At 44.9% G+C, this 143860-nt stretch overlaps 2 protein-coding genes and 1 long non-coding RNA gene across 5 annotated transcripts; 1 reads left to right on the top strand and 2 right to left on the bottom strand.

Annotated features, from left to right (window-relative positions):
* Positions 1 to 36472: 36472 nt before the first annotated feature.
* TRPC5 (transient receptor potential cation channel subfamily C member 5) lies at positions 36473 to 101421 on the top strand. The gene is made up of 10 exons (XM_065689708.1): positions 36473 to 36850; positions 52344 to 52865; positions 68006 to 68342; positions 71361 to 71500; positions 75238 to 75560; positions 80568 to 80763; positions 96352 to 96558; positions 96735 to 96776; positions 99205 to 99294; positions 99993 to 101421. The coding sequence occupies exons 1-10, from the start codon at positions 36473 to 36475 to the stop codon at positions 100725 to 100727; spliced, it is 2970 nt and encodes a 989-aa protein (XP_065545780.1). The 3' UTR covers positions 100728 to 101421.
* LOC136019476 (uncharacterized) lies at positions 44880 to 50806 on the bottom strand. 3 transcript variants are annotated; one of them, XR_010614903.1, is made up of 3 exons: positions 50744 to 50806; positions 48170 to 48241; positions 44880 to 46346 (listed from the first exon to the last, which is right to left on the bottom strand). It is a non-coding gene; the product is annotated as an uncharacterized LOC136019476 (long non-coding RNA). The 3 variants fall into 3 exon arrangements; XR_010614902.1 differs by lacking the exon at positions 50744 to 50806 and adding an exon at positions 49862 to 49964; XR_010614901.1 differs by lacking the exon at positions 50744 to 50806 and adding an exon at positions 49876 to 49964.
* A 12011-nt stretch (positions 101422 to 113432) lies between the features above and the next one.
* Positions 113433 to 141438, bottom strand: ALG13 (ALG13 UDP-N-acetylglucosaminyltransferase subunit). Its single transcript, XM_065689891.1, has 28 exons — positions 141323 to 141438; positions 140959 to 141127; positions 140589 to 140727; positions 138749 to 138854; positions 136543 to 137166; positions 136131 to 136214; positions 135272 to 135322; positions 134476 to 134522; positions 133528 to 133600; positions 131730 to 131811; positions 131198 to 131378; positions 130264 to 130339; positions 129467 to 129575; positions 128162 to 128226; positions 127237 to 127337; positions 126174 to 126301; positions 125267 to 125504; positions 124989 to 125102; positions 124620 to 124776; positions 122547 to 122676; positions 122054 to 122089; positions 121876 to 121931; positions 121168 to 121230; positions 120704 to 120875; positions 119942 to 120064; positions 115710 to 115750; positions 114687 to 114870; positions 113433 to 113845 (listed from the first exon to the last, which is right to left on the bottom strand). The coding sequence occupies exons 1-28, from the start codon at positions 141401 to 141403 to the stop codon at positions 113580 to 113582; spliced, it is 3696 nt and encodes a 1231-aa protein (XP_065545963.1). The 5' UTR covers positions 141404 to 141438; the 3' UTR covers positions 113433 to 113579.
* Between the last annotated feature and the right edge of the window lie 2422 nt (positions 141439 to 143860).

Raw genomic sequence — 143860 nt, 5'->3', positions numbered from 1 at the left:
GCTTCGGATCAGGTCTGCCACCACCGAACGGTGTGGGGAGAAGGACTGGGAGCACCAGCTGGTGCCGGCCCATCTGCTGCTGGCAAAATCGCCTTTGCGCACGGAGACTTTGGTTCTGAGAGCAGTGAAGAAGCCCTCGCTACTAAGAGGAGCAAGGAAGATGTCAGGGCATCGAGTTATTACTCACTGCAATTATATTTAAGCTTAAAATTATGGACTAAAACCTATCCATGAGACCTACGAAGAATAACAGATAAATTCAGTCTATGCTCTGCTTTAATTTTTCCAGATAAATGTTTCTTTTTATACCAAGCATATGGTGCACTAGATTTCAAGTCCCATTGATAAAGACTCTAATCTCTGTAGTCTCTTTATTATATTTCTCCGTTTTCTGCTGAGTTGGAAAAAGGCATTGCATACCATCTGTCGGCGTGATCCTGGTGCAATTTGGAAGTTTCAGGCCGGTACAGCGTTAGTAGCAGCTCGCTGTTCTCCTCCAGACTTGGGTTCTTATGGAAGCAATACAGCCCCATTAAATGCTTACTTCACAAACATAAACTCATTTGTGCAGCATGCTAATGATAATAATGCAAATGAATCTGTCATGTTTGTAGCTACTATCCCTAACCACCCTATTCATGAATATATGGTAATTATGCTATTACTGCAAATGTAACTGTGTCAGCAGTACTAAATTAAAGGCTGTATTGTAAATAAAAATGGGGTGATAAAAAGGAAAGAAGACAGTAAAAGATAATGCACAGCAATACTAAGGGCAAGGTAGCAGAGGCTTTGCATAGCAAGATAATTTATTTTAAAGGCTACTACTAAAGGATCTATGTTGGTGCCATGGTTTGAAATTGCAGACAGATGCTGATACATAAAAAATCGTCCTTTTTGTCCTCCAATGCGGCACTAAATCGCGTGACACTGGCAGTTTTGTGATAAAACCGATATAAGTGATCACCAATTTATTACCCCTCCATTGTGGCTCCATCTCTGAGCTCATTGATAACTGTGTACGGTGTAGAAAGGTGATTTGACAAATTCCTTTTGTAAAAGTTTGCAACAGAGAAGTGAGCAGTTCCTATTCCCAAAGAATAATTTGCAGTCTGAACTACACAAAGTCAGAGGCCTTATTTGGCGAACTCAATCCCGCTATATATTTTCTGACCTCTTTTATTGTCTCCGGTGCAGGCACTTTCAAAAGCCAAACAAAACTATTCCCAGGCGAAGAACCCTGTTTCCCTTAAACAGAAATCGGATATGTGTAGCAGAAACAATTTTGTTACATAAACATAAATAATGAGAAACACCACTGAAATCAATATTTTGCTTAGGCTCAGCCTGCATAGAGATGAAATCAGAGCCTGGCTGTAGGTGACTAATGCCGCGGTACCCCCTGGACAACCACTATCCTGCTTCAGTTCAAAAGACTTGGGGGCTGAAGAAATGAAAAGTCCTGAATTAAAACACGTGTTCTTACTGAGGGGGAGAGAGAAAAGATGGGAGTGATTCCTTTTGGGAAGGTGTTACGCAGATGCACAGAAAGAAGGACAGACAGCCATCAACCATGTATTGAATATTGTGCACTCGCAGATTTTCCTGAGCCCATGATTTTCATAGAATGTCAAACCAAAGATGCAATGATCAAACCAGCAAAACACTGCATGCAAAAAAAAGCCTCTGTCTGTAATTGGTCTGAGAGATGCACAGCGGATAAATAGCCCCAAAGATGGCACATGGTGAGATTTATCTGTAAAGTGAGAGTTTCCTCCATTGTATCAGACAGAGGAAGTTAGTATTTTTCAAAGGGATATAATCCCTCCTGCTTCAGCACAGAAGCCGATTGCCAGCAGAAATTGGAAGATGCCTTTTCTCCAGGCTGTTTATTCCACTTGCATCCACAATGTGGTTTCCTGCCTTTTTTCTCTCACTCAGCTAGAGCACAGCCCTGACAAGGATAGGGCACTGGATTTGATGTCCCCAGTATGTAAATCCTAATTAAACACAGACGCACAGACAAGGATATGCTGCATCAGTTTGCTGGTAAGCTCCTTAGAGACCAATTTATATAGGGACAGGTACAGTATATAGCTACGTGGTTCAATGGCATTTTGAGATTGTCTGGGGAGAAGAGAGCTGGCTGAACTCTCAAATCTGCACCAGTTGGCAGCCACCTCCGGTAGATGACCCCTTCAAAATATCTTTGCTTTGACAGCGCTGAGGCTCTGAACTGGAGCCAGCTGTGGGTTTTACAAACAGCCCCTCTGTTCCTAAAGCACTGGGCACCAACCATCCACTACAGAAGTGATCACCCTCTGCCTTGGCACAGCAAGCAGTTTGCATCCCAAATCCTCATACGCCTTTCTTGTCCCTGGGGTCGCACCCTGAGGCTGTGGATGGGGAATATGATGCCAGGAGAAACACACTGCAGCTGATGCAGGTGTCACTGACAGCAAACTCTTCCCACTGCCCTCCCAAGAAAGCATTTGACAGCGCTTGCTTTTGCCCAGCTGGCAAATGACTTTGCCAGGAAGTTTCCAGTTTTATCTAGAGACTCAGTGGTTTTCTTGAAATGCAGGGTGGCTCAGCGTGCTGGGGCAAGGAAGCTTACGAACCAAGGACAAGACGCTGTGATAATACTAATGTGAGGCAGTGATGGCATGTAAAATAGTTTCAGTCACTTAATACAAAGTAAACCAAAGTAAACTCCTAACTTAGGAGTAAGTATTTTTAAAACTCTCCTCTTTAAAGAATAAAGAATCGCACACTAAGGAAAAGATGAGGTTTGAAGACAGATATCCGAACCAGAGCAAAGGAGCGTAAAGGCAGTTTCAGAGGTATTCATCCTAAAGGCTAAAATTAGAAGTGAATTGTGGGCAGATAGAAATTAAACTGCTTTGGTCTCATACAAATGCCTGCAAAGAGCAGAACACGCTTGAGTGCCCCTGGCTGCCGAGCCCTGTGCGGTTCCCCAGGGCTGTGTGCGGTTACACCACACTCTTCCCATGATATTTATTGCCAGGGCAAGACCTTTGCTTCCTTTCTGGCAGATCGAGTATGCACTAAACCCCACACCCGTGTCTGCGGGGAGAGGTGCCAGGGCATTTCTGAGAACAGACTATCAGGTGCATGAGCTCTGCTAGCGGGCGTAGGGAAGCCGTGATGGGGGCAGCATGCCCGGCAGAGCTGCACGCACAAGCCACATGCATGGGGAGCATGAGGAGGGCTCAGCAAATACATTAAAGCTGTGTTTGCAGGGAGCAAAAGGAGCAAATGGCATTAAGTTAATGAGTTTAATCTATTAAACAGCACCGTGGCGTCTGCTCGCTGTCATCCATCTCCTCCCAGTTCCTGCAGGTAGCAGCAGTCCTGAAACAATGCACTCATGTAAGAGCCTCAGTGCTGGCTTGCTTCCTGCCGAAGGACTGGAGTAAAATTGAGGAAGGAACAACTTGTTTAGAGGCTGTCTTTCTGAAGCGTAATTCTGGTCTTTTCACCTGTCCTACAGCTCAGCGCCAGCCTTGCCAGAAAATACCCATCCTGACGCGAGCAGCCAAACAGACTGGCGGTGTGTCTGTCTGCAAGCAGGAAACAACAACGTAAATTATGTATTACAAAAGGGAAAAGAGGACTGTTAGCTTAACAAGTAAATGGATTCAAACTGCCCTTGGGCTAACACATCCATTGCAGGATGGAAGGGATATGGTGACAACAGAAATTAAACTCATTTTTCCATGCAGCTTAGTGGAAGCAGCAGGTTCTGGGGCCTGATCATAGACTTGTACAATCATTCGGGTTGGAAGGGACCTTAAAGCTCATCCAGTTCCAGCCCCCTGCCATAGGCAGGGACACCTTCCACTAGAGCAGCTTGCTCCAAGCCCCGTCCAACCTGGCCTTGAACACTTGATGTTCCCTGATGTAAATCAGTGCTCTGCCACTAACACAAACCGAACTGCGATGACCATGCACCAGTGAAGCAGCTGACCTGCAGTGCTTGTTCAGTGTGCGTTCACTGGAGCAAAAAAGATGGAATCTGAAATAACGATAATAAAGGTAATCCAGAGAAAAATGAAAACTACCGAAGAGGAGGCACGGAAATCTCCTGCCCATGTCTGCATCACCAGCTGTAGCCCCGAACCTCTTGTCAAGCTGTATTTCATCAAGCTGCACTACTTCTTGCAAATACAAGTAAAATGGCAGCCCCGCAGGGACTACCCACTGCCCTGTTCGCAGCGAGGAGGTTTTGAAGTGCAGAAAGTTAAAATGGAAAAGATTTCCAGTTTCCCAGTTTAATTTCCATGTTCTGATGACCCGAAGTCAGCTAAGGCAGCCATAAAAAAAAAAAAAAGGAAAAAAAAATCTGTGGCATTTTCTTAGAGGATGAATTATTTTTAGCCGTGGAGATTTAAAGCTCTCTCCAAGTTCCTGAACTTCCAGAACTTTTCTTCACTAAGGAGCTTGACAGCAAAGCAGGTTCCCTTTTTCCCAACTTTTCAACTGATCTAATTAAAATATGCAAAATCCCCCTTTCTGCACCAAGAAGGAATACACAATTTTCCAGTGAGATAAAAGGCGTTTTCCAGAGGCTTTGTTTCTAAGAATAATTGCTCCCCTCTCTGGTTTTAGGGCTTAGATGCTTCACTTTATGATGGAGAAATGGGAAATAAACAATCTTGCCCATTGTACTTGGTTTTGTTCTGAAGATGACTAGCACCACATCACAGCTTTTGTGAGACAGAATTGGTTGTTAACGCACAATGGCCTGATTCTGATGGACAGCAGTACCACCGCACACTGCCGGAGCTTGGTGTAGTTAGGAACCTGGTACTTTATGCCTCAATTTAGTTTAGGTGGCTCCAGAGGAATGGCTTCCCAAGTGGGATGGATATACACACATATACTTGTTAAAAGGAGTTTGGGTTAGTATTGCTCTTCAGAAATAACACCATCTGCATGTATGGCATTTTCAGGGGTGTTTTGCATTGCTTTTTGAGCAAAGCTCCCCTGCCCAGCACCCTGCACAGCCTCGCTGCGGCCTTGCCCTCTTTCCCTGCTCACAGGGCTGCCGTCCCACCAGCTTTTCCTGTTGTCCCTTGGGCGGCATTACACCCTTCCGTATGCACAAAAATCAACCCTTTGCTCTTCCAGGCTGCGGTCACCTTGTAAAGCACCCTGGCTGGGCGGAACCAAGGACCAGGGTCTGCAGTAAAATAAGGAAGGAGAAAAATCCTATGGGGAATATACAAAAGGAAATTAATTAAGCCAAGCAGAAGAGGTAGCTCGAGAAGCTCTGACCTATATTGTCACTTTACAACGACCTGAGGCTTTTGCTTCATGGTTGCAAATTATTCATTTCTTTCTCACTAAAACTATTTTCTGTCACTAATCTGAACCTAATCTTGGCCGCTAAGGGGCTCTCCTTGGGCTCAAGGCCGGTCCCTGGCAGTAAATTCAGTTCATCCCAGTGGAACAGGGACAAATAGATGTCATTTACAAAGCCAACTGCACCCACTCAGCACATACATGTATATACGGTACAGCAAAACCTCTGCAGCAACGTGTCATGTATGCCAGCCTAGGCAAACTCTAAAGCATGGGTCGACTGAATCTGAGCAGGAAGGAAACAATTTTGTGTTCTTGGACTGACACAAAATGTGGGCAGAAGTTTTGAATAAATGATTTGCTCTGAATCATTTACTCGGCGCTGCTCAGTACCTCAGAGGACAAGGAGGGCTCCTAAACACTTGCAGTGATAAAATATTGAGTCGACTCTAGTACTGTTTTGCTGGAGAAGAAGTGCTTGTCCTGATGCTCTGACCAATTTAGCTTGTGCATTGCTAGTGTGGCTGCCGGCAGGCTATGGCACTTGGAGCTGCAGAGCCTGTTACTGTCTGCGTAATGGCTTTGTGCCCCATTAAAGCCACTGTTGTGTTTCACCTTATAGGTGGGTGCATCTCTGTGACAGATAAAGTGGTCCCTGTACACATGCTGTAGCTAGTAAAGTGCTTTCTTCTGAAAAGTGCCAGAGGAGTGCAGCAAGTTCAGAGTGTTAGTATGCATTATTCATCTTTTAACAATATCCCAGCAAAATTTAGGGGAGAATGGTGACAACTTTGGTGATTAAAGAGGGCAGGACACAGGTTTGACGTGTCTATAAGGCCAATTACAAACTCCTATTGAGCATCAAGTCTCGGTTTCAAACGTAAAGCAGTAAGAAAAGCTCATTGTAACAACTAGAGTGCTTACAAAGGAAAAACACTTTAATGTTGGGATTTTGTGCCCATGACAGAACTACAGGGGGTTAGCATGGGGGAGCAGAGTAAGAAAATCAACCTGCAACTGAGTGGGTGCTGTCAGGACGGTCCAATCCTCCCCACAACAGGTCTGGCCATAGGCATCGTGGCAGCATGATGGAGAAGGCAGGATTGGCACAAATGCCTCTATTGGAGCTCCTCTCTTCTGGAATAAACAAAATGCTATGCTTGGCTTGAGAGTGCGGGGAGAGGGGAAGAGAACCTCAGTGTAACCAGTCACTGGGCTGGAAAGGGGGGTCAGTGGGAAAGGGAAGGAGGGAAAGACAGAAAAAGTGCTTCTGCTGACCAGAAGGAAGCTTTCCTGGTGAGGGAAGAGGTAAAAACTGGATTTCCCTGGATTTAGTCTGTCAGTAAATGAGTTCAGAGATTTTCTCAGTTGTCTAAAGGATTTAGACACCCATGTGTCATAGGGTCTGGGAAATGAGGAGGACACACAAACTCAGAGCCCTCAGATAGCTGGAACGAGCTGATCACTGAACTTGGTATCGCTCAGTGGTGGGCTGACAGGTATTAACGGCCCGGCAGGGAGCTTGGCTGGATGCGGCTGAGGCAGGCAGTTAGGATTGTCCAGTGTCAGGGGCTCTGGCTGGGGTGCAGGGCTCCAATGGCTCTCACCAGCCCAGGAGTGGCCGGGATGGAGGGGCACCCCTCAGCCTCCACCTTCAGCCTCCACCTTCAGCCTCCCAGCCACAGGCCCAGAAAGCCAAGTGAGCCATAGAACAATCGCTCACCACGACCAGCAATTGGCCTGTCCCCTGGCAGTGGTTGGACCCTCCTGGCCAGCTGCCCCCAGTCTCCACACAGAGCCTGACGTCCTGTGGTATGGAATATCCCTTTGGATAGCTCAGGTCAGGTGTCCTGTCTCTGCTCCCTCCCTGCTTCTTGTGCCCATCCTCACTGGCAGAGCACGAAGGGCTGAAAAGTCCTTGTTCTTGGGGTAGCAACACCTAAAACATCGCTGTGTTATCAACATCATCCTCATACGAAATCCAAACCACAGCACTGTACCAGAAACAAAATTAACCCTGTCCCAGCCAAAACCAGGACAGCGAGCGTGGAGACGGGTGGGTGTGAGGGGGGGTGTGAAGGGGTGTGTGGGGTGAGGGAGTGTGCCTGGGGAGATGGGTGTGATCTCTCTCATTCTCCCCTTAGTGCTGCTTCAACTTGGAGGGGGTGTGCGTTAGGGGAGCCTGTACCGCTGCGCGTTTGCGAGCGCGGGTGCGTTTGTGTGCGAGCGGATGGTGCCTGTGTGTGCGAGTGCGGGAGGGGAGGCGGCACCCGTGCGTGTGTGTGCGAGCGGCGGCGTGTGCCGGTGAGGGAGTGCGAGGGGCGCTGCGCGTCCCTGCCCGCTCCGCTCCGCTCCGGCTCCCTCCGAGGGGCGGTCGGAGGCGGCGGCTGCCGGGAGCACCGCCGGGACCCGGCGCCCGCCCGCTACCGGGGCGAGGAGCGCGATGCCGCTCCCTCCTTGCCCTGCTTGCCCCCGGCCCCGCGGCTCCGCGCCGCCGGCAGCGGCGTAGCGCGCCCGCTTCGGGCGGTCGGGCTGGGCAGCGCGGGCGGGGCGGCATGGGGGCTCCCGCCCCCCGCGGCGCTCGGCAAGGAGCGGATGACAGATGAGCGGCACGGCCCCGCGGCCCGGGCCCGCGGGCACCCCGGCATGTAGAGCCTGACGGAGCGGCGCGGAGGTGAGCGGGGCCGCGGCGGGCGCGCACCTTGCGCGGGGAGCGGGCCGCGGCGGGGGCCGGGCGGGGGCCGTGACGGAACTTGGTGCCGCGGGCCCTTCGCCCCCTCATCCCGAGCACCAGCCGCGTGTGGCGGGGCCGGTCCTCGGACTTCGGCGGTGCCCCGGTGCGGGGGTTTTCGCCTGCGCCGCGGGGCTGGGGCGGGCGGTGAGGAGTTGGCGACCCCAGCGGGACTCGCAGCCCAAGGGACGGAGCTGAATTTCCCCTGCCCTTGCGCTAAATGACAGCGCGCCCCGTGTCAGCCACCCGCACCTCCCGCTTACGGACTAGATCCCGATGTAAATTGCTGTTAATTACGGCAGCCTTTGACCTGGTCGTGAGTTCTCCGCTGACCCAGGAGCCCTCCGGGTGGGAAAGGTAACGGTGGTGTCGCAGAGCGTGTTCTCTGCCGTGGTGCTCGCAGAAGAAACGCCTCATTTATCGTCCCTTCAGTCCACAGACTCGAGCATCTGGCAGTTTACCGAATTCTGCAGCCTACAAAGAAAAGTCAGGGCTGATTCTCAAGACTCTCCATAAGTTCATTTGTTTACTATGGAACCGTGACTTCAGTGGTCTCTTTGGTACAAAAACATTCTGCTTTGTGTGATATTTTTGGTGGCACTGACAACAGATTTGTTAGTCACGGTTATGAATATGGTAATGTGCGAGTCTTCCATTAAATCCCACATGCCCTAGGTAACATGGGTGAACTGGCATGTACGAAGTCTCGCTGCTGCTGCACGGGAGCTGTGTTGCTTTGAACTTCCAGCCCTTTTGATCGCTTCCCCTTAACTTTTCCACTGTGTAATGAAATATATTTCATCTTCCTGCTGGTCAGATGTAAGTTTTGTACCGGGTGCACCTCCTTGCAAGCAAGCTTATGTAATGCAGCGCCCTGTGCAGAATGCAAGAGGAGATGGAAGGGAAGATTTTTGGGATGAGGATGGTCATGTGGTTGCAGTGTCTATGTGTGTGTGTGCCTGTCCCCATGGGGGAACCACCAAGGAGGGTTATTTACTTCTGCCGACATCCTGCCTGATCCTGGGCAAATCTCTCCATCTTCTTCAGTGTTGCTTTGCCTTCTCCGTCAAATATGGCTTATCCTGTGTTGCTGCTTCTCAGGGCTGCGTGCAGCTACTCAGGAGCCCTTGAAAACACTCCTCAGCCAGGGAGGTACTGTGTAAATGCAGATTACTCTATTGCTGTTTTAAAAATGCTTTTCAGACCTTAAAGCAGTGTCTTTGGGCACCTTATTGAAGCTGTAGCCAAATGTCTTTGCAGACAGGTCCAACGCAGGCTAGAGGAACTATTTTCTCGAGTAAAGAGGTCTGGTGTCATTTCTGAGGAAAATGAAAAAAAAAAATATATAACATTTGGGTGCCGTCAGATGTGCCATTCGTTGTTCTGTCCTTGAATATTCACCCCCAGTTGCTCCGCATGTAGCTTGGCAGTAGTTACCAGCTGAAGAAACACTTCTGCCCTCGATGGTTTAAGCTGCAAGTGGTGGATGAAGACATGAAAGAGCTTACCCTGACCATGACATCAGCCTTGCCCACTGTGAGTCCACTGGTCTCTGTGGTGTGGCTTTACTGTTCCATCTGGTTGTGCTTTTATTTAGAGCTTTAGCAGTGATCAATGTGCTGTCGGCTAGGAGCAAGTCTTCCTAGGCAAGAACAATGTCTCAGACACTGACAGGGCACATTTCTAGTGTTAGAAGTAAAGAAAAAGGTCAAGATGCTGGCTTATTTTATTTTATTATTTTTTAAGCTGTGGAAAGAAACTAGATGGAAAAGCACTTGAGCTTGTGACTAACCTCTGATGAGCTTTAATTTATCTCCCAAGTGCATACAACATGAACAGAATTCCTTATTTTTATCACTGGGATTCTGAAGGAATCCATTCTATTTTGATGTGCATTGCTTTCATTCTAGGAGATTGAAATCTCACTGGTTTTGTAAGATATATTTTTTCAAGGCATTGTTATTTTTCTTAACCACCTTCTGCTTTGGTAGGATCCCTGAATAGCTTCTGCTCAGAATCGCATCCGAGGTAATGGCAAGACGCAAAATGCTTTGATTAACTCGCTTTTTGCAGAGATCAGCTTTCAGACCACCTTAAAAGATTCTTAGAATGTCAATTCTGAGGTCTTTTCATGGGGTGGATTTAATAGAGAAGGTGCTGTCAGCTGCGTTGTGAGCCTTGCTGATAATACGATTACGTTGGTTTTTGAGGGATACAGTTCTTGGAAGCATACCTCAGAGGAGAAAATTCACAAAAGCTATGTGCAAATAATTTTTTTTTGGTACAACAGATGGGAGAGCTCGATAATCACCACTCGAGAGGGGCTAAAATTAGTTTGAAACAGAAAAGATTATTCCTACAAGTACAGTAGTATAATTTGTACAAAATGAGCCAAATCCTACTAATTGTTACACTGGTGTAAATAAAGAGTAATTCCTTTGCCTGGAGCTTCTCCTGCTCCAGGAAGTAATGTAGAACACAGGGGACTACGATGCTCTTGAGTTTCGACACGTTCATAGCAAAGGTCATTTCTGCTGGAAAGCCAGTGGCAGAATGTGGCCCAGAATTTAGCCCCATGTTCTGTTCACAACAGCACGATACTCACTCACCAAGACTCCAGTTCAAACTTTGCTGTGATGTGATTGTGGGTAGAGGGTTGCTGAATGACTCAGATGAATGTAGCTCAGAGTAAACAAACATGTAAATCATTTCTGGCTAGAGAGAGAGAGAAGGGAGAACAGGAGGGAGCAGAGAAAAGCCAGCTCAAGGATAAGACATTTATAATGGCATGATCAGCAAGGATCACGAAGTTCGGCAGGATTCAACCCTCAAAAACTCAGGGCTGGGTTTGCCACAGTGTTTTAGCTTTGTCATGAGAGGAACCTGGGTGAAGTGAGTGCCTAAATGCAAGTATTACAAGCAAGCAGAGTTTTCCAGTTGCTTGGGCTGATGGTCTGGCACAGAGGTGAGCAGGCTCATGTCAAAACTGCATTTGGGCACTTTTAAACGTCCCACTTACTGTGAGAGCTGGGAACCAGGTGTACTGCCTGACTCGGAGGGGCAGGATGCTGCCAGCGTCTTGCTGGCAGTCTTTACAATGTCCAGCTTGGGGAAAAATGCAAGCTAGCAAGTGATTCCTGGAAGTTTCTGAGCCCAAAATCCTGGATGGCAATGTGGTGTTGGTACATGTATCTGCAGAAGGATCCAGACCCAGCTGGTGGTTCAGATCAAGAAGTACCAGAGCAAGTCAGCAGCTTTGAAACAACTGTCGGTTTCTTTTTAGCTAGGTGAGTCTCTAGGACAAAATCAGAACATGGCAGAGGCTATTTTCATTTGGTTTTCCTGCCAGTAAGCACAAATCACTGCAACAGAACACCTTGCCAGGCAGGTCCTCTCTTGATTGTCCAGGCCCTGTGCACTTAAAAGCCATAGGAAGATGGAGCTGTCTCTGTGTGGGAGAGCCTGCAGTCGCTGGAAGAGCAGGGTTTTTATCCCTTTCAGCTGTCTGAGCTATTACGCTTCAGTGTGTTTTCAGGGTAAGTTAGGTTAAGTTCCCTCTTGAGGAAGCAAGAAAAGTGCTGGCATCCAGGGTTGAAATGAGGAGAGCTGGGCTTGATCCCCTTTTGCTGCACAAGGATCAGATCCCCAGAGCAGATCCGAGCAGGTTTATCATCATGGTAAGAAGAGGATGCTGTGTTGTTCTGTGGAGTCATTCAGTGTAAAACCTGTGCTCTTCCTGGGATTTCCTGTCTTGGAAAGCAGTGCTTAGAGTGAAGAGTGGCTGTACATATGGCATCTTTGCCATGTTTTCTGTGAGATGATGGCTGTGAAGGTGAGGAACTGGAGAGGCCAAGTACCTTTCTCTGTGTGTATGAGTGGCAGGTAGAACTCAGTCCTTATTTCTCCAGTTCTTAATTTTTTTCAGAGTACGTTAGGGTTTTTATAGTGTTCTGGTCACAGTGGCCATGACAGGAGACTTGACTTAAGCATCAGGACAGTTTTTGCTGTTAGAATTATGGGTGTTTCTGTTACATCATTAGACACTTATTCTCACTTAGTCTCAGCTTAATCTCTGGATTCAAGTCAGGAAGCTACTTTGTCCTTATTCCTTTCTCCCTTCTCTCAGTTTCTCCCTCTTCATGTGCAGTGAACATGTTCCAGTAAGACCTGAAGCAATTTCCTGGGTTCTCTCGCGTGTCCTGCATCCCTTTTGCATCCTTGGACAGGCAACTGATTCACTGTTTGGCAAAGACTGGCTTAAGCACCTGAACAGAGTCAGATATGTTTACTATCATGTCTGCTAATTAAATTGTAATGCTCATTGCCACAGGATGCTGTGGAGGGCAAAAGCATAAGCAGGTTGAAAAGGATGAGATGAGTTCACAACAGATTCTGGATAGGAAACGTGATGGCTCTGGCTGTCTACACTGTGAATTGTCAGATGCAGGGAGAGTGCAGTCACTGTAAGTGCAGTGGATGCAAACTGCTGCCCATCACCAGAGATAACATCCTGGGACAGAAGGACCATGGGTCTAATCTGTGCTTGTGTTCTCCCAGCACTGACAGACATAGCTTGCTAAAATAAGCAATTCACTTTCTCCTCAGTAAAATAAAGAGGGAAGAAGAGAGCTTATGGGATAGTGTTTATTGGGCATTCTGGTTCCAGAACGATAACCAGAGTAGGGATTTCAGCCTGCTCTCACAGGTATTAATGGATTAACATAGGAAGCTGCAAGAATTTCATTGTGTGAAGCCTTACTGGCAAAGTAGTGCGAGAGCATGAAGCCATTTGGGGCTCAGGGCTCTGGCTGGGATAAGAGATGAAATAATTCCACTCTCTCATTCAGTCTTTGTGACCTGTTCATTCTGGTTTGTGCTGCATTATGAAATGGAGGTGCTGATCTCTTATTTACCCTGGAGCTGCAGTCAATGGAAATATCTGTATTATGTGCATTGGGGTATTTGAAAGTTTCTGGGGGGAAAGACCTCCAGGTTTATAAAATTGCCCCAATGCCCTAAAATTGTTCCGGTGGGAAGAAGAGGAATGACAATTCCTAGGGTGTCAGCACCTCGTCACTGACTCTTCACCCATTTCTCTTGGGAGTTCAAATTATGCAGAGAGTGGACAAGGGGCTGTGGGACGTACCTCAAGGTGCAGCCAGGGAGGCTGTTTCAATGGGAAGCATCTGCTGCAACAGAGTGATTTTTGTAACAGTAGAGGAGAGGTTGCGTTGGCAAAGGAAGTAAAGCCTGATCTGGGGAAGAGGTCAGCGGAGCAGAGACAATGCTTGATCAAAAGGTGTGAAGTCCCTGCAGTATATTTAAGGCTACAGTGAAAATGCTTTCCGCGGGTCTTTCTTTGCTGTATAACACCAGCAGGGTATCTCCATTTGGGAAGAGAACACTGAGTCTGTGAAGAATCCTAAAAGTCTTCTTCTCCTGCAATCTCCTGTCTCTTCAGCAGGAAAAACAAAGTCTAACCTCCACGAGGGCCTCTGGAGCTGACTGCCCACTGGCTCCACAGGGGCTGTTGGAGAGGACAGGGCTGCTCGGCCAGCAGCACAGCTCTCCACCAGCCTCCTGGTTCCTCAGCAGGAAGAGCAGCTCCCACGAGGTCCTTTCTGACACCCCATCATCACCAGCTCCTGCTGTCAGGGGGATGCACAACAGGAGGTAGATACAACATGGCCACGTCAATGTTCCTGACAGACCCCTGCGGGGTAGATGTAAGGGGCACAAGCTGAGCCCTATGGAGGGGTGTGCTCCGTAGCTGGGAAGAGGACTTCAGGCTTCTCAGACTCGAAGTCTAAAACAAGTGTATGCCTTAAAATGCACATCTTTGTTTAAGCCTGGAGCTCTGTGTTTATGGAGTGTTAGGGCAAATGTTCTGACATTTGTCTGTGGGTTTCTATTGATCTTGAAATCACGCCAGGTTTGAAATGATATCTTTACTGCTTCACCCTACACTGGGGTTGATGCTGGTGTGCACACACGCACGCTGCGAAGGTCCTGTGAAGAGCGGGCGATGAGGAGGGATGCGTTCTGGTCCTGCAAGTGCACGCCTGCGCACACACACAAAATGGCTTCACTTCCACCTCATCTCCTGCAGTTTTCCCTGCACCATGTCTATAACCTAATCAAACAGGCTGAGCAGCTGGTGAGTGGGCGCCTTGCCTGTCAAAGATACGGGTATGAATATCAGCAGTCAACAAGCCATCACATTAGCTATTGGCACAAACTGCAACCAGTGAGGGTAGACACCCCTCCCAAAAATAAACCCATTGCTGTCCACAGGAGCCACACGAGCCCCTGCTTGACTGAAATAGTTTGGGAAAAGGAAGAAGTTGAAGCTAGGGTGAAAGTAATGTGTGCAGGGCGGTGCAATGGGTGAAAGGAAAAGGTGTTTTAGAAGTCTTCTAGCTGTGAGGGCTTCAGTCAAAACCCGTTCATCTGCACTGGCCATACATCTGTGGAGTGATTCAGGTAGCACAAATGCCAGCAGATCTTCCTGGGCTGACTTCTGATTTTGCCAAAGACTTGAATGTAATCAGGAACGGAACAAGACAGAAAGGGGGGTTTTCCTTCCTGTACAAACCTTGCAGATTCCCAACACGTTACTCCAGCCTAGGAGCCCTAAATGTTTGTCATTATTTGTGCAAAATGGAGCATCTAGAGAAGCCAAGAGCCTGGTACTTAAATCACTCAGCAGAGGCCTGGGGAAAGAAAAGGAAAGGCTGGATTTGGGCCACCAATGCATTTTGGGCCCAAAGCCTGTTTGCTCTTCCCTCTATGGAAGAAGGATCAGATTTGTTGGAGCTGTGCGGCTGCTGCTCAAACACATTTCCAGTCAGCTAAGCTCAGTTCTCAGAATTCCCAGTTTTTGCCTGCTGAAGGGAAACGTGGCTCTCAGTGACCTGTTGTTTTTCACCAGTCCCAGGACTGGCCGTGGGCTGAACTGCTGGTGAATCTGAAGGGGCACTCTGGACCTATGAGGTGGGCAGAGAAACAGCAATGGGAAATGGGAAAATTCCCACTGACTTCACTGAGCGTTGAAGAGCAGCGTTTGATCTCAGATGTTCTCACTGTCCCCCGAAGGGCTTGGTTTCATTCGTTTTTAACATCCAGTAGCTGACGGCACCAAAATTCAGGGTGAAGTATTTGGGGTGTAGTGAAGGAGCAGGGTTGCTGCCCTGACCTTCCCATGCATGTTTGGATTCATCTCTCTTACAAAAGGGAGCTCCCCGCGCTGTGGTACTGACCTGTGCAGAGCTGGCCTGGTTGGGCTGCTTTGTGTGCTCACTTTTTTAGCATCAGAGCCTTTCTTTCTCCTGTTTCTGCATGCAGAGCTCCCCCTCAGTGGCCCGAGGTGTGTGTGTGGAGCAGGGACGTGCCGCTGGCACGGCAGGAGGCTTGTGAAGGTGAGCTCTTCAGAAGCATCTTTCTGTCCCTCGCAGAATGGGGTTTGACTCAGCCCAGGAGCTGGGGCTTGTCTTCAGGCTCAGCCCTTGGTAAGCATGGGGTTACAAATAGCTGGATAAAAGCCGAGTGTGTTTTGCACTGTGACAGGCTGAGGTGAAGGGAACTAAGGAGTTGCTCCAGAGGCACAGAGATGTGATCCCTGCAGTCCTGCTACATAGCCCCTTTCATGGCAGTGCTCCTTTAGAGTCCTTAGATCTGGTTATTCTGCTTGGCTAGCGTCCTTTAGCTGCCAAACTTGCAGTGCTGAGGCTCTGGTGCCGTGAGGGAATCCTGTGCCTGGCTGGTCCTATGTTTGAACTGGGTGAGACCACAAATACCTGTCAAATCTCTGCTGCTGTCAGATTATTCACAGCAACTACATAGTTAGATGGATTTTGTTGTTGTTTGTGGACGTTTCAGAACCTGATCCAGGTTCTACAAATGGCTCTGGTGTTCCTGGATGTTTTTGCCAGCAATGGCTTGTAGACCGGTCTCGCTTTCTGTGATGCCTGTAGGAAGATTTGGGCAGCCACAGGATATGTCTCTTCCTGATCCAGACACGGATGCTTGGGCCTGAGAGCCTGCTCTGTTCAGATGTTCTCTGGCAGTACTGGCAAGCTGAGTGCTGTTGTACACATTACAGCATGGGGTTTGCTCCCTTTTCAAGGGATAACTGTGCATGAGTGGGTACATGCTGGGGCAAGCAGCAGCGTGTAGTCACAGGGCAGTGAGGCCTGTGGTCTATAGTGTGTTCCTATGCTTAAATGTTGAAGCATTGTGAAGAGAATGCAGAGTTCCAAAGAAACCGAATTAAGCTTTTAGTTCTTGTTCATTTCTGGAAAATCTGATGTTGAATGCTATTAATACTGTGCCCATATTGCAGTTGTTTAAATCAGCTTATGGATTGAGCCTCTTAATGTGGAGTTAGGACAGACTAGCAGCATCGTCACCCATTTTACAGACGAGGAAGGAGAAACACAGAAGCATTCCCATGATTATGCAAGTTCAAGAAATCAAAAGCCAGGTCTCTTTCTTCCTTGATGCCATGACACAGAAAGCTGTCACTGAATTCAGCTTTGTGAGGCATGTTTTGCTATTCAAAAGCAAAAGAACAGTGTGCTACTAATAACATGGTTACACGAGGGATACCAACATGCTGTGTTGATTTTATGATGGATGGATTCCTCTTTTAATCATCTTTTATAGCCCAAACATATACCATAAGCCTTTGTGAGTACTATATGGGGAATCGAGTCATAAAGAATTGAGATTAGGGGGCACAAAGCCCAGCCCACTTCCCACAGAGAGACCATTGGCAGTGCTGCAGTTACACACACACACATAGTGTTGTTATGGCCAGCTTAAACTCAATATTGAACATCTCCAGTGCTAAAATGGGACTGGCAGTTGGGAAGAAGGGAACATAAAGTGGGATACTTACAAAATAATCATGAAGCGCTCTTAGATGGAGGGTCCATGCAAGAGTTTGTAGCAGAAGCTCCTGTAGAAGTTTATAGAAGTGTGCAGATGGATTCTTTGCTTCTGTCTCGCTGAATGATGAGGAATGGATCAAGCTGTGGAACAGTCTTTTCCTCCTCCATTACAGGTGTCAATCTTCCTGCCACTAAGGTCAACCCAAAGCAGAAGTGAATGAATGAATTCTAATCTGCAAATATGGAAAGTGAAGAATATGGGCAGGTTGTCTCCTCAGCGGAAGTAGTCTTTTATGGGAAAGATAATTTATTAATATCATGGATAACTGATGCTGTTCAAAAGTACTGGTTTGTTTCCAAATTAACCAACACATAAGTAGACCTACTCTTTTCTCATTTAAATTCGTTCTTTTTTTATCTTGGTTTGGATCCAGAGGCCTAATCTGCTGTTTTTTTATCCAACATTCCTATTGAATCCATATGGATCAGTCATCATTATCAAGAGCATCCGGTTGGTCCTAAAAAGAACCTCTTGCACCTGAAAAATGAGCCCGGGGAACAGCCTCCTCAGACTCCTCTGTGCCATGGGGATGCTGGAGATACAGAAGAGTCTTTGAATACAAAAAGGGTAATGTCAATACCCTTTGAGTCTTTGAAGAGCACTCTCCAGGGTGAAACACCCTGTTTCTACAGGTAGAAACACCCTGTTTCTACATCCAGATATGTAAGGTGCCAGGAGATGGTCCTGCTAATTTGTGCTGTATTAGGTCCTGAAGTTCCCCTGCTGCACACATCCAAGCCCATCAAAGCACTGGTGACATGGATAGAGACATAGCTCTAAATTAACACTTGTTCTCTTCTCTTGCTTTTTTCTTAGGGTGCTGAGTAGGGAAGATAGAGCCCAGAAGCGAGAGTGACAATAGACTAAAAGTCAAAACATAGGAGGCTTTGGGGCTGAGAACTTCAGGAACTAAGAAGTTCAGGAACAGCACATGATAGACTACATCAGTGGTACATTAAATGAGAAGCAAAGCATGGAGATGCTTTGATGTGCTACCAAAGCTTTGCAATACCTTCCCTGCTGAGTTGGAGTTTTAACTTGATGAGTGTAGTGATCAGCCCAGCGTAGCAAAGGAGGAAGGAGTACAGAGTAGTGGCTTCTCTTTTCAGTTTTACCTGTGTAATTAGGAATTACATCACTGAAGCCAGCAAGACAAGTGAATCTGTACAAGCAGAGTGAAGTTCAGAGTACATAAGATGTATTTGAAACAATTTGGCTCTGCTTTGGCTGAAGTAATGTGAAGGAAGAGGGTAGTAAATTAATAACTAACACTAGAAAGGGAAATAGAAAAAAGAAGGTAAAAGAAAGGAGAGCTCGTTTTCGAGCACTAAGATGATAACTAAGGAGTTTTCGTGCACTAAGATGACATACAAATATATACAGACTTAATTAGGAGAAGACTGCTTGAAATCTCAAAGCCAGCTCTCAGCTTCACACTTTCTCACAATATTTTATTACAGCCTACTGTAAAAAAGGCCTTTAATTAAACCAGATCCATTCATCCAGTCATGCAGGTTTTACAATGAGACACTGTTGCAGACCTTTTTGGTCAACTGAATGGAAAGAAATAATATCATAGAAAAGGTATTTCCTGTGTTAATAGGCGATATTCATCCCTTGTACCTTTGGATTGGTTTGTTCTGTGTCTTTGCCCTGCAGACTGCAAACATGCCATGAGATTTTGTCCCACATTTCATGTGTGTAAAGGGAGGATTTTCTCTGGCACATTTTCAGATGCAATGCCGTAGTTGCTTATATTACTTGCTTAGACTTCGCTGTGTGCCCTAAGGATTTGCAGTCCTATGCTAATGTAATACATAGAGTCACCTTGACTTCACATTTATCAGCTTATGCAAGTGCTAACCTTTTACTGCACTGCAACAGAAATGTCATTCCTGTTCAGCCTCGAGATGACAAACAAACAGCTTCATCGTCAATAACAGATTTTGGAGGCTGGCTGGCTCAGGGGCTGGTGCGGTGGCCTTGGGAGCATAGTTCTTGTCAAACACTGCACAAACCAAGAGTGGGCAATCTTGTGGGGTTTTTCCCCAGGGAGGGATGGTGTTTGTTTGTCGGAGTGGCTTCACCTTTTTCAGGCTTTAAGGAGCGCATACTTGAGGTGTGCTGAACATTTCATGCTGGCTTTCACTCACTGTCCGTGGCATTATATGGTGCAGTGTTTGCACTTCTTTTGGGGCAGCTCAAACTGCAGGATCCTTGGCAGGAATGCAATATCCCTAGAGCTGTCACTGCCCCTCATTCTCTTTTGTGGAAAGTTGAAGTCCAGGATGAAATTTGGCAAACATATGGATAGCATTTGACTTTTTCAACCTGAAATGTCAGCCAAGTAACATTTGTGGGACCAGTATAGCCAGACACCAGGCAATAGTCACTGTGGAACAGCCTGGACCATCCTGCTAAGGATTTACAAGGAGATTCAGTAGCTTGCCTGAAATATAGGGGAATTCTTTGAGGAGACCCAGGAATTCTTTCACCCAGACCCCTCACTCCTGTAGCTCCTTTGAAAGGCGATGCATGTATCTTAGCTAAGCCAGCAGCGGTTTGGGACTGGTGTTAGTATTAGCATGATATGTTGAGCTGGTTTGTTGGCTTCAGAGGGAATCTCAATAACCGGGTGGGACCCTGTTTGCTTTACCTGACCTAGTGCATTCAGAGTGAGCTTGAGTGCTGCTGTCATTAAAATCACCACAGAAAACTCAAAGCACAAATAAAGAGAAATTGGGCAATAGACCTCACAGAAAAAACCCCAACCTATTTCAAAGCCCAGAATATACTCTTAGCAAAACATTTTGATTTTGCCAAGGAAAATAAATCATCCACGACTGAGCGAGGGTGGACTGTTCTGTGACACCTCAGGGATGAAAGAAAATCCAGAGTACTAGGAGGAAAAAGAAAGACTTGAGGTAGAAAAGCATCTGCAACTTAGAATCCCTTCAGATTGCGTACTCTGAATAAAAGCCACGAGACCTCAGGGAAGGTGCAAGGACTGTGCTGCCTTCCTTCCCATTGCAAGAGCATGTGGGGAGGAGGCAAGCGGGAATCATGGGGGCAAAGAATAAATTCCTTTTGCAAGGAGAAAGGCTGACAAAGGAGCAGAGTAGCTGCTTGCTCTGGGAACTGCAGGGTGAGCAGTGGCAGCAGCAGCAGGCCTAGCTCATTGTGGGGAGAGAAGTAGTACTTGTGCTCATGTAGATAGACGTAAGGTCTATGCTACTGTGTTTTGATCAGAAGTCAGTAAAGATGGACCTGAACTGTAGCTCTGGTAGGAAGGAGCCAGACCTGCTGAGCCAAAGGTATGCAAACCAGAGAGCAAATACCAAGCAACTGGTCTAATGCATTTTAGACAAAATTGAAGAGGTCTCCACTGACAGCAAAATCCAGTTAAAAGGAGAATGCAAGGGCTCCTCAGGGTGCTGGAGGGCACAGGGAAGTTGGTGCTGACTCTAGCTTCCAGCTGGAGAGCTGGGCAGTGCAAAGGCATTTGATGGGCAGGGGATGGAAGTCTCAGAGAAACAGGGACTGAAGAAGCTGAGGAAAGATAGCTAGGCTACAAGTGCCATAGCATTAAACAGAAAGATGCTTCTAGTCCATCATGGCACTTGGGAACACAGGGCCCAGGAAATGTAAACTCAGAACATGAAGAAGAATTTGGCCTTAGTTCCTCAGTGTAAAAAATTGTTCTATTTATTTGTTTGGGTATGTACCAGCTGAAACGAGCCACTAAATACAAACCTCTTCCATTATTATAGTTACAGAAGGGGACCTGAAAACTTAGATCTTAAGGAAACTGGGGACCTGAATGCTTTCAGTGCAGTCAAATGAATTCCTGGCTGTAATTAAGCTGGTGGAGATGCAGCGTTATTCTAAAGAGTCAAGCAATTAATTTTAGATTTGTGACAGCATGCCCTCAAGCAAAATCAGGCTCAGGATTTTCATCAGTCATGCAGCCAAGCTAGCAACAGCTCGGAACTTGAGGAAAGTCCCAATTTTCCCTTGCAGTGATGCATGTAACGTACCATGTCTTCCGTGGATACTCTTTTTGCAACCATTTTTGCTATTTCGCTATGAAAACTTGACCGTGGGTAATAAAATTTAATGGATGGTATTCAGGAATGCTAACAGCTCATTAGAGGAGCAAAAGAAATGGGTAAAACTAACCACACAGCTTGAAATTATAGATCTGTACATGGCCATTATGGCCAGGCCCACTGAAAGTCGAGGTGAGAAAAATCCCCAGGTCTTCATTTAGTATCTTTGCCAGTTGTTCTGTACAGGCTGGGTTTAGCCTTTTGGAGGTGTTTCTTAATAAGACACTTTATCTGCTTTATGTGTCTGGAAGAACAGTGCTGACAGTGTCTTGAAAATGAGAGCTGTGCAGTGACAGAAAGTTACCAAAGCTGAGAGGAAAGCAAAAAATGAATTCTCATGCATTCCTGTTACAGCAGCCAAGGCCGGGGCCTCTTGGTGTACTCACCTGTAGCACCAGCGATGCTGTATACTCTCAAACCAAACGAGAGAAGCAAAGGGAAGTGCAGATCTGAAAAACCACTTGCCCGAAGGTGCACCAGAAAAGCAGGGGGAAGATCCCCTGTTTGCCCTGTCACTGGAATGTAGCTGGCAGGTAGAGCAAATGCTGCTCATAAACCTCCCAGTTTTAACTCCTGATTTCTTTGCAACCCCAGAGAAGCCCTCGGGCACCTCAAGGATTTTAGCCACTATATTCTGGCACTGTTGATGGAGTATACTGTATAACAGGCAGACGGAACCACCCGATCCTTCATATAATTGACATAAGCCTAAGTTGGAGCAGAGCTGGGGACTAACCTCATTTCCCATACACTGATTCTGCTTGTTTTGCTGTAGACCTGATGATGTGTGAGGAGCTCGGCTGACCTGGTTATGGAGATCATCCCCAGCCCTCCTGACCTTTGAAGGTTTGTGGGCAGCTAAGCCGCAGGTAGCTAGATGGTGGGGATCCTAGTTTGATACTCATCTCTCCAGTCAATGTCAAGAGACCTGCTCCTCTGGAAATAACTCTGAGAAGGGAAGATTACATTCTGAACACCATCCTCACAGCAGGAGATAGTTCAGAGTCTAGGACTGGGGTCAGGCTGAGAAGCAAAAGGTGGAAGTGCCTCTCCAATCTCTGCTCATTAAAGTAACATACTCCAGGTGAGACTGTGTTCAGTGATGTCTGACACTGATGATCTGCAGCAGTGTGCATAGTTATTTAAATTCTCTGTCTGTGCTTCCATGAACACCTCAGGCATCGCTCTTTCTGTTCACTTGTACAAGTTTTGTTCATGCACCACCTTTTTGGTAGGGCAGAATAGGTGAGGGTATCTTCAAGCATCACCCAAGCATGGAGGCAGCTTTCCTTCTCCTGTCTTCTGTAAGGACTAGGCTTGCAATCAGCACTGATACCTTGATCATCGTGCCCCGGAATTAGCCTGTCACTGAGATGGATGGGACTGTTCAAACCTCTCTGAGCCTTTTGTTCCTTTCCCAGGCTCTCTGCTAACTCCGGTAGCTGTCTAAGCATCAGAGTTTCTTCACACCCGTCATAGATGAAGGCTTTCAGTTAAGAAATCAAGACCAAAAAAAGCAAGAGGAAGACTAAAGAAAATGAGGATTTGAGAGAACAGTGCCTGTCAGAAGAGACTAGCGGTGCATCATCGCTGTGCATCTGCTGCTTCAGTGCCTTGTTCTAGTGCAAACATCAGTAGGGAAAACAGCTTTGCTACCCTGAAGCCTGACTCTCCTCTGCAGTCTTCCACACATAGTTCAGCTGTCAGTCAGTGGTTGAGGTGTGAGCCTAGAGTGGAAGGAGGGTTTTTTCTGGCCCTAGACTTCCTGTCAGGAGTTGGTAGTGTCTCCTGCTTTTCTTTACTTAGCAAATGGGAGCGATGATACTTTCTGTTTTGCAGGGAGCCCAACCAGACATGCGAACAAGCAAGGATTTGCTGGAGGAGGGCCCCTTAAGCCTGGGACTTTAAAGAAAAAGGAAAGCAACCTGAAAGTAATGCTTGTCTGGTAATATAGGCACTGTTTGCATTTCTGTCGGCAGCCACAGTTATGGCTGTGCTTAAATATAAAGTTGTCTAGTGTGTAACATTTTCTCAGCTGATTTTAAACTCTGTATGGCAGTAATAGAGGTGTCTTGCAGCAGAGAAGCTTCAGCAGGCCTTGGCTCTAAGAAGACGTGTAGATATGCCTTTTTCCTCAGCCAGAAGTGGTGTTAAACTGGTGGCTGTTTTATCTGATTGAGTCCAAGCGCTCCTCTCATGCTACATGTGAACAAGGGTTTGTGATATCTTGCTGGCGTAATTTAATGGACTTAGAAAACTGTCTTTGTGAAGAATACCCAGTGATGCTTCTGCGCTGTGTTGATAACACCCTTTTAGGTTTATAAATAGCAGAGCAGGCAATCCTTAAAGTGTATGGGCATGAGTCAGTGTACAAAATACCACTGACATCCTGGTACCAGGGGAGAGCACAAAGACATCCCTTACTGCATGGACCATGCTGGGCTTTTTCCAGCCAGGAAAGGGCTTAGAGGAGCTGGTGCCATGGCTTGCAGAGAAGGTCTGGGATATTGAAATCAAGTAGTTATAGAACTGCCAAGTCCATGGGTTCTAAAGCCCTCTTTCTCCCCTCTCTGCCCCATACCTCAGATCTGCAAACTTCAAGTTACTGAGATTTTTAAACTGAGAGGATGTGGGACACTTTCTGCCTGGTTTCTGCATCAATGAGGTTCACTCAGTGACTCACACTCTTTACTTCACACCCGAGAGGCTAGGAACTTTCTTTTTCTTTTTTTTTTTCTCTTTCTTTTTTTTTTTTCCTGAAGAACACCACATTCTCCTGTAATTATTGAATTCCCAAAGCTCAGGGCTGAAAATAAACCCCAGTAAATGTGGCTAGACTCCCAAGGAAGTGACAAGCGTGGCATGACTGTAATCTAGTCAAGTCGTGCAGACTGTGAACAGTTATGAGAGCCCGCAGCCCTGGGGAAAACTGCTTTCATGGGGTGAAACAGCTCTTGATACATTGCTAAGAGCAATGCTGCTTACATGGCCTGCTCAGCCCTGACCGGGTGATGTGGTTTGTCCTCAGTCACAATCTTAGTGCCAAAACAGCTTCTTTCAGAGACACTTTACAGATAGTGCATTGCTGCTCCACTGTAAGAGATCAGTATCTCGTAAGCCATCTGTACTGTAAGAAACAATGCTATCTTGTCAGGGAGATGGTGAGAATGATATCCTACATGTTGTATATCTGCGATGCATCAGCTCTGCGTAGACATCCAGAAAAGACAAGCACATAAAAAGCACAGCTACAGGTGAATCAGGAATGCACATATAGGAAGAAACCCCAAGGAGCCAAGAACAGAGACATTCTGCAGGAAGATGTTTACTCAGCATCTGAGTTTACTCCATTAGTAATTACTCAGTTAGTCGCCTTTCTTCTCTTGGTGTTCAGTGCTCAGTATTCCACGTGCAGTAAATCACAATTGTGATGTATGTTTACCGTGATCTGACCTACATTTTATGTAAAGCCAGAAAAACAGAAACCAGTTCTGCAAAGCGATGTTCATTCAGGGGAAGCAGAACAACAGTGCGCTAAAACTGTAGGTGCTTGGGGAGGAGAGGCCACAGCTGCTGCCATGAGGGACCACACATTGTCTCATGCCTCATTCCTTTGCCAGAAGTATAACTCTTCTGCCTGACGGGGATGCCTGAGAGATGCACAAAGGACGTGATGGGGACAGAGGTCTGTATCACCACAGTGACTCCCAGCAGGTTCCAGGCATGAGGGCTAACTGAAAGAGAGCAGAAGGAAAGGCCAGGTTGGACAGAGCCTTGGGTGCCATGGTTTAGTGTGAGGTGTCCCTGCCTATGGCAGGGGGGTTGGAACTGGATGATCTTAAGGTCCTTTCCAATCCAAATCATTCTATGATTCTATGAAAGAGCCTTACAGAGCCTTGGAGGGAAGAGATGATCCATATCAAGAGAGGAAAAGAAAACTAGTAGAGACCTCCGTGGTAAGGAGTGATCTCCACCAACCTGCAAGGTCTTCCTCTCAGCACAGATCAAAGAGGGGAAAGTGAAGCTGTGTCAGAAGAGACCTGAGAGGGAGGAGAAGGGAGACAGGGAGGACAGGACATCCCCTCAAGAGAACCTGGGAAGAGAAAAAGTAGTGCCTTGGACTGGTCTGTGAATCCAACAGAGAAGACCCTGGGGCAAGGTATTTGTTAACTGTTTTCTTCTTAAGGTTTGCAAAACATTAATATTTTAAATAGTTTATCCTTCATTAGCATAATTAAGAATACACAAGTCTAAACTCACTGAAAACAGAATTAACAAATTAGCAGGTGCAGGGATTTGGAAGCAAGAGGTTTGGGAAAACAGAGGTTGCAAATGTTGGCATTAAGCAGAGCAGTGAAGTCGTGCCAAGCCTTATTTATGGATTTGTGCATTTCCTTTGCATAGGCCCACTCCTGCAGCCAGAAGAATACAGCCCAATTGAAACATGAACCCCCTGCAGTTAGACTGTAGCCGAGCCTAAAACTGAGAGCATACAAAATAAATCTCTTCTGAAGAAAAACTGACGAGCCTCACCTCAGATGTCTCTTGGAAGCCGAGATGTCTTGAAGGAGCAGGGGAGCAAATTGCAAAATGAAATCCAAAAGAAAACGGGAGAAAATTTTAGAATGGAAAGAAAATACATCGTACTTCAGGCAAGAACTCGGGGAGGAAGGAACAAGCATCCTCTGCCCCTGTGAGAAGTTCCCCTTAGAAAAACTAGGGACTGACTTCTAAGATAATGTCTTGCAGATTTTCCAGCGTGTGACAGAGTAGCCCTGTGGAATCCTTAAAGTAAGGTGTTCCCTAGGAAGCTGGGACATTTCCATAGCTGATCATCACTTCTTGTGCAGCCTTTCGTGGGACAGAACTTGTGCTCCCAATCAGGGCACGGGCCCCGGGAGAGGGAAGTCATTACCTTAAGGTTGGAAGAGGGTGCTACAAGGCTTCCACTGCAAGATCATGGGGCAGGATATCTGCAGACTTCAGACGTGAGCCCAAGGAAGAGAGACCGTGTTGCTGTTAACCACAGTGATGGGGTGAGGAGCAGCTGTGGGCAGAGGCAAAGCTCCTGCTTGGTTCTCTCTATGCAGAAGGGAAAAGTAGGGCAGGGGAAGAGCATTTCATATCCCTCTATAGGGGCTCACTGACTCAGCTCCCCTGGAGGCATTCTGACTCCAGACTGCTCTGCCTTGTGCTTGTCTCAGTAGATACTGAGGGATCTGTTACATATATTAAGCTATACATATATATATATGTATATTTCTGGGCAATGATGGCCAGTTATCACTTGCTGTCGTAAAAGGATGAAGCAAGTCACTTCACTTCTGTTTGCTGCAGATTTTCCATCCATAAAATGAGAGGATGAATGCTGAATGTCCTTTGCAAAGTACCTTTAAATCTGTGGCTAAAAAGTCGTGCAAGAGGTGGGTGTTGTTATTGTTGGTAGCTAAAGGGCACAATGTAAAGATAAAGAAATAACATGGTTACTCCTATAAGACTCTGACCCCGATCTCTGACTTCAGAGGAATGATCTGGTAGTTGAATAGGCAAGTTCTGTACTGGAGATGGTACTCTCGAACCTTATTAGGGTCTTAATAGAAGCAAGTATCTGTGTCCTGCATTTCTTTACTCACAAGCAGTATAAGCATAGAGTATAAGTGTCACTCCTCTTCCATGCTGTTTTATGTCGGTGCAGCATTTTTTTGTGCCTTTTAGATCCACATGCTTAATTATCTTGAGAACACTATTTTTCCGTTTTAAATGAATGTGGTTTTATCTCCTCCAACTCTTCGGTAGGTCTCCAAAAGCTGCCCAGTTTGCTGTACTAGGCGGTTTCCTGAGCTATCTCAATAAACCAGGATTTGACTTTGCCTCTTTATTTTATCTGCAGAGTGTTCTGTTTATTATCATTGTCGGAGAGGCTCCCTCCCACTTTCTTTCTATGACGAGTTCTCTTTTCTTTTTTCTGTATGGCGTTTCCACCTCCCCATAAAATGCCCCATTTTACTGCACAGCCAAAGCAGTCATTTTGCCAAGAGACCTGTCTCAACAGAAGGGGCAGTGAAGGATGCTAGGACAAGGCCTGACCTGTGCGAAAACATGACTGAGACAAACTGTGATTGCACGACCATTGCAAGCTGTAGTGCTTAGTCTCCATCATTTTAAAACAGTGCATTCAGCAAGACCTTTTGCTCAGAGAAATGTTTCTCCTTCTCAGCTCTACACCCATGTAGGCAGCTCAGCCTACAGGGTTTGCTGGTGAGGTGTGCCTGAACCAGCATATTTACTATAGTGTGGAAATTAACATGGGGAAACAGTAATCCTGGGTCTTGCACTGTTTCATCTCCAAAAGGTGCTGTACGTGAACACGGTACTCTCTAAAGCAGCCTTTCTTTGCAATTGGGAAACATTTATGTGAGAATTGAGCACAAGATTTTTTCTTCTTCCTTCCAAGAACCTCCAGTCTGGTTCCAGTGACAAAATTAGGAGCAAAACTAAAATGGAGCCAGAGCTAATTCAATACTCACAGTAACCCTGGAGACTGTCAGCATAGGGGCTGCAGGTGATGGCTGCTGCGTACACTGGGTCTTGACTGTATCTTTACACATGTTCCAGTGAAAACTGTTCCAGGAGAGCTTGTTCAGAAGAGGTAACTGATAACCACTAATAAATCCACCCATTGCGGAGACAAGAAACAGGGCCTCCACAGCTGGCACTGTCAGTTGTTTATAGCCTGCTGCAACTGCCCTTCCCTCATCCCAGCACCCGTGCCATAATCTTGTACTTTCCTCTTGTGACTGGGCGGTTTACTTGCTCTTCCAGCCAGGCTGAGGCAGGTCTAACAGTCCATGCTGCCATTAGCTCTCCTCCAGACAGTGTTCACAGGTTATCTTGTTGATTGGAGAAATGATTACAGTGCTCATTGAGCAGGAGTGGGAACAGGGGACAAAATCTCTTCGTCAATAGCTACAGCAGCAAGAGATTACAAGCAACAGAACCAGTGGACTCACAGCAGAGAGACGATAATGATGCCATGCCACATTACTGCTGCATTAGCAGATAAGACAACGGGGCAGCTTGCTTGACAGTATTTCTCAGTTCAGTTGACATCTCTTTTTTGTTGTTAGTGGTGGAAAATGAATAGATAACCCATCTCAAAAGAGTAGGGGACAGAGCAGTGACGTCAGATAGACAAAATAAGCACTCTGTTCTGTCTGTATGTGCGAAGATACATACTATGAATATATTCTAGGATTGGGGTTTTTTAAGCTCCTCACAATGGTACATTTTTATCTATTCACACCTGTGTGATGGCTGCGTGGAGAGAAGTGGGAGAGTTACAAACTGTAAACGCTTCATTGTAATAGTGGCTAAAAGCATGTGCTGGAGCCATTCCATCACCAGAACTTATTCTAGTCATTTGAATAGCCCAGACTGATTTTTGTTGAGGGAATACTGAAATATTGCAGGGATGTGTTAATACTCCCCCCTTCCCTCTGCCTCCCAAATAGGAGCTTTGCAATTGCCTCTACTCCAGAGGTTTTTTCTGTCATCCTTTCCATTAAGACATGCTGGAAGCTGTGTGTTGCTTTCAGGACAGATAAAACCAAATCTAGGCTACCTATACCCTGCAAAGATGTCACTGACAGAGCTGGAGATAGACAAGGATGTTGCTTGGTGCATGTTCTACATGGCTGCTTAGGGTGTGTGCAGGTTACAACGACAAAGAGTAAATGTTCTGTTTATTATTGTCCAGAGACCAGAGAAAGCAAAGTCAAATATATTAGCAACTTCACTGGAATGCAAACACTATTGATGTGTGTATAGAATGAATCTACAGTTTGATAAACTTAGGCAAGTTTGGTATTAGCTTTTGTTTGAGTACCCCAAGAAAGGGTGCTGTTTGTTGCTTGAGTTCATTAGCAGAGTTTAAGGCTGAGCCTCCCCATACTGGTGGGCTCACAGTAATGGATTTTGGTTTAAACCCATGTATCTAGGGCTTCTCAGATTAGTGTAAGATGCTGCAATTTACACTGTGCAACTAGACTGAAACTAATAAAGGTTATAACACAAACTGGGGTTTTCCTAATTCTGTTTTCTTGGTGGCTTACACCCTTAAATCATGCCAGTACATCCTGTTCAGGCCTTTAAGAGTCATGTGCAGTGGAGGTAACAGAAATATGTTGAGCTGAGCCAGGTGAATACACATCTTTTTCCTCCATGGCAAAGCAGAGTCCCCCAGAGAAGTGTTTTCCTATGCACTGTTAACACTCAGGGCATTACTCATGTGGATGAATTAAGCAGCCTGCCCACAAAATGTAGTGACTGTGTATCTACTGAAATGTTGTTACACTGCATACTTTAAAATACAGCTAGAATACACTAAAATGCATATTTAAGAAGTTTCCCATTGAGGGGAAATTAGCTTATTTAAGACACAGATGTAGACAACTTAAATGTCTGGAGAAAAAAACCTTTTTGAAATACAGATCTGCCGAAGAGAACATGGAGCTCAGTAGGTGGAGATGGAGAACAGAGAACCACTGGGGACAAAAGAAAGAAGAATAACTCTTCTGGGTTGCTGCAGGTGGTCATTGCTAGCTGTGAATCAGTGATAGCCAACCTCTGCAGCTCCATGGAAAAAAGCCTTTTGAGAACATGCTGGTCCTGTGGTACAATGGTCTGTCCTGTCCCCAGTTTTAGGAAGGACTCCAGTGCTGAAATAGTAGGTTTAATAGAGAAACCTAGCAAGAACAGAACAAAAATCACAGTTGGCTTGATGAGGCAAGCAAGGAGTATTAAACGCTTGAGAAGGCAAGGTCAAACCAAGTGCTTTGACTTGAAAGTGGTATATTTTGCATCCTGGACAAGTTTGTGCTAGAGTCATACTGGCTCTCAGTAGGGCTTTATCCAGCAGAGAGAGCTTATTCATTTAGCGGAGAATTCAGCTGTACCAAGAGTCCCATCCTCCAGCATTATACAGTCTTGTAGATACCCTGGACTGACATGATGGAGCATCCTAAAACCAGAAGACTGAGAATGGAGTTTGATTTCTAAGTTTTAGTTAGGACCACTGATTGCTCAGAGAGGATCAGCTACTTTCTTAAGCCCGACAGAATCTCCAAGCATACTGCATACGCAACATCTTTTGTAATGCTATGTTCATATATACATATATATACACAGACACCCATATGTGGTTGGTCATGACTCATCAATTGATTACGCAGCGGAAGGGAATTATACCAAAGAGTTGGCCTTTCCAAATCAAACATATATATCTTGGATAATTGTCACCCTCCCCAGGAAGTTAAGAATTGCAGCTGGGACTTGAGTCAAATTATGACATTTTGAGTTACTGGCAAAGAATTTTCATTTGGCTTCTGTAAATTTCTAACCTGAAGTTTGAGGTTGTCTTTCTTCTCCAAATGCTTCTCAGATTAGAAGGTTACATGCAGTACCCCAGTGTCTCTATGCATTCTTAACCATGCCTGAAGTGATGAGGAGTGAAAAATGTTCTGAGAGGAATTTTTCTGTCTCTTCTAAGGACATATCCTCCAATGTGAATCATGACCGACTGCAGCCTTGCATTTTTATCACACCCTCTATTAGTGCTCTCCCTTTCACTCATCTTAGGCAGTGAAACCAGATTACTCATCTCCAGTTTTATTAGCTGTCAGTTTCTCATTTCTGTGCTGCACTGCAACCCTCCAAGTTTTGGAAAGCCCTTATTCCAGGGGAATGACATATCTTGTATAACTTACGAGATGAAGTTATGAACTTCCTGAGATCATGGGGCCTTTGCTACCGGGAATTCGTACAGCCATATACACCAGAAGGTCATTGCAATTGTATCATTTTAAAATACTTCTGAGGTTGTACATTCATTCAGTAGTGGCTCTTTCTGCATTGAAAGCAGCAGGAAAAATTTCTGCTTCTCACCAAAAGGGTGGTGAATGTGATAAAGAGACATTGTGAGAAGCAGTGAGACTTAGGATTGCAGTCTGGTTCCCACTGAACTCCATGGAAAAGGCAGGTTTCTGGAACAAGAGGGTATCTCTGCAGAAGAAAAAGAAATGCAGGATGCTACGAAGTCAGTTTTATTTCCTCTAACTGTGGGAGGTGTAAGCTCAGTCAGGCATTGTTAGTAAATAAGATCTAGGGCACTTAAAAGAAGGATCCAATCACAAATTCAATTGGTCCATTAACTACATGTAATATTATTTAACTAAGTGGCTCTTCTGGACTATTTCATAACTCATGTTTATAAGCTTCTTAAAAATAGATGAATATTACTGAGCACACAACCTGCCTCTGAGCATGATGGAAGAGTCAGGCATTTTAGCAGTTATAGTCCATGATTTCCAGACCCAAAGTCCAGATTTGAAATGCAAAATGAGGAAAATACTCTCCCTGAAATACCAAAAAGTAGCCTTGACAAGAGGATGGAGGGAAGCAGTGCAGTGAGACGTGTTGCGAGAGATCTCTTCTTTTATTGGGCTGATACAACTCGACAATTCAGGCAGGCTTTCCAGCACATAAACCCTTCTGCAGATCCAAGATAGAAGATGTAGTGACATTTAAAGCCACACACATAGTTTTGCCAACATGTGTCAGAGTGAATCGCCAGTAGGAGGGAACAACCAACCTCTCTATTTGCAATTTGGCAGATGGGGTGTTTTGTTGCCTGCTCTAATGTGTGATGTGAGTCGGCTGCTCGTACTGTGTCCCATCAAGCGGGAAAGGTACCTCTTGTCTGTTGGGCTTGTGTTCAAGATCCAGGCTTTGTTTTGCTCCTCAGATGCTCACATCAGCTGAGAGCGATGAGCTCCAATATCTAAATACAAAACCTCTGCCCATCTTTGCTGCTCCCATTACACAGGTAGCTCAGCAATCGGAGCAGTGGTGCTTTTCCACCTCTTACTCAGCATCATGAAAAGGCAAATGATGAGAAAAGCAAATAAAAGCCAGGAAGGTGCTGTTCTGTAGTGGGACTACGTGGATGTGAAGCAGCAGTCGCTCCCACCCTTTCAGTTACACTCATCCCATTTCCTACAGGTCATTCTGATTCCCATGAGAGAGTGCCATGTGGGAGTGTGTTGTGCATATAAAGTGGGAAATAAAGACGATTTAACGTACAAAAAAAAAAAAAAAGCAGTTGAAACTCATGAAATATTTAGTGGCAAAAGGCAGTGCTGCTGAGTGACCTTTGCCTGTCTATCTGCATTAACCACAGCTCTAACTAATGGCTATTATTCAGTGCTGCTCCCCTGCTCTTCTTTCCCCTTGCCCTCTCCTCACTGCTTCTTACACATCACTCGGGACTCGGGCTGCCCCCCCTTGCCTTTTCCTGTGCTGCCACACATTGCTCTAAACTTGGTGAAATTTTCACGTTGTTCTCTCCAATAAGAAGCATGAGAAAGGAAAGCTAATTTTTGTTCTTGCTGTTGTGCTGGAGCAACCTCCAGTTCACCTGGGCATGATGCACCACTGTGATGATCATTTGGTATCAGGTCATGAACCAGGGTGGGAGGATGAATGCAAGAGCATTGAGGACAGTGCAGTGTCTGTAGAGTGCTGACTGTAGATTTCATGCAGACAGTGACATGTATAAAGCCACTTCTTAGTTTTCAGCAAAAGCCATTGTTTCAAGCCCTTGACTGAAGTCAGACCATTCCCTTGTGATTGTAACATGTCCAGCCAAGAGTCCAGTCCCAAAGAAGGCAGCAGATCCCAACAGACCCACCTGTAGCATGTGTGATGCCGTTTCACTCCTCAAACTGAAAAAAGTGGCCCCGTTGATGCCAGGGATAGATACATCTGAACTGAATGCTGGAAGATGCAGACAAATTTGGGAAATGGGATAGAAACCCCATCTGGTGCTATTAGACAAAGTAATGTGTCTGGAAACCTTCCTTCCCCAAACCAGACAAGCTGTTTCTGCCAGGTATGGCTGCTTTTCAAGGGCTAAAGCTTTCATTTCTGTGCCAGGCAACATAGAAGTGGTGTCAGGCTCAAATGGCTTGAAGATTTGGACTAGTAGTTCAGGAATAAGGGTGACCCAACTGGAGAGAGGAGATAGAGTACAAACTGAGTGGTAAGTCCTCTTACCCTTGCGTAGTTTGTTATGTGGTTCTCTTAGTTTTTCTATGCCTGTTTGTGCTGCAGGTATCACTGCTGCATTAGCCAGTCATCAGATATTGGCTGATGCATCTGCAACCAGGCATAGACTGGAAAAATATTTCCTTGCCCCAAATATTGACTCAAGTAGCAGAAAATGCCTCTGTGAAGAGAATTCAGATGGAAAACGGGCGTTTTCAAGCTCTCTGCACAGATTCCAAAATTTTAATGTGACTATGTTTCTGTTTTTGCTACCTTTCAAGTACGTCACTGCTTCTTCTTTCTGAGCACCTGTGAATTGCCAATCCCTTTTCTTACCCAGATTTTGTCAATATTGATGCCATTTTTTAGCTGTTATGCAGGAGTCAGTACCACTCTGGGACAGACAAGTGGTCTGTGGTCTACCAGTATTGTCTGTTTCACCAAGAGATGCAGCCTCTGGGAAATTTGTAGTACTTGGAAGCAACAGCTAGAGAGCTGTGATCCTTGGCATCACTGTTCCATCCACATGCTTGACTGATGCTCTGTTAGCCAGTTTTGGAAGAGAAACACCAGGTTTGGAAGGTCCATCTGTAATTGTGCTGGATCTCAGGCAGAGAGGTGGCTCAGCTGAAGGTTTTGCTGAAATCTTCCGCATAATCCAGGCAGACATGTATTTGTTTTGTTACTACATGCCATCATTTCCAAATCCAGTCAGCAGTGCGTGTTTGTTAGGCTGGGCAGATGGTGGCATGAGAAGAATTTGTAGAATCATAGAATAATTTGGACTGGAAGGGACCTTAAAGCTCATCCAGCTCCAACCCCTGCCACGGGCAGGGACCCCTTCCACTGGAGCAGGTTGCCCCAAGCCCCTGTGTCCAACCTGGCCTTGAGCACTGCCAGGGATGGGGCAGCCACAGCTTCTCTGGGCACCCTGTGCCAGCGCCTCAGCACCCTCACAGGGAAGAGCTTCTGCCTAAGAGCTCATCTCAGTCTCCCCTCTGGCAGGTTAAAGCCATTCCCCCCATCCTATTGCTATTCAGGGCAAATAATTCCTTTTGTGAGTCTTTCCTGTTTGGCTTTATAGGCTTCCTACTTGCTTGAAGTATTAACAAAATGCTGTCTTGAACTGGGGTTGTACTGGGAGATGAGATCTCACTGAGAAGTTAAGATATCTGAAGCTTGCTTTCTCCGGAATTGTTGGAAAGGAAAGGGATCCAATTCTAGCATGATGTTTCAGAAGGTGACATTTGTTATAACTCATTCCAAATGTTACTCACCATCCACAAAACACTCAATTCAACTGAAGAGCAGTGAAAAATACTCAGTTCCACTTTAGCAGCTTCACTTGTCACCAGAATCCCTTGGTTTTTCTGAAGCCAACAGATTCCCTCCTGGAGATCTCCACACAGTGGCTACTGTCCTCTGCTACCCATCCCACTGGTCGGTGTTCCCTCTCTTGAGAGCCAGATTGTCGCAAGGACGAAATTTCCCTTCCCATTTGGGCTTAGCCGTATTTTCCCAAAGAGCTCTTTGGTTTTACTTGCTGTGAGGCCCGCTCTGCATCCTTTTGTGTCTCACCAGTATTTCAGTGGGAATTGTCCGGACCCCACCGCGGTAACATTTTCAAAACCAAAATCTGAAGAATGACCAATGACCATTAGTCCTTCTGAGGGTCAGAGTAGTTGGCTATACATGTAGCTTGTTGAGACTTCAAGCTCCTAAGTCACTTAAGATTGTTCCTTGGTTGTAGAAGCTTCAGCAGCATAACCAGGAAACAGATCGATGTGTTTGTGATAGCTTCTATTGAGAAGATCAGCCCTTCTGCCTCTAACGCTTTTCTGTGTGTCTTCAGCTTGAAGCATATGTGCAGAGAGCTGCAACTCTGGAAGTGTAACAAACAAAAACTTTCCTCGCACTTGTAGGAAAGCGGGATACAGCACATTGCTTGAGATGCCAAACTCGCTGTTCCAGAACTCTGGCTCCCCAGGAAACTCGCAGATGTAGCTTTGCTGTGTGCTACAACCACCCACCGGTTGCAGTGTCAGCTGGGCTGGAGCTCAGATCCACCCACTGCTGCTGCACCAGGCCCAGCACACTGGAGCTGAAGGCAAAATGCAAATTGTCTCTGCTGAAACACGGTTGCCTTACGGCATGCGGTGGGGTGGGAGAAACAGAGCCTCACTCATGGCTCGGCACCTGAACCTCAGGATCTTCCTACTCATTATCTCTTGATCAAAACCTCCTCTTTCTCCTGGATAGGGCACTAGAATGGAGCAAAGCTCTGGTTAATTTCCTGCAGGAAACTATAGAGCTTTGGGCATGAAATAAGTCATCCAATTAGTTAATAGCTGCTGGTGTCCCCTAGCCCTGATTTGGTTAGTGGCGCCAAACAGAGGTAGATGAGCGTAGCTCTTTTCTTGCTGATGTGTGAGTAGCTGTGCAGCTCATGTTTGAGCCATGGGGAGAAACAGTAATTCATGTAGTTTGCTACACTTGTTCCAAGGCAGGATTTACTTCTCATTTTCCTAAACCATAAACAGCACCACTGCCTTTGAAGAGCAAGGGTGGTGGCTTTCTACATCAGCCTGTCTTTAGGTCCTATTTATAAAAGAGAAGAGTGAGAAAATGTGTTTAAAAACATGCCAGCTTTAAAAATAAGACTGTGACCTAGTCAAAGACTAAACATTAGGGAAAAATGACAACCTATTTTAAGAGATGGAAGCAGAGAAGAATCAGCAAAAATAATCAAAATAAACCTTATTACTGTAAATAGGAGGGTGCAAATCAGGGGCTCCCATCACCGGCAGCTCAAAGATGCTGAGGACCTGGTTCAGCAGTGAAAAAGGAGGGAAGTGAAAAAAACACTGAGCAGGAAATGAAGCAAAGGTGAGAAGTCCACCTCTTTGCGGATGTGACAGATTACCCATCAACAGCAAGCCCATGATTCTGATCAGATAGATCAATAGCATAGCGTTTAAACCAGGTTTAGAGATACACTGTGTGCCATTCTGTGTACCTCCTCTGAGCAGCAGTGTAACCTTCATTTTTCCAGGTGGCCTTTTGACGTGGGATTGCTCAAGGGGTGTTACGGTCGATGTGTTGAGAATAAAACAGCTTAAAAAGGGATCGGAAGCTTTCACCACGATGGACCTTCTGCAGTGTGTCTCCTAGAAGAACAGTTAGGGGTTGCTTGTCTGTTTTGTCACGCGTGCCTCTTCTTCCCCCCTAGGTTGCCCAGTCACTATGAACAATGGCCCAGCTCTACTACAAAAAGGTAAACTACTCACCGTACAGAGACCGCATCCCACTACAGATCGTGCGAGCGGAGGCAGAGCTCTCGGCGGAGGAGAAGGCCTACCTCAGCGCTGTGGAGAAGGGGGACTATGCCAGTGTGAAACATGCCTTGCAAGAGGCAGAGATCTACTACAACATCAACATTAACTGTATGGATCCTCTTGGTCGCAGTGCCCTTTTAATAGCCATAGAGAATGAAAATCTGGAGATCATGGAGTTGCTTTTGAGCCACAGTGTGTACGTGGGAGATGCTCTGCTGTACGCAATACGGAAAGAGGTGGTGGGAGCTGTGGAGCTGCTGCTGAATTACAGGAAGCCGAGTGGTGAAAAACAGGTTAGTGGAGTGTGCCAGTTCTGTTTTAAGGTATTATCCTGCGTTAGGGAAGTGGTACTGCACAGAGGGCCCCTGTGCAGAAGGCATAAAACAAAGTCCTTATAGGCTCGTTGCTTTAAATGCCCCGAGTAGATATGGGCAGTCCTTGTGGATGATATCTTTCCAGTCTGAGCAAACATGTTCTGCCTGACTTAAATACTCAGCATTTTCAGTTTCACTGAGTGTTCTTTTCAGTCTTACAGTATTTGCGAACATACTGATTTATAGGTGGATTTATAGACACATACTTTATAAAGGAATTTGGGGCTGTCTGATATTATATTACCATCTATAAATATGAACTATTGCCATGCTGTTGTTCTGGTATTAAGTGCAATTGGTTTTCCCAAGTAAATCCTGAAGGCTCAGAAGCTTATAAATAACTGTAAGCAAGCAAGTAGTCTGCTAGGTTTCGGTACTTAGCCATAGTACAGACATATTCTCTTGGACTCCATCTTCAAAGAGCTCTGGTTCAGAAATGCTGACGCAGTACATAAGGTTACAGCATGAGCTAAACTGCTATATATCTGAGCAGTGAACAATTACGACTTGGAGGCAGGATCCTTAGCTACAAGCCATCAGTAACTTACAGAAGAGTCTTTGTGAAAGGCCACAAAGTCTGAATCCTGTCACTTCAGGTGTCACATATGTCCCTAGCTTCTCTTACTTCTTTTTTGCTGCTTTTCCTTTGCAGGTACTTACTGCCAATCCCTAGAATAGCTTATGTACACTCCTGACCCCTGACAATTTTTGCATGTTCCCTGCTTAGAAAGGGGCATTCAAAACTTGAATAATCCTTACATATCAAGGCTCATTTTGAAGCCCGCTGGAACACATCCCTCTGCGTGTGAAAGAAGACAATGATTAATACCAGTCAATCATAGAAGAAAATGCTTTCAATGGATAAGCCCCTTGGCACATAGTTTTAAATTGTAATTTCATGTAGCCAGAGCAGAAATTAAGGATCAACCTTGACAACATTCAAAAGTGCTCAGCTTAATACATGGAAACAGCAGCATTCTGCATGCTGTAGCGATGCGATTCTAATATGTGGTTTAAGCACAAGAGATAGGAAGAATCTCTTCTATCAGACCTAAAAATTGAAAAGTTAGTGCTAGGTTTTAGTCAGACAAAATGTAAGTAGCAAAATTTGGATCATACATGGGGAATGAGCTGTCTTTTTCTTGGTCTTCTAGAAAGTTTGACCATCCTATGGGCCAACAGGGTAGAAAGTAGAATAGAAGAAGTTTTTTTCCAGTAGCATGAGGAACCGCCAGTAATTAATGCAGGTTAATGACAGGTTTCTCCTGCAATGTCATGGAAAGTGATGGGATTCATGTGGATTTCTGCAAGTGTAAGATCTCTTGAATACCAAAACTTGTGTCCACTGAAATTCACAGCCTTGCTGGCTTAACTGGACAGAGTCAGAGGGCCGTGAAATAAGGTTGGCTTATTGCAGCTGAAATTGAGCTCCAGCATCCTTAGTTCAATGATACATTTCGCTCTAGGTCTGTTTCATTTTTCTCTCTGCCAGTGTGCAGCCATCCCTCTGTAGCTAGGTTTGTATCTGCCGCACAGTTTACAACTTGAGGGAGAGCATGTGTGTGGGAGAAGAGCTGCGGTGCCAGTTTCAGCTTTATTTACAAGGTTTGTTACTAGAGCAGATTTCATCAGTATGTTTTAGACTAGTACTGGCTTGATGCAAGATCCTGTGTACACACCAGGATTAACTTCCCTGGCTGGGGTTCAGGCTCTTCAGTAGACAGCAGGAAGCGTTTGCAGGTAAAGGGCTGCAGGATGGAACTTCCATTTCAGCAGTTTCGCTGGTGCGGTGGTGGTAAGTAACACTGATTTCATTGTGCGTATGAAATCATACACGTGTACAGTGATATAACGTTAAATGGAAATAACTGCTTGGTTAGGCAAAGTCGGGACAAAGTTAGCTTGTCAAATCACAAAGCTAATACAGGAGGGGGTTCTGAACACAAGCTGCTGATTCCGAAGCAGTGTCATTATATGTTCAGCAACGATCTCTGCTAGACCCTTTCTCAGAAAGTCCTTTGGGAATCTCATACCTAGCTGCTTTCACAAGAAGCTCCTGGTAAATTAGATTAGCAGAGTTTTGTCCTAATCAGCTACTTGTACATTCTAAAACATATAGGAAACCCGCTTTTTTGGTTGAGCAGTGCCAAAAATCCACACTTTATGGAACAGCTTATATCTGTCTTGAGAAATTCGTAAGATAGCGTCATACCACTTCTTAATATGTAAGGGCGAGGACAATCTGTTAATCAATGTACACAAGGTTCAGTTTGCCTGGACAAACCCATGTGAAGGCAGCTCCTTGACTCACGTGTAGCAGCCTGTTTCCAGTTAGGGGCTGTCTGTCTGTCTTTGCTGCACTCCAGGCAAAGGTGCAGAAGCAGCACCTTCTGATTGCTCTTACACGTTCAATACATCGCCTTCATTCGTCTGAGTCTGGGGTCTGGGAAACCCTGGTAGTTCCCACATTCCTGCTGCCTGCCTCTGAGAGGTTATTATTTGCCTCTATACCAAAGTCTCATTTCTCTGCCAGGCATGAAGAGCGGCTCCTATTTGCGTCTGTTCACGTCAGTTCAGTTAATTGTTGTCTTTGCATCTCAAAAGCAGCTGAGTAGCATCATTCAGCATAATCCATTTTATGGGCATGTATCTTTGCTCATTCCTACAACTTTATCGTCATACCACAATCCTGACTCAAAACGTACGAGGTTGCATTATGCCAGCCTCTTGTGGGGTTACAGTGATTGGGTCTAGTTAGCAAAAGATGCACCCAAACCAAGGCAGAAAACCATAGCTCCATGCAGACTTGACCTGCGAAGCAGTTTTGCTTACCAGCCCCAGTCTCTACAAGATGATGTGTTCTATACCTGTCACTTGAGAGCTGCCCCAGGAGAAGAGCTCTGCTTTCCCCTGTATGATGACCTTTCCAGGGAGCAGAAGAAATGTAAGAAGTGACCTTTGTTGTGTTCCTTATGTAAGAGGATCACAAGATAAGGGACAGGGAGAAATGGATGAAGAGATAGGTGGCAGAAATGCTTGTGTCATGTTATTGTGAATGTAGGCAGTCATTATTCTACAAACCTGTGCTCGACTGCTGTTTAAGCACCATTTACTGAAAATAACACACTAATGGCAGGGCAAGGCATAGCCAGTAACTATAACAACACGCTTTTCCTGCACTGCAGCCGTGCGTGTCAGGGGTGTCTTGGGAGAGGAAGAAATTAGTCTGTTTACATGCGGAGCGTATGAGAGCCAGGAGCATGAACCACCTCTCTCCAAAGGCACATGATAGATGAGTGTGCTGAACAGCGATGTGCTTGAGATGCATTTCCTTGTAGGTTTACCTCCGAGCAAGGTTCACCTCCGAGCAAGGTTCACCGCCTATTTTAAGAACTTTTCTCCTCAAATATCTTCTGCTTGGTCCAGACACTTTAAAGCCACGCTTTTGTGTACTGATCTGTGAGTCCCTTGATAAAGCTGGGGAGAAGACTTCGCCAGTTACAGCCAAAATAACTCTATAGCTAATAATGTTAGAGCTGTTTTGAAAGACACTGCCGCCTCTGGGAGATTTTGGGGTCAGTGAAAGTCACCATGGTGCAAGCATCTTACTTTTGCTACAGTGGGAAGACCATGGAGGTGGGCTGGTGTGCTTCACCCCCAGGCTTTAAAGGGCCCATTCTCTTCTTCAGATCAGAGCTAACCTCTCCTCAAAAGTGCTGCACCATGCTCAGAGGTGCACTCTCACTGTTTCGTACTGTCAGTGTGCAAGTGTGCTCCAGGGTGCAATGGAAGATGCCTGCTTTCAGGGCATGCGGGGATGAGACAGCCCTGCTCACCCACCACAGTGCAGGTAGGAGCTTCACCGACCTCTGTGGGACATGGCCTGGACCTGGCCCCGCACTGAGGGCTGAATTCTTAGGGAAATAAAGGAAAATTCAATTATCTGCTCAAAGCAGATCAAGTAACAAAAGAGCTTTTATAGGTCTGTGATTTTTACAAGCTCACTTGTTATTTCCAAACGTTACGTAATTTACTCCAGTTAATCCCCCAAGCTTTTTCAAATCATAGTTTGCTTTGGCCAGTCACTTCCTATCGCTCATTGGTCACTTAAATCATAGGATAGTTTGCTTTTCCCCAAATAGATGACAGACATTTGGAAAGCAAACAGCCTATTCATGAATATTAAGAGGAACAACAAAGCAAACTAATATTCACGGTACCTGGAGGATATGCAGGTGGTGCTTTTCCTGAGGAGATTTGTACTCAGTGAATATGTATTCTCCAGAAAAGTGAGCTTAATCTGGTGCTTTGATAGTTGTTGTTTGCTTTTTGGCACAGTGAGCAGGCTGATGTTGTACTGCATAGAGGCAGAAGAGTAGTGTACGTGTGCTGCACACTGCTTAGCACGGCAGTCCACACTCAGGTGTTCCACAGGATGAGTATTGTCTTACTTAAATAAGACAACAAACCACTGAGTAACCATCAAAAAGATTGGGGCTGGGTTAGAAATAGTAGAACTCAGCACACACAGATGCAGCATCACCTTTAGACTTACTGAATCAGGTGGCTCATCTTTTTGGGGTAGGAATGTTAAACTGCAGAGTTGTCTCTACACAGGACAGGTCCAATACATACAAGGGAAAAATGGGACTTTTGGGTACATGTCAAAACCAGAGATCTGGCTGGGGTCCTATGGGGGTGGAATTAAGAGGGAACTTCAAATTGGGTCTTTTCTTGGTCCATTACAACTGTAGGAGCAAGGCAATGGATATGTGAAGCCAGCTGAGTAAATTATCTTTCTTAATAAAGTCTTCTGTCTCCCAACCTACTCAGACTTTGAGGTTTGCCTTTTATTTTTCCCCCTAAAAGTCATATCAGAATTATTTTTGCTATACAAACATCAATACAGCAGGTTTTGTGTTCAGCCAGGCTGGAGTCTGCACCTAAACTACACCAGCAAAGAACAGGAAATATAGGTCTCAAAACTCACATTTTCCTCCATATTTGATTCCCTTTCTATTTGTCATTAGTAAAATCATCATCATGCGTTTTGAAGACCACTAGAATCAGAACAAGTTTTCCCCCTGACTCCAGGTGAGCTCTTCAGGGGCATTTTCTTCACAGCACTTGTGTGAGTTCAGTGAAGTGGTCCCGGTTCTCCACTAAACACGATCCCAGCTCTCAGGGCAGCACATTCAGTTTGCACAGATCTCTCTTTTCTGCCTTGCTACAGTGGATGTGCTTGCAGCACACCAGACACAGTCCATGCTGACTGCTGGGCCCTCTTGCTGTTCTTTAAGGAGCTGTGATCAGTCGTCTGAGTTCCTGCACCTTCATGGTGTAGCCATAAGCACCTTTACGGGCAGCTGTTTCCTTCACAACAATCGGAGCTGACATCAAATGTTTACAGAAGGATGATACTAGCATCTCTCTGCTATCTATCTGCCAAAATTAGCAATTTGCTCATGGCAGATGGCTCCAAACTAATCTGGTTCACAGATGGGACTGCAAATGCAACTCCTCAATAATGAGAGTAAAAAGAAAAGGGATCTCAGTATTTATGACTGTGATTCAGTTTGTTGCGGTGGACCAGAGGCCTGACTCAATGAGATCTCAACAGACACCTGTCCATATGGCTTCCAAAAGAAGGATCTTTACGGAAATAAAGCCTAGAAGAATATGTTTGTGAAGAGGAAACTATAGAGAATAAAAGGCAAGTTTTCAGTCTTAGTTGTGAATCCTCAGATACCTGCTTGTGGAAGGTACTGCACTTGATAGTATTAGTGAGCTTCAAATCTGACTGCAAAAAATCCTTTTCTAGATGAGCTGATGAGTGAAAATCTGCCTTAATCTTTGTGTAAACATGACGGCTTAAAAGCCTCGAGGCAATCTTTTGTGAACCAGAAGTTATGTTGCATTAAACCATTTCATTCTTGCCCAAGTCCAGTAACTTTCTTAATCCAATGCGGCTTAGCTTAATTTTCCTCCTCGCATAGGGCTCTTTATATGCAGAGTCTGGAGCAAAGTTTAGCTCTTACCATCACCAGCCCTTGATTTCTGCAGACTTGCTGATACTTATGAGATGTGCAGGCTCATTACCAGCATTGTCAGCCCTGCGCTATCACTGACAGGACTTTTTAAGTCAAAAGAAACAGATCAGTTGTCAGATACCTCCTGACATAAAAGGCAGATTCTGCAGGCAATTGGAGAGAAGAGTTTTAGAAGCGGTTGGTGTTCCTCATGCCCTGCCATGTCTCATCTGCAGGCAAGTGCACAGAGGTGCCCTGCGGCAGGACTGGGGGTTGTAGGTGTGAGAAACATCATCCTGTCTCATTACCCAAAGAGAGACTTGTGGACTTCCCTACAACTGTTAAGCCTTGCAGCACTAGCTCTTAGCCTAGAAGCTGAGGATGGATGTGGGGACGTCACTCATACACAGGGTGAACAAATAAGTCTTGCTTACATGGTGGTAATAGATACATAATGTAGGGAGCATTACAAAGGTGTGAGGTACAACGAAGTGATCAAATAAAGGCCAAAGTGCAAGCAGACCCGTGTACCCCTTCTGCAGTGCTAACCCTTGCATACCAGCAGGATTGGTGTTTTTCCTTGAGTTTAAAAGGTTTGGCTAATTCAGGAAGGTGTTGCTGACACCTGGGCATCTGTATCGAGGAATTCTATAGGCATGGCCTGTTGTCACTGAATTCCTGCTGTCAAGCACTAAGAGAGAGGGTAACAGGCTGTGGTGTGACTCAGTGCAGATACTGTGCCCTTTGGTATGACTCAAACCAGCCATTACCATGTTAATGTGAGAGGTCCACAGTGAAAAGGGAAGGCTGAACCTGTTAGATAGAAACACGGGTTCTGAAGAATAGAAGCAGTTAAGAAAAACTGGCCTCAACTTCTCAGTACAAAAATATTTGAAAGACACACTAAGGAAGAAAGATTGTGTCTGAAAACAGAAAACTAGTTGTTACTGCTCCAAAGCCTAATGGCTCTGCTTGCATCCAAGCTTTTCATTATTGGTATTGATGCAGTAATAATTCACAGCTACAGTTAACATGCCTTTGACATTGGCGGCTGCCTTCAGAATGATTCCCATCTAATTAAACTAAGCAACAGAGAAATCAAAGACCACTTCAGTTAATGATTACATTTAACTGGGAATTTCTTTCCTCTCTCCCCAGTGCCTTCCTCCCTGACTAATCTTAAATCCTTGAGAAGGAGGTGTGAGGTAAAATGAAGAACTCGGTGATGTATTGTGTAGACCCAATGAGTGGCATCAGAGCTAGGGCTTGGAGGCTGCAGCTACCAGACGTCTGACAGTGGCAAAGAAGTCACTGGCCCCTCCTCCCAGGCCAACATGAAGTCTGTTATTAGCTCCTAGGAGAGCTGATGGGGTCAGGGCAAGAACTGCATTGCAACATGCACAGGCATGTCGTGCTTTTAATTTAACATATAGACAGGTGGAAAAGTCGGGAATGCACTGTTGCACAAGGTGCTTCCCAGGGAGTTATCTGTATTAATGTGTTGGAATGATCTTAACAACACTTGCCTGCTTTGGACTCTCTATTGATCTGTTGATGAAGGTTTTAAGTTTCAGAAAACCATATTTCATTACCTATGCAACGTCCATGCATGTGCCGAGTTTATTCACCACCCTTTGCTCATAAGCCCTAATTTCAGCACTAGCTGCTCCCTTACATCACAGAACACAAGGTTTTGCCTCTGGTCTGTACGACTTCTGAAACCCTTGAGGGGCTTTTGACATGGCTATCTAGATTCACTGATACAAATATGCAGGAGAGTCTGCGTGCTGCAATAGTCGCAACCTATTTTCCAAGGGAAGCTTCTTTGTATGGGGAAATTAAACATGAATTACAGGCTCCTCCAAAACAAAGCTCTGGGATCCATAAAGAATTGCAGGATGGTTTAGTAGAAGTCCCCTAGTCCTCATCTGGCTGTTGAATAGAGCTGTGCTTGGGTTTGCAAAACAGAATGGCACCTTTATGGCTTGTTTATCCCTGTGATGGACAGTCTTTTGGTTGCAGTGGGGGGGTGTGTGTTAGCATCAGAAATAAGAAACAGTCACTGCCTGAGTGGTAATAATAAAGGAAGATCACAACCACGCAGATTTTGTTCTCATGTGAGACCCTGCCATCTGTCTAGATTGTCATTTCTTTGCTACCACAAATTCAGGGATCTTTTCGGAAGCCACAGTGTCTTCTTGGTTAGTATCAGAATGCCAAAAGCACAGCTCAATAGTCAGAATGGGGAGAAATGCAGCCTCCTGGCTTGTGAGCATCAAGATGTGCTTGTGCAGCATCAAACAGCGCTGGGCTGGCACCAGATGCAGCCACTCGCTCCTCCCTGTGATGTCGTCTTATGATTTTATCTCATTCTTTTTTTAAAGGCATGTGATTGAATAGGAACACAACCCCACTTCTCCCAAGCAAAAAGCCTTCCCTTTTCAAGCCCTTTTAGCAACATATTACCTCACCTAAACTTAATGAAACATCTCTCATCCATACACAGTAATAAATTACAGGAAATAGGCACATTTTATGTACAAAGATGACATAGAAGGCTATAGATAGCATGATTATTAGCCTGTATTAGCACATCTTGTCCTTGTTGCCATTAAGAAGAGAAAATAGAGAGGCCAGATAAAATTAAGAACCTGGATGATGACATTCCAAGCCCTTAAATGTAGTTATGAATGGGATTAAGTAAGCTCTTTAAATTCATTTCCAAACTTAAAAACATTTAAAATGTTTAGGATTTAGTTTTTCTTTTTACTCAAAGCAGCTGCTCCTATCACAGAGTAACTCTTAAAATGACTGAAGGTGAGAAAATGAACAAGCAGCATTTTATATTTCCAAACGAGAAAACAAAATCAACCCAACCCAGCTTCAGGCACATATGAACTAGTCTGCCTGTCCAAGCCGTACAAGACAACTAGATTTACTCTCATGTCAGCAATACGGAACTTATACACCTGAGATGGTATCAGGGGGTCGCAGGAAACAGGTCCAGCAAGCAGCCAGGGAATCTCTGTACAAGGCTGTGGTAGATCCATAATGTGCTGTGAGCCAGGTTCTGATGTCACTTGCACCATGTAATGCCTGGATTTGTAACAGTCCCAAGCTTTTGTCCCTTGTTTGTTTTACCGGACAAGTGAAGCTAGCCCCAGGCTACATAAGCATATAAAAACCAAGATTCATTTGATGGTTGGCCATATCAGAGAGGTAATACAACATAACATGTAAGTTGTCGCTACAATGAACTTCTCAACTGCTCTTGCAAAGTCATAACCAGGAGAGGGTGCAATTGCTCATGGCACAACACTGGTCTTGCTTCTCTAGGCAACGGTAGGCACTCGCTAGTCCCTCTTCCGGCTGGGTTCAGTTCTTAGCTGGAGCAAGACAGGAATTCAAGGCAAAGCAGACCTCAAGAACGCACTTCATTTAAATAGAGGAGGTTCAAACACAAACCAGGTCTTTAACAGCACCCCTCTGTGACTTGGAGAATAAACTCCACACTGATTGTGCCCTTTCTGCATTTCATCCTCAAGCGCCTCATCTTACTTCCTCCTCTCGCATCAGAAAGGGAGAGTGGCTTAGAGGAGAATGTGCTCACTCTGGAACAAGTTGCCACAGGCCATTTAAATGCATATTTACAAAATCCTTTCCCTCTGAAGGCTTCTCTCTGGATTCCTCTGTTTTAATCCCCAACAAAAGAGACGTTATTATATAGCATCAACCACAAATGATGACATCTTTTGACAATCTTTCTGGCTGTGCTGCATTTCCTAAACACATGGCTGAGCACAAGCTCTGATGCACTTCTGCCACTGTCAGATGCACTAAGTTTCATTTCAGCTCTGAAAACTGATCCCTTGGGTCTACCTCCATTTTCAAACACATGGATAAGAAGCTAAATTAAACCTTGAAGAATCTAGAGCAGATATAGCTGTATTTTGCTTTTGTTTATTGGTTGCGGATAAAAAAGTTTGATTATACAGATATCACAAACCTAATTTTCCACATTATTTCAGTAGGAATGCATCACATCATGCTGTTTTTTAATCAAAGGTACCAATTTCAGTGTTAATATGTGCCATCTGGTAAACTTGTATCAGAATTTTGCTTCCTACAAGGCACTAAAAGGTGTTAATGTTCCCCATTCTGCACTATCAGTCTCAGGGGTAGAGACTTTATGTGGCTTTATAGGCATGTAGGTCAGTGAGCAGAAGGAGCCTTTTCTTTACCTGGATATTCTGGGACAGCTGTATTGAAATCACTGGAATACTTCAATAACAACAGTAGAGCTTGCCCAAAGGTACTTCTGTAACCACCTGTGCTTTATGCCAGAGTTACAAACTTGTTCATAACCAGTACAAAAGCCCTTAAAGTCCATTACTTTGTTATCCATTCGTGGTGTTCATTATATTTCATTAACCAAATTGCATCATTTCAGTCAATGAATTGCTCTTTAGAGAAAAAACAACCTCCCTATTAATATAGCTACTGTCATTGCTCTGGTAGAAGCTGTCTCTCAAGGCATCTCTGATTAAGATACTTGGTTATTGAAACCTGCACCACTGCATCAACTAAAATGAATGCTTAAATTCATAGCGGCACATAACGTTTTTCTGAAGTCCCACATGAAGAAACAAATGCCCCTGAGGTTCTGGCAATGAAAGAATTTGTTTACGGGTTTAGGCAAGGAGCAGCCTTCAGCTGGTTATGCCAGTCACAATACTGATGTTTTTCAAGACCCTTTTGCTGGTAACACAGCTGACCCGCAGTCTGGCAACACTGACTGCATCTCTCTGGCTCTATTTATAGAGCTGCAGCGAAAGTACCACAGGATTCTGAACAAAATCACAGTCACTGCTAAAGCTCCGTCTGACCACTGAGCACAAAAGCCTTTTAGAATGACAGAAATCGGCTGTACCCGTTACATGCTTGTGGATGACAAACACGCCTCCCCCATAGGGCTGCATGCAGAAAAGCAAACTAGAGAGGGGAAGTCGTTGCTCAGTAAGTTACCCAGGCTTCCAGTTCTATAAATGCTAAATCTGAAGTTTTCCAGTGAGGTTGCACGGGTTGGTTTTGTTTAATAAAACATTGTTTTGGCAATTGAAGTATTTTATAACATACAGTTGTATCAAAGTTATGCAAGCTGAAAATAATGCAGATTAATATGTGTACTGTTTATTATGGTCATACTTACAATTTATTACATTGGTCCAGGTGAGGTGCTAGTTTATAGAATGGAGATGGCTTGAAAATGGGGCAATTCCACCTGTAACAGGTAAAAGCATTATTATTGTCAAGCAAAAGTGGAAACACCCTCGATGCCAGACAGGACACTTATTTAAACTGCCTCTGACACAAGAAACAGTCAGAGATTAAAAACAGCTTCAGAAGGTAAAGGACCCTTTGGTTAGTCTTTGCTTTACTTTCTAGGTACTCTCTTTCCAGATCAGGTCTGAAGCACTGACAAGTTGTTCTCTAGGGAGACTGCAGCTGTGAGCACAAGTAAAGATGAACGCTGAGGAGAGACCCGAGTATGAAGGGAGCCTAAGAGGGGTACCAGGCCATAATCAGGACTATCAGTATAGAAAGGCAGGAAAGCATACAGAGAGACAGGAACAGGAAGCCATCCCCAAACCAGCCATTAGACAGAGCCACACTCTCCTTGGAGTTCAAGATTTTGCACTTAACCGGCAAATTCCTTTGCTGAGAACAGCTTCTTTTCACTTAGTCATCCTTTTTATACACATAGATAGATGGCATACTGTAGAAAGGCTATAGCTTGCTTTTAAATCTTCTGGTGTTTAAATGTGGATATTAGCTTCCATGGTCCTTAAAAACCTGGCAGAAGATACATGCATATTAGCCTTTTAGCTTGGTTGAGGAGCATATTTGAGCTGTATCTCCTTAACCTCCCCATTTACTGTGCTTCGGTTCACAACACTGCACAGCCTCAGAGCGCTGGAGCTGCATTGCTTTTACACAGCACTAAACCAGAGCACGTGCTCCAGGGGCCCTCAGCCACCAGACTAGAGTAAGACCAGAGTAAAACTTCTGAAAGACCTACAGTAAAGCCATTGGGTCTTCAGTACTAGGTTTGGGGTGGGGGGGTTTTTGCCCTGTATTTCTGCTCCTCTTACACTGTACTAGTTACTAACATAAGCAGAGATTCTTACTCTTCCTATCCAGAGCTTCTTTCCAGCAGTGCAGTATTTACTGGAAAACTTGTTTTTTACGTGAGCTAATCCTCCATTTTCCTCTCAAATTCCTTAAGCTTGTTTCTTTCCCCCCAGTCTTTTAAATAAAGGGGATTTTTCACTCACTGCAGTACCGTTCAGAGAAGCAGCGGTGGCAAGCAGCCTACCTTTATGAGGATTAAGTCTAGAAAGGTGGTAGCAAGCATTCAGTCACTTGCTAATGGTAGTTAATTTCTTCAGTGAACATTACCAAGATGAAATACAGACAAGGCACACACTCCTATGCAAGTAGTGGCAATAAGGTTCTGAAGGACTCAGCTTAACAGCTTGTGTCAGGTGATGAGGTTAATGGAAAAGAACGTTATTCAGGTCACCTAATGAAAATAACCTTGGTGGAGCTTAGCAGAGCCCTGGGGTAGAATAATTTATTCCTCATCTGCTTCCATCACTGTAAGTTAACCCAAGACACAGAAGCAGCTGATTTAAACATGCGCTCGGCCTGTCAGAGTAGTGCAGAAGGAACATCAGCAATTATAACGCATTGTCGTCAGCTCTGTTGCCCCTCCAGTGATGATACATGGAGTACATCCCTCAGAGCAAAGGCTGGCTTTGCATATCCCCATCTTTAAAACCAGACACTTTAAGATGCAGGTTACCAAAGCACTGTGCAAGGGGCCAACAGAAATACTGACCACGAGATATGAACTTTTTAGCCAACGCGTGGCCTTTGGAGCAGGCAGGCATGGACACGAGGCCACAGCAGCCATCGTTCACACTCTTCTGTCTGGTGTTTCGGTGGCATGTTTTGTTGCTCAGCTAAAATCAGAAATAAGCTTCAGCTCCTATGATTGAGGCCTTCCACTGATCTGCTCCCAGGCCCCAGGGAGCCTCTATGTCTCTGCACCACCATTTCCCTTCTTATCCCTTAATTAAAGGTATTGGAAGCTGCCCAGGAAAACATGCCTTCCACACAGCAGCCTGAGCCCAAACAAGCAGTGCTCCTGTTCAGGACCTGTGATATGAGCCAGAATAAGGGATTTAACATCACTTGATGGATAGCCCCACTTTGATCCCAGACCTTGGGACAACCATTTTGAGAGCCCTAGATACAGATTTAGGAAGCCTTAGGAGCAGGCAGGAGCAGACAAGATTAGCACTATCCCCACCTGCAGCATTACTACCTGTCTGCAAGTGCCCATTTCATATTCTGAGCAACACAAACACCTCACTTGGGTAAAGATGAAAATCCTTTTCACAGCCCTGGGTACAGTAACTTCCATACAGAAAAACAAGATGAAACTTGACAGTAATGGGAATGATAGAAGGGGAAAACAGTCTTCCTCTGAGGCAGAGGCTCTGAATACAGCAGCCAGTGACTGACTGGAAAAGGAGGGGAAGCGAGATAAACGCAGCTATTCAGGCATCAGGGCTTAAAAAAAAATTGCTTCTAAGGCAGAGGAAAAAGAAACACCTTTACCTTTCTCTTGACATTTAACAAAGCACCTAAACAAGGCAAACAAAGCAAAAGAAAGTCAAAAACCTCACAAAGGGAGCTGCTTTCAGCTGTTTGTTACCTGAAACACATTTACCCAACCTTGCTAAGAGAGACCAAGCCCTCCGTGACCCACAGCAGATCCTCACCACTGCTCTCTTTTCTTCCCATGAGCTGTATTTGTAGGCTCCCCCCCACCCGGCAGCCTCTGTAGGGACCAGCCTCCTTAGCACATCCTCTTTACACCTGTGTGTCTGTTGGCTGCCAGAGATTTAACTCCTCATGTGCCACATCCGCAGTAACAAACCTGTAGGACTCCCAAAAATACCTCCAGCCACCCGGTGAGCCCTGGTCCAGCAAATAACCCTGTACCTCGGTGTGGGGCAACCTTTGGGAGAGCGCTGTGTGTTGTCAACAGCCTGCTGTCGCGTCTGGCTTATGGAGAGGTTTATCAGTCAACTACAGCCCCGGAGTCTTTAGCTCTTTAGCGCTGTAGAGGCACTTAACTCCCAGGGAACTCAGATTCAGAGGTTAGAGCTTCACTGTCTCATAAGCAGTCTTAGGCGCAGCCCACAGAAGGATTTCTAGCAGGTTACTTCCTGCTACTTTATCGCCTCTTTACTTCTGGATTTTCACAGGCTGACTCATGTTTCCTATCATTAGGGCTCTTTGACAATAGCTTCTCTGAAACACCTCTGACATTTGCGAGGGGAAATGGGCCTACTGTTCACCAAACCCAGCAATCACCCCCTGAGCAGCAGGATGCCAACCGCCAGGGCAGGAGCGGTGGGCACACGGAGTACAGTATGCTTGAGTAATGATTAACACACAACAAAGAGAGCTGCCTCTGCTGCAAATGGAAACACACTGCGTGCTTCGGATGTAAGAGCATTTTGGTCTAATTTTGCACTCTGCATATAGTAATAAGTCACAACAGGGTGTGCATTAAGCTCATCTTTTGAGAAGTGCAACAGTAGCTGAATAATGCACACCCTGGAGTGTCTTATTTGTAGTGGACTATGGCTCATTAATTTTACATTTAGATTTTTTCAAACCCATTAAAAAAAAACCCAAACCACCAGCTCTATTCTAAGGGCAGTTATGTAATGTATCCTGCCACGGAAAGGTATGTTCACATAAAAACAGTGGGCAAAAGGTGAGGAAGAGCTTTGCTCAACTGCCGGTCAGTGTTTGGTTTGGTTTGTGCAAGGCCATCTGCAAGCACGTCCTTGGCATGCCAGTGCAGATATATAACGCAAATAATTACAGTTATTGAAGCCTAGTCAGTGTTCACTATTTTTCTAGACTTTCTTTTTGTGTAATCACCTGGGTCTTTTGCCTTTCTTTTTCCGTACAAAATTCCACCTTTTGGTATGTGAGCCAACACCCATTTCAGAACAGGTAGAAAACATTCAGGTGGGGATGTGACTGCCTTTTACACCAGGCTGGGAGCTGAATCGTCACAGGTTCCTGCTCAGGAGGCAGACAGGCATGATCTGGGGGAACACGGTTTTGCCAGAATAGGAGAGGTGTGAGTGTGCACGGATACAACAGGATTTAAAGAACAGAGGGTGTTGTAAAAGCTCTGTTTTGTTACGGCATCACTTCAAAAGCATGAAGGAGGGTCATCTGATTTCTGCTGTTCCACATGAAATATGACTGTGGTTTATCCCTTTGCATAGGTTCCAACCTTGATGATGGACACCCAGTTTTCGGAATTCACTCCAGACATCACCCCAATAATGCTGGCGGCTCACACCAACAACTATGAAATCATCAAACTGCTTGTCCAAAGACGGGTAACAATTCCACGCCCACACCAGATCAGATGCAACTGTGTGGAATGTGTCTCCAGTTCAGAGGTGGACAGCCTGAGGCATTCCAGATCAAGGCTGAACATCTACAAAGCCTTAGCCAGCCCTTCATTGATTGCCTTATCAAGTGAGGACCCCATCTTGACAGCTTTCCGACTGGGCTGGGAGCTCAAGGAGCTCAGCAAAGTGGAAAATGAGTTCAAGGCTGAATATGAAGAGCTTTCACAGCAGTGCAAGCGTTTTGCTAAGGACCTTTTGGATCAAGCGCGGAGTTCCCGAGAATTGGAGATCATTCTCAATCACAGAGATGATCAAAGCGAAGAGCTGGATCCCCAAAAATGTCATGATTTAGCAAAGCTAAAGGTAGCAATAAAGTATCACCAGAAAGAGGTAAGAGTCATCTCAATGTGAAGGTGTGTGAAGGCTTCATGTGTTGGGTAAAATAATTCATATCTCCAGTCTCCACGGATTCTTTCAGGGTTGACAGCAGGATGAGTTTGGATTGAGCGGAGAGCCCTGTGCAAATGAGTTAGTTGCAAACCAGGAGGTTCAGTGCACCCTGGTGACAGACGTGAATCTGGTGACAGTTGAGGGCAACAGGACTGGGACTTGCTGCAGTGGGTTAGGGCTTCTGCAGCACCGACACTTTCTGTTTCAGGTACTTTAACCCCATGTCATTGTAACCCAACACCCTGCAAAGAACAGCCTTCAAAGATTTCCAGGTTTATTTGCTCCAAAAGCTTTTCCCAGTAGCTGCTTTTACACAGGAACCAAGGTGTCTTGACTCCAGGAAACAATACAATATACAAATCACTTCCTCCAACCACCAAACGCTTCCTAGCACCCATTCAACACTAACTCAGAAGGGCCAGAGAAACAACAGCAGCAGCAAAGAGCAGGGGGGATCAGGAGCACTCTCACGGTCCCAGGTCTCCATGTTGCCATAGGTCAGAATGCTTGTGTGATGCTAGGAGGTGGATCAGGACATGCAAATACTTCTTCACACCTGGGACACCTCAGGTTTATTCTTGCTCTTGGATTCCTCTGCGATTTAGGAACTGAGAAGCAATTCCCAGAAATTTAAACCCCTGCCTGTAGAACCAGAAAGGAAACACATTCTTCAGCTAAAGGGCACAGAGTCTTTCAGAAGCCCTGCAAATCCAGAGATTTATAAGCTGATTCAATAAAGGCCATGAACCCAAGGAGAATGCCTGCAACAGTTTCATTAGTTGGCTCTGGATTTTCTTTCTCTTTCCAAAGGTGGACATTTAGTACCATTTAGTAGATGATACATATTTGTTGGCAGTGATGTTCCAGGTTATCTGAAGGAGGAATTTAGCTTGCTTAGTTAAGGAGTGAATTGCTGTGTCTATTACTTTCTTCAGTGTCCAGAGAGTGACAGGAGTGGCAGAAAAGCCTGCTACATTCCTCTTTTCACTTCCTTCCCCACATTTGATGCTTTGTTTTGTGCACTGATCCAGGTGAGGACAGCCTGATATGATGCATTCCGCCTCCCTTAATGGCTGCTTCTGACATCCAGGTACAATAATCAAGAAGGGAAAGATGCAGATTTTCCTTTCTTCTTTGGCCTGTTATGCCTCCTGAGTACCAGCCCCTTGATGCAACAAGCTGGAGATGAAGTCTCAAGGTTTCTGGGATCTTACACTGGTCACTTACTGCTCTTACTGGGCAACTCCAGTGCAGTGTCAGCAAGGCTCACTTGGATTCATGTCAGCTTGTGTTTTTCACTCTAGCTGACAGTGAGGTGACACCATAAGTGCTTTAGGGCCACAAACAAGTAGTGAAGAGTTAGTCTGGAAAAGGGTAATACAGTAAATCAGATCAAATGTTCCTTGAATTTAAGAAGGGCCAGAAACTCTACTTCTGTTTTATTTACTGGCCTGATAACCACAGATGCTGCATGCACACACATCCGTCAGCAGCCAGGATACCATTGGCTCTGCTCTGTGTAGATCACTGCTGATTTCGATGTCTTGTCGCAGTTCAAGCTCGCTGTTGACATCCAAGCATAAATCTGTGGCTACCCTTACCTTGTGTTCACGTTAAGAAACTGCAGGTCTGGAGCAGCTCACTATTTGAAATGTAGTACTCAACAGTCCTGAAGCTCTTTTATTTTAAGTAACAAATTGTTAATCTTTCCTTGCTTAACAGTTTTAATCTCTTTTTTTTTCAGGCATAGTTGACTGAATTCCAAGCATATGGACAAATTCCATGTTTTGTGACATATTCATGACAGTTCCAGCATAGAAGTGATAGCAAATCTGTTCTGTGTTGCCAGCTAAAGACAGTTCTGTTTCCAGGTGGAACACTGGTGGGCTGGGACAGAATGAATGAGTTTGGTAAACCAGCACTACCGAACCCCATCATCCTACCTACTTATTCCCACACACCTGGTGCAGCCTGCAGCATGGCGTTGTATGCAACAAAATATTGCAGTTGTTCTTTTATCATGATATTTAGTCCAATGCAAAACACCAAGCAAGATGCAAATGTCATTGCCAGCTTCTGGATAAAGCGAGTAGGAGCGTTTGTCAGGGAGACACCAAGAAAGGCCTTTTAGTCATGATTGAAGTGTATCAAACTGAGAGAGATTTTGTGGGGATGGGGAGGAAAATAGAAGCAAGTTTGGTTCCATGAAAGACAGTTCTGCAGAGAGAAACAGCAGGATTTTTAAAAGTAGATCATCTTGTTCCACTGAAGCTTTTTATGTCTTCACGTTAAATGGGATTGGATTGGATGGAGAAGCTTTTCATGTCTTAAAGTTGACAAAGTCACAAGTCAAATCTTTAGCAGCCTAAGATGAAAATCCCAAGTGGACCTTGGTTACTTTCTGTGTCTGTGAAACTTGTTACCTCAGTTGTTAATTCTTTATATTCAGCATAAGGAATGTGTAATCTCCCATTGATTTTACATTAATTGCTAGCCAAATTCCCTGCAGCTTTTTTTGTTTTGAGAGAAATAAGCCTCAAAATTTCCCACCCAATGTGAAATTGTTCCATTTCAGCTTAATCAGGCAGAGATGTTCAACATCTGTCTAGAGAAGTTGTTAGGAAGGATTGGTAAAGAGATCGTTGCCTTTGGATGGAGGGGCTCTACTGTGTGTTTTGGGAAGGTAATAGATCTGAAAGTTATTATTTCTTTGTACCAGCCTAAGTGATGTGGGAATTCAAGAGTACTCTTCACAAGCCACGTTATTGAGTGCTCTTCTCTCCCAGGCGTTCCAGATGAACCCACTGCGTGTTTGGTTTTCCCCCATTGCACTTCTGTGCTGAAGAGTAGGTACTGGTCTGATCCAGGTACAGAAAAGTAACAGCATTTACATTTCTAGTGCAGGTTGATGATCTCCAGCAATGAACATACAGGACTGAATAAAATCCTGATGGGAAAAGCTCAATATCAATGGGTAGCTCTTGTTCCAAACTGGGCCCGTGGAGGAAAGCTTTTTTAAAGCTAGTTAGGCTGCTTAAATACGCAGGTAGGTAGGCAATAAGATTTTAAACAGAGTATAAGGTGGTTAAGTGCCTGAATCCTGATGGAGATTAGACACTTACCTTGCTGAGGCATTTTGGAATTCCACTGCTGAATTAGCTGCATCTCTTGGAGAAAAGCATAATCTTGTGCCGTGAGTTTTAGCGAACAGTTAGCAATCAGCCCCACCACAGACTCAAATCCCTGTTCTCTGCACTGAATCCACTAAACATGATACACACAACTTCATCTTTTGATCTGGCCTGAGTGCCTCAGTCTTCACAGTGGGCAACCTGGATGAGGGCTGCATTAGCAAAGGGAACCAGTTCACTTCAATCCTATCTCCAGAGAAATACAAGCTCCACAGAGGCTCCACCTCAGTCTGTGTCCCCAGGTAAATCCCACCAGTGCCTTTCTGCCTCATGATGCAGATGTGGGTTTAATCTTTACAGGGGTAGAAAAATCTCCCATTCTTTTCCTTTTTTCAATAGGAAAGCCTGGGAGGTACAAGGTTGGATTACTCCCAAACATTACATGTGTTAAGTGTTTTATAAAGCGTCACTCATAAGGAAGAAATAATTTTCCTTTGGAGGAGGGCCTGAACAATGGAGAAAAGATTTCTTGCTTTTCATGTTTGTTTTTAATAAGCCCCTATGTCCTAGAAGGTAAATTACTGTTTACAGAGAAGGAAAGATTTCAATTATACAGGCAAGATTAAAATGTGCCCTAAGGTAGCTTTGTAGTGTGTTTTACGGTGGTAAATGTTAAAACCATGCTGTGCAGTGTTCACAAGCTCCCTCTCCATCTCATCTTAAGTGTAGAATGACTGTGTTCTCAGCTTCAAATTAGAAAAGGACCCGATAATTTCTTTAGAAGATAGGAAGGGCCTGATAGTTGTGATCGCTCTTAGATGGCAGTCACAAAAACTGAGGGCAGCTGTAGTACGCTGGGAAATGGGATGAGTTAGATGCAGCATGGACACGTCGGTTTGCTCAATCCGCTTTTGAAAGAAATTGTTTTAATAGGATCACAGCAATTCACAGCCTAAGAAACAAGTAGGCTTTTCAGAAATGCTCTGCAGTATACGGCATTTCTCTTCGTATTATTACTTATCAAATTCTTTTATTCACGGCTAATTTTGGAAGGAGAAAGATGCTGAAAACTTAATACAAAAAGGCACAGCTCAGCTGTTGAGGATCAGTCTCTGCTTTGCTGTTGTGGCACCACATTAGCTCTGCATTTGTTAATTTGTTTGCATTTCTAAGAAAAGGTGGGGAAAAGTCAGCTCTCCGGGTCTTGCCTGTCATGTAAAGCACAGTTGTACGTACAGTGTACCATCGCTGTGTTAGAGAATTGGAGCATAGCCAGACTGCAAGTACCATTTTAATGTTCTTTAAGGTTTTTTCACATTGCCAAAACGATGTAAGGCAACCATACTGTAGCAGCGACTCAGGTCTAACGGGGCAGGTTTCTCCTTGTATATGACATTCTGCTAAGCCTCAAGAAAAGCGATATACGTTCAGCCTATTCTGCTTTCCTGCCCTCCTTCACAGGTCATTCACATCTTCAAGATGAAGTGAAACATCACAGTAGTGGGGTTTTAGTGCTTTGCATTTTTCCGGTACTGGTAGTTGCAAATGGCTGTGCAGGTTTAGTTCGTAGGTCTGCAAGAAACACACAATGCAAAGCGCTCAGAAAAAACCCATATTTTACCTGTAACTATCTTGCTTAGCAATATAGATCCTTAGACCAACAAAGTGCATGAAGTTCCCTCAGAGAAACCTTGACTGTAGTCCCTCTTACTCACTCTAATCAGTGACAGGAAAGAAGTATAATTGTTAGCTTTTCTAATTTAAAACCAGTGCTCTTCTCTGTTTCCAGGATGAGCCTTCAAAAGTTCTAGTTCTCTTTTTCCAAGACATTTACATAGACAAGTACCTCCTGAGATACAGTGCTAGAGCAAATGAATGAATAATCATTCCTGCCATGCCACATCTTTCTCAGCCGTGTCTTGACTTTCATCATCTGTGTGGCTGCAGTTAGAAGCACGGCATCATTCACCAGGGAGTATGCATAAACCTGGCAAATTTCTAAGGGCACTTTAGTTACTGTATAAAAAGAGCTTTTAAAAATATCAGAAACGCATGAAAAATGAAGTGTGAGGCCTGTGAAAATCAAAGCTCATCCACTGCACCTTGCTTGCCTGTTCTGAAAGTCATTCAGGTATCCTGATGGAAAGCCACAAGTCTTTCTTTGCTTGCAGGCAATGCTAAGTTATTCTCCTGTGGTTTTGTCTGTTTTTATGCCACACTGCCTGGAGGTGTAATGATACAGGGCTGCATATTTGTATTATGCTCTTTAAAGGCACAATAAATAGCTGTTTTGTGAGCCTGCACAACTCAGGAGGTTAATAAACAGGCTTTCACTTTCAGGGTTTTAGAATGAAGTCATACCATGTCAGGAGAAGATCTTTATTAGATGACATGAGAGAAGCAAAGCCGATCCTTGTGGAAGCTTTCTTAGTTTCTAATCACCTGGAACATCTGTATCCCTTAGGGCAGTAGATGGTGAGGATGGTGTGGTTACACTATGTCCAGATGTGTCTTTCACCCCAAACAAGAATTTAAGTTTAGGGATTTCAAAAGCACTGAATGTCCAAATGTCATCTTCCATTTTCCAACAGCATCCCTTCATTCATTATTGTAGGCAGCAAAGTTACCTTCTGGTGCATGATCAGTGGCCTATGCTAAATGAAACTGCTAAATGAACTGGCTTTCCTCAATCTCAATCCCAACAGGCAGGTGACCACCTTACAAAATCTTCCATGTATGTGGTACCATCTGAGCTGTTACCAACAGTCTCAGCAGCAGGACCTTGGGTGGCCAGTGAAGAGCCGTATCTGTACTTGCACCCTTAAAAACAGTCCTTCCTGCCAATGGCTGGTGGGGTAGCAGGGTGAGTGGTGCATCTCTTGGAGCCCCTGCTCTATGGGTTCCTGTATTGTCTCCAGACTTTGAAGAAGAATAAGAAGAAATACACAGAGAATGATGGTTCATCAGTTTGACAAAGTGGACTTGTATACTTATTTGAGGAAACAGTATTATTTGGTATATTATTCACGTAACACCAAAATGTTCAGACTTGATGAAGGTTAGCCATATATTGCAGTTGTCACAGAAGTGCAGAAGACTGTCTTTTGACAGCAAAATCATCTCTGACTAATCTTGCTGTGCACAAATATGAGAAAACAACATAAGATCAGTATGTCAGTCAAGGACAAGGGCTCTGCTGCTGTTAGTGTAATGTGTAGCAGGCAGTAAATGCCTGGATCATTCTCAAAGTCATTTTTGGAGCCTTGTGCCTCTGACTTAAATGATCTCATTGTCAAAGACAGGAAATATGTTGAGAGCTAAAGGGATTGACACTGTTTAAGGAGCATTCAAGAATGATTCAGTGGGTTTGCCAGTTCCCTTAACTTCATGTGTCCCATCAGTCTTCTTGCGAGCAAGAGGCAAGGCCTGGGAAGCCAAAGTTGAAGTACAGGACATGATTGATTGGCTTGCTCTGCACAACAGAAACTGGAAAGGAGAAGTGACACCTTGTATAAGCCAAGAGTCTTTCTACATCTGAAGGTCTAGAGTGTCTTTTAGAGTCAGCTTTATGTTAGCAGAGTACATCATGTTATTTCATACTTCACTTTGAATTATACCCTGAAATAATAAACTCTATGGAAAAAATGCTGCTATGGATTCTGCCTTTTGGATATAGAAGTGGACATTGTTATTTATCTGGTTTCTGTGAATTTCAGCTTTATTTCTGTTGCTTAGAGAAAAGCATTAGGAAATTCTTTCTATAAAGAACTGAGATTCCACTCCCCTTACACCTCTTATGTATACATCAGATTCATCATCATCCAGACGGGCCATTTAGGTGTCTCATGACTGAGAACACGTATTTCTTCACTCCAAGAAAAGTGAGATGGATAGATGGGTTAATCACAACTCCCCAAACTGAGATCTTGTGCAGCGTGGCATTTAGAAGCTGCGACTGCAGGTTTTGTGTTCTTATTCTTTCTGTGCAAACCCCAGCTGGCTGCTGAGTAAACACCCTTCAGTAAAGCATGTGTCCTCCTCGCCGTACACCAGTGATATTGCTCAGAGCAGAGGTAGCCTTTAGAGATTCCCAGGAATGAGAGAAATGTTTATTGTATGCTGGTCTGTTCTTCCCTGGATATTGGATTAGATTTACTCATTCAGGAGAAGGTAAGGTAGAAAGACAAAACGCAATTAAATAGCTTCAGCACAGATATTGCTCAAGTCAGAAAGGAAGCAAATGTAAAATATTTTTAGGACTTTTTATTAACACTAACAGGATAAAGTAGGTCTGCGTTTAAAACACTTGTGAATGACTTTTTATATTCCCCTGTTTGCTTTACTTATCACTCATTTAATGTAAATGTCAGACATCCACTAGGGAGAATAAAGCCAGCCTTTTACTTAAGTCAATACCTCCTCCACTTCAGCTAAAGCCTATGAGAGCTCCCATATTCAGTCGCAAGATCTATAACTCTTGAAGTGCGGCCTGCAGAAAGATTTAGGAAACTTCAAGGTTTTGTCTCTCAAGAGTGTTTTTTCAGTGCTCCTATAGGATGTGTCTGATATCCCCTGTTCAGCTCTTGGAAACCAGGTAGTGTGTTCTGAATTAGCTGACTCTCACTCATATCCAGCACTCGCTTGTACTGCAGCACTCTGCCTTTGGAAACCGGTCTATTGCAACCTGATCTTCACAACAGAACCAGATCCTGGAATGTTTGCTGAAATACATCCTGCAGGGATTTATTTGTCAGGGGTAGTCTCCTGTCTGCTAAAATAAACGCAGGAAAGGTTGGCTTATGTCTGGACTCTTGCTCAGGGTCTGACCCAGTTGGGCTGTGTTCTAGTGGGGAGTTTGCTAACGGGGGATGGCCTCTCTTCACCAGCCTGCCTTTCTTCAGTGAAGAATTTAGAATCTTAGGATCATAGAATAGTTTGGGTTGGAAAGGACCTTAAGATCACCCAGTTCCAACCCCCCTGCCATGGGCAGGGACACCTCACACTAAACCATGGCACCCAAGGCTCTGTCCAACCTGGCCTTGAACACTGCCAGGGATGGAGCATTCACAGCCTCCCTGGGCAACCCATTCCACTGCCTCACCACCCTCACAGTAAAGAACTTCCTCCTTATATCCAATCTAAACTGCCCCTGTTTAAGTTTGAACCCGTTACCCCTTGTCCTTTCACTACAGTCCCTGATGAAGAGCCCCTCCCCAGCATCCCTATAGGCCCCCTTCAGGTACTGGAAGGCTGCTCTGAGGTCTCCACGCAGCCTTCTCTTCTCCAGGCTGAACAGCCCCAACTTCCTCAGCCTGTCTGCATACGGGAGGTGCTCCAGCCCCTGATCATCCTCGTGGCCTCCTCTGGACTTGTTCCAGCAGTCCCGTGTCCTTTTTATGTTGAGGACACCAGAACTGCACACAATGCTCCAGGTGAGGTCTCACAAGAGCAGAGCAGAGGGGCAGGATCACCTCCTTCGACCTGCTGGTCACGCTCCTTTTGATGCAGCCCAGGATACGGTTGGTTTCTGGGCTGTGAGCGCACACTGAAGCTGGCTCATGTTCATTTTCCCATCGACCAGCACCCCCAAGTCCTTCTCTGCAGGGCCGCTCTGAATCTCTTCTCTGCCCAACCTGTAGCTGTGCCTGGGATTGCTCTGACCCAGGTGTAGGACCTTGCACGTGGCACGGTTATACCTGCTTTTAAATCCTGCTGCACAGCCATAAGTAAAACCTATAGCTGCACACATGTTTAAGCTCTCTGAGTAGAAATGAATTTAATTTCAAGCTTAAATACTTTGTTAATTGCTTCTTCCATGGGTAGATACCCAGGATTTGCCTGGGTGCCTTTGTCCTGGACTATGTGGGACTTAAATATTTAAGCCAATCCAACATGATCTTGTGAAAACTATGGTTTTAGAGGTTATTCGGGTGTTTAGAGGTTATTTGGTCTTCCTTTTTGTCAGTATTCACATCACTGGTGAATTTCCAATTGCTAGTGCTTAAGCTGAGTTCATGTCTGCTACCATCAAGAGATGTGTTATGGAGAAGACCTTTAGTTAAGATTCATGTGTCATCAGCACTTAAAATATTTTGAGAGCAGATTAGACAAAATTCTGTATAACTTGAGGCCATATGTTCATCTGTGGAGGATCTGGAGTTTGTTTTATTCACCAGCAAAGGGATTGAGTAATTTGGGTAGCACCTGGTTTTCTTGAAGGACTCTTCCAGCTTAGCTAGTGATCTTGTTAATGGCAGGAATGACTGCCGTTTGGATTTGCATCATTCGTTGTAACAGGCATCTGAGTAGCAGCTGGGTGTCTGATAGCATATTCATCCTGTATTTTCCTGAGAAAAAACTACGATCTCTGATGAGGATGTTGGGTTATAGTTCCTTTTCCCCAACTTCCACCACCATCCCTCCAACTTCGTTTCCTTCCTTCCTTCTTTTCCTGTTGCAGAAGTAGTTAACAGGATGAACATCCATTAGGTGCTTACCCTCTGCAGCTCCCACTTCAGCAGCAGAATGCAAATAGCTTTGCAGTCATTAACAAGGTTGAACTTTAAAAAGAAATGTGCTACAAAAGAGGATTTTCTTATTCATCTCACTGTTTGCAACACTGCAAGCTTGAGGAGGCTGGTATTTCTTATGTAGAATAGCTGGTCTCATAGGGCTTACTGGCTCTCTGCAGCACACATCAAATTAGGCCACAGATACTTTCTGTCTTGGGCTAATTTAGAAACATAGCTTTTTGAGGATTGCCCACTGGAATTTACTTTAAGAGCCATCAAACCGATGTAACAACCACAATTCCCTTTTCCCTCAGAAGGTCCTGTCCTTGATAGGAAATGAAGGCAGAGTGGTTTGTCTCTTGCACTGGATGTTGTGCTACTTGGTTCTTAATAGGAGCATCTGCAGGATTTGGGAGTGCAAGGAGAACATGGATTTTAGAAGTTCATTTCTTTGCGTGCCATTTCAGGTTGCTGAAGTCAGATCACTTCATTGCACGGTGTGCCGTGCCAAGTGTTACAGCATGTTTTGGGCTGTTGGACACTGTGTACTAAGCTTTATGGGTTAATACATTAAGATCTGGCACTGATGGATAAACCCAAGCCTGGGGTAGGACTGGCAGTGAGGAGTTTCCCCACTTCATGGGAGGAAAGAAATCCTTGCCAACTGATGCTGAAAAATCAAGTAAAAAAAGCTGTGTTCTCCCCAGTCATCTGCAGTTGTATTGGTGGTGGTGGTGGTGGGGGGGCAGATGCTTCTGTTCATGTCTCCCCTGCTCACAAACTGGGATGGATGGGGGTATAGACCTGCTACTCCCAGCCCTGCCTGGCCACGCTGTGCTCACCAGCAATGGCATTTCTCCTTTTCATGATAGAATTGGATTCACAGAAATCACACGCTTTACGGAGGCAGCTAGAATATATACTTATGCTACTACATCACACACTGCAGTTGCCCCGTTGTCACACAGACTGCAAAATGTAGTTCAGTTCACGTGCAAGCTCCCTCTCCAAGGCCAAAATAGCTCTAATTGTAGAAAGCAGCAGCATATAATATACCCCCAAACACATAACCTTGGGGGTACGTTTTAGGTGCTGTGGGATTCAGTGCTGTGGGTGAGATCTAACCTATTGAAATGAGTGTCAGACTGGGGAACTAAAGTTAATTTCATGGCTCCCATGCCACATTTGCCTCGCAGTGGTAACCTCACTGGGAGCTGATGTAGCTGACTGATAGAAGAACTCTGTCCTGCTTATTAACACAGGGCTCTGCAGTTACAAATTAGTGCTTATTCATCTATGAAGAGCGTTTGCTATCACCATCCGCAGCAAGAGTACAGAAAAGAGCTCCACCAAACTCCAAAGAGAAGAGCCTGTTGGCAGCCTTCATGATAATCAGAATAAATGCAGAGAAATACTGTGCTCAGCCCCTGTGATGTCTATCAGGGAGCTATTTCAGTTGCTCCCTGAGGCATTCACATCTCAGCCCATCTGTGTCTGATCCTAAATTACTTATGGCTGGGAGAGATAAGGGATTTCCCCATAGATAAGGGGAGGGGGGGTGGAACATAATTTCTGTGCTTGATATTTATATTAATGGCACAGCACGCAGAAAGCATTTAATTCCCAAGAAGTAGAATGTAGGTGACATAAAAATATCGGTAAAGATTAGATAGGAAGAAAAAGATACTCCATCCAGCAGCGGCTGCTTTCCCTTGGAAATGTTCCCCTTGGTAGAGGATCAGGTGACAATGAGTTTGATGAGCATTGAAAATGAAATTCTCTAATAGCACAATCCAGCTGCAAGCCAAATGTCGCACAAAGACCCTGGCAAAACTGAAGGAAGAAAGAGGGAACATAACAGACTTTGTCTCGCAGTAGCCTCTACCCTCAAAGTGCTTCTCAGCCATGACGGAAGTTGCTGATCTCACTGCTTGGAAAGGCAGAGATACTTAGCCTGTTTTCAGAAGTCAGGAAACTGAGCAGTGACACAGTGGCATTGTCCTCACAAGAAGGTACTCTGAGTTGCATTTTGTCCCCTAGTCATTAAGTGAATTGCAGCTTCAGCTGGGACAGGTTCTGCTCAAGATAAAGGAGGAGCTTGCCCTTTGGATCACCTCCCTCAGAAATGCATCTACAGGCTTTGTCTACAGGTAGGGACAATCCTGGACAATGTTACGCCAGCACTACCCCAGGATTCATAGCATTGAACGTTTAGTTCATACATTAGCTGAACTGAGTATAAGTGCCACCTTTTGGAAGCATTTCTTTTCATTAACGCAGCTGTCAGAACATTCTCCATCACGTCTGTGGGATAACGTCTTGTGCTGCCGCTTGTAATAGGGACTGGAGGCTCTGATAATGCAGCAGTCCTTGGAAAAAATCCGTGACACCATCTTGTTATGTACTGGAGAAATACACTGTTCGCAAGTTGTATGCTCGTGTTCTTACACAAATAGAGAGCTTCTGGCACAGTACATCTGCCTCCCATTCTGGACCATCTACAGAACAGGGACAATATGCAGGTTTTTAAATCATCGTGATCTCTCCTTTTCACAGTGCAGAAACTTTTAACTGATACCAAATCCTGTCACATGTGGTATGTTCAAGTGAAACGACACAGGACTGTGGTATACACGTGCACTATTTCTACCCATGCCAAAGGAAAAGCCTTGCAAAAAAGGTGAAAAAACGTATTTGAGACTCTACTTGGGCTGAAATTGAACTTGGAAAGTGCTCACGAAAGGCCTTGGCATAAGTAGTGCTGGAGAAGTCAATTTGCTTTCCCAGATCTTAGTTCTATTTACAAAGCAGAAATGAAATAGTTTCCTTAACTTCATGAAGAAATTAGAGGTTATGGAATGATAACCAAAGTTCCATGATACTATTACAGTTTCAGGCTACTTCCCACCTGAAAGGCCTAAAGCTGAGCTTTTTCATGGGTTTGTGTTTTACATGCATTCATCTATCCGTGCACTATTAAATCTGTGATACATATGTTGGAGTAGTATGTTAGTAAAAGCCCACATTAGTAAGTTCTTAGCATTACCTTTAATAAAGACAGCATTTGATGGTTTGTGACATTAGGGAGAGCTTCTTTCTGCGGTATGCTTAAATTTCCCTTAGGCCTTTTTCAGTGAGGTTGGGATGGGCTTGATTGGAAAATTTAATGGGTTCTATTTAATGGTTTCCATTCCCTTTTGCCAAGCTGGTCTTTAAAGCTGCACTTTCATGATGTGTGAATTTCTCTCCATTTGAAGAACTAACATCAGATACGACACAGAGAGCAGATTTTAGAAATGAGCTATTAGGCAGAGAAGAGGCGCTTTTAAGATGCTCGCAAGTTGCACAGCAACCAGGGGAACTCACAGTCATTTGATTTCTCAAATGACTCTGACTTTGACTCAGGGGAAAAACAGTTTTATTCTCCCCTCAGAGCTTTCTCTCACATGTGATGAAGGGAAAATGTGTTTACACGTTTTCCCCCTTACAAAAAAAGTTATACCTCGTCGCAGAGAAACAGCAGCATCTATTACCATGTAAATTACTGCAGAACACATCCAGGCACAGCTCCTGCTTGGGATCTTAAAAGAGAATATATAGCAGTGTAACCTTCTGTTTCTTCTGGCTTTTAGACAACCCACGCTGACCCTTCTGAAATCACAGATTAAACCCCAGCCAACAAAAGGACAATCAGTGCTTGACGGTTTTCAGTGTCTGTGGAATTGTTTCTTTCACCAGTTTCCTCATTCCAAGTCTCCAGACTTTTCCAATAACATTTTCTGATCGTTGCAGGCCTGCAGGTCTTGGTTTCTTCTGGAGTTCATCACCACATCAACTGTTGTCCAGTTTCTGCTGCACACATGTGTAGCTTGGTTCCAAATCATGTGTGTTTCTGATGTTGTCTCCTGATGCCTTCTGGAGCACAGTGTCACTTGTATGTTAGATGCAGCAGTCTTGTTTATTATAGTAATAACAGATAAACATCCCACTTTGTAAATGCCAGATATTCAGATATTGGAGATATTGGAGATCTTATTTTCAATACTAACTTGGGTCAGCTCATCTATTCAAACTACCCCTTCCAGAATGGTCTGATTCTGATGTAAACAGCCTGATGTAGCATATAAAACGTATTCACAAGATCTAAAACTACCTACAGAAACAAATGACTTTATGAGACTGAGCAACTTGGTTTTCCCTTTGCTTGACCTTGGTTTAATCTTCTATGAAAGGTGTCTTGGTAAATGTTGTTAGAACTATGGTGTCCCCCGGAAGTGTGGTTCTTTCTGATAGAGCTGTGTCCTATCAGAGATGTAGTTATATTGCTGCAGGAGTTTTTCTGGTTTCATTACAGCAAAGTGTAACAAGCATCCTCAAACAGCAGTTGAGATTGCTCAGTGAGACATCTGAGTTTAGTAGCTCAGAAGTGTAACCTCATTAAGATGGATTAGCAATCAAATGCATAAAGAAAACAAAGCTGTGTTGGTCTTGCAGACATCTCTAATGAGCTATGGGAAACATTTTGAAAACCATGGGGCCGTCCAGGTACAATCAGGAACACCAAGTCTGCTGGCATAGACCAGAGTTCGAATTTCCAGAGGATGTTAGGTATTGGAGCAGTCTGAAGTAGTTGCAACCTGAGCATGTGTGATATGGAGTCACGGGGGTGCAGTAAATCACCATCAGAATGCTGGGGTTTGTAGAGTGAAAGTGAACTTTCAATGTCACTTTTGGTACTTACTGGTCAAAGATTTCTGTTTGTCTCTCCTTAATCTCTCCCGTTTTACAGCTGCTCTCCTCTGTAACAGCGAGGCACGTTTACACACGTGCTGTCCTGCTTCCCAGCAGACATCACCTGGCTGAACTTCACATTACTGCACACTGTCTCATGCCCCCCCCGGCCCACACACACATGCTGGCCTCCTTGCATGAAACCACGTGCTGCACCCCACACACTTCTGCAGGCATTCTCTCTCCCTCTCTCACACACCCAGAGCTTTGCACCCTTTCCCTCTTGTCTCATCTTTTAGTCACTTTCTAAAGATGCTGACACTGATCTGTTTGAGGCAGTCGAGACCTGAAACATTCTGAGAAGAAACGTGCTGGAAGAGAAACACATGGGAAGAGAAAAAGCTCGTAGTAGTTTTCGTTGTATCACTTTTGCGCAAGGCTTCCTGTGTGGTGAGCGAGTGATCTACATAAGGATGCTTCAAATAGAAAAACGCTCCCAGAAGAAATCTTAAATCCTATGCAGAAAAATAAGAGTGAAATCTCCCTCTTTTCTTCCCTCCGTCTCCAAAATATGCTTTTCCACTCCATAAGCAGCCCTAAACTCAATATGGGGGTCTGTGTGGGCTCTAACACATGCATGAGGGGGAGTGCACATAAAGTACCAGTCAGTAATGATCTTTCTTTGGTTTTTTTTTCCTCTCCTCAGTTTGTTGCTCAGCCAAACTGCCAGCAGCTACTAGCAACACTCTGGTATGATGGCTTTCCAGGATGGAGGCGGAAACACTGGGCAGTAAAACTCTTGACCTGTGTCACCATTGGACTGCTGTTCCCTGTGCTATCCGTGGCATATCTGATTGCACCGAAGAGCAGGCTGGGACTGTTCATTAAAAAGCCATTTATAAAGTTTATCTGCCACACCGGCTCTTACCTAACCTTCCTCTTCATGCTCCTGCTGGCGTCGCAGCACATCGTCAGGACTGACCTTCACATGCAGGGACCACCTCCCACCATCGTGGAATGGATGATCCTGCCCTGGGTTCTAGGTAAATCACAAACACAAACATGCTTGAGCCTCAGTCTCCTCACTCGCACCCGTGGCAACTGCGTGGAGGCTCATTCCTGATCTCAGCATCAGCAGCATGTAAAGAGATTTGGCAGCCAGCTTCAGTGACTGCATAAAACAGCTGGGCTCCTTCTGGAACAACAGATCCTGTTGGCCTAGGGCTCTTCTGCTGTTCATATTGCCATCTGACATGCCATCAAACATGACCCTGAGTAAACCGCAGCACACACAGCTCCCTCCTTGCTTCCCCCATGCTCTGTGTAAGGAACGGGTTAGGAATTAGCTTCTGGGTCATGCTAGTAACAAATAGTGTCACCTCTCATGCTGGCTTAGTTCTGCTCGCTGATACATGGCAGAAGGCAGTGCCCCGAGGCTGACTCTGCCTTCACCCTCTCACTGATCTGTGCCCAGAGCCAGTGCACAGGTACCAGACCTGATTATTCCTGGGGTCCCAGACTCCCAGATAGCCTAAGGCAGGCAGAAAAGATAAATCTCACTCTGCCGTATGCCTGTGTGCTAATAAACACCGACTAAATCAATATCCACTGCTCTAATATAAGCACTGGAAGGAGAGAGTATTTATTAGAAGAAGGTTAAACGCGAGGCTCTTACTGCAGTCACAGTGGGCAACCGCAGCTGTGAAGAAAAGGTGTCTGTGTTCCTGAGGGCAGGACGTACAGGTGAGGTAGTGAGATGGGACAGGAGAAAGCAGATAGAGCCTCTGAGGGAGACGAGCAGAGAAGCCAAGTTGGATGTGTTTTTTTATGAGAAAGAAGCATTTACCCTCTCAAACTGAGCTTCAACACAACAGCAAGAAAAAACCTAAGACCTCCATTAGAAGCACGATCTCTCCTTTAATTACGCTCACATCTCCTTTGCTGTGCCATTAACATGTAGCACCACTACGAGCTGGGGTGTTACCAGAAGGCCTGCTCACTGGAAGTGGTTTCCATACCCTTATAGCTCTCCTCCAGCCTCTGCCAATACAGCCCTGGTCAGTTCATTGCAAAACCCCAGAGATCGGGTACCAGTGAACTGAGACTGTCTGGCAGGGGTCAGTGGCCTGGAAAGCCACACTGATGCTGGTGGAAAACAAGAAAAGCAAACAAGAGTTGCAAACAAAATCCCTTCCAGTGGTGACCCAGGGCACTTTGCCTCTTGCGTAGCTCTACCACAACTGACAAATGGTAACTCAAGGCTCACTATCTTATTGAACTGATTTATGGCATTGAATACATGTGTTAGTAGAAACTTCAGCATAAGCTGAGGAGGTTAAATGTCTCTATTGAGCTTAGGTGATCTCTTCACTTTCTCCTTAACTTTGTGGTTAAAACTGAGGGAAATGGTAAACGTTTCAGCAAAATTGATTAGCTGAGGGATAATCCATTAAAAAACCTCTTGTAAAATCACCTCTTACAGCTGTCTGCTCCTCCTTTCGAGTTCCTTTGTTTTGGATAAGCAGGGATATTGTGGGACTGTTTACTGAGAAATTAGAACAGTTTCACCAGCATAAAGGTTATGATTTAAGAAATATTTTCCACAATAAAAGGAGAGAGAGAGCAGGCACACACGGCATTGCTGTAACTATAGTAACCAGCAGTGATAACTCTCTATAAATACAGTGCATGAGTTCTTCAACAGGCTCCTCTCTGTTGATTTATTTCATTCCATGTTTTTGTGCGCATGCAAAGATTTAGAGGCAGCTGTAATAAAATCACCTCGTTGGCCTTGACGTTGCCTGACCATTGACCCGCTGGCTGGCAGCTGAAGAGATAAGATAGATATTGAGATGTTTGCAGCAGTTCATTTCAACGTTATCTGCTCTTCAGATTGAGCTTTCAGGTCCTAAAGCTGGAGTTGCAGGTAGCATTTCAGTGACCACTGCAGTTTCCTGTGGTTAGGTATGGGTAGCAGTTTGGGTAACTATGTTGGTAATGCACCTAAGGTGTATTTTGTTGGTTTCTTTTCACACATTTCGGGTCTTCATTCAAGGAAGATGTTGTAAACTGAGTAAAGTATCTGGGGGCTCTATAGATGTTCTCAGAAGCATACAGATGATGAAGGAGCCTAGCTGCCATTTGCTCTTAACAGGTCTTAGGCATTCAAAAATGCTTAAACAGTTCCACAATAAGGACATGTAAGTTAGAATTGTGAGTCTAGCAGTCAGGTAAGGAACTTCAGAACCTGGCCCTCTCCCCACCAGCTCCAAGGAGGTAGAGTGAAGGTTAGCAGGTGCCAGAAACGATTACCAGAAGGCATGTCAGAGTTGAGACGATGGGCTCTGCCCACGTCCTCAGGAACAAATATTCACCTCACAGAACCCATAGCCGTATCTGACATCAGGTGAGTCAGGACCACTGCCAGGCTGCAGTGCCTTTCTTCGTGCCGAGTCCTACCTTTCTTCACAAGTGGTCCCAGTGGGCTTTTTATGCAGCAAGAAGCATCAATACAGTGACTGAGCACAGAGAATGAATTCACTTCTTCCTTCTTTGGTGTGATATTTCTAGGTCAGGGAGGAAATGTACTGGCACACAGAAACTGGTGCTAGTGTTGCATGTTCTGCAGCGGAAGTCAGGAAAAATCAGTGCTGTCCAACTGAGCAATGAGTTACTGGTAGTTTCTGGGAGAGCAGACAATCTGTTAGAAACTATATAAAATACAGTGGCTTAAACAGTTTATTCATGTAGAACAAATTTGATCTGAGCCAATCCACTCATACCAGCTGTAATTAACATACATTTCAAGCAGTCTCCTTGTGTGTGTGTCTGGAGCCCTAGATAGGAAACCTAGGTCTTTTCATCTCTCTCTAGACTACATTCCCCACAGAGTTGTAAAATGCTTCGTGATCAGCAGTATTATACTTTGTCGAAGACAGGAGGGATGAGACATTTTTTCCAAGCTGTTAATTTAGAATTGTCTTTTATTTCACCAGGTGTACACAGTGCTTTAATGGCAAATAATACCTTGTCATGTCAATGAACTCTCTTTCTTCCTACAGGTTTTATCTGGGGAGAAATCAAGGAGATGTGGGATGGTGGATTCAATGAGTATGTACATGACTGGTGGAATCTGATGGATTTTGCAATGAACTCCCTCTACCTTGCAACTATCTCCCTTAAAATTGTTGCCTACGTCAAGGTACGGTATCTTGGGAGAGATAATTTGTAACTTGCTTCTGAGAACTGTAGTGCACAGGGTAGTAACTGTCAAAATCAAAGAGAAAAGCTGCTTTTCAAGCAGCCTGGTTTTGAAATTCACCTGGAAAGCTTAGGAATTTGTTTGGAGAGCGATCATCCTTCTCACCCTGACTCTTTCATCAAGACTGAAGTAGATTGTCTGGGCAGTAGGTAGAAGTTTCCCCATTTGGTGTCCATTTTGTAGCTACTCGGTTGTCAAAGACGTGTTTTGTTTTCCGTACTGACACTGGACATCTTTCAACAGTGCTAGATAGAGTGAAAACAGGAATTTAAAATAAAACAGTAAAGCTAAAAGCAAGACTAGGGTTATCTGAAAGCATCGGTAGCCAAGATTTATAACCTGTGAAAAGTCTACCAAGAAAAGCAGGCCTGCTAGCAGGAGGCTTCCATCTGATACAAAAGAGTCAACTTATTCTCTTCAATTTATAGTTTTAAACCATAGGCAAAGAAATGACAAAGGAGCATGCTGGAACTTTGATACTGTGTAGGCTCTTCACTGTCATGTTCCATTGATGGCAAGAACGCACATCAGAGCTCATCCTCAAAAGCACCTTCCACATTTATCAACTTCTGATGCTCCATTTAACGTATGCCCATGTTTTGAAGCCAGAGAATGGCCTGAAGCATTTTCCTTCTGTCTCTCTGTTTCAAAGACACAGACAAGGCACAAATGGTCTCCTGCAAACTTCTTTATGCAATGGCTCTGTGACTTCAGCCTGTGCGTGCTTGGCCTGGTTCTTTTCTTGGTATGAATCTGCGGTAATCTGCAGTAACTGCACTGCAGTGAGTGTAATTACGCAGGTGTAAATCAAGTAATCAAAGTCTGCTCCTTGGCCATTTATGCACTTTCCATGTTTGCTGTGCTACTGTGTTGGTTTTGCCTTGCTAGAAGGATACTACTTCTTTTAGCCCAGCTCCTAATAACCAGGACAAGCACTTCCCCAAGTAACCTTGTTTCACCCAAGCATGTGCACAGGCAGAGAGGAAACGAGGAGAAAGTGGCACAAAGCTCATTGACTCCAACACAGCAAGCAGTCTGCTGTGGGGTCTCTTTAAAAATCCAGGATGCTGCATAGCACTGAGTTAGCTTTTCAAAGGGAAAAGCTTTAAGATAGCTGCTGCTCCCTGAAGAGGCAGCTCTGTAACAGCATCAAAGCAGGAAGAGATTACATCTTTTTACTCCCAGGATTCAGAACCAGGGAGGAAATTACAGACTTGAAAGGTTGGCCTTTAAACTGAGAGCAATAAAAAAAATAAGGCTGGAAATGGTAAGATTCACAAACAAATCTTAAAATGTTAACAATCTTGTTCTTTCTCACACACAAATGACTAGAAGAGCTGTGCATCCATAGACTTACACAGTCACATACTGAGATTTAAGCTCATAGCCAAACCACATGTACAAAGGAGGTACAGCTTTGTTTGTATACTCTGTAAGAGCTACAGAAACTTACAGGCTGACTACAAAGACCTATATGCCAGTACACAAAAGGAATATATCTGTCTCTGAGTACAGATCAGACCCTCTTGGATTAAACCTGCTGATCTAAGGTCTGCTCCAGTGTCAGACAGTTCTGAGAGGTGCATAAAATCTCCTATAGGAGTCGTTCTGAAACAGCGTGCCCACAGAAGTTCCCTTCTAAGTGACCTATGTCACTTAGAGGTTGCAGTACGCTCTGAAACATGAGGATATATAACATTGATAATGGCTTCAAAACCTTTTGCAGCATGATTTGTAAAGGTTTTTGTTATTTACAGAGCAGCCCCGAGCTGGAAAAGGCTGGGATATATGCCAATATACCATATTCTAACACTTCTTAGAACTTCAAAGGATTACATGGACATTTAGATTTCTGCCAAATATCAGAAAAATAAATTGCAAACTCACACTAATGTTTTCCATCCTTGTTTTTATGTGGAGACTTTTTCTTGTCTTGATTTGACTGGTTCCAAGATCTGACCCTAATATTGTCCAATACTAATGAAACCTTCGGGCTAATTATAGGGTAAAGATACTTTCTTAATCAGTTTTCATTTGTTGCATTGAATTATCATGTAATGAGGAAGGGTAAATGTGACTGCCTGGTGTAACTTACTTGTACTATTCTGAATACATCTCTGCTCTGTTTCATTGTGTGATGCCCAACCCAACCAGCTCCAGCCTTCCTAGACACCCAGCATCATTAGATACCTCTGAAGTCTTCTATCTGTGATGGCTAGGTTGCTCTGAAGGGTCTACTGGTTACCAAGAGGGGATATATCATCAGGGCCAATATATGACCCTAACAAGTTGCTTTAAAAATAGATGTGAAATGAAGATGACCTTTTGACATACCTTTACGAGCAGTCTATGCTAAGCCCTAGCAGAGGGTCCCTGGGCTACTGCGTCCAGGCAGCATGCAGAAGAGAACTGCAGACTACTATACAAATCTACCCTCTGTGCAGGGGAGACTTTCCAATCCCAACCACCCACCCCCAGTGCTGGATCCTGGCAAAAAGTTAACATGTCTGCCTGTTTGTAAGCATTTTAAGACCCATCTTCAAATCAAGTTAACAGGCACGGGTCATGATGTTCATGTAATAAAGAGCAGTTTGGAAATGTCAGAAGCAATCAGAGGTCATGCTGCAATGCCTTTGTATCATGTCTCAGCTCTGCCATACAGAGGAACTGTTTGAAATACCAACTTGCTTTTAGCTGTGTCCTTGAAAGAAAATTGTAAGCTCATATATTGGACCTTCAGATTTAAATAGAAAAGTCCCCCAAATTCATCTGTCTCTGATGTCCCTTCCTTTTAAGAGACAGGAAAATTATTTTAGGAGTCCTAAACACACTGGCTGCGCTGTTAGCTATATATTCCAAGTATATTTTTGCCTTTTATGCATATGAAATGAGCAGAGACAAATGTTAAAAGGACAATTATTCTTTGACGTGAAAATGTCTTTGACTCCATTCTGTTGTGCCAGCGTACTTAAGCCAGAGTAGTTAACATTTATACAACCAGCTCGTTCGTGTAACCTATTTGCATCTGGCTGCTCTTTGCTCAGAAAATGCTTCTGCTTTTACAGTTGCATCACAGACCAAGTTAATGTTATAATTGATGCACTCAAATGTATCCAGTGCTTCAGCTGTCATTAGGACCTGTGCTTTAGCAACTCTCCGAAAATTGCCATGGCAAATTAACTAATAAGAAAATTAATTTGAAGAAAGTGTTTTGTTTCTGGGCTGCTGGCAGGGTTTTGAGATTGCCAGGGAAGGAAAGCCTCCATTTCTTAGGCTCGCCAGTTCATTGCTTCCCTTCTTCCCTCCTCCATCCACTGGATTCGTCCAGGAATGTGCAGTGCTCTCCATGTGCAATCATTTTTAGGAGCAAAAGGAAAGAAGAGGTAATGGGGAATTTCTGACCTGAGCCTGCTGAAGGGCAGGTCTGAACCCTTTAAGCATTGAAATAGATTGTGTACGAACCCACGGACCTGAAGAATCTGCAGACAGTGAACTCAGAATTCAAAAGCCTTGTTTTCTAAACTTAGGCTAAGAACACCCAACCTTCCAGAAGCCTCTGAAGAGTCTAAAACTACTTCTCAGGGTAGTGTTTACATGTATTAGCAGATGTGTCTTTTTACGTTATCCGAGAGCAGTTACAACATAATTAACTTTTATACCCTTGTTATTTCTTTCAGTATAACGGCTCCCGTCCAAGGGAGGAGTGGGAGATGTGGCACCCGACTCTCATTGCAGAAGCCCTCTTTGCAATATCCAACATCTTGAGTTCCTTGCGTCTCATATCCCTGTTTACAGCAAATTCACACCTGGGGCCCTTGCAGATTTCTCTGGGACGCATGCTGCTAGACATCCTCAAATTCCTTTTTATCTACTGCCTGGTGCTTCTGGCTTTTGCCAATGGACTGAACCAGCTTTATTTTTACTATGAGACCAGTGCCTCGGAGGAACCCAACAACTGCAAGGGGATCCGATGTGAGAAACAGAACAATGCCTTCTCCACGTAAGATGTCCTTTGCTTTCTGTTTATAAGGTTGACTTCCACTGTCCCCTGTGTTACCTGCCTTTGCCTGTTGTCTTGTCGCTGCACTGACAGCGCCCTTATTTATTCATTTGCAAGTATCAGGTGAGCTGGTTGATGCTGCAGGAAAGGTGTGAGGTAACTGGGGCAGACATTCTGCTGAGCTTTGCTGTCAGAAAGACTCTTACTTATGCCTGCAAGTGGGAGACATCGTTTAAGTTCTGGATGAAGCTGTCACCCTACATGCCTGAAACGTACGTTTTAATGTGGCTGTGTTCAATCCCGGTGTCTTTCAGAAAGCAAGAATACTTTTGCCATAATAATCCTAAAGAAGGAGAAGCTAAACAAAATGTAGCAAACAAGGGATAAACATAAGAAAAAAGATATTAGTAACTAATATGATACGGCAAAAACAACATCAGTCTCACCCAGGCCTTTTTTATGCCCACATGATGATGTTGCAGGCTTCTCTGGTGTCCTCAACATAAGAAGGACATGGAACTGTTGGAACAAGTCCAGAGGAGGCCACGAGGATGACCAGGGGCTGGAGCACCTCCCGTATGAAGACAGGCTGAGGAAGTTGGGGCTGTTCAGCCTGGAGAAGAGAAGGCTGCCTGGGGACCTCATAGCAGCCTTCCAGTACCTAAAGGGGGCCTATAGGGATGCTGGGGAGGGACTCTTCATCAGGGACTGTAGTGACAGGACAAGGGGTAACGGGTTAAAACTGTGATTCTGTGATATAAGGAGGAAATTCTTTCCTGTTAGGGTGGTGAGACCCTGGAATGGGTTGCCCAGGGAGGCTGTGAGTGCTCCATCCCTGGCAGTGTTCAAGCCCAGGTCGGATGAAGCCTTGGGTGACATGGGTTAGTGTGAGGTGTCCCTGCCCATGGCAGGGGGTTGGAACTGGATGATCTTGAGGTCCTTTCCAACCCTAACTATTCTATGATTCTACGATTCTATGATTCTCTGATTTCCTTGCAGTGCAGCGAGGCTAAAATCCCAGCAAAACCCTTTTTGCTGGAAATGCTGGTACTTTACTGGGATGTTGGCGTGGAAATCGCTGTGGTGACAGCTGGCAGGGCTGAAAGAGATAGCACATGCTGAAAAATAACATGAATTGTCTTTCTGATGTATTTGTTTTAATTACTAATAGTGCAAATAATTATAATAATCAGCCCCTGTGCCTTTGTTCTTGCTGCTTGCACAGTACTTAAAACACAATGGGAAGAGAAATAAATAAAGCACGGTCTAGAAAAAGGCCTACGCCCTGCAAACAAGCAAACCAGAACTGTTGTCCACCGCGCTATAACTTGTCATAACGCCCAATAATTCTCCCCCCTTCCTCAGCTGAAGGCTTGAGGTTAAGAAAGGATTTGTGACATATTTGCACTGTTACCAAGAGCAGATGATGGCTGAGGCCACATGGTGAGGCGGGGAGAGGAAAGGCTCCAACACTGCCCCGTGGGCTCTGTGCTTTAAAAAAGCAGGGGTTTTTCACAGGACAGAGCCCAGCTTTACAAGAGCATCCTGACTCAACAGACCAGACACGCTGCTGCTTTCCACCGCAGAGCAGGAGCACCCTAGGCTTGATTAATTTTCTCGCGAAGCCCCCCTCCATCTGGAAGGAGGGAATGGAACCGCGCTGTGCTAATGAAAAGCAGAATTAAAGACTTCGGTCTTTTCTGTATGTTAATTGCTTCCCGTGCCCCAGAAATGTGTCGTGCTGCCCTTGCAAAGGAATTAAATACTATTCCTTGACCTGCGTCCGCACTGATGCAGCAGCCAGAGGGAGGAACGTTTGGCAAGCACAGTGTTTGTTAAATGGCAACTTCTAGCACAGGAAGGGGCAAACCCACCGAGTTCAGAACCACAGCCTGCCTTGCCCTGGAGCTGAGGTGAGCAGATGTGCTTAGTTCTGCGTTCTAGTTTGGGCCTGTCTCCATTGCAAACCAGTTGTTTTACCGATTTCACTGTCAGCAGGTTAGGGGAGAAAACACCAGCAGGATTTGACTGAAGAAAAAGAGCCTTGAGTCAGTGGGGAAAAGAAAAAGCTCTTCAAGCCTGTAAGAAGGTGTAATATCTTGGGAAGTGATACAGAACCACTCAACAGAAAGTGTGCAGCTCAGCTTAAATACAGACCACAGTTTCTCCCACCCTAGCATTCAGTTTAAACCCCCTGCCAAGGAGAATGTAGCACAGAAAGGAAATTGAGGGGGCTCAGCCTTTATGGCAGAGGCTTGTGTAAAACAAAATCGCAGTGGGAGGGGATCCATTAGGACCGAGGTCTCCTGGCAGGGGACAGAATGCTCCGCAGTTACTTTTTGTTTGAGGCTTGCTTAAGAAATGTATTTAACACGTTCTTAAAAGTTTAAATGGTCGTTATTAACACCCCCAGTACAAGCTGACACTTGGCCCCTGAGCAGATGCACAGCATGGGGGACTGGCTGAGAGCAAGCAACCTGCAGAACGAGCATTGTATTGTTGGGCTGGAGTGAGTTCAAGTCAGAGCCGGTGGTACCTCAGGTTTGCTCATAGTTCATCCCTAATGAAAGAATAAATGTAAAAAGCTTTCAATCAGTACCCTTTGATTCCTGCCAGCATTTCTAGGCGCTCACACAATAAGACCTAATTTCCTAAGGGGAGGGAAAGCAAGACGCCACTCGTGTTTGTACAGCTTGTTTAAAATGTGACACCTATTTACTGCTGCATTATTTCCTATTAGTCCCGAAGGATGGGTTTAATATTTTCTCGGCGAGGAAATTTTCTGCATTGCAAACACAGATCATGGGAAAGTAATATCCCTTTGTGACAGCAAGGAGGTGAAGTCATGAATAATTTAAGGTTTTATGCTTCAGCCTCACCTTGGAAAGCTTGGGCAATTTGGAAATGTGTTTATCGCTGTGAGTCTGGCAACTGGAGGAGGGAGAAGAGAGAGAGGAAGAGGAGGAAGGGGTGGAGGCAGTCACACCTCACTGCCTGCTCTCCTTCTCACTGGAGGGACATGATGCCCAGGGCCGCTTCCCCAGGGGCTGCAGGAGGGGTCCTGCAGCAGAGGAGCGCTTGCTCTCTGTGGAGAGATGGTGGTGCTTTGGGATTTCTGCAGTTTGCTTCAGACCCAGGATGTACTCATCAAGAGGGGCTGTCTCTCGAGCGCAGTTAACAAAATTCCCTTTCTAAAGCTGCTTCTCCCAAGTAGGGTGCTTCTTGGGTGACATGGGTTAGTGTGAGGTGTCCCTGCCCACGGCAGGGGGGTTGGAGCTGGGTGATCTTGAGGTCCTTTCCAACCCTAACTATTCTATGATTCTATGAGTAGTGTGAGCCCCACCTGAAACAATTACCGTGGAAAGAGATCATGGTTCTGACCTGGCATTAAACACTGAGGAGAGAGTAACTAAGCCTTACTTCTCTGCAGAGGTGCAGAAACCAGCTGCTGTCTCTTTCATGTCCACATGTAAACACATTCACCTTAGTCTGGGCCCCAGTTATACTCCTGGTTAGTAGTGTGAATCCAGAGCAATGCACTGATCGCTGGTTTTGGTTTCATGACAGGAACCTCTGTCTCCCCTGAGCCTCCAGCCTAATCAGTATTTCTACTGCTAATAGTTAAAGTAAGTTAAAAGATAGCTAGCACTCCCCCGTTCTTAGCAGGAGAATGTTTAGCATGCTTATTTTACCACCTCGCTTACTTAATAAACCTAACAAACAGCCTGACTTTTGGGAGAAAGGACTTTTGCTTTAAAGAGTCTTTATAGTCTTGGCCAGTGAAAAACATCAGATATGTCCACAAAATACGAAGAAACTAAATCCCCATATGAAGCGAGGGGGTTACAGGTGGAGCAGATGCCTGGAGAAGGCTGGGGTACAGATACCTGACATGTCAAGTAAAGTATCTGAATTGTTTGTATTGATTTTTCTAGTAGTAGCTTTTGACAATACCTACCGACCTCAGGCCAAAATGGAAACTCTTAAACAGGAATATAAATGCCATTTTTTGATTATATAAATGCCATATTCTGGAAAGCCAGAACAAAGATGCCCAACTAGAGCAATTATTTAGATTGCTGATTATGTATTTGACGTGATTGCGAAAGGTCACTTGTCTCTGGCTGGAGCAAACAGAGACCTGGCATGATCTCATCAGCTGTAAAGCACAGTGAGGTCAGGTCTAGTTCATCTATGGAAGGAAGACTTCAAAAGAAGAAAAACCTCTTGAGCAGAATTAAAGTGATGACTCTCATCTGAGTCATTTCTGATCAGTCATTACTGATCAATTCTTGCAGCGCTGCTGTGGGCACTGCGCTGCGGTGGTGGGAGCTGCTGCACAAACAAGCCACAGAGACCAGCATTTCTGGCCCCATGCACTACGAACTGCCAGGGTCTTAGCACACCGGCCTGGCTCACTTGCAGCCAAAGCAATGGCAAGCTCTCAGCCTGTATTAGAGCAAAAGGTGCAAGTCAGCGTGATTTCTCCCATCTCCTACCTCGTGGTGCATTGTTGTTGTGCACTGTTTAACTGCTACGGTCATGCTGTACTTGGGGGTGGGTTCCCATTTAGTCTACAGATGTGTTAATGATGCAGGCACTGATTAAACAGGAGAGTTTGTGTCTATAGATAACAGCAGTATCACAGAACAGCCATTCTAATTAGAGGGAATATATTGCGGCTGTTCTTTGCATGTGTGTAGAGTGCAAAAAGGAATTTTGGGTTCCTTCAGGGCAGTTATGCTTGCTGCACCTCACAAGGATACGGACAGGGTTCTTGGACAGGTAGCAAATGTTGATGTGACACAGCTCTCACATGCAGTGGCCAATGGGTCACTGTGGCTGGAGTGAGGACTGTCCCCAGGGAGAATAAACGGCTGCACTGAGCAGCCGCTTTGGAGTGCCCCAGGCTTCTGATGCCTAATGTGTTCTCCAGCACCTGAACCAGGCATTGTCTTCCATTCCCCAGAGCCAGGCAGCCAAGTAAAAGCCTGTTTTTATTTGCAGACTTTTCGAGACCCTCCAGTCACTCTTCTGGTCTGTGTTTGGTCTGCTCAATCTCTACGTCACCAACGTGAAAGCCAGACACGAGTTCACAGAATTTGTTGGGGCCACTATGTTTGGGACCTACAACGTCATCTCCCTCGTCGTGCTGCTGAACATGCTCATAGCCATGATGAACAACTCCTACCAGCTCATTGCTGTAAGTTATCTCGTTCTCTCTCTCTTGGCTTTTATTTTTCTTCTATGTGCCTCGTCTGTTTGGCTTACAGCAGATGTGTATCTTCTGGGATGCTGGAGGATGCTGCCCCGTTTTTGACAGCAGATAGTTGGGATTTCTACTCACTAGCCTGAAATCATGCTTGCAGAGGAGGTTTTGCTCAGTTTGTAATGCTACTTAGGTGGAAAAGGCTTATCAGCTGTGATCTGCCCTTGTCACCTCATTGGTCACCTTGGCACGAGCAGCTGATTTACTTGATAGCAGAGAGGGTATCTAAAGGGAAGCCTTCCCACTGCTTCTTGATGTTTGGCTTTAACTTGGGGTGCTACTTTTTCCCCTTCTCTCCTATTACTGTTCTCTCTTTTGAGAACGTGTCAGAAGCGCAGTCCTGTAATTTCTTACTCCACAGTCTTCCCACTGAAATTAGATCATTCCCATCTGTAACACCAGCCAGCCTCCTGGCAGCTGACACTCTAGACCCATAATCTCCGAGTAACCTCAGTGCAGGATGGATCCGAGCTGCCAGTTGGCTGTAGAGCCAGTTTCAGACTCTGTCTTCATTTGAATGTTCAGAACTGGTCTCTACTGTAATCTCATTCTGTGTACCTAAAAGCCAATCTGTACATTGATGATTAAATTTGTCAACAGATTGAAAACTGCAGCAGTGTGGCCCTGCATTTTAAGGCTGTTCAGGTAAATTGCACAGACAGTACGGAAGGAAGCTAAATCCTGTGTGCACAGTACTTGAGGTAAATCAATGGGCACTTACTTTCCAGTGCTGACACCTTACATAATAGGTTTAGAGCTAGTGAGATGATGAAGTGTTACATCACCTGTGAACAGAAACAGGAGCTGAGAAGTCATTTATCTCCTCGGCTGCTCACTCAGTACAGACACCATGGAGACTTCCTTCTGTGCTCTTGGATTTGCTCTAGAACATGAAACAGAGGAAAAATAGAACCAGCACCAGCTCTCCAACTGTTTTCATTCCCAACTTCCTGGACAAATCTCTGGGGAAATGTATGGGTGAGCTCCTTTCCTGGCTAAAGCACACACCGTATTGAGTCGTCTGCTTGAGCAGGTTCCACAACTGCTGTTTCAAGTGGCTTATAATTTAGTTACCTGGCCACACTGAGCACAGACCCAGCCAAACCGGTGATACTTTTGGACACCTGATCTTTATCACGTTAAAAAGTATGAGAAAACCTGGACCATTGACCTTCCAAACAAGCAGAAAGGCAGCTTATCACAAAGCATCATGGAGCTTTATCCGTCTTTCTGTGCTTGAAGTGCTTTCTCTTTGTTCAGTGCTACTCCTCACATTCCAGGGAGACTGGAATGAGGGGCAGGAAACAAAGATACTCGCCTTGGCCTTTTTCTCCCATTCCCCGTCCTTTATTGTCATCAAATAGGCTTGTCACAGGCACAAAGCCCAAACCTAAGACTGGCGTAAGAATAGCAGTATTTTCTATTCACTGGGACACAAACCACTCATCATTCTTTTCCCTGAGTAATGTGAGTGGTTCCGTGACACATTACAAACCATCCCACAGGACTTCAGAGACCCATCATAACAATTAACTGAAGCGAATGGTCCAGAGCAGGACTTGTGTTAATGTTTCTGGAGCAGCTGGGGACTGTAAATTGCTAGATCTGAAGGTATTGCTTGTGAGAGGCTTGAAGGTGAGGGACTGAACTCACCCATAAACCTGGCCATAACACCCAATTCAGCATGCAGCATGAGTCCTTACTCAGAGGAAGGATAGTGAAAATGCTACAGGATATTCTTCGTCACTTAAGCTGTCATATTGCAATGGCTGCTGAGAGCAGTGACATTGCTTGGGAAGGCAAGAGCAGTCACTTCCAGCCCCGTCTCATTCAGCTTAGTGTTGGAAACTAATATTTCTGCGTGCTCACAGCATTCTCTCGGGGACAAGCTTTCTTTGTGTGACAAGCATCAATTAATCTCTTCCTTGAAGAAAACAACGCATTAATAGATGAGCTTTACAACTGTGGGTCAGTTTTTAACCTCCTGTAATCAGCTCTACCCCTTTCTGAATCACTGTAGACTGGTTGCTAGACTGGGCATTTCTTCCTCCTGGTATTTAAATTCCATTGAATCCACATGGAATGACAGTATTCCAGGGAGGGAGGAGTGGAAAGCACCCTTGGGGTGGGGTGGAGGTCTTCTCAAATACCTCAATAGGAAACCTTGTGCCATGCGCAGGGCTCTGCAGAGCAATAAAATGAGCTAGACACTGGGGATGAGAGTGCATCTCTGCTGCTGATTTCCCTGCAATGGAGTGATCAGGACACCTTAATTAATTCCACTTGCTAATGAGCCAGTGGCACTGCTGCAATGCAAACAGTCTTTCTCCCCTCCTTTTTTTGCAGGGACAAATACATTAATGCATTTGTAGCAGTTACTCATCAAGTTAGCGTCTCTCCATCGTCTCCTGTATATACATTAATTCTGCTGTGTATTTCTTCGCTCTTCATTGTGTCTCCCCAGTGTGGGGCTTAGGGCTTGGTAGTTAATTAAGCGCTGTGGGTACACATGGTGAAACCACAGGGTTTCTGTGGAAGGCAGAGCAAGGCAAGCAAAGAGTAAAACCTCCACAGAGCTCGGAGTGATTCCTCCCTCACAGGAGGGAGCATTTTTCTGCCATAATTTTGTTGGGGCTTTCAGTCAGCTATTTCAGCCTTCAATAAACACGTTTTTCTGGGGGTACCCCGAGGCACTTTCAATATTGATTTCTTTTCGTGCAGCCCATTTTTCTCTTTTGCCAAACTGGTTCCAGCAGGCACAATGTTTCACTGCCAGAGCAAACAAAATCCAAACGCACCCCAGCATTTCCATACACTTTGCACCGCGTCTGTACTCGAGGATCAGAATGTTCTATGCAAGCAGCACGCAATGCGACTGGGTGTGATGCACTGCCGGGTCCTCATCTCAATACCTTCCAGACGTGACAGAAATACCATCACCCGATTAACAGCAGAGGAATACATCATGATGGCAAGAGGAAGGACAATGGAGCTTATCTGAGAGTAGCCAGGTGACTCCATCATTCCTAAGCGGCAGAAAGTAGCAGGGTGGGTAATGAGGACACTACCTCTGATAGTCTGCTTCTCATAGGAATGCCACTTGCCTGTTAATAGTTACACAATCCTCTGCCAGTTTGTAATCTCTTCAAAGTAATGTGGCAGTGGGTGTTACTGGGGGGTCCAAGGGTACATTTTGAAGGGAATTAGCAATCTACACACATTTTCTGAAAGCATGTTCCTTATGGACACATCTGTGATGCTCTGGGAAGTCATGCAGGAATTAGTCACTGGAACTGTACCAACAGTTCTGACTCTGCAGCTGCAGGAGCAACGGGAAGCAAGATCGACTGAAGAACTAAGACCCATCTGCAGGAGGAAGACCGTAGGGCTGTGAACTAATCCGAGTTCCAAGTGAGTTAGAGAGATAAGTGGCACACACCAGCACTGCAGCATGAGGCATCCCACTGACATATTAAGCAGAGATTTAAGCATCTTGAATGGAGCTTTCAGGTGTTTTAGGAAAAGTCCAACGATGCTTAATACCTCAGGGATAGCAAAATAGGTCTGAGAAAAATGACCTCTAACTACTGCGTGTGCAAATGAAGGTGTTACAGCTTCAAGTGTGCAATACACAGTGTATGTGTGATGTTGGAATGACTTCACTCTAGCAGTAGGTATTAAGTTATGAAATTGGTTTGTATTTTGTATCCTTCTGTTGGCTTGCATGTCTGTTATTTTAAGCTGGTTCATCTCAGACAGCTGTGACTGCAAAAGAAAGTATATATATATTATATATAGTATATATAGTATATATAGTATATATAGTATATATAGTATATATAGTATATATAGTATATATATACACACACTATATATATATATACTCTGGGAGTGTATGACCAAGCTGAGACACAGTTGCCAGTGTTAAGACTGTTTAGGTCCTTGGACACCAAACTAGGAGTGCGGTTTTAAGTGATGGCATGAGATAGATCGGATTAGTACATATTGTGGAGGGCAGGAATGAAAATGGTAAATACTTCGCACAGCAAAACAAAACCAGTGCAGTAAACAGAACCGGTTGGTATGTGCAGCTAAAAATAAGTGATCGCTTTCAGGAGATTAAGTGTAGGGATATTGTACGTGGAATTTTGCATAGTAGAGAACTTAAAATGAAAGCACAACGGAATATAAAGATTTTGCAGCTCCCTATTCCATTGTTTCGAAGATAACTTTGGATTTCCCCCAGGCAGGAGTATCAAACTTTTCCTCATCTACAAAGAACAAGAATTCCTCCAGTTTTCTGCGCCAACTGAGCTGCCTCAGTACTTGGTACCCACTCTAATTCACAACAGCAGCAGAAATTCTTCTCCCCACTGTGATCTATGACCCTTAGGACTGTCAAAAAATGTTGCACCTCCTCTGCTTGCGTGACCTGCGCAGTTATTACTTGGTGGCTTTGCCAAGGAAGAACTTTATGAATCCACAAACTTAGTTCAAGATTCACAGCTCGACAGGGTTTGGGGTGGTAGATTGCTCCCCTATAGAGGAAAGGCCAGCTCCAAAGCCTGGACTCAAAGCAAAGCTATTACAAAGCATCAGGAAGGTGTTCATCGCACAAGCCCTCAGAACCATTCATTTGAATTTCTTAGGAGAAATTGAGATGTATTTGGTTTTTAACTCTGCCATACAGCAGGAAATGAAATTACGCTCTTATTACACTCCTGTTGCCAGTATGAGCTGGGATTAACGTCTCCTGGAGTTTTTTATGATGTAGCAAAACAACTAGGCCCTGGAAAGGGGATTAAATGGTTCCTTGGTATGCTGGATGAGTGAAATACCACTGCTTGTCCCCCAGTTTTATGGCCCTTGGGGACTCCAGCTGACCAGCCCACGCATCCTGCTGGTCCCTGCCCACAGGCAGAGGCAGCGCAGGTAATGTGCTCAAGTCTTTGCTTCATTCTGCAATGCAGCTGTACTTACCCAGATCTCAATTACTGCGCTCCCAGAACTCATCCGTGTCATCAGCAATAATTAATTGAAATCACAAGCTCTCCTGAACATACCCGAGGCCTTTTGTGACATTTGGACGGGCAGATTTCTGGTACATCTCCCTGTGGAGCGCGGTACGTGTCGAGAAACGCTGGACCGCTGCTCTCCAGGTCCCTCCTGGGTAGCTGCAGCACATCTTTAGAGGAGTGGGATCGATTCCCAAGGCTGGATGCTCTCTCTGTGGCTTTTGACTCGATGTGGGGGACCCCAGCAGCTTTTCATTTGAAAGTGAAGGGAAAAACATTGGAGCAGCAGCGTGCCAGGATGCTGCCATACAGCTAGCGGCCTGTGTGTGAAATCAGCCCGGAGCCTTGCTCTAGACTGGCAGGCAGTTAATTACTTTTTGTTAGCAAGCTCAAGTATTCATTTGAAGGTGTAGAACTGTTTGTCTTTTTGCTGGCTTTGGCCTAATTACATATAACCCATGGACTTGAATCAAGTTGTTAATATTCATCTGGTGTTTGCAGAGCCTCTAAATGGAAGCACTCAGTGTGCTCTGACTTCACATGCAGCATCTTTCTTCTGCTGTTAGACTAGACGAAACTAATCCTCCATCCTAGAGCCCAGTCCTGCAAACCTCTGCTCACGAGAGTATTGTCGTCAGGATCAGCAGGTTAATGCTGGCTGTTGGTTTTAATCTTTGACACCCCAGATATTTACCTGACCCCGTGTACCACCACGGCCAAACCATTTCGAGACTTAGAGGAGCAAACCCATTACATTTAAGTGAAAAACAAGATAAGCTTGCAATCTGCAGGTGACCCCTGCCTGGTTTAAGATATTACAGGGAATTTGCTGGCATTTACACCGGTGGGTTCTGGTTTCTGTGGTGCAGGTAACACACCAGTGCCCCGCATGACAGGTCAATGACTCTCTGCCCATTACGTGCAAAGCAGCGCAGCAAGGTTTTGCTCTTGCTACATGACAGGAGTTGAAGTATCCAGATGGAACCACATAGGTTGCAGCCCCCTGCATTATCCCGTCTTTTATTTAGGCCTGACAAGCTCAATTAGCATTATCTTGTGCTTCTGCATCAGGGGGACTTTAGCTAAAAGGGCAGAAGAAAAGAGGGAAAGTGAAAGATAAAGGAAAAAATTACTGAGGAAAAAGCAGTGAAAAACTGAAAGAATTCATCTTGGAAGAGCTTTCAGCTGGTGCTGAGCAATGGCAACAGCTACATTAAGAATCCCCTGAAACATGACTGTTTAGATGCCAGTGGTTCAGAGATTTCCTTTCCAACACACTGCAATCCAGCAAATAAGTGGATGCTGATTTTATTACAGGTGAAATAGGAAACATTCAGCTCCATCCAATTAAACAGAAAGATGTCTGATAACCTGGATGCTGTGCTGTGGCTCCTGGACTGTGTTTCTGTTCTCTGGTCAGACTCCTGCAGCTCCTCAGCTCAGACCCTGCTTTCAGAGTCAGCTTCATCCCCTGACGCGGTGCTATCTGCATGGCTCAGGATTCACTTGGAGACTTGGGCGATCTCATACATTTATAATGGGTGCCGTTCTCCGGGCTCAAGGGTATATTTAAATGACTGGGATGTTAACTAAGATTTTTCAGCAATTACTCAATTTCTGGCAGCTCCGCTCAGCTCAGGCGCTGCATTACGTGACTGTACAAGCAGGCTGACTTCCAGAGGTGCTGGGCACCTGCTTCTCCCGCTGGTGAGACGACCTTTAGAGACTCGGTACAAGACATAGCCAAGCTTTGCTGAGGAAAGGCAGCTTATGACCGGCAAAAATACTAGAGCATCTGGTACCTGAGTCCATGTACACAGTTTCATTCCTCGACTATGGGAGTTTGGGAATGATCATTGCGTTCTTTTAGCTACTTGAGGAAGGGACGTAAGGGCTGTGTATGTATGTGCACAAAAAGGTTGTAAAGCATAAGGAGAGACAGTGAGGCAGAGCTTTGATTCAGGGGAATTCCAGCAACACAGGAAAAGAGCTCCCAGGGTCAGAGCCATCAGGAATTCACTGTGTTCCTACCCTCCCGGTCAGCTCCATGTGACCGGATACTCTGCTGCGCATTCCTGTAGCACAGGAGTCAGCAGCAAAGACCGTCAAATGTAGCTGGTGATTATTCATAATCAGAGCTCAGACCTGAAAGTTACAAGTGGCCTGAAAGAACACATTAAATAAACTGTTAGACCTTTAAATACCTTTGTCGCAGTTGACATCACGTTTCCCAGCTGGTATCACAGCTTTATTACGGCGCAGAGCGGATCCTGGGACCTGGAATCCACATGTGGATCCGAACTGGGATTTTTCTTCTTGGGACTAATTTCTCTTGGGAACTGAAAAAAGAAAGGATAAATAAATAAAGAGGGGCACAGAGAAGTACCCGATTCTCCCCTGTATCTGGCTCCCACCAGTCCAGCAATGGATTTGAAGACAATTCTTCCTTCCTGGTCAAATCCCAGGCTGAGCTGCGCTGCAGAAATAAAGGTAACGCTCTGGAAATGGTGCAGGTAGACATGAGGGGAAGTGCTTTTCTTTATGCCATAGAATTATGTCAGCACTCTGGGTTAGACCTTCTCAGCCCACCACTTCTCTATGGGCATGTGCGAATTACTTGATTTTGACCTGGCTGGAGATAGTTAACATTACCAGCACAGATGCACCTTATCTCTCTGACCTTCAGCAAGAAAAGAGGCTCTTATCAGGCAGTGATAAAGGAGAGGAATGGATGGCAGGAAGAACAAAGCCTTAGTGCTATCGTTTTCATTGTTTCTTCCTGCTGAGGCTTTTTTGGAGAGCTGTTTGTCTGCAGGACCTTCCTCCTGCCCTGATTTATTTGGCTATTAAAATAAAAACTGAACTTTGCTGGGAGATGACTGAAATAAGAAAGGTGTCAGTTCCCATAATTTAACTGCACTAAAACCAGCACAATCCGCAGTTCTGTGTTCTCTCAATTATAATATTCCCTGGCCTTCTCATTAGCTATCTTTGTTTCTATCCAACATGCTGGTGGGAGATGAAAGGTAATTGAGATATATATATATATATATATAACCTAAATACATTGTGGAATGTAGCGCAGTCAAGCTATAATAAAACTGTTAATTATGAGTATATTCTGCACATGGAGGATATAAATAGCAGAGATGCTAAAGCATGCATTTTCCAAGCACAAACAAACTGGTTGCCCAGAGCTGGGAAAATCAGCCAGCTCACAGTATGGAGATCATCTTGGGAAGTGATGGCTGGAGCAGCAGCTCATCAGGGAGCTCTGCCTGTGGTGTCTGTGCTCTTCCCTGGACCTTCTGTATTCACAAGCCATTAGTGGCTTTCTTTTCTACTGCAACCAGTGACCTGCCTCATTCCCATAATTTCCAAGTCTCTTTGGCTATGCTCCAAGGATGGAGCCCTTTATCCATCTCATTACACAATGCTGTCGCTGTGCTCTGTCTTGTTGACACTGAACTGGCCATTCCCTTGATCTGTTTGAAGTGATGGGCCTTGGACACTGCAAAATTAAGGAAACTTTTCCTACTTTTCCCTGTTACCATGTGTTCTTTTATGGGCTTTGCCATGACTGGGATCTTTATCCAGCTTTCAGGGGTTTAAGGTTCAGTCCCATTGATGGCTTATTTGCAAGGTCCTACACCTAGATCGGAGCAATCCTGGGCACAGCTACAGGTTGGGCAGAGAAGAGATTCAGAGCGGCCCTGCAGAGAAGGACTTGGGGGTGCTGGTCGATGAGAAAATGAACATGAGCCGGCTGCAGTGTGCGCTCGCAGCCCAGAAACCAACCGTATCCTGGGCTGCATCCAAAGGAGCGTGACCAGCAGGTCGAAGGAGGTGATCCTGCCCCTCTACTCTGCTCTTGTGAGACCTCACCTGGAGCATTGTGTGCAGTTCTGGTGTCCTCAACATAAAAAGGACATGGAACTGCTGGAACAAGTCCAGAGGAGGCCACGAGGATGATCAGGGGCTGGAGCACCTCCCGTATGCAGACAGGCTGAGAAAGTTGGGGCTGTTCAGCCTGGAGAAGAGAAGGCTGCATGGAGACCTCAGAGCAACCTTCCAGTATCTGAAGGGGGCCTATAGGGATGCTGGGGAGGGACTCTTCATCAGGGACTGTAGTGACAGGACAAGGGGTAACGGGTTAAAATTTAAACAGGGGAAGTTTAGATTGGATCTAAGGAGGAAGTTCTTTCCTGTTAGGGTGGTGAGGCACTGGAATGGGTTGCCCAGGGAGGTTGTGAGTGCTCCATCCCTGGCGGTGTTCAAGGCCAGGTTGGACAGAGCCTTGAGTGGAATGGTTTAATGTGAGGTGTCCCTGCCCATGGCAAGGGGGTTGGAACTGGATGATCTTATGATTCTATGAAATGTCTGCTGTGTGAAAGTTCCAATTTTGATGTTTTTCTCCCTTGCGCTGTTTGATTCCCTCACCTAAGGGCCTTGCTGCCATCTGCCTGTACCAGATAAGGAGTGTGCTTTTCTGGAGTTAAGTCTTTATCTGTATTGTGGCCTAAGAATTCACTTGTATCCTAGCACTGGTGTTTATTTATGAGTATTTCTTCAGGACCTGCCTATGTTTCACATCCTTTTTCCTTTCCTGTGCTGGAGCAGAAAGGGCCGCAGGGAGCAGCTCTCCCTGCCCATGCCTGCGCTGAGTGCTCGTGCATGGGCTTTGCTCTGCAGCTCTCCAGGCACCTTTTCCCTCTCATCTGAGTGCTCCTTCACTTTGTATGTGCTGGTCTGAGTCTGCTGTGGGCTGGTTCTCTCCAGGCTTTGCCACTTGCCCCTCTTCCAAGCAGTGCGTGTCTGTCCCAGGGCCACCACAGCTCCCATGGTATGGATGGCTGGTGAGGATTGCATTTGCTTTACCCGGTCATTGTGTGCTAGGCAGCACTTTCATCTCTTCTCTGGCTGCCTCATTCCCTCACTGCTCTAATTGCTCCTGCTACTGCGGGATTGTCCTCCTCTAGTAATTTTTCTTGTATTCGAGATTGATCCTATTAAATTCTTACCCTTCAGGATGTCATCCCCGGCTGTGAAAGCAGAGTCATTTGTTGGCAGCTGCAGCTGAATTACCTGTGCATTAATTGCCTTTGTAGGTGCCTGATTTCTCTCACAGACTTCTTCTTTCTTTCTATGACATATTTTTCTTTGGAAACAATCAAACACCATTTACCTCAAATAGGCTTTTGCTGCTCCAAGCTCTGAGCTCGTCATTAAACCCCCCGGCTCTGCTGATGTTACCACCAGTTTGCCCACCATGTATTACAAAATGAGCAGCTTTGAAACTGCACAAGAGTCGCCTGTGTCAGGTTCTGTAAAGCATAACTTTCCCCTGACCCCTTTTCTGCAATGCTTCCTATTCAGGACACACCAGGGTATATTGTTTGTGCTAGCCTGCCCAAAAGCTGATGTATTTTCTGTGCTGTTTCTTGCTCTGGATTTAGCAAAGAGCAATAAAAAGGCACTTGAGATAGAAATATACTAGAGAGAGTTTAATGACTTCTCCATAGGTTGCAGATGAGATGCTGGTGATCACCTTTTCAAGGTGAACTCTGTGTCTCCTTCTTCCTTCCTAGAGGAAAATACCGCATCCTGGGCACTCCTAATCTCATGGGGCTGCTGCTGACACCTCCTGGGACAGCAGCAGGGAGCAATCCTGCTACTCCTGACGCAGAAATGCTTCGGCCAGCATTCCCGGCACAACTGGAAAGCTTCCTGTGCCTCCTTCCAAGGCACTCAGCCATGGCCAGACAGCCTAGTCCCAAGGGCATCATCACAGCCATCTGTGTCTGCATCTGACAGGCAGCAGCCTGATTTCCAGCTTAGCCCACTGACTGTTGTATCATAAAACACAGGAAAAGCACACGCAGCCCTTTTTGTGCCAGCTAGAAAGATGCTGGGTATCTTTATTCTTTCCTAACGGGCACGGGGAGGATTTGTATCCCAGGAACACACTTCTCAGCACACCTGTGTAGCATAGGGGAACTTAAGTAACTGGTTATCGTGTGGTTGTTTTGCAGTGGGTAGGTTTGAAGCTCTCGGGGTGCCTGGCTGCTGAGCATTACCATCACCTCAGCAATGTGTTTTAGCTGTGTCTTTGTACCATGGCTCTACACCAGCCTAATCCAGAGCTAACCACAGGGTGCAACAGCAGAGCGCAGGGAGCTGCCGCAATCCATTTCATAACCTGAACTCAGAACTACCCCAGTGCTTTCAGGGATGCTAATTCAGGAGTCACGAGATCAGGCTCCTGTGCCCCGCTTTGCCACAGGCTTCCCACAGGACAGCCCTGTGCTTCAGCCCCTGTGTGCTGAAAGCAGCAGCCTTTTCCTCCATCAGCTTCCCAGCCACAGGGGAGCTGAAATAACACACAAAGAGGCTGTGGCAGTGGAAACCACCTCACGCAGAGGACTGGAACAGTCTGGGTCTGTGCTGCCTGGGTCAGTACCAGCTGAGAAACTGGCTGTTACTTGGCAAAGGATGATCGAAACCATATGGCCCAGTGAGGAGATGGTGATCTTTCTAGCAAAGATTTGATGAGATGTAAACAACAGATTTTCTACCCAGCGATGGAGATGAATGCTGGAGTTACCCTGGACCGTTAGTGTAGCAGGTAATTATTTAAAACGTGGCACATCGGCGAATACATCACTTTGAGTGAATCAGAAAATCCTCACAACTGCTACAGTAAGATGGCTGCAGCGATCCCACGGGGAAATCTTTATGGGAGAGTAATTCTCACTCCAAATGGCAGAGACTTGCAAGAGGATTATGCGGCCAGTATGACACATCCACGCTGTGACAGTAAGTCACACGTTTCTTTTGTTCTCACGGAGAAGCTGAGTGCTGGTTTCTCAGTTCATGTGTTCTTTGAGCTTGAGGGCTTGGCCCTCTTAAGAAGGGGAATGTTTTATAGTTGTAATGTTGAGCAGTGCTTAAAAGTGAATGGTGATGAGAACAAGGGCAAGAGCAACAGGAGCTCAAAGAGAGGACAGAGAAATCCAGACTCGGTTTTAAATTCCCAGCAACACGGTCACACTCGCAGCATTAGTGGATGTGTGTCTTTAGCTTACCGTGAATGCTACCAAAGAGTTGGCATCCGGCAGCGCTGTACGAGACAGCGCAGGAGCCCGTCCTTACTGCGCGGCGCTGGAAGCGCCTCACCACGGCCGGGCGCTGCAGGGCACATCTCGTAGCGCTGCGCAGCCAGGCTCCGCGCTGCGCCCGCTGACAGCGCTGCCTGTGCAGGCGCGGAGCGCCGCGCCGCCTCCTGCCTTCTCTTCGGAACCCACTCCGCTGAAGGCTCCCGGGGTTGTGTCCATGATGGACGTCCCTGGGAGCGGGCTCCAACACCCACCTCCTCTGGCCCACCTGTAAATCAGCAGCCAGCGCAGCACCACAGCAGCTAGCACCCTCCACAGAGGGTCTGGACTGGCAGTGTCCAAGGCCAGGTGGGATGGGGCTTGGAGCAAGCTGCTCCAGTGGAAGGTGTTCCTGCCCGTGGCGGGGCTTGGAACTGGAGGAGCTTTAAGGCCCCTCCAACCCAGACCGTCCTGTGATTCTATGAGATGCTCCAAAAACCTGGAGCACATCTGGTGGACCCCATGGCCATGTTCACAGCCAGTGCAGTGACCGAGATAGCGGCTGTAGCTCAGGAGTGCTTCAACTTTGCATTGGGTACTGAGTGACTGGTGAAGCACGGTACTCCTGGTACTCACCACAGGGAGGGGAGTTAGGAAAACTGTAGTTTTGTGTGTAGGTTTCAGTGCTTACAGCACTACAGAGAGCTCTAACCAAGGAAATGGCTTCCTGGCACACAAAGGCATTCTCAGTAAAACTGCAATGTCTCTTTGCTGTGTTTGCAACACAAAACTGCTGCCAGGAGCTCTCATCTGATTTGCTCAGGTCCTCAAAACATCAAGGTGAGTAATTGAGACAGGCTGGGCTTGTAAACCCCGGGGACTCATAGCAGCAGCAGCAACCAGAAAAGACACTTTGAGTTCTGTATGGAGAGCCTGTCTTTCCAGAGAGGTTGTGTTGCACTCACTGACCGAGACAGCACAGGAAGAACTAAATACAGGCGGGGTTGAAGCCGGTGCCCACCAGCCTCACCCACAGACACTGACATCGGCAGGGATTTGTTCAGAACAACCACAAGACTTCCCTAATGAAGAGCTCCCACTAAGTTCCACAGCACTGCCCTGAACCTGCATTCAGTCCTTGGTCAAGCCCGTGTGGTCCCCTTCAGGTATTTAAAACTGTAGGAACAAAAAGAAACCACTGCACAGAAGAGAGTTTTAGCCCCTTTCTTCCTTTCCCAGACACTCATTTGCAATCCCCAAGCTATAGCTGTGCCTTACCTTCCTCTGCAGACAGCATCCACAGCCCCTGCTAAACTGCCTCTGCCCAGGACATGCCCTTTCATAAGGTGCTGAAGGGAACTGCTGCCAAGTCACCACACCTGATCCCACCACACTGAGCCTTTGATGGGCCTTTGTAGAATGGCAGGGTGGATTTACAACCTTCTCCAAGCTGCCTTCTCCTTTCTGACTCAACAGGACCTTGTTCAGTCCTGTTCACACTGGAGCAGATTCACACCTGCTTCTGTATTGACAAAGAACACACATCCAGAACAACAGTCTCTGCAGTCTCTTTCAGCTACTGCCATACCCCAGACTCTGCAGCTGCCCCAGTGCTGTCAGTGTTGCCACATGGGAAAGGTTTACTCACAGTAGGGCTGAATAACTCAGTGCTGGTCTCACGCAGGAAGAGACAAATGAAGCAGAGATGAGCAATGCTTGTTCTTTTGTTTTCTTAGTGGCAGTTACTGCTGCAAACTGCATTTTTTACTACCCAGAGCTTCATTTCCATCAGCATCAGCGTCTAATGCTTCACAGTGATGCTGCAATTTCCTTGCTTATGGGGACTGATAATGTGTGAGGTAAGAAGGGGCATGGCAGGCTGCTGCTCGGAGCCTACCTGTGGCTTGAAAACAGCCCTTGCACTAAGTTAGCAGGGGAGCAGTAGTGTTCTAGGCTGATTCAGGCCATTTGCAGAGACTAATGTGCTCCTGGGCCACTGAGGCTCTTGGTTTAAACCGAGAGCTGCACATAATCTGAATACACCACTAAACCGGAGTTCAGCTGCACCTCACTGTCCAGATCTGAGCACATTTCCCCATGTCAGAACACTGGAGCTCAGCCATGAAGCTGGTGTAGTGATTCTTTGGGCCTAATTCTCACCCATATTTTACTCAAACCCCCTGTCCTGCACCTCAGTGCCTGTTTCTGAGAGCTGCAGCATCCCTCACTCAAGAGGGCTGCTTGTTCCAGCCTGGTTGAAGCTGTCCTTTCCTCCTACCTTGTGCTGTTCCTTAGCTCAGATCACCACGGCTTTGGTTTAATCTCCTGTCAGGTACTGCTGCCAGAAATGCTGAACAGCTAAAATGTCGTAACCATCAGCTCAGCACTGTCCTCTGCAGTGGGAACAATTCAGTGTCCCGTTGTTAGCTGTGGTCAGTGCTGCCTGGCTTGAAGGCTTCAAACTATTTCCTTCTTCTTCTGGCTGACGTCAGGATTTCTGCAGAACCTACAAACCGGTGGTACTGTTTAACTCCAAATGAGCACAAAAGCCATTCTGAATGCTGCTGCAGCAGCTCTCTGAATGCAGGCTGGAGGCAGAGAGCTCTGCCCTGATGGTGGGGGGAATAGGCAGTTTGTTACTGAGCAGAAGAGCCTGTTGACTCCGTGGAATACCTTGATTTGGGGATCACCATTTTGCAGTCTGAGGGCAGTGTCTTGCACAGCCTCAGTATTCCTTTGGCAGTGACTGTATGGACCGTGTGTCTATCAGTGCAGCTGTAAAGTGATGCTGTTGACTTTCCACCGTTACTTTGGGGGATGAAAACCACTAGAGCACAGCAAGCTAGCGTGGTGCTGATACAAGTGGAATAAAACAAACAGTAAAATGTCTTCTGGTTTGTGTAAGGATAATGCAGAGGCAAGATGTAAAATACGGCATGCATAAAATGTGTCGCTTCCTTGTAAGAGCTGAATTCATGGATGCTATAAAAAAGAAACAAAAAAACCCTACTCTGAAATATCTTTTCCTAGGGAAGAAAGCAAGAATTCATTGGATTTAGGCACGAAAACCAAGGGTTTGTGCAATGAAAGTGCTAACAAAAAGCAAAGAAAAGTGTTTTCTTGCTTCTTGTATTGGCAAACTAATACAAGCACAGCCTCTAAGGACGAAGCTGGGCTTTAGCATCTGCAATTCCTTCTGCTGAGCACTGCTGTCATCTCGTTCCTCAGGGGTTGGTATTTCGACACTCTGGCTACATTTCACATTGACTTTAAGTACACCCCCAGCAAGGGAGATGGAAGAAGCGCTCCTGCTCTGCCTGAGCTGGAGAGCTCCCTTTATGGCTCATGTGCCACCTCCTCGGCCATGCAGAGCCTGCCTGAAGCTGTTGATAGTCTCCCTCCTTCTCCCACAGGACCATGCGGATATCGAGTGGAAGTTTGCACGGACGAAGCTCTGGATGAGTTACTTTGATGAAGGTGCCACTCTGCCTCCTCCTTTTAACATCATCCCAAGTCCCAAGTCAGTCTGGTACCTCTGCAAGTGGCTTCACAATCACCTGTGCCCAGGCAGTGACTCTGACAATGAACAGAAGAGGCACGAAAACCTCAAAACATTCACAGTAAGGAGCTGCGTGGGTTTATGCTTCGCTTTTCCAGGGTGATTGTGCATGCGCAGATCACAAGGGCCCCTGCTCTGCTGGTGCAGTAGGTTGCTGGCTCATAACTTGCTAGGAGCCATCAGGAGCACTAAAGACGGGACTGAACAGGTAACATGTCTGTGCCTTTCCCTTTCCAGGAGCGGCATGCTGACAACCTGATCCAGAATCAACATTACCAGGTAAACTCTTGAGCACACAAAGGTCTTGTTTTATCTTCCTGCTCATTTTCTCATACCTCCATTCTTGCTTCTGCAATGTATTCTGGTAAGTGCAGGTCCCCTCAGAGGATTTTGCTTAGCATGGATTAAAACATTTCCTCATTGGAGGTGGGATGATTGAGTAAATCACTCCTTGCCTTTCACCCCCTCTGAAGTAGTGGAAAACTTGCTGGGTATCAGTCTGGCAGCACAAGTCAAAGATGACACCCCCAGGTCCATCAGAGGGACCAGGCTGTCACAGCAGCCTGCTTAAATCTGTTTCTGCAGTGTTTTTACACACTCCTGAATTGTTCCTCTCCTGCTGTTTTTGTAAAGCATCCCCACCTCAGACAGTGGTTGGGATTTGTTTCGGACAGCTCAGGAAGGAGGAACGGTCCCTTTGTTGAGTTTCGATGGGTTTGTTTATTCTCAGCCTGCCTGTCATCAAATGCTCATTAAAGTCAAGCTACAAAAGGATGAAACTATTAAAAGCAGCTTCAGTACTTGCATTCAGTGTGGTGCATTATGCCAGCGTGCCGGAAGGGAAAACAGTGCTCTCCAGAATGTTAGGTGGTACCTTAGGGTTACTGACAAAAGCCATCAGTGATTTGTCTTACTTAAGACATCTGCTTTTTAAAGAGTATTTTTCTCGGAGGTTGGTGCTTGCTGTAATGAGTCACCTTTGACAACAGACATTTGGTATTTCCTGACTTCACAGCACAGCTTATGGGTACCAACAGCAGGAGCTTTTACACAAACCTCCCAGTAAAACCTCAGTGCAGAGACTGTGTTGGTGTTGCTCAGACCTGTTATCCCTATTTAGGAAATGGGGGAAATGAAGGGAAGGTTTGGAGTAGTTTCTTGGGTACTGAGAGATCCACCTCTGTGTATGCTGCCAGCGCAGATACATGTACGAGCTTAAGGTACCAGTTTGCTTATGTAAAGTGAGCAAAGAGATTCATGAACACAGAGCAAAATGGATCGCATCCTGCCAAAAACCTGCACTGTAACAAACAGGCACACACAGCACATCCACAAGTTTGGTCACCTTAAGAACTGACATTAGACAGCTTGGGGACACTCAAGAACATCCAGATTTTTTTCTTGACAGCTTTTACACACACAAAATGAGTACAAAGTGCCTGTTTGCTGTAGTTACCTGCTGAGCATTCAAGGTGGAAGGTACATAACCCTTTCATAGAATCATAGAATAGTTAGGGTTGGAAAGGACCTCAAGATCAAACAGTTCTAACCCCCCTGCTATGGGCAGGGACACCTCACACTAAACCATGGCACCCAAGGCTCTGTCCAGCCTGGCCTTGAACACCGCCAGGGATGGAGCACTCACAACCTCCCTGGGAAACCCATTCCAGTGCTTCACAACCTTCACAGTAAAGAACTTCCTCCTTATATCCAATCTAAACTTCCCCTGTTTAAGTTTGAACCCGTTACCCCTTGTCCTGTCACTACAGTCCCTGATGAAGAGCCCCTCCCCAGCATCCCTATAGGCCCCCTTCAGATACTGGAAGGCTGCTCTGAGGTCCCCACGCAGCCTTCTCTTCTCCAGGCTCAACAGCCCCAACTTCCTCAGCCTGTCTTCATACGGGAGGTGCTCCAGCCCCTGATCATCCTCGTGGCCTCCTCTGGACTTGTTCCAGCAGTTCCATGTCCTTTTTATGTTGAGGACACCAGAGCTGCACACAATGCTCCAGGTGAGGTCTCACAAGAGCAGAGCAGAGGGGCAGGATCACCTCCTTCGCCCTGCTGGTCACGCTCCTTTTGATGCAGCCCAGGATACGGTTGGTTTCTGGGCTGCGAGCGCACACTGCAGCCGGCTCATGTTCATTTTCTCATCGACCAGCACCCCCAAGTCCTTCTCTGCAGGGCCACTCTGAATCTCTTCTTTGCCCAACCTGTAGCCCTGCCTGGGATTGCTCCGACCCAGGTGTAGGACCTTGCACTTGTCGTGGTTGAACTTCATGAGGTTGGCATCAGCCCACCTCACAAGCGTGTCAAGGTCCCTCTGGATGGCATCCCTTCCTTCCAGCGTATCAACCGGACCACACAGCTTGGTGTCATCGGCAAACTTGCTGAGGGCGCACTCAATCCCACTGTCCATGTCAGTGACAAAGATGTTGAACAAGACCAGTCCCAACACCGATCCCTGAGGGACACCAGTCGTTACTGGTCTCCAGCCGGACACTGAGCCATTGACCACAACTCTTTGCCTGCAAAGAGACCTTTCCAAACCTTTCCAAAGGTTTGTTCTCTTTAAAAGAGGGAGTTCTCCTTCTAACGGAGGGTGATTTTCTTTCTAGTCATCAGAGTTGGGACAGAGTTCTGTGGGTCAGAACTCGGGGAAGTGCAGCAAGAACAGTGTCTGAATCCCTCGTGTTGTTTCCTGTTCCAGGAGGTGATAAGAAACCTAGTGAAAAGATACGTTGCAGCAATGATAAGAACTTCCAAAACCAACGAAGGTTTAACTGAAGAGAACTTCAAGGTAATTCGTTATTCCTTAATGATAATTTATTACACTTATACAAGTAGCAGCTTGCAGAGCTCACGCTTACTTGTTAGGATGATCTGCAACCTCTGTGGGAATAGGACTGTTACTGGAGCTGGGATCTAGATGATGTGCATGTGGCAGTTTTGAGCAGGAAATATTACTTGAGTGTCCTCTCATATGATCACCCCCAGATTTTTACTGCGTGTTCTGTAGACAAAAGCATTGGGAAATGGTAGGAATGAAGTATCTGATCTGAGTCAACATCATGTTCCTAACCCTAACCCAGGCAGAGCCAAAGAATGAGTCTGGGTTAATGGACATGAAGACCACACACCAACATGTTAAGTTGGGCCTATCAACTAAACAGGATTCCTGCCCCTGAGTTTCAGCAGTTTCCCCTCTTCTGGAACTGTCTTATTTGACCTTTGTTTTTCTTGGAGGGGGTGGTGGGGTGGGCAGAGGGGGTTGATCACTGGGGCTGGTCCCACAGCCTTGGGAGGTCTCCAGTTCTTGGGATTGCCAATGCTTTCTTTTGTGTGTCACTGAGTAATGATGATGGATCTGGTGTTCTTGCAAGTGTGATTTGCTATCAGCCATCTGCGTAACTGAACAGGTCTCCCAAGGGAACGTGATCATTCTTCCATGTCACGGATAAAGCTGCTGAGTGTAACTCATTTCTGCTCTTGCCCTAGGAGTTAAAACAGGACATCTCAAGTTTTCGCTATGAAGTTCTTGACCTCTTAGGAAACAGGAAGCCCCAGAGGAGAAGTTACTCTACCAGCAGCACAGAGGTGTCCCAAAAGGATGAAACAAATGAGGATGGTGCTGGGGAAAAACCTAAAGCCAAGAGCGTGTCTTTCAATGTAGCCAACAAAAAAAAGGACTTCAATGTATCTGCTCTAATTAAAACTATGTCTGGGATTGATATGGTGGAAGAGAAGCCAAAAAGCAACGGGATCAGTAAGCGCTCCTTCGTCCGGAATGGAAACAGAGTGCAGAGACTTTCCAGCTCCAAGAAGGAGTCCTTTAAGAGACTGGGCCTGCTTTTCTCCAAGATGAATGGACACGTCCCTGAACCAAACTCAGAACCCATGTACACTATTTCAGATGGAATTATTCAGCCACACTACATGTGGAAAGACATTAAATATTCTCAGATTGATAAAGAGAAAGAAGAGAATTGTTCCAAAAGTGAAATTAACCTCAATGAGGTGGACTACAGTGGGAACACGAGACTTACAGGACAGAGCAAGGAGTGCCCTGTGGTTTGTACCAGCTCCCTTCACTGTGCTTCCAGTATTTGTTCCTCTAACTCCAAACTCATAGACTCATCAGAGGATGTGTTTGATTCATGGGGAGAGGCCTGTGACTTGTTTATAAACCAGTGGAAAGATGGGCAGGAGGATCACGTCACGACTCGGCTATAAGTAAAGCTATCTTAGCACTCCCTGCAGAACTTAGCCCCTTATTTGTAATGGTTTGCTCCCATCTGATTCAGCATTACCATTTCCTTTCTGTCCACAGGTGGGAAAGAAGTGTCAGACTCATGCTAGCCTATTTTATAGCCATCTGCAGCTTTTCCATTTACTGTTTTTACACTCACAAATACCAAACTAAAGGTTTCACCATTGATAAGCTCACTGTAACCCACAGGAATTCCTTCAGATGCAGTCTTGTCTTCAAACCCCACAGACTTCAGACACGCTGGCGGCCGAGGAAAGGATTCCTCCTGCACTGTCACCATCATCCCACTGCCACTGGGCTCTCACTGCTGCTATCCAGCCCTTTGGGTCTGCATCCTGCTCAGTTTTCCTCATCCACACAACCAGTTGGTGAGCAGTGGCTTAGCAGGAGGCTGAGAATCATGTTTAAAATCTTTTTAGAAAGGGTTTCAACTTATAACTGGGCTTTTTTGTTTTCTTTAAGCAATATGGACCTCCAAGTCTTTTGGTTGTGTGTGGGTTTCAGGTTGTTTATTATATTAATACTGTAAATTGTTACTGAATAAGAGACCCCTTTGATCATCCATCCACTAGAACATGGTATGAATTGCTCATTTACCCAATTCCCATGAGAGATTCCCCCCGTAGTGAGCAGAATGACCTTCCAGTTAGGATGGAAGCCAGCACCTGGCCTTGCTGCCAATTTCTGCATAGGTGAACTGCCCCTGAACCGACCATGGCTGCTCGAAACCCAAACCTCAGTGTGGTTTTCACATGGAGCCAAACCCAGCGCTCAGCTGCATCTGCCCTTTGAAATTCCTAATCTCATTCCACTGCTGCATTTACCTTTTGCTGCCTCTCTGATGGATGTCAGGCTTTAGAAAGGAAACCATCCTCCTGGATGGCAAGTGCTAAGAGAGAGCATCTTCCCTGGGCCCATGAGCTGCATTTCTGACAAGCAATCTAAGCAATAGCAGCTCAAACTGCATCTGGCAGCCTGGAAAGTCTCTGCAGTTCCTTTGCTAAGGTACAGCAAAAAGGAGTGCAGCGGAAGAGGTTATCTTTTCTTTCCCTAATTGTGGCAGTGTCAGCACAGGGCCTAGCACTGTCACTGCTTTTGTCCTAAGGAGCATCAGCATGGGGAGAAGACAACCCCATCAAGGGCAAAATGGTTCATTTTTTAACAGCGATTTATTTTAGTTTTAACCATGTGATACTTGAACTTTCTTGTGTGGTGTTGCTAAGGAACACAGAGATCAGCACTTGCCACCACTCCAGAGCTGGTATTAAGTCAGCTGCTTGCTTGGAGGAAGCAAGTCCCAAGCTCAGAAATGTCCTTCCCGTATGACAGAGCCTTGTTACATCGCTCGTGCTGCCACGCTTCAGGCTCAGCTCCCAGGAGAGGTTACAGGAGCTGGAGCATATCCCAGGGGTGGCGGCCAGAACATCACCTCTTGTGTGAACTGGTTGTGAATTGCATCTGTAAAAGCATAATGCTGGGAAATCCACACCGCCATTGGTGCTGGTCAGATGCGACCACAGGGGCATGAGCAGCGCTGGTGGCAGCACGAGGGTCAGGAGGGGGGTTTCTCATGACAGCCATTCCCCCATGCTCTGCCAGGGCTTGAAACCTGCCTTTCCCTTTGGGCACCTACGCAGCGGTACCTAAAGGTTACACCTGCATCAGAGGTAAATGTGAATGCTGCAGCCCAGCTCCTCTAGCAGCACTGCAAGTGCCAACACACCGGACCCGTGGGCAGGTTTCAGTACAGACCTCAGGGAGGAGACTGTGGCTCTAGGTCAGCTCTGGTGTCAAGGAAAATCAGCAACAAGGAGCAGAGACTCCGGAACGTTTCTGTACTCCTTGCTTATGACACCACTCTTGTTACCAGCATGCGGTAGAAAGTCCCAAATATTTAAGCCTCTGTCTGTGTTAGTTAAGGCAGAGTGAAAAGTATTTTTGCATAGACAGATTTCAGGCTTGTTAGAGCTGTCTGAGAACTGCATCTCCTGTTCCTTGAGGAAAGGCTGAGCAAACTGACCTGGGTGCTGCACAAGGAGACCTGTAGAATGTGCAGGTCAGAAGCAGCTTGCTGATCCCTCATCAAGAGATCCAGCAGCCCTGTCATTTGAGAGCTGCAGTCACACCGACTGCAGGCAGCTTCCAAAGCTGCTCACGATAAAAGCCCTGCAGTTCAATAAACCAAACTGAGCACGTTTCTGCAAAGAGGGACACGAGCAAGAGCTGCTACAGGGGGTTTGAATCAGTTTAAGCCTCACCCAACCCCACTGCAGTTTATGAACTCTACTTGACATGGGGCCAGCAAATCTTTATGGTATTTCCTGTATAAGGAGTAATGAAAACGATTCAAGCACGGCTGTGCAGAGACATCCACTGAAGCTGGGACAGAAGCAGGGTTCCTATCCTTGGACAGCAGGAAGGCGTTAGTCTTCCCTGAGAACCGGCAGTGGTTATAACGTGCCATTCACTCGCAGCACTGCACAAACGGGTACGAATAAACTGAAACACAACTAACTCTGCAGTGGTGCCCCCCAACAATGATACAGGGCAGCACAAACTGCCTGAGTCACATCCCCATGCTGCGTCCCGAAAGGGCAGGGGTGGGCACAGCCCCACTGGGACGGCACGATGGATCCTGCAGCCTGCAGGACCCTCCCGATAAGAGTGTTAAAGTGAGAGCTGCATCACGGCTGGGGCTCCCGCAGGGTCTGTTTCCTCGCTCAGATACTTCCTCTCTGAGCTGACTGTGGAATTCAAACACAAACCTTTCTTTGCTGTGATTGATTCCCGTGTCCAGGAGTTTGCAGAACTCAGATTGGTTCCCCCAAAAGGCAAAGTCCTGTTTGATTGCACCTATGCATCCCCTTTGGTAGCAATAGACTTTATAGCAGCTGGTGAATTATTGTTATTAGTACACTAAAACACGCGTTTCAGGGGAGGGAAATTAAAGCAGCTTGTGAAAAATAGGATGATAATTAAAAACCCAAGTAGGTTTTGCTCCACTTGCAGTCACAGTACTGGGCATTCACCAGCATTTACCCATTCTCTATTGCTCAAGAAAACATGTTTTAGTGCAAGTTACTCTTTCCTTCAGAGGAGCCGGTGAAATGCCCCTGTGCTGCCCCTGCAAGCAAGCAGGGTGGGAGCTGGTGGGACACTTGGACCTGCTCCCATGAGGAGTTAAACTTCTCCTTGGCTTGGGTTCAGCATGCACAGCTGCGCTCCAGCTGGCACAGGCCTGGCCTTTCCTGGGCTTCAGGAATAATCCTTACACATATGCAAGGAATTGGGAATAATAGAATCTTGACCACTTTTTCTTTAGGTTTCTCGCTCCTGAAGTTGCTTTGTTTCTCATCTCCCATCCCCGGTGTCATTTTCACCTGGCTCTTTAAAGCAGCACACCCACAAGTGATCACCAAGTAAAAGGTTAACAAACAACAGCCAGGGTTAAGAACATCACCTTAGAGCTGGGAGGCGTTTGTGCTCAGGTCAGAGGCTAAGGAAGTTCTTCAGAAACAAGGAATTAACTGACTTATCTCTGCAGATGATGTGGTAATGGCATTTGTATGTTCACTGACTCACCGCTCTGCGTGTGTGGATACTCAAGTATTTAGCTGTGTGGTCCCTCCAGAGGAAGATGCACCACAGGGAGAGCACAGGGTTAGAGAACAGGACTGTTGAGGTCTAGTCCCAGCTTTGCACCGATTCACCTGTGACCTTGGGCAAGTCACTTCACCTCTCTGATTGCCTCAGTTTCCCCATCTGTAAAATAGGGATAATAATACTTACCTACCTCGCAGGGGGGGTTAGTTCATTATTTATACGCACTTTCAGATCCTCAAATTAAAGGCGCTTTATACAGGAAGCAGTTCATATCCGTAGCAGTAGGATGTACTTTTATTTTCTTACAGTTCATTCAGGTTAGGATTTAACTGTATGTCCATTATGATAGTTTTCCACGTAGAAAACTGGCATAGTTTCCCCAGGAAGGGAAATTAGGGGACTTCTGCAGTAGACAGTGAGCAGGAGGAGCATACCCTGGAAGCCTAAACTCTTTAACACCCTTGCTTTTGTGATTTATGTCTCACCCTTCAGTCACCTGTGCTTGTGTTTCATCCTTTTTCTGATGGTACATGTAACATAATTTTTAGCAGAAACAGCCACTGTAAATATTAAAGAGTATTTAAATAAATATATTCATGTATAAATATAAAACTTTACCTTTTCAAGAGGTTAAGATTGGTTGATGCAACAGACTTCTAAGCATGAGGAGGTTCCACAGGCACTGACATGCACACACATGCTAGGATACTTGTATAGGGCTATAGGGAAGTGTCACCACGTGTCATCACCTCCTTCGTGTTCATTTTTCACCCCCTCATTGGGAAGGGCTGGCAATGGGGTGTCACAGAGTGCTGGGTGTGCAGTGTGCTGGGGCACAGGAAGGGCTGGAGCAAAATCCCTGCTGCCTGCTCAGCATGAGGAGGAGCAGGACAAGGCTGGTCCCAGGCACGCACCTCGGGCAGTAGTGTATCACCTATACAAGGGCTGCTACAGGAACCTTTCCTGGACAGCAGGAGACTGCCTCCTGCATCCCAACAGGGGGGCCTTCACCCTGGTTTCTCTGTAGGTACAATCTGGTTTCCTTCAGTGCTTTCTCAGGATAAAAGTCTTTGGTTTGAGTGACGGGAGCTCCAAGATTTGACTTGCACAGTAAGGGCACTGTGAGCGTCCTGAGCTCCCTTTCCAGGAGCACGAGCAGTTGCAGGGTGTCTGCATGGGGTATTTGGACAGTTACTGGTAAGTGTAAGCATGGATCTGATTTACTGCTGGGTTTTCTAGCAGTTAGAAAACTACACAAGCACCTGCTGCTGTCTCACTGTTAAGCATACGTCCCACTTCCCTTGGGACTTCTCAGCTTTGCTTTGATATTTCTACTTTCCGTTTCAAAAGGCCAAAATCCCAAAGAAAAGCGTATTTCAGTTAACCACAAAGAGGTTCGGTTTTGGTTGAATGTCTGGCCGAGTTCTCTTTTAACCAGGTAACTTCTCCTGTAGCATGTTCACACTGTCCCAGACATGGCGATGAGGAAGCTCTGTGCAGCCTCAAAGGCTGATTTCCAAAGAAACAAGATCACTCTCCCACCTCTGTTGTAATTTCAGAAACAGAAATGGGCAAAAAATAAGCAAAAGCATCCAAACCACATGGGCTGCCTGGAATTAATGGAAGTTGCCACCTAACTAGCAGCTCTATGGGGCTGCTGTTGGGGCAGATGCACTGTGGGACCTCCCGAGTGCTGCAGCACGGCCGGTTACAGCCTGCCCGGGTGTGCTGGAAGCATCACTGACTCCTATTCATGTAATGGGAGAATTGGAGTTGGTGAAACCATAGTGAATAAGAACTCAGCTCACGGGAGGAGCATCTAAAATAAACTGTTACCAGAATAAGCTGCAGTTTGCAGTGAATGTGTAATTCAAAACCTAACGAGTCAATCCCTTACTGGGGTTTTTGGAGGAGGAGGAGGAGGCAAGGAGCACTCTGGGGTAGCCACATCAGTTCTAACCATCTATAATTGGATTCAGTTTCATTTTCACACAAAATTCCCCATTTCAGGTCACTACACTGTTACAAACACATCATATATTATTCATACAATTGCCTCCACCTAAAACAACTCCTGCTCTGGAGTAACTTCATGATAAAGAATGATGATTTCAATGTTTTAGATAAAGTATATTTAAGACGCAGCCATGTTTGTTCTTCCTCTATCAAATGTGACAGGATTTTGTGCTCCAGGGAAACACTTTTACCTGCTGTGTTTATTTAAGATGTGCAAAACAAACAACAAACCCAACCACCACAGCAATAGAGCCCTACTGCCCTAGCTCAGACCTCCCACTATTCTAAAAGCCAGATGGGTCATGCAGTTCATTCTTCACATGCAAACCCTTCTCAATCCATGGGTTTGGATAGAGGAGCCAGTGCAGCCCATTCCTCCTGGCCAGCATTGTCTTCAGCATAGCTTATGGTGGTTAATGTAGGGAATTTCCCCCCATCTCCCATCTAAGGCATCTCCCTATCAGCAGTAACTCCTAAGCCAGCAGAAACAATGTGCTTAGGACAAGAAATGATCAATGAAGGAGCTGGCCTTTAGCACATTAGCTAACAGAACACTGTGATACCTTTAGCCAATGGAGTGAAATGCCTTTTGACTATAAATAACTGTTTTTGAGCAAGGGGCCACTTTTTGGTGTAGCTATTTTTGGGGTATTGTATAGTCTTGTTTAAAAACTACTGAATGTGTTTATAAGGTGGGTCTGAGAACTGGAGGGCTGAGGGTCTTGGGGAAGCCAAGGATAGTAGTAGATACTTGAGGACTCTATTTTCTATATAGCAAGCCCTAGAGACCCTAAGGCTTAACTGCAAACAGGTTTTTTAGCAATCAAATTAACTCTTCATTAAAAAAAGCTATCACAGAAAGAGCTTCACTCCTGAAGATACTCACTTGTTTTAAACTGCCATTCTACTTCATGGCATAAGAAGGTGAGGCTTTTTTTTTTTTTGCCCTCCTTTATTTTAGTTTTCATCAGCAACTGTTCTAGGCAAAAGAGCTTTTAGATGTGAGAAGACAGAGAAGGGAGCTCAGCATTCGCCACTTGAGTAACAGCCACCCCTAGAGACAGGAGGAGAGATGAGGGGAAGAGCAAAAAGCAAAACCAAGCGCTTAGTTTTATGTACTTTTCTACTTTCATCTCTCCTGTCTGTAGTGCAGCCTCCACATCATCCCCTCGTGCAACATGTAAAAATGAAATGATGTACATAATAAATAAAATTATTTATTTTATGTGTATTTTTAGCTTAACTGTAAACTGAAAATAAAGAAAAAAGGCATTTAATTTTTTTCCCAAAATGTAAGCCTATTGAAATTCAAGGTGTTTCTACCTTTTCAGATGTAACATTTCCAGCTGCCTATTGATAATAAACATTTATGAACAGCAACGGGCCTGGCACTTATAGTTTCTTAATATTACATTCAGCACAGATTCTCCAGGGCTGTCAGAGGAGCACGTAAGGACCCCAATTCTATAGAGACTTATACTGGTACTTACATAAAGACATGGCACAGTCCCACTCACCTACAACGAAGCTGGCCACCAAATTTGTGTTCCCGTTCATGGGCAAGAGCTGAACACCACCCGGCTCTGTAAAACCAAAACCAAACCCAAACCAAACAACCCAACCCCTTCATATCCTGTCTACCATAGAACGCAGCAAACCACTGGAGGCGTTGGTGAATAAAATGCACCGCATGAACGCAGTTACTCCTGCAGAAAGAAGTCTTGGTGTAATTCCATTTTAATTTGCTCCCCAAAGATATCCTTACACCAGCACAACTACATCAGCCACACTGGGATATATACAGCAATACACAGCAATAGAGCCAAGACCGTAAAAAAGTCATTAAGCAACAGCACCCAACTGTATTAACATAATTTGCTCACGTAAAGCTGTCCTCCAACCACATCTCACTGGAGGCATGCAGATAGGCTTCAAAAGCTGAGGCCCTTTGTCAAGCTTCCAGTAGAACAAGAGTTTTCTCAAGTTAAAAAGCAGCAATATCCCCTTCCTTGAAATACAGAAGATTCCAGCACAAGGGAGACAGGGACACACAGAGCAATAAGCACAGCCCAAGCCAAAAGCTGTGGCAAAGCCCAGGGCCACAGCGATCCACAGCTACAGAACTCTACATACCCACATAATGACAGAAGGCTATTTTATTTAAATACAGAAGAAGACATTTCCAAGCTACATGCGTACATTCCCACTCACATAGGAAAGAAGTTCAAAGTTCAGGCACCCTGAATCCCAAGTTGTGCTTCCTATTCCGGAAACAGGAACCAAACTGCACCTGCAAATGAATTCCATCTCCTTGGCTGTCCCTGCAGATGCAGACAGATGTGCTGCAGCAGAGAATTCCGGATTTGATCAAGGAGGCAGGGGAAGAAGTTTCACAGCAGATTGTACGTCCCCTTACTTGTGCTTCCTGAAGCAGCAATACAAATCACACGTTCACTTCATCACCACTGACACTGAAACAAAGGTTTTTGGCTTTTAACTATGACAAACGTTAAAAAGAACTGGTTTTAAAAAAAGCCAGAAACCACAATTAGGATTGGATTGAAAAACGCTAATGGATAGGGAACATGAAAAGCATATAAAGGAGAGTGTAGAGGGAGTTAGTGCATTAAGTTCATCATTCAAGGATATTAGACTTTCTCTCAAAAGTCCATTTTCTCTAATACAGCACAGTCAAGCCACTGGCACAGCTACAAGAACACAATGACACTTTGGGTAGGCACAGCTACAAGAACACAATGACACTTTGGGTAAGCCCCAGCACCCTGAAGCTCATGTCAGAACACCTGCTTCAGGGAAGGTAAGAGTTTGTATCTGGGATAAATCAGCCATGAACCTGATGAGCCCAACACATAAACACACCCCATCAGGACTGTAGATTGCACCACTTGCAGAGATGGCTCAAGCGCAGTAACTGCCTCAGTATATGCTCTGAGCCTATGGCTCGTACTGGCTCAACTGTTTCATACTTGCCCCAACTCGGCTGACTGTGAAACTTGGGAAGCAGCAGTTGCTTGATCATGTATAAGATTTTCTAGATACAGACTTGCCCTGCAGAATTTAAACTCTGATCTTATTGCAAAGCAATCAAGTCCAAGGGTTTTATCTTCCTCCCTTATGAAAAAAGCAGTTACCTGAAGTATGGGTCTGGATTACTACACCGATATCTTTCACATGTAATGCAATCTTTGATGGCGTAATTTTATAATGGAGAAAAGCATCCAGCCGCACTGCAGAAAGAACTGGAAGCTGTGTGAAACACAGCTGAGAGAGAAAACCAGCTTGCTCTAAGAATCAGTCTGGTGTTCTTACGTGACCAAGGGGTAACAGAGCACCGGAGTGACAGGCCAGCACACTGGTGCTGCTGGCAGGCAGAAGCAGAGTGCTTTTTTCTACAGTATTTATAAGAGTCACCCTGAACAACAGGTTTTGCAGCTCAGAACACTTCAGAAAGTGACCTGTGCCTCTAGTGAGCAATAGTGGTGCAGGAGATGTCAACACATGCAGACAAGCTAGATTGGTGGTACTCTGGCTGTGGAGGCAGTTTGCAAGACACAGGACAGGAGGGCAGCACCCACAGCCAACTGCAACAGAGCACAGGCTCGGCACATCCTTTTGTGCAAGACCCAAGCACCACCGCTTAGCTGTATAGCAAAGGGTGCTCAGAGAACAGAAGTGCACTTGAGTGTCTTGAATGTGGTCAGACCAAAGCCTGCTCCTTCCCAGGGCAGAAGGATGTGCAGCAGCAGTTCAGAGGAGACTGACATACTGAAAACCACAAGCAGCTCACCCCCCAGAACACACACACTGCCATTGATCACTGCCACTTTCATCCTGCTGTTTCAGAAGAGCTTGGCTCTCAAGCTGTTTATAAGGGCTATGAAATCACAAGTGCTCACATCTAAAGGGAGCACACTGTGGTGCTGCCTGCTTCTGGAGCCTTCCTGCACAGCCTTCAGGTGTTAATTTAATTTGAGCCCCTGCCTTTCATATACAAAAACATGGTGTGGAAAAGGAGGCGGCAGGCATGACTAGTGCAGGCTTGGCTGCACGTCTCTTCTCTCCGTTAAAGGCTGGAAAGCCATCCACACAAAAGGAAGAAAAATGAAAAACATTTCAGGACCAAATTCCTCCTTTAAAAACTCATTATTCTGCAACATCCTTCAAGAAGGCCAATAAAGAAAGCAAGCAAGAGAAATTCTGAAGGAAAATAATTGTTCCCAATAGAAATCAATACTCACGGACTTTTCCATGCTTGTTTCAAGAGAAAATGTGCTTATACGGAAAGCTCTATCCTGCTACCCCTGTTCATGGCAATTCTATGATTCTGCTGGGCATGAAAACCCCAGAGCATTGGTCTACTGCCAAACTGTAATGGGGCAATAATCAAATGCTGTGCCAAAGTAAACAAGTCTGGATGATCACACAAAAAAAACTTAACTCCAGAACAGAATTCACAGTGTTTCTAATGAAAAAGAAAAAAAAAAAAAAAAAAAAGAAGACTGCAGGAGACACTAAAACCAGAAGATAAAACCACCAACATGTAACTAGGATAACCATTTGTGCAGAAAAAAGCAAGGCTTGTCTCAGTGCCAGTAGAAGAAAGGAGGCATTATTCATAGCTTGAGCATGAAAGTGGAAGATACTTCAGTGCCTGACAGTGACTGTTTGGGATATGACAGATGGCACTTGTGACTGAGGTGGAAACACACTTGATGAGTCCATCATGGAGACTGCACTTAAATCCATTTTAAAGTTCATAAGAATAAGTCACACGCTTTACTGGTTCCTGTAAGAGGTTAGTGCAGTGAATGGTTTTTCAGTGAAAGGAGCTATGGTATCATCTCTGCTTTCCACAAAAGGACTGTGCAAGTCAAATGCTCCGCCAGAGGCAGAAATGCAAAGACCAAGGCCCTGACTGCCAACAACTTTGTAAAACCATTTCTGTGCATGGTTTGGGGTTTTTGAAGCAGCACAGCAGCTGATAATCAAATTACCAACTCAGGGGTCATTTTCATCATGTTCTGACTTTTAAACTGGCTCTTCCGTCTTGAAAAACCATTATTAAATTGCCAAATTACATGTACGGCAATTAGAGACTTGATGAGACAACCCAAAAGCCAAGCTTGCAACCCTCCCAGCAGAGGAGTCTATTACCATCTTCTTTAAGCAAGGGGAATAAAAAGTCAAGAATTCTATGGAAATAGGATCAACACCAAAAGTGCTGCTTGAATTTAACTTAAAAGTTTTAAGGAGTCACTTTTCCCTACTGCTTTTACTTCTATGGATACTTAGATACCAAAGGAAATGTACTGCTCCCCTCCCAATTCTGCAGTCAATATCCATTTTCACCACCACTTAGTTTTGTACAAAAAAAGAAGTAAGAAAATCACTGAACACCAGCATGGTGACTGCAACTTCAGTAAATGGCAATTATACCACTGTCTGAAGCTGACTTTTCTCTTCAAGCCTTTTAACATTTGTCTCGGATAGGTGGGGGGAGAGGGGAACGGAGGGGAAGATGTAACTGAAATCTTAGACATCCAAGTCCACAGCCATAGCATGCACACTCTACCTGGCCTCCCTATAGAATGGGGAAATACCATGACTGGCTGGACTGCGGTCTGTGAAGCAACTGCTGTTGTGGCACTGGCTGGAGTGGAGCCTGAAGGTGGAGCGGCATAAATACCTGCTGAGGCTGAGATTGCTGCAGAGTTCACCCATCACCTGGGAAAGAGTCAGAGTAGTAAGGAGACTGCCTCTACAAAGAATTACAGATTTGCTAAATAAGCATATTTCAGGGCCTCTGGCACTGAGCAGTGTTACCTGCACTTGTGCCCTTGTTCATTACTCCATGAGAGGACTTTGCCACCATGATGCGCCTGGGCTGCAAGCAGGGCTCAGCTCACACCCATTTCTTGTTGGTTTTGCATGTCTGGTGCAAGTTTCTACCAAGGCCAGAGCCTGTGCAGACGGTCCTTTGAAAGAATTAGAACTCACATGCACAAACACTTTAAGTTTTCTTCCTAAACTTACCAACAAAACCACAGCTACTGCCTTCCACACCCCATTCTCATGCTGAAATCTTTTGCTACTTTCTCACAGAAGGCTGGAGCAGCTTTACCCTACACAAGACAACTACATTTCTTCAGTCCAGGCTGTTGGATGCCTAGTTGTCAGAAATGTAACCTGCCAGTGATAAATGACCACTCATTTTCATGCGTTCAATGCTTTTATTTTGTGCTCTCAGTGCAAAATACACACCAAGACTACCACCATTTGTGCAACTGCTTCCACAAAACAAATCTTACAAACATAGAGCAATATCAAATAGATTCAAACGGTATTCTTACACTTTCAAAAGTCATGAAACCTGTACAGAACAAAATTAGAAGAAATACAGCTATTACAAATATGTGACCACTAGTGGCAAAGCAGCATTGATTTGCTGAATCTGAGAAAGCCAATCTCTTCAAACATTTTCATCCTCCAATGACCACTCACTTTCATGTGTTCAGTGCTTTCATTTTGTGCTCTCAGTGCAAAGTAAACACCAAGACTACCATCATTTGTGCAACAGCTTCCAAAAACCAAATCTTACAAACATAGAGCAATATCCAACATATTCAAACAGTATTCTTAGATGTTTCAAGAGTCATGAAACCCATACATAACAAAATTAGACAGAAGAAATACAGCTATCACAAATATGTGACCACTAGTGGCAAAGCAGCATTGATTTGCTGAATCTGAGAAAGCCAACCTCTTTCAAACATCCTCTAATGACCCTGTACCCAATTTTAATCTGCAGTTGTAACTACAGCCTATTTCAGTGACTAAGCAAGAACCAGGTGTCTACGCGTTCCAGTGCGACCCCTCAGAGGTACAATATTCATTTAGTGATAGCATAGGTTATTACACACACTTTATATCAAACTCAAGCTTTGTGTTCCCTGCACTATTGTTTCTGTACAATCTTTTTGTATGCTTTCCTAAATAATCCACTAAAACATCAAGTCATGTACCACCAGCATAAACCTAAGGAGAGACATGAAATTTGAGTGTAGTTTAATCAACTGATCCAGCCCACTAAGACAAGGTAAGACTTACAAAACAGTATCAACATAGTTGACAAACAAATAAACCAAAGGCAAGAAGTGAGTTTATGGTTCTCTGGTTTACATTCCTTGAGGTACATCATGAGGTGCAGGGTTAGGTGAGGCAATATAGCTGACTTGCTGCATTGGTCCGGAACTCACAGCATTAGAAATCTGTGGAGAATTTCCATAGGGTGGATTTGCTGGATGCCAGGTACTAACATAGCGATAGGCAGGTACTAAAGAATCAAACCCAGGAAGAGACTGCTGGTTGAAGGGGTCTGACATGACTGGGTAATACACTGACCCATAGGACAGGGCTGGAGCCTCTCCATTTTGAATATTACCTTAAAAAACAGAACAAAATACACACACTTACTATAACTGTGGCCTCTTTATGCAGACTTTCATTACTATGAAGACAGCATTACTCTGGTGGCCCAAAGGGAAAATCCATTTGGATGACAACTTTATGCCCATAGATGCCCCTCCTAATGGAGGGGTCAAAATCATTTGGGGTCCTGAGTTAGACTAGAGGACAACTTGCTCACAAAACTCTGTTCAAGAGTTGCTTTGTAGCATTCTGCTTTGGACTGGCAGCTTTTTCAAGGACTCTGGTAGAGAGCCAGTATCTTCTTCCCTATTTGATCTCTGATCATATGGCATTAATCTATGCAAAAGAACCACTCAAACTTCACAGGCCAAAGCATTATCAGAGCAATTAAGTCTTTTTCCTCATTCACTACAATACTCCTCATTTATTGCCAAGTGTATCTACAAGCCTTAAGCTGAAATGCTTGCCAAAACTCAGCTTAAAATATACAGGCATTCTGGTTTGATACCCTGAATATCTGCTCATCAGGAAGCAAAAACACTCCTTCAGAGGTTTAGAAAAAGTACTGCCAAGTTAAAGTTAGCATACCTGGTACGGGCCTAGAAAGGATTCCTTCTTCCTTTTCATAGCTTTAGGAAGCCCTTGACACACTGGTGGCTATACCAGTGACTGTGACATACTTCTAAGTACCACAGATGGCAGAGGAACTTGTGATAACCCCTTACAAGGTTTACTCTATGACCTCCCAACCTTACGCTTCCCATAGGATAATAAAGCTGCAGGCAAGCAGCTCTGAGAAATCTATTGCCTCATTCTCATTTGCTGTCTGTGTGGTCTTACATTCAAATACTAACCGTTTGCAGGTGCTTCCAAGGGAAGCTGGTGGATTCCAGTTCGCCCAGCATCAGTGTAGAGCTGAGGTACTGACTGATCTAGGGCAGGAGCTGGATCAGTATATGATGGATAAACTTCCACGGGTGACGGGGACAGCACTGGCTCTACATACATCATGGGAGGCCAGTAGCTCTGATGGTAATACTTTGAGAAAGGGAAAAATGATACAAGGTCACTCATACAACTACAAAACTCTCCACCGCTCTTCCAAATCACTGCTAGCTTCAGATATGAAGTCAGGAAGAAGTGCATTTCTTCCTTTCTAGACCCTCAAGACATTACACATGCCAAACACATCAATACAGCCTACCAGAAAAGACACTGCAATACCTGCCGCAATAGCCACCTCACACATTGTTGTTGTCAGAAAGCTCTACAGAGAGACAAGATTCCCACCTATCAACTTTGTCACAAACAGATTTTTCCTATGTCTTCAGCTGCAGAAGCTGGCATGACTTCCTCTACTTTCCTGAGCAGCAGCACTGACACAGCATATGCCTGCTGGTGCAAAGACAACTCTTCAGCAGAGCAAGAGCTCCCAGAACACAGACAAGTTGTGCCAACTAGTCTGAACACAGTTGTACAAGTGCTACAAGACTCAAAACACACATCTCTACATGGTCTTTGATGTCTTGTCTAAGTACACATTTTCTTAAGAACGCCCAAGGTTCCTCTCCCTGCATCTTCATGAAAGAAGAGTATTTATCCACCATTCTCTGCAAAAACAAAAGCAAAAACAAAAACCACCACCATAATCTACAGTAAAACAACTGAACATGCATGCTAGTGTGCTGCACATTTTGAGTTACAACTTCACTTCCTGAGCTATACTTTTATCTCCACCAAGCAAGTCTATACGTTTTAAGTCAAGCGTGCAGGACGCACATTTAGCACACCTGGAAATCTCAAATACATCAGTGCATTTGTCAAGAAAAATCAGCAGGTTTTACAGGCAATTTACTGTATGTTTTAAAAGCACTTACTTGCAATCCCAGATTAAAATAATACCGCAAGACCTTTGCATCTGAAATTAAAGGATGTGACATTAAAGAACGGAAAAGTACAAACTGAGAAGCAAAAGAAATTTATGCACATTAAGAGCACTTTATTTTAAGTTACTCTTACTTAAGATCTTCTGACCTAGTTTTGAAGGTCCCCTCAACTGCTGTATCTAGTCAGAAAATTGGGGGGGGGGGGGGGGGGGGAGTTAAGGATTATGTTAATTCCTTCCCTTTCCTCACAAGGGTGCTCCATTCCCTGCTTTCTTGCAAGTAGTCTTTTACTTGTTTTCCATGTACTGAATAATTTGCCCCCAGGCAAATACGTAATATACTGAGAAGCAATCACAGATGTGTGAAGGAACTTTGAAACCACACTCCAAGAACAGCAGGGGTTTGAATTTGGAAACACACTTCCAACTGTCCAAAACTGAAGCAGTTTTAAACCTTTAAAGCTTGAGCACTGAAAAGAAAAGAAGAAATGCATGTTTTAATCCTGTGATGCAGTTCTGGAACCGTGCAGTTCTCAGAAAAGCTGCTGGTTTCTCAGATTCAGGTACAGATTTGTTTTAAAGGCTCAGGAAAAGCAAGTCACCTGTTCGACAGCAGTAGGTCTGCATGTGAGCGCATGCACGCAGACTTTGCTTTAGTACCACTGGACACTGAAAGGGAAAGCAGGGAGACAGCTCCAAAGGAGCAAGCCACAAAGAACTTCAACTTGACAACACCTCCAGAGTTACCACATACACCATCTTGTCACTTCCTACCTTCTTCCCCTTAGATCAGGGCCTCGGCTCCACATTGCTGCGCTGTCCACTCATCCAACACACACACACCAACCCTCTATGTTGCATTTTGCCACAGGCAAGCACAGCATCAGAAATGCAAACCCCAACCCTGAAATACACAGGATTTGTTGCTTCACTGCTGTTGCCAATTCTCAACTCTTTTCACTGCTCAGCATATTTGATCAGGGCAACAATTCATGCAACTATTTTAAGAATCGCACACAGGTCCTTCCTTATATCTAACAGCATTAAGCTTAACTCCCTGAAGTGCTGGTGATTTGGCTGTGAAATTGACGACAGACAGCAAACATTAAAATTAACACAAAGCCTCACATAAATGCCATTTTTTTTTAGTATCCAGGTGAAACTGCATCTACATTTGGAACAAGTCATTGGTGGATTTTTTTAACCTGATTTTGTTCTTCAATTGTTTATGCAAATCTATGCAAAACAAGCCTAAGAGTGCAATGAAACAGCTGCTTCATAGCAGTGATAATAGTACAAAGGAAGAGCTGGGAGACTGAAGTGACAAACTGATACTGGAAATACTGATGTCTGTTGAATGCTGGAACAGAAGCCAGGACAGTAGGAGACCAGTTTTTGTTTATGTTCCTCTTTCAGATGTCTAGAAATCAAGTCTATCTTCACTAAAACATGACTACCTTATGAAGCAATAGCTAACCACTCTGAGATGGAAACAGAGACCATGTTGAAGGCTGAAAAACCTCATCTTAAATGCAAGCAGGACAAAAACCATGACAGAATTTTTGCTGTGCTGATGGGAAGCTCTTGTCAGTCCTGAACACTACTGCAGTCTTTGGAACACAGTAATATCAAGCAGTCTTTTACCAATGGCTCCTTCAAATACAAACACAAGAGAGCAGGTAAGGGGTGGACATCTAAGGTCACCATGTTAATAAACATGTTTCAAAAGCCCTAAGTACCGCTAAAACAAGATCCAAGAGATGAAAACTGGAACAAATGCAAATGGACCAAGTAATACTAAGGCATACAGCAGGTTTTCCTCCCAAGTCCAGGATTTAACTCTGTTGACAAGTCACACTCCCCATCTATACCAGGCCTGCAAGTATCTTTAGCAAAGCGCACAGAACTCTAGGTCAAGTGTACCAACATACTCTGTACTACAGTCCAAAGCTTCTGGATTTCTGAACTTAAAAAGCCATACAGATTATCCTGCAGCAGTGTGACAACATAACTGCTACATACAGTGACTTATTAACTACCAACCTTAAAATCCTTTAAAAAAAAAAAAAAAAAAAAAAAAGGCTTCCAGAGTTTATGCCAAAAAGTACATGGCCAGTATTAAATGGAGTGACTCAACAGAAGAGCCACAGGCAGGGTCTGAAGAGGTTATTCCACATCCACTCCAGATTCTTGTAAGCACACTTTAACAACCAGTTCTCCCAAGTGCCAGAAGCCTCAGTTAAGGGCATTCAACTAAAGCTAAAAAACACTAACCCTGATGTGTGCATGGTATCATCTAGAGCGGTACTACTGCAGCAGGGACTTGGAAAACTGAATATTCAAGATTAACACCAGCAGGAACTCAGAGCAGGGGCAAGAAAGCACAGCTCCTGCAGAACACACAAGCAGTACCTGTGAAAGCATCAGGCCTTTGATCAGCCTTGCCACAGTGTTTTGGGACCTGCCAACTTCTGACAAGCACATCACATGGTAAATGCAACTGAAAGAATCTATAGTTTTTCAGCCCAGTTATTCTGCAGTCTACCAGATGTAGCTACTTGAACTGCAGATATCAAGAGCAGCTCTTTTTCTTACCTGAATTTAGCCCTCTAGGATTAGTAAATAGGAGAAAGTCCCACACAGGGTCAACAGAGCTAAGTTAGATGGGAACACATTGAATCTAACATGAAAACAATTTGCATTACTAAAATATTTCATGGTCCATCTTAAAGTAATAGATTTTAGAATAAAAGCCAGAAGCTTTCATTGCATCATTCTGATGCAGTGAAAGTTACAACTGGCAGATAGTTAAAATTCAGTCAGTTACAACAATGGGGTTTTTTTGGGGGAGGGAGCTGGGGAAGAAATCAAGTGAGATAGTGATAGTGAAATTACACTTTTCAAAAGAGTTCAAAAAGGAACACTTGGATTTCACAATCACTACAGACAGATATGCAGCCAGTTCCTTCCTTTGCTTGCCCCTGAATGAGCAGCTACTCTCTACACCAGAGAACATGGTAGGTTCAGGAACCTGAACTAAAGGTAGTAAGTCTGATAAAATCCCATTGTCTGCTCTATCTATAGCTATTAGAACAAGCCATGATGCAGACTCTCAACACATTCAGTGTAGAGAGGACATTAAAAAAACCCTGTGTACTTTACCCAGTGTACAGAAATATTTCAACTACTTGAACAACAAAATCATAGACAGTTTTGGACTGCTGCTCTTAAGGGTAGGCTACAGCTTATCTGAATCTTGAAATGTGTGCAATGATGCAACAGTGGCACACTTAGGCCTCACAGCATTCCTCATCTAGAGAAAAGTAAGTTATGGAGCGTAACAGCAAGCAGTACCATTTTTCCTATAGCTGAGGCACTTAACTTGATCTCTGGGTTATCAGACAAAGCTCTGTGAATTACAGGCTCTATTTATGACTTGTGAACCATAAACATGAGAGAATAAAGGGATAAATTAATAACAAAAACATCAAGTACATCAGTGCCCGTTGCACGGCTTAGCAAGCTCAGCTGTCTGATGCAATCAGTATGCGGATATTCTCATATTGTAAGAGCAAACTGACTAAAGATTACCACTTTCAAAATTAAGTCCATCTTCAGCTGATAAAGCCATAAGTTGTTTCTGAGCTGCCCTGCTGGTAGGTGCTATGTTGGTTTTCACACACTGCTTAACAGCCAAAATACACTTGCAACACCATCCTGACTGGTAACAGTACACGAGAAGGCTGTGCACACATGGAACAACATGACCCTGCATTTTATCCCCCATTTATACCACCACAGAATGACTTCTCAGACCCATACAGGAGAACACCATAATATGCCACTCAACTATGCAACAGCATGACTATAAGGAAACTGTTTGGGTTTTCTTTTTTTTTTTTTAAATCAGTTATCAGCCAAACGATTCCTCCACCAAGAACCAGCACAATACAGGCCAAGCACCCTCTGCCTTGGTATTCATTTCTTTAGATGCTGTTTAAGGCTGTGGTAATCACATACTTCAGTCAGACATGAACTTGCTATTCAGAACTGGAAATGAAATTGGTTTTAGCATAACTATCCATAACATTATTTCTCACTCCCTGCAAACTGCCAAGAGCCATTTCTTCTCACTATAGGTATTCTGTGAAGTTTCCATGGAGAACACGAGTCAGAAGCATGCCGAAGAGCAGCAGTAGTAAAAGCACAAAATACTGTCATTACCTCGAGGCAGATCACTGCCATTGGGATCACAAGAGTAAGGTGGAAGAACGGCACCAGCTTCTCCCACCTCACTGACTGGAGGAAGAGGGGCTGAATAAATTGGCAATGGCACCAAAGAAACTGCTACAATTAGAAAGAAACAAAAGTCAGCTTTGCAGTGGCAGGTCAAATGAGCTAAGTTACACGATTCAGCATGCACTTCTTCCTCATCTCAATGCCCCTAAATACAAACCTTAACAAAGTTCTCCTTACTAATCACTTTAAAAGAAATCCAGAAGTTTTAAAACCAGACTGGAAGGCTCCAGTCTCACAAGCCTGAACTGTATGTCTATCTGCAAGCTTCATGTAACTAAGCACAGGAGTAAAATGAAGGCCACAAAAAATATACTGGGCGTTTGTGTGAATCCTGAACCATGACAGTCAGAGACTCTTTTGGAAGGGATATTAAAGCCTTAAGACCAGCATCTTGAGAGGATAATTAACTGTAGGAAACTGGGGAGAAGGGAGCTGCCAGGAACTTCTGCCTTCTGAAAAGAGTTTTCTATCACAACCCTTGGCATTGGTGGCTAAAGGTGGTGAGGGGAGAACCCAAAGCAGATACCTCCAATTCCCACGCAAATTCAGAGGCAACTGTCTCCTTCAAAACACAAAAGCAAGAAGTGAGCAGTGAAGTTACAACTACTACCAAGTCATTTTAAGCTAAAGCAAGTGATCCGTAAACCTCAGACATCCAAGTCCACAGCTGTAGCATGCACACTCTACCTGGACTCCCTATAGAAGGGGGAGATAACACAACTGGCTGGCCTGCTGTTTGTGGCGGGACTGCTGTTGTGGCACTCGCTGGACTGGAGGCAGGAGAATTTGAGGAGAAGCCTGTAGCTGGAGCAGCATAAACAGCTGTAGAGGTTGAGATAGCTGCAGAATTCACCATCACCTGGAAAAGAGTCAAGAGTACTCAGACAACTTGCTTTCATAAAGATTATAGAAACGTCACATAGCTAGAAAATACTCACTTCACATAAATGCATCTTGGAAGTCCTAGCTGTAAGGCAGCTAACTATCCAAGTTATCTAAAAATTGGCTTGAAAATACCATCTGCAAAGCATCTTCTCACCCTTCTACAAGATGCTATCAAGGGGCAGGTAAAGGGACCCCATATACTGGCACTAACTGAGCAGAGTGGTTGCCTCTTCACAGGGCTACCACAATAAAGTACTAGATACTACCTTCTGGGGACAGCTGTGGGAAGCCACTCCATCTTGAGGTGACACAGAGACTGCCCCTTCTTCCTGAAGGGATTCCAAAGCAAAGCATGGTCCATTTAAGAGGCAAAAGAAGTCCCAAGGCACACACACTATACCCCTATTTTTAAAGATTTATTTATGGACTATATACACACACAGGGCATCTTTGGCAACTTGGGTAAAAGCAGTTTTATTCTGACAAGCACAGGACTGGCTTTCACACCACTGCAGACCAGCAGGTGGCTAAAGAGTTAGTTTCAGACTACAAACAAAATAAGAATTCCACGATCAGGTCTATCAGAGGTGACATCTCCAGTCCCACAGTGGAGGAGTAAGACTGACTGCAACAGGACTTGAAGGGCAGCATGATAAAAGCAAGTGCTGTCAGAAGCAGAAAAAGAAAGTAAACAGCACTCAACTACACGCTTTCTCTTTGTGAAGGGGAAAGTGGAAAATCATTAATTATCTTGTGCAATGCAGACTGTATTTGCAGACTCAGATAAAACCCTCAATATTTAGGGAGGAAAGGGTGTGTGTGTGTGTGTGAATACATAAATAAAACCATCATTCTTTTCTCTCACAAGAGGTCTCTGACCTACTATGTTAAGCCTGTATCCAAGGACAGTTTCTATGAAGAATGCCACACACTTCAGGGATTCGTAATCTGAACAGCCAGTGACTAAAGCTTACCAAGTCTTCCGTAGGCTCTGCTGAACTAAATACTGTTGCAGTGTCACAGTCAGGATCTGGAGGGCATTGGCAAAATTAATTGAAAAAAGGCAGCATTAAATCTAATGCTTCAGAAAAAGATCATGAGTGCATTACAGTCAGCAAGCATCCTAGCAGTAAACACTGAACTTTTACTAACCTGGAGATGCATAGATATATTCTTCGTGGAATTTCCCTACAAGGGAAAGAACAAGATGCTTTGATTCAAAGGGAAAAAGAGAACAGAAAAGAAAAAAAAGCTTAAAGCTGAAGTTACCAAAATTACATTGCAGTTTACCCATTAATGAGCTGCTTTCAGGATCACCATCTTCTGTGCAGGAAAGACAGAAAAAACTCTCAAGATATGCTCATTTTGTTATTCCACCAAGTATTAAGGTTGCCAAGTTTATACCATGCATTCATGCATTTTTAGGCAGCAACATGGCCTGCTGCAGACCTACCTAATCACAAAGGTGATGGTGTAGCAAGCTCAAACAGAAGTGACAGTTCTAGCAGACAAATACTGTGCTCACACATGTTTAAAGCTCCCAAACCCCAGATCTTTAGGAAAGGTAAGGCACCTACTTCGACAATCTAAAGATCTTCTAAACATTGTCTTTTCTGTTCACACAACTAATCCTTTAAGAACTCACCATTTTCACTTGCTTCTTCCTCCTCACAGGAATTCAGGATCTGCTTGTTAGGCACATCTGAGTCTGGGCCTCTCCTTGCTACCCAGAATCCTGCTGTACCATGGATAATGGGACTAGGGCTACCCCGGCTCTAAAGAGCAAAATCAAAAGTATGCATTTAGAAATAGTTTAAAACCTTTCCATACTCTACACACACTCACACAGTAGAAAACAGGCTAGCAGATCAAGACTGCTGCAACCAAATCTTACTAGAATTACCGTATGTGTGCCCATTCCTATGCACTTTGATTGCAGTAAAATGGTTACTGACACGTTTCTTGCCTTTACCTTTAGTTTTGCCTAGTATACTTCAGGTAATTCACTTTGAAGACCTACCACTGCCCTATGCCATACAGTCAAGTTGTTCCCTCCCAGAACATAGCCAACTTTATCTCAAGCTCAAAGCTCAAAAGGAAGGAACAGTCCCCAGACAACAACCAACAAAGAGTCCCGTTTTCCTCATGCTGGAGCATTCCCACCACACCACCACCACACTAATTGCATGGGAAAAGGTTTTCTTTAGCCACAGTTGGCAAATGCAAGTCTGATTCTTTCAAAAAGCAGCACCCATTCAGGTTTCCCCACAGGACTCCTTAACACTTCACACAACATTGTGCTGAAGCCAGTCCTTAAGCTGCATCAAAATTTGAAAGATAGAGTTCTCTAAAGCAGGAATCTAGATGTTCAAGAAGTTGATTCACTCTTTTGTGATGGCTAAGGTGATACCCAACATTCTCCTCAGAAGACATGGTGACTATGAGATCGATAAAAGTGCTCAGAGAGGCTTGTAAGATTTCCAAGGTTGAAGCAGAGGTGGTAAGTCAGAAGATTCTCCCACCAGGCCTCTAGTAGGATGGCAGAGTTTTCTGTGAGGTGCATCTTTCCCCAGGAAATGTTTTATTCCTTGACTAAACAAGACAAGGGAGAGACAGAGAAAAGGCTTTGGCATTGACAACACAAAGTCACTGAATGAACATGAAAAACTATTCATTAGGAGCTGCAGGTATATAGTCTATCAAGGGGATGAAAAGCTAGTGAGTTGTATTGATTTCATGGTGGGGAAAAAAAACCAAACACCACACTGCAGGATAATCTGTCCTTATTGCTCAACACTCTCGGAGGGAAAAATCAGAGCAAAGACTACAGATCTAGCACATGAGGAGAAATTAAACAATGGCTGCTGCTGAAACAGCCGTGGGCAGATTCTCTCTCTCTCACTCAAATGCAAGTCTAACATTCGCTAAGTTCACTGCTTCAACACAGTAAAAATTCAAACCTACCACTGTTTTTCATAAAAGAAAATAAAATAAAAAACCCGAAAATTTCTGCTTTCCTAGTCAGCTACCTAAATATCACTTGATTCTTTGTAGCACATCCAACTTTGTACTAGGGTTAGACTACAAATAAAAGACTTACTTTAAAGTTTAAGACTACACTGAACCACTTTATCTACAATCTGACAGAAAGACTGCTTTAGAAGAAGTCTGTATCTGGAATTTTCTCCTGTTTCTGTAGCAGAAGAAATGGTTTCAGGAACAACATGTTAGCCCCAAAACATCACAACTACAAATTCACAGGTACAATCCAGGCTATCACTATATGCTTTCTGAATCTAGTTACACAAATGATATACCAGTATGGCAAGCAAATGAAAAGCTTTCTCCCACACTATTTAGAGACAGACATCCACAGGAAGAAGGAATTTTCTTTGTTTAGTTTTCAAACTGCAATGGAAAGGAGAAATATGAGCCTACTTTTATGAAAATACACTATAGAGAAAAATGCTGCTGGTGAGGGGAGGGGGAAAGAAGTGGAACATTCAGAAAAAAAATGGTTTCAAGCAGGGCTTATTTTACAGGATCTAGACTCATTTCAGCTATTCCTTCTCAAACACATTCACTGCACAGCTTATTCCAAGGCAAAAGAAAAAACAACAAACCAAACCTGCTGTGTATTTAGGTAAACAAGTGCTGTGCACTGGTACAGCTCCCAACCCTCTGAGAGATATTAACATATCCTTTGTTAGTAACTTACTGGCAAAGTAGGAAAAGCAGTGTTATCCTCTCCTTCTATTTCATAGAAAGTTATAGTTTCTTCCGGTCCTTGAGGCTGCTCTCCACTCCTTGGCACAAACCCATACTGACACTCCTTATTCACACACTGCATCCGACGGCAGCTACGGCTGTACGAACTTTAAAAACAAGGAAGGAGATTAAGAACTGCCACCATCTGCAGTTTCACCTTGGTTTCATTGCTCAATTTTAACTTGGTGCTTTTTGGAGAGACACAATAAACCCGCTGTTTCATCCTGTGCCACTAACAGCCAACACAGCTCTCCACGTGCCACCATCCTCCCCAGCTCTTTTAGAGCAAGATTTTGTGAAGATGTTTATATTCACTTACCAGGACCTGCAGGAGAAATTGCCATAGCTCTGATAGCACCTCTTTCCTGGACTGGGACAGAATGCTATTTGAGGGCCAACCATGTTGTGCCTGTTTATAAATCGGGCAGATCCCCTAAGTTTAAAGGGTAAAAGATGCAATTACCAGGAAGTGCTTCTCAGATGGAACTCATCTGCAGATTTACCTACTAAATAGCACAAACTCTCTCCTAACTAGTCTGCAGCAAGAATGAATAGAAAATGAGTGATGATCGCAGACAGGTTTTCAAGGCTTCATACCTTGACATCCCAAATCCACGGTTACGTCTCTGAGGAGTGTTCTGAGGATGATAGGGTTCATAAGGTGGCATGTTCCCACCACCCTGTGAGCAATGAAGTGGAGTGGAGTGCCCTGAAGAAACACCGTGCTGTAGCCGGGGTGGAAGAACTGCCTGACCCCTGCTGTAAGAAACGGTCATAAAAACTTCCTTTCCACGAATTTTTTTAGGTAGTTTCTTCCGTGTCTTCACATCCATTTCTGCAGTTTCAGTTGAGGACAGAAAAAAAAACAAACCAGATTTATACCCTGAACACCTGACTCCAGAGCTTCATTCTCTTTATCAGTTGAGAAGTGTCAGTATTTGGACACTTCAGAAAAGAGTCAACAGCCTATCGCAGAAGTACGCATTTTAAGTATACCCTTATTCTGAAGGCTCCAGGGGGCATTCTAAGTTCTGAGCAGAATGCAAACCTCTCACATGTGAATACCTTCCAAATTCAGCTGATCAAACTAGTGCTCACCAGTGTTAAAATCCCTTTATGAAATCAAACAAATACAGTCCATATTCATCGGCTGGGGAAGCTCTTGTCCACCCATTCTCCTCTGCTATGACCAAACCAAACAAGCTGCTTGATTCACAGACCCAATCTTTGTATCTGGTTTTTAAGTGCCAAATTTCTCCTTGGTAATTTCAAGCAACACCACTTGGCTGTGTATTTTCAATGGATTTCTTCCTTTGCAAAGACAAATTCATCCCTCTGTCCAAAGGGTTACTTTACACCAAACCCCTGCAGTGACCAAGTTTTATATCACAGCCTTAAGTCACTTCCAATGTCCAAAGACTACTACTGATAAAAGTGCCATGAGCTTCTTCCCCACTTCCCCCTGGCTCCAAGGGAAGGAATGGTGTAGAAACCTTGTACAAACCTATTCCTGAGAAGTATCCACCTGCTATTTTCTGATATGTTCCTCCTTTTCTGGTGGAAACCATATTCCAAGCAAGGACAGGTGCTACTTGTGTCACCGGTTTCAAGTTTGTCAAAGGAACTGTATGCCTGCAGGAAGAATACTGATGTTGGTGCCACAAGGATATATGTGTAACTGCACAACAACATAAGACAGAAAAAAAACAGAAAAACCCACAAAAGGGAGTGTAGGGAGCTTGTGAAAATAAAGAAAAAATAAATCGTCTCTTTCCCTGACAACAAGCACACAATCGTTACTTGTTTATTAAGCAAGGCAAGCTAGGATTTACGCTCAACATACTGATTTCCTGGTCAAGACTTTGTTCCCTGCACATGTATGCTTATAGAGCTACACCTGAAAGCACATGACAACACAGGATTTCTGCGGTACATCATCAAGCTGAATTTTAAGTTTGACCAGAATTCTTGGAGGAAGGTTGAATGCTTTGAACAGCAAGGTAGAGGAAGTGATGGGACCCACCAGAAGTGCCAATTATTCAGTTGTTTGGGTACACCAACTGAAACTACACCATGAAGTGTACCCAGCAAACACCACGCAGTCAGTTTTTTGAAGCTCTAAAAATAAACAAATAATAGAAGAAGGAAAAAGCCTTTAAACTACTGTTGTAGTTTAAACTACTGTTAAACTACTGTTGTAGTTTAAAGTTCTTAGAACTCCAGAGAAACCAACACCAGAAGGTAATTTGCTATTCATGAATTAAGCCCACATGCAAAAATAATTTTCATGTTCCAGAGAAGAGCAAGCAGCAAGATTTCACAGAATGCATTACAACAATGATTTTGGTCATTAGGAATTGCACTCCTGAAACACTGCATTTGAGGGGTGATAGCCAACAAGGAAGCAAAGCTTCACTTTGTATTTGAAAGCCTAGGTTCTCTGTTTTCAAACTCTCCTAACAACCCTGTTTAAAGGTTTAATATACCTGTGAAGGTTTAATATACTCTGTGAATATACAAACTCGACCAGAAAGAGCTTAAACATGAAGTGTCACCAGGCTGCTTACTTTTCTGCCAGCTCCTCAACGAACACAGTCAAGGTGTCACCATCTTGTCCGACTTCCTGGATATGAGCATTGTAATACTTACCTCCAGGCTCCAGACGTACCTGAAGAGAGAACAAGGGAAGCTCTAAAACAGCTAAACTCTACCAGGGGATTTAGAATACTATCTGCAAACAGCTAATAGCAAAGCCTGCACCTAACTGATCCTGTGTTGGCTCAGGAGTCTCAAACACTTCTCCAAAATAGCAGGCAAAATAAAGAGCACTATACTAACTTCAGGGAGGGAAAACCAATCTTCTTGTAAGTAACTGAGAGGTAAAATACCTGCTTTCTTTACTTATTTTTATACACTGCCAAGCCAATAAGCATCAAGGAAGACTGTTATTCAAGAACTCAAGAACAGAAGATAAAACAGGAAACTGGAAAGGAAAGCTCTGCTCAGTTAAAAGCAAGTCATTGAGTGAATCATCAGGACTACCTCAAACAGTGATAAAAAAATAAGCCCTCACTACATACATCAGAATACAAAGAAAGCTGACCTTCCTTTCAGCATTTCCAGACCAGATCATGCTACTCTGACTGTCCAGGCTTGCTGCTAACCCCCAGCAAAAATCTAACAGACAACTAGCTCAAAGGCACACTCAGTGCATTTTGAGCTCTTGGTCTGGAACCTCCACACTCACAGAATGCACATCAAATTCCTGTTTGCAAGGAATTTCCAAGGAGCTTTTCCTTCATGCTACCCAATGTCTAAAGGAGATTTTAGAAAGAAATTACATTAAAAAGGAAGTCAGATTAATAGCTACAAGGAAGAGAATGAGAAAAGCCTTGGAAAATTCTATGAAGTCAAATTATTTTAAGGCTTACCATACTCCATTTAAAGAAGTTTTAATAGTTCATCATAACTGAGTCTCCTTTGTGTACTAACCTGACACTTGTCTCCTAAATAGTACTGTCTCCCAGCAAACACCATGTAGTCAGTTTTTTGAAGCTCTAAAAATAAATGAATAATAAAAAAGGAAAAAGCCTTTAAACTGCTGTTCTTTCTTCATGTATCCTACAAGTACTTCATGACAGCATCCAACTACAAGTTACAGGCCAATTAAGTACTTCCTATGCATACCTGAACATTCCCCATAGTAATGGTGAAATAACTATAGATGTTCTTAGAACAGACCATAACCAAGCTAAATCACAGGGCATCACTAATATCCAGATAATGCAGTAAGCGGCCCTGCTATTTCAATACTACAGTGCCTTTTGTGAGTTAATCCTGCATTCAACAAAAATCCTGGCATTAAGAATGTTGAACATGTCTTGTCTTGCCACAGTACTGGTGGCACTTGGCAAAACTGAGATGTTATCCAGTAAAAGCTAAAGTTGCCTAAAGTCTCATTGCTGCTGGATGTCAGTAGTTTTTCTCGATTCCTTGACTGGATTCTCTGCACACCAGTATATTACATAGATAATTAGTTACTATACCCTGTTCCAAGAATTTTAATGACCCTCTACTACTTATGCAGTTGTAAAATGCTGAAGTCCTTCAGTATGCAAAGCACTTTGCATCAGATATTAAATGCCATTTCAAAACTTATCTCTCTTGGTAACTTCTTGCTTTATGGATCAGCCATAGTGTATCCCAAAGAGCAGCAACCTATCTCAATCCACAAAGACCATGAAATCTTTCCAGAAAGTTCAAGCCCAGGAGAGCTGGGAAGCAAGACAAAACTCATCTCATTTGACAGATCTCAATGCTAAATTTGAGATTATTATACATCTCTGAAGCTAAAAATCATGCTTAAAAAAGCAGAAGTCCTTTTTATTAAGCAAGGCAAGCTAGGATTTATGCTAAACATACTGATTTCCTGGTCAAGAATTTGTTGCACAAATGCTGCAACAAAAAACTCCCAAATTTGAATGATTTCCAATACAACATGGTAACACAGAGTTCTGCATTCTGCTTTGAGTCCTCGTATTTCCCATAATATAGTCAGTAAGTAACAAAGGCCAGAGTTTTGGCAATCTTGTAACCATTGTACAGTATCAGCAGCAGTGTGTTTCATATTTTGAAATGAAGCCAAGAAACCAGCTACTAGCAAGATGTACTGCCTGCAAGTACTTGCTGGGTTAACCAGGATCCCTCACATTTCAGTCGTGAAGAATCAGCTTCTCTGATAAATTTAACACTGAGCCTAGTACAGAGCGCCTTCTAGTTTTTCTTTTTTAAAGATACCTTTCCTGCTGTCCAGCCAAACATCAAACTCCACATTTCGATAGATCCCAGGGTCCAGAGCCTTTAGTACTTTATAAGGAACAGGCATCTTTGATGGATTTTCCGGATGCTAAAAAGAGAAATAACTGGATTTAGCGTGCTCAGCACAGTCTCCACCCTACTAACATCTATGGAACATTTTAAAATGTACACATGCTATTTTCCAGAATTTTCACTTCCCCTGTATTTTCCTCAAAATTAAACCTCAAGAAAATGAAAACACATTTAAGCATGCAGAAGCTGAGCAAAAAGACTTGGGAAGGTTAGAAACAAGCTCAAAACTAACATTTAACATGTTCTTTACTTTGAAAGAATCAAAGGAAGACAACTAAACCAATGAAACCATGGTTTCAGATGTTGGTGGGAGTTTCAGTTATTACATCTGAAAACATGTTTCTGTAGAGTTTCTCAAACTGTTCTAGAGTGATTTATACTGTGTTCAAACAAAAGTGAGCTGATTTAAACCATTTCTAGGAAAAACAAACAGCAGACCAGAAAACATCTGCTAAGCTCCATCTTTGAAAGGATATTAGCTAGAGAAGAACAAGAGAATATCAGAAAGGAAAAAGGCTTATCCAATTTAACAGAAATTCAGGGGCAAAACCAAGCGACAATCAGATGTTAAAAATAAGCCACTCACTTTCCACAATGTCATTTTAAAAAATGGAAAAGAAGGTATAGCCCTAACAAGGGTAACGTCATACAACAACAGCAACAAAAAGAACACACCATAAGGAACTCTTTACTAACTGACAAACCTTTTCTTCTTCAGTGCCTTGTTTGAACTTATCTTCCTGTGGATTGTCAGTTTCATTGCCTTCCCAGTCGTTCAGTCTAAGCAATTGAAAATAAAATTACAAAAGATATAATGCACAATTTCTAACCAGGATTAAAATCAACTGTACGTACAACCTGAAAAAGCACTATGGTGCCATCAAGTGGTAGATTTTTGCCTTCAACAAAAGCCATGGTTACGATGAGGTACAGGACAACCCTGTTCCTCATTTCATCTTTACTTGTTCCAACACCCATCCCTAATGCAGGCTACTGCTTGCATTAGGAAAGGATGAAAATGATCCCACTGACTAAACTCTTGCACTGCCATAAGAAGACACCCTAAATCCTATCAAACCAATGTCATCTGCAAGCATTCAGAGGCAACTCTCAAGCCTTTCTAGTGACTTGAGCAACACAGGACATGAGGGTTTCTATAAGGCCATCCTGCCTGTTCCTCTTGTCCTCAGTGATCCAATGGACTTGAATGAGTCCACTTAATTATCTGTTTGAGAGATGATTCCATTCAAAAGAGGACAAAGTCAAGCAGAGCTGATCTTCTCAATACATTAATTCCTCTGCAGAGTGATAGAGGCTTAGAAGGATAATAACAGGTTTTCACTAAAATTCTGATCACAAAGATCAATTTTATTTACAAATAAGCTGTCATTTTACAGAGTAACACACAACTATAACATAGCCAGCAGCACAGGCTTTTCAATTACATGCTACTTCCCAGCCCCAAGGAAAGCACATTCTCTTCCACAACGTATTTCAGCTTTGTGTTTGCAGCACAGGAGAGGTAGAAGAGCTAATACCCCACAAACACTGGAAAAAAACTTGAAATATTTGCTCTTTGCAAGGTTTTTTAAGGGTTTTTTCCTCCCCTTTCACCATATTCCCCTCCCAAAACACTACCTCTTTTCTGATGGATTTCTGGATACTTTTTCATGAAGACAATCAAAGTTTGCATCCTCATTTGCCACAGAGACATTGTTTCTGTTCTTCTTGGATCCATTTCGAAACATCTCCACTGCAGACCTTAATTCTTCCTCATCCATGCCAAACACATCTTTGTATAGGATCTCATATAATACAGCTGAACAAATCAACACAAAGCTCAAACCAAATTAAGGTAACACCAGAACAGTAAGAACTGCAATTTTCAAGGTAATCATACCTTCATATATTATCTATTGCTACAAAGCACTTGTTGTATTACATTCAGTTAATGAGAGGACCATAAAATAATTTAGGTGGGAAGAAGGGACCTCTGGAAGTCATTTGGTCCAATATCCCACTTAACAGCTAGAATAATAAGTGTACATTAACATACGATAAATGAGCTTCCATCCTTCTCCACTCCACCTCTGAAAACCCAAACAAGCACTGCCTATAAGCATATGAAAACATCTAATTTTCTTCCATAGAAAAAGAATTTCATGTTTACCCTGGCAAATAGCAGCATTTTCCTGGAACTGTTTTGTATACACAGAGTCATAATGGCCATTGCCTGAACAACACAGCAAAACCTGGGAAAAGAAAACACGGTTTAAGTCCAGAATGATGTAAAACTTTGTTCAAAATCCTACCTCAAGACCACATTATTCTTTCATTCTACAGTCAACACCATCTAAACCCAATAAACACTCTAAATATAAATATGAAAAAGCCATAGAATCAGCTGAAAAACTGAATCCAAGTAAAACTATCTAAAGTTTGCCTATTATACCAAGGAAAATGATCAATTTGTATATCATGTTGCATTAAACATGAAATAATTGGTTTCCAACCTATCTCTGAAACCACCAAGCACTCAAGAGGTAAAATAAATACAAGCTATTACATTCAGTACCCCAATAAGCACTGCCCAAGTAACAAAGGCACATTTTGCTGTTCCCTGCCTGAGGAACTAGAAAAGCATCTACTTCTCCAGCCCTCAGCAAAACCCTGCTTTTAGGAAGAGATATTATTTTGTCCTTTTGCTTTCTGCAACATATGCACTGACACCCCACGTAAACACACACCAAACCTCATCTTGCCATATGATCACAACTAGCAAAAGCCTAGGCTGCCAGCACACTCCCAGCAAGGATGCTTCCCAGTTAACCAGCAGGAGCAAGGATGCCAGGGCTCTTATTTCAGTGTGCACTATGCCTTCTGCCAACTCAAGCTCTCATCTCATGGTGAGAATGAGCAACAGAAGACAGAGCTACTGGCTGTAGATGCAGGGTAATGACAGACAGCTGCCAACACTTAATGAGAGCTCTGGTGATGAAGCCTTTGAGGACAAACACACAGACCATCCTGCTTGATTTTTAAAGTTGGCTCATTCTGGGTTAGACTAAGCTATATAGAAAAAGAAAGAAGCACATGTAAACAATGGCAGTTATTCTCTAACCAACAGAGAACAGCTGCAGCAGCACAGATTTCAGAGCAGACCAGCCTCTTTGGCAAATATAGTAGCCCATACTGAATTCCATACTGCAGCAACTTTTCTGGCTTTGTGCCCAAGCTAGTCATGGAATTGTGTGGACACATCTATACAACTGCAGAAAACAAGAAGGGGCAGATGGGAGGTAATACAGAATATTTCTCCTTTACGTGCCTTCTCTTGAACCCCAGCAGTTCTTGTGTACATGAGCTCTTCCATTAGCTCCTATTCTTAACTGTGCTCAATTCGTATGTTATAGAAATGAATCAGCTTGTTAATCAATTCCCATTAACTTCCCATTTTCAGAAGAAAAGCTGCATACTTCATCCAACATCAAGAAGAGGTACTGGGGGTGGGGGAGAACACCCTCTCTTCACCAATATGATAAATAGATCTTGTTCTGCTCTTCAGCTCAACCCAAGTATTTAATTTTACCTTGTTGGATCAATCAAATTCCCACTGAGAAGGGTTTTTACCCAAAGAGATTTCAGAGACAGGGAAGAACATTCTGGAATTGCAATGTTACCTCTTCCTGCCAAAACTGAACTTCTTTGCAATAATGTGCTGGCATAACAAATGACTGGCAGGAGAACAACACACAATCCACCTCTCAAATGGGAAGCAAAGCTACTTTAATTCCTTGTTGTGCAAATACTGTGCTTTTTCCATGAGCTGAAGTCACTTTGGGGTTTTGTTCAGGTACACAAGAGCACTGGACTTACAAGAGCCCAATTCCAGTGGCAAGTTTTAACAGCTAAGCAGGACTGGAAGTCACTAGGATTTAGGGGTAGGAAATTGCCTCACTTCTGCTCACCTTGTCATCAAAGCCATTGCTCGTAGCATAAATGGGTGGCTTTCCAGGGTAGCGGTACAGAATAAAGTCTCGCCTAGGTAAGCAGAGGAAAAACAATACTCGAAAGAACACACTTTCAGTAGAACCATATTATGGAGAAGTTTGCAGGGAGCTGTTTAAGGAACCCTGTTGGTTTATAGGAAAAACAAGGAGAATACTTTTCCTGATAAATGAATGCTACCATACAGCAAGAGCTAGATGAATAAACACCCATCTTAGGAGAAAATAGTTGTGTGGGAAAGACTATTACACTTAGTCACAGACTAGTTCAGGTATCTATGCTTACAGCAGGGTGCTCACACACCAAGGCAATTTAAGTGTCACCCTGCAAAAGATTAGTGCTGCAGTACCTGGAACTAGGAACTCTTGCAAAGCTTCAGTTTGTTCCATCAGTAGAAGAACAGAATGAGCCTGCAAAGGGAGGGTTCTTCCTTCTACCACTGGAGAGCCAGACTGCTTGTTACAAGACAGCAGCACCTGCACAGGCTTATGTTACCTTTGACATAAGCATGAGGGTTTACACACCAAGTAAGCCCATCACTCCTCACTACTGGAGCTATCAAGAACACCTATATGAGTTTTAGTTAGGCTTATAATTACCACACAGCACTGCCACTACACATAGCTACTTGTTTGTTCCCGTTTTCCATCCTTTAGCCACTAGAAGTAAACCCTTGCTTCCCTTGAACATTAGCACAAAGATAACAAACATACCTGGAAATTGACCCTCCCCTTAAATCCAGGCTATGAGGCACCTGTTTACTGAGTAGTTTAGCTTTGTTTGGGCAGCATTTCTCACCATGTTTCACATATTACTGTCTCAGCAACAAACAAATAAAAGGTTCTGGGGCCAGAATCCAAATGCCATCAAGGTAAAAGCAAAATGAAACTTAAGGAAGAGACACTTACTTGTACACCACTGATAAGGCACTCATTTCCAGCTGGCCAGCACTTTCCTGTGCAAGATTACGAGACTACATGAGCTAGTGGATCAGTCTTCAACACTGAGAATGTAAGTTCTTTCTTCTATGAAGATATCTAACCAAATTCATCCATTGCTTAAAACAATCAATGCATTGAGGATTGAGATATTAGGATTTCCACTTCTATGGCATACAAAAGTCTGCAACATGGGATGGGCATAAGCGGAATAAAATGGAGCTAGTTCTGGCAGCAACTCTTAATCACATCACTCAAGATGTATTTTTGTTTCAATTTAAAGCCACTACATTTGTTTCAGAGATTGCTGCATCCACCACACTTACTGGCTAAAGCCTTAAGAAATAAAAGTCTGATCTCTAGTATCCAAACCTGGGGGGTAAAGGAAGAACCAGGGGATTACAAAGCCTGATCAACACTTGATGTGATGTACAGCACACATTATTTCGCCTGTTCCTTCTGCAAGAAGAACTGCAATTATGAATAAGGCCCATGAGAGGCCTCAGCTTTACTGTCCAGTCTGCACACATTGCTTCTTTGCACCAACACAAATTCCCCACTAAAATACTGATACTGATTGATATTGTTTATACATGTGAATATTCAGCACAAACTCGTTGTATTACCTATGAAATTAGGACCCCAGGATTGGGGTCTATCTAAACACAAAACCCCAGATCACCAAATTTTAAACAACCACCTGATTATTTTCCTGGTTTAGGCCCCTAAAATTTTAATCCCTTACCAAGTATTAGATCAGTCTTACCTTTGGATCTCCCAGTCGTTCAAGGTATTTCTCAAATGATCCTTCCACATACTTTCAGCAAAGAATAAAACAAACGTAAAAACTTAGCCAGTTGCAAAGCAAAGTTAAAACAGAAGCTGCCCATCACTGGCTATTGAATAGAAGGGGACAGAACAGGGGCTTGGAGCACAGACACCAAATTGGGAACTAGTCTGCTAATTCCTATCGTTTTCGGTTTCTGAAGGGCTGTGGTCTGACTGGGGGTATGACTTCACTGCTCACTGCCTTAAAGCATGGGGTACCAACTTGGAAATACCAAGAGAGTCTAAAAAAATCAACAGCACAATCCTGTTAACACTCAGGGACTCATCTCCCTCCAAGATCAGATTGAGCCCTTAAATCTGAACACAAGGCAACTGGGGGGCAAAACACACACCAAACCCAAGCAAACAAACACACGCAAACCCCACCAAAATAAATACACCTAAATATCTCATTACTTTACGCAACAATTAAACACACTCTGGAGTTTTCTGCCATCTTTTGATGTTCTTTACTCCAAAATCCTATAAATTACTTGTCTACTGAATTCTGCTACGCAGAGAATATACTACACCAGTAACTACCACCTTACAGGTTAGTCAGGTATTAGTAACTTGCTAAACTTGATTTCAGGAGCTTCAGAATGTAAACCCAAGTAAAACTTGTGCAATAGCAACTCAAATAAGGTAAGCAAGCAAGCACCCTTCTGCTCCTGCCCTTACGCGCACAAAACCTGGCACAGCATGACGCTTTCAGTGCAGGCTAAAAAACCACTCGCCCCCTCCCACATCCCCCTCCGACTACACGTGCAAAGCTGCCGAACACGGACACTACTTACAGATTCAAACTGGAGCTGATGCTGCCTCATAAACGAGACACAAGCTTTCCTAACTTCCAGGTGGTGAATTTGAGTTAAAAACAGCTGGAAAAAAAAATAAAATCCCATAAAGGTTTTAGAAGAATGAAAGAAAATATCAGAGTTTAAGTTATGCTTCCCCTTAGGCTTGTTTTACTCATAGCTCATGGGTAACCCCACCACAACACGCTGCACAGAGCAGGGTGCCGCAGGCAGCTGTGGGAAGCAGCTCAGTGGGAGCCCCAGGGTGACCGCACATCCCCTCGCACATCCCACCCGACGGGCACCCCGGGGGGGTCTCCGGCATCACCCACCATCCGCGGGCAGGCAGCAGACACGGCCCGGCGAGGAACTGAGGCGCAGGGACCGTTACCGGAGCCGCCCCACCGCCTACCTGCTCCGAGACGGCTCGGAAGAAGCAGGAGGCGTCCTTCGCCGTCACCTTGCGGTACAGCCCCAGGCTGCCCAGGTACTTGTCCATGGCCACCTCGCTGAAGGACTTCTGCCCGAAGTACTTCTTCCAGCCCTTCTGCATCGCCGCGGGGGGCAGCGGCTGAGGCGAAGGCAGCAACGGCAACAGCACGCGGGAGCTCCACGCCGAGCGCTGCGCTGAGCGGCGCGTGGAGCCTCGCCGCGCGGCTGCTGCTAATGAGGGGCCGCCGCACAACGGGCCCACCTGCGCCCGGCCCGGCCCCAGCACCCCCCTCCCTGCCCGCCGCACACGGAGAGCAGCCCCGACCACGGCCCGGCCCGGCCGCAGCACCCCCTTCCCTGCCCGCCGCACACGGAGAGCAGCCCCGACCCCGACCACGGCCCGGTGCGGCCCGGCCCCAGCACCCCCGTCCCTGCCCGCCGACCACCGAGAGCGGCCCCGAGCGCGGCCCGGCCGCGGGGAGCCCGCAGCGGCCATTTTACGGTGCCCGCCAGGAGGACCCCTGTGCCTGCGCCGCTCTACCCCTAACGACCGCAGGGGCTGGCCGGGGCCGTGGGTTCGCGTCCCTCGAACATCGATAAACCCCTACGGAGGTCATGGAATAATGGAGTAAAAGAGTTTGGGTTGGAAGGGACCCTCAAAGCTCATCTCGTCCAAACCGCTGCAATGTGCAGGGACATCTTCAACTAGAACCACATCCAGCCTGGCCTGGAATGTCTCCAGGGCTGGTGCATCCACCACTTCTCTGGGCAACCTGGGGGTCCCTTTTACCACCCTGGTTTTAAAGATTTTGTGGGTTTTTTTTTTTTCCTTCACATCCAGCCCGAATCGTCCCTCTTTTAGTTTAAATCCACCCTAACTCAACAGGCCTTGCTAAAAAGTCTTTCCCCATTTTTCCTTCAGGGAACCTCTGCCGGGGTGCCTGAGAGACAAGGGAACCCTTGCTAAGCCCTTGCCAACTGGTCATTCAAAACTGCCTGCAACATTCCTGCATGCTCTCAGGCTGGAGCTAAGTGAGCAATCAACTGGAAATAACACCAGCTCCACAGAAATCCTGCAGTGAAAAATTCCTCTAATAAAGTGTTCAGGGAAAACTGCAAAAATCACTCTTGCACGACAGTGCAGCACTATTTACTCCTCACATAACCCTTGTACTTCATTTGATTGGGAATGTGATTCCATGCACATTTAACTTGCTGGTCAAAATGGCACTAGGACATCAGATGCACTGATCCAGGAGTTATTTCCTTTGTTTAAGCAACAGCAACCAAAAAAAATCCCCAACAAAACCCAGCTAAGCAATGTACCTGCAGGCACAGCTGTCAGCACCAGGTGCACACTGAGATAATTCTGGAGATCAGAGACCAAACAGCCTGTGTGAACGTTTTTCAGAGTATTTACTTAAACGAATGGATGGGAGCATCAACACAGTTGACAATTTCAACACTTTAAATGGGGAGCTCCAGTCAGCATCAAACAGGAAGCGCTGCACTCCACAAAAGGCCAAACCAAGTAATGATGGCACAGCTGTGTGAATGGATGGTCTGCACTGCCCAGCCAGTTCCTCTCCCGTGGGCCATGCTGTATTTTGGGTGTAAAGTACCCCAAAACAGGAGAGTTTGGCAGCAGGTTTGCAGCTCGTGACTCTTCCCACCCAGATTTACCACATGCATGCCCGTTTCCCTTTGAAGAGGCTTCAATTTATCTGTTTCAATTCTCCATTTGGTGCTTCTGTAAGCACATGAGAGTTGAAGACATCTGCTCATTTGCAGGACATCATAGGAACATCAAAAAGAACAACTTACTTCTACTAGACCTAGGAAGTATGGTCAAGAGACAAGGATGTGCATGCCATACTGGTTAAGAAGTAATTTAGCTTTGTCCTCCTCACTGCAATCACCAACTCCTACAGATTTTGTGAGGGAAATATGTGTCTGTCCAAGAAACTTGACAGTTCCTACTCCCCTTCCTTGTTGGCACTCTGCTCTTTGTAGTATAGATAACTTTGAACCCGCACTAGACATGAACCATTTAACGTTGGTTAATGTTAACAGACATTTTCTTTGAGGGTTTGTCCCAGCTGCTGGACTCTTAAGTATGGAAGGCCTCACTAGAGGAGGAATGAAGGTTTAATTCTGTCATTTTTATTCCTCTGTATTGTTTATTGAATTCCAAAAACTTGATCCAAGAACAAAGCAAACTTTTCTGGCTGTCCAGGAGGAAAAGGTTTCAAAGTTCGTAACTCCATTGACTGCAGTGTCTCCACAAGAGTGCTGTAGAAACAGACCAAAACCCAACATTAAAAAGAAATCCACCCCAAAGGGAATTTTTTTTTCTCCACACAATTTTCTTTCTATTCATCCATATGTAATCCTTTAGCATGGAAGCAAAGATAAGGACATGTATTGAAACAGACCCCCACAAGGCAGTGGGCCCCAGCGCTCACTGCTCACAGACAGCACTGCTGAGAACACGCTTCAATCTGTCACAAACAACCTCAGCTCTTTACTTTCTTATCTGTGGCTGCAATGTTGTGTGACTGAACAAGACCTGAGGATCTTCACCATAAACCATCCCAGGAAATCCATCCTAGCTGAACACACAGCACAGTTCTCCACTTAACACATAGCCAGAAGAACAGCTAAATCAATCTGTTTGCTTGGTTTTGTCAGGCTGCAAGTAAGACTCTGATGCCAGGCTCAACAAAAAGAAAAATTCCTTCCTGTCTCCAAAGCTGTCAGAAGCACTGAGATAATAAGGTAAGGGCCTTGCCCAACAGAAGTGAGTGACAGGCCTCGTGTTTTCAGAAAGCTCTCCCAAAACATATGAAATCCCATTTGTGGGGCAAAGGAGTAAGATACAGACTAAGGAATTGGAGTTGCACTTCCTCTGCCTTCAACTTAGGGGTCAGCTGTTATTTATAGAGTGCAATCAATCATAGAGAATCATAAAGAGAAAACAGGAACATAGTAGTCAAAACAAGAGATCAAATGAATCCAACAGGAGCTAGGATAAACAAACAAAAGGAGCTGATTGTTTTGGTGGTGGTATTTTGGGAGGGGGGTCTGTGTTTTGGCAGTGGTACTTCTCTGGGAGGTTGGCTGCTTGGTGGTTTGTTGTGGGGTTTTGTAGTGTTTTGTTTTGCTCCCCTGAAGTGACAGGCAGCAATCTGTGAAACTCCTTGTCAGAGGATGTGGTGGATTCAGGAAGTCTGGTTAAAAAGGCAGCCCGAGAAAGTACTTGGAAAACAGAGGTATTGAAAGTTACTAACCAGACAGCACCTGGTTTAGGAATCCCCCTCAATCAAAGCACTTAAAGAGCACTAGAGGGAAACTAACCCAAGGAAGTACCTTACGCTCGTGCCCCGTTTCTACTTTAGGCTGGACATCTGCATATGGCTACTGCAGCAAGGATACTGAACTACATGGAATCGTGATCCATACCAGTGAGGCCAATTTCATGTTTTATTCTATATACTCCAACCACTTTCAACTTGATGATGTCTGTGTCTCTCTACAGTCAATTTTAGTGCCCTTTACAAGGCAAATCCAAATAGCAGAATGATGAAATGGAAGTCCTAAGTCTGCAGGGAGCAATTTAGTCCTTAAGAGTTCATGGTTACAAACCAATGGTCTGGGTTGTATTGTTTCTGGACTTCCAAAAAGAATCCAACACCTCCTAAGAGCAGAGAAAGAGTGAAGCTACTGGGTGCCTCAAGGATGCTACCTGACTGTTCCAAATTCAGTCACTTCTGTTGGCTTTAAACTGCTCTTCTTTCAATCTGAATACATGTGCCCTTGAAGACAAATAAAAATGTAAAGGGAGCCGTGGTCAAAAGGCTTGGTTGGTTGTGAACTGGCACCGATACACTGCAGAAAATCTACCTTGCAAACAAATGGTTGTTACAGAGAAGGATGTAGATTTCCCTGCCACATTCTCAGTGCTGTAAGCCAGTGCCGATGCTGAGCCCTCCTTGTTCAGCTAGGACAGCCATAGCAGCTCCATACCTGCAGTTACAGTAGAGGACATGCCCATCTTTGTGGAGCTGTTTTGCCAGTTCAAGCTGATGGTTGTTCATCAGCTTTTCGTTTATTACTACTATTAGTGGTTTTCCTTTTTCTAGAGCCTCCAGACAGCTACCTGCGCCTAGGGGAGAAACAGAAAACAGGTTGAATTTCTGCCCTGATACATGAAATATCCCCCTGTTCGCTCTTGTAGCACAGCGGACTCCCGACGGTGAACACTTCACCACTCTTCTCAGGTGTGCGCACGAAGTCACTGCCGGCCCACCCCGAGCTGTTGAGAAGCAGACTTCACCCAACCGACTTCCACTCCTGCCCCAAGGAGGCCAGGCTCGGCAAGCAGCCGGGGCTCTACCTGCGTGGCTGATGACCAGGTCCGCCCTCCGCAGGTCCTCAGCCAGAGACTCCTTGTAGCGGAAGGCTTCCACTTCCACGGCCACGTCCGGGCTGCCGAGCAGCGCCCGGTCCAGCGCGCACCGCCCCACCTGCAGCACCAGCTTCTCGTAGCCAAGGCTCTGCAGCACCTGCGGCGGAAGGGCGGCTTGCGTGTACCTAGGTCGGGCACCGGGGCCACCGCTACCCTCTCCCTCCGTACCACAGACCGCGCCTCCTCCGCCCCACGCTCAACCGCTGCCTGTGCCGCGGCAGACAGGCGCCGGCGGTAAGGGGGAGGGCGGGCCAGCTCGCAGCGCGCAGTTGCAGCGCTGGGGCAGGCTCACCTGCAGCGCCGCCGGGGAGCAGACGGCCGCGACCAGGTCATCGAAGCTGGTGGTACCCACGGTGACCAGAGCAGACCTCATGGCCGCCCGCGCCCAGCGGCTCTGCGCGCCGGGAGCCGCCCGCTCCGCGCCGCACGCCCCAAAATGGCGGCCAGGCTGAGGGGGCACGGAGACACGCCCCCTTCTCCTCACGGCCCCGCTGTCTCCGCCCAGCGACCGGGGGACGGGGCAGGGCTGGGATGGGACGTCCTGCCCCTCGTGCTGAGGCAGAAATAGCACCAGAGGGTCGTGGTAACGGGGCAGTCACTCGTGCTGAGGAGGAGGTTGGTGGTTCGGAGCTGTTGCCTGAAGCAGTTGAGCAGTGAGTCCTGCAATGGCGGCCCAGGGGCTGACACGTCCCCTCGAGCACTGTGCCTCTCAGGGACACACCGCTCGTGGTGAGAGCGTCGCCTGGGGACGTGTCCTAGCGTTGCAAAGCAAAGGCACGGGGATACAAACCTGCCTGCAAATGACTGGAGGCAAGAGAAGATGGTATCAGTTTCTGCGAGTGAGTGAGCTCGGGGGGTGTGGGGGGGATCCTCCCTTTGATACCACAGGGACTGGTGAAGATGGGAGACAGACATAGTTTGAACTCTGCATTTTATGTGTCAGATAACTTCAATAACTCTGGCTATGTAGGTGCCCTATGCCCACCTCCCCACAAATGATGCAAACTGATAGAAACTGCTCTCCACTGACTCAGTTGATTCCGAGAAGTCAGACGTAAAAGTTACGTGGCCTGAATGGATGAACCTGCCACAGGAGCTGAGACTGCTACTCAAGGAAAACCCTGGAATCCTTTTCAGATCCTCCTGGTTTCTTTTCCTCGCTTTGCCAGTGACCAGCGTTAGCTCCTTGGGGAGCTGCTCATCTTCTGTGTCTCCAGCTACAGATAGTGCTATGAAAAGCTTTTCGTGGAGGCGATCATGTGCGGAGAACTGACTCTTCTAAAAACCTTCACTGCAGCAATGTCTAAAAACACTGAGAGGGGTTTTTTGCCTACTCTCCTTCCCTTGGCCTTCTGAAAGACGCATTCTCAGTATCACTGAACACAAGTAGGTTTCTCCTCCCTATTGCCCTTTAAGCACACATCTTTCTGGTGCTGTTTCAGGGCAGTCTTCCTGCCTTCTTAAGGGGACTGAGGAGAGTGCTCCCTTGAGCAAAGGCATGTCAGCTCCCTGTGGAATGTGATCCTCAGAGCCAAGGGACAGTGAATCAGGCAGGAGCTGAGGTTGGAGGCGAAGGACAATTCTGAAAAATAAAAATGCTGTTTAAACCACATTAACTCCATTGCAAAGACGAAGTCATCAGTAAATTTATTATTCAGGTACATTTCCCTTTTGTGATGAAAATCCAGGGGGAAGCAGGAGAGGGACACCATTCTGGGTTCCAAATAATCCAAACATCAACTCTTTTAGCACAGTCCTGTCCACTGAAAACTAATAATAACCCCTTAGCAGTTCCACAAAATGAACTAGCAGGGCTTTGTTATTAATTGCAAGTGTAACACGATGTACAATTCTACAGAAAGAAACTACTCAAGTTAGACATATAAATCTATTTGTTTCTTGAATTAAATTTAATAGATGAGGTCACATCTGCATAATGCTACTGAGTGTTCCCAGAAAGATGTAGGAAAGATGTAGCTATCTTGAGGATAGTGCTGATTGCCATGTTAATGGCTCATTCACAATGCTCATTAGCCCCCCGTTGCTTTCATTTAGCATAATGAGCCACACTGAAATGAATTTATTTTTTTATTAAAGCAAATGGTGCTGACAGCAGACACGGCCAGGGGAGGGTGGTACTTTATCTTGGGAAACAGGCTGTAAAGCAAAACAGTATCAGAGTCCTGACCAGCCTCATCCAGCTCTTACTGCTGTCCCTCAGGACGAGGAAGCCAGGAGCTGAGGGTGACCACAACACAAGCCAGGCAAACGCCTCTCCAACAGAGCACAACCTGACCCTCACCAGAGAAAAAAGCAGAGGACAGGCAGCAACAGGTCCAGCAGTCCAGCAACTATCAGGCAAACACAAGGTAACGTGCTATTTGCATGATCAGTCCAGGAAACCCAAACATCAATTCAGGAACAGAGTTAGCAGCAAGGACACCTACAACTCACCTCTGTCATCCCAGTATAAGATATAGACCTGCTTAAGCGAGTCTGGAGGAGGGCCACAAAGATAGCACCTTCCCCAGGAGGATAGGCTGAGAGAGCTGGGGTTGTTCAGTCTGCAGAAGAGAATGCTCCCAGGAGACCTTAGAGCAGCTTCCAGTGCCTAAAGGGGCCCACAGGAAAAGATGGGGAAGAACTCTTTTAACAGAGAGTATAATAGGATGAGGGATAATGGTTTTAAACTGAAAGAGGGCAGGTTTGGATTAGATATTAAGAATAAATTCTTTACTACTGAGGGTGATGCATTGGCACAAGTTGCTCAGGAAAGCTGTGGCTACCTCATCCTTGGCAGTGTTTAAGACCAGCATGGACAGTGTTTGGA

Source organism: Lathamus discolor, chromosome 9 (genome assembly GCF_037157495.1).
Source record: "Lathamus discolor isolate bLatDis1 chromosome 9, bLatDis1.hap1, whole genome shotgun sequence".
NCBI classification, from domain to species: domain Eukaryota; kingdom Metazoa; phylum Chordata; class Aves; order Psittaciformes; family Psittacidae; genus Lathamus; species Lathamus discolor.
The sequence above is the reverse complement of the archived record's forward strand: the minus strand, read 5'-3'. Positions and strand labels throughout refer to the sequence as shown.

Excerpts from the sequence above, each read along its gene's own strand:
- TRPC5 (XM_065689708.1), top strand. The coding sequence starts at position 36,473 with ATGGCCCAGCTCTACTACAAAAAGGTAAACTACTCACCGTACAGAGAC. Across the intron at positions 75,561-80,567 it reads CAGAACAATGCCTTCTCCAC|ACTTTTCGAGACCCTCCAGT; the intron begins GTAAGATGTCCT and ends TTTTATTTGCAG. Across the intron at positions 96,559-96,734 it reads AAAACCTCAAAACATTCACA|GAGCGGCATGCTGACAACCT; the intron begins GTAAGGAGCTGC and ends TTCCCTTTCCAG.
- ALG13 (XM_065689891.1), bottom strand. The coding sequence starts at position 141,403 with ATGAGGTCTGCTCTGGTCACCGTGGGTACCACCAGCTTCGATGACCTG. Across the intron at positions 128,227-129,466 it reads TTGGCTGGACAGCAGGAAAG|AGCTTCAAAAAACTGACTAC; the intron begins GTATCTTTAAAA and ends ATTTATTTTTAG. Across the intron at positions 122,090-122,546 it reads GGAAGAAGCAAGTGAAAATG|GGAAATTCCACGAAGAATAT; the intron begins GTGAGTTCTTAA and ends TTTCCCTTGTAG.